Genomic DNA, 144,179 nt, shown 5'->3' with positions numbered 1-144,179 from the left:
GGTTTGGATGGTTCATGGGGATTGGCGATGTAGTGAGAGCTGTCGGAAGCCATGGAAGGCGAGGGTGACGACACAAGGGAGAAAACGACGTTTCTGTTTTAGCAGGGTAGGGCTGGAACTTTTCCAACTGATACCATATAGAGAAACGATGAAATTATATTTTTCATTATGTTTGAGATAGTTTACAAGTAGTGTATATATACAGATATAATAACCTAATTTGGAGTGGATCAAGGTAACAATCTTCTCCAATAATTAAGCTATTTGACTTTTGACAGATATACAAATCTAAAATAATAATTGATAATTGAAATGCTAATTATTATTGATACTTTGTACGTTCATTAGCGGGAAGAAAAGATGATTTTCCACTAAATTTTAACTACTAGTGTCTAGTAGACATTTTTAAAGACAATTTTGAAATTTTTGAAAGGACTATGAGCAATTAAGGTGGTGAAAAGCAATTCCCAAAAAAAAAAAAACCATCAAGTCCTATAATTTTTTTGTTTTTTTTATGCGATGTGACACTGATGATAGTGTTGTTGGTTGGAGAATTATTTAGGAAATTCGTCGTTTAGTTGCTATGAATTGGGAAGTTAATCTGGGGTGTGATCATGAGCCGGGGATGCGAGTATATGAGCAATGTTTTGTGAGTGTATGAGCAATGTCATGCGAGTCTGAACTCTTTGTTATTAGCTGATGTTATGCGGATAACTATCCCTAAAGTTATCTCTATGTAGTCTCTTTCCTTTGAGCTGCAGCCATTTTGTATAAAAAAAAATTTGTTTGTTTTTTTACAATTTTATGCGAACAAAATTCAAAACTAAAGTCCTATGAGTATGATCACGTAAAATTTCGGCCATGCATTATATATATTCCCAAAAACACCCTCCATTCTTATAGACATTGACAATATTATCCAATAACTTAACTTGGTCACTCTCTTTCTCTCTCCCATAATTTCGAAGCACTTTGCATCGGTAAACAACGTCACAATTAATAAAAACAACGTAATTAATTCTTAATAATCATAATTTCATGTGCTTCAATCCAATACAAATCCTATTTTCACTAGGTCAAGCCCACTCATCACACTATACTTCTATAATCGTTTCACCTTCTCAAATCATATTTCACATTATTATTATAAATAAAAATCATATTTTTGTTTCTTTTTTTTTCTTTCTATTCTTGTTCCCAAATTTCCCATTCTCATCATACCCTATTCCATAGTTCAAATTAAGGTACAATTTTCTTCTTTTTTGCATGTCGTAATACAAAGGGTTTTTCAATTTATCATTATTAAATCCATGGCTTTTTTATAATCTTGCATATTCAAATTAGGGTTTAATCATTTTCTATTCTTTTTGCAGATACGTGAATAATCGTGATCATGGGTTTCAATTCTGTCTATAAGTCCTTGCAGGATATATTTCCACAGGTAAAGTTTTTCAATTTCGCTTTTTTAATATGATTGCAGAATAATCGTTTTTGATTGATTTTAATTATTATTAACACTTTTTGATGCTATGGGATCATGTTTTACTTGTATGCTAGTTCTGAATTTGTGAATTTTAATCGTTTTTAGGATATATAAAACTAAAAAGTTTATGCTTTTTATCTTTCTATTTTCAACCCAATTTCCCTTTTTTTTTGTTGTATACTGCTAAATTATATTCTAACTTAACTATTTACTTATTTTACGTGGTGTGGTTAGATCAATAACTGATTATTCTGATTTTTAAGGAACCTCTAATTGTAGTTGATTTTTCTGCAGTGGTTAAAAAAATATGTAGTCACTTTAGTTAATATATTGGAGTTGTTAGATAAAGATCAGATGACTCACATTCATAGTTTGTGCTTTAAATTTTATTTGCTTAGATTAGAATGTGGACAATTCAACGGTTCTGTTCTACTGCTGACTCTAGTGTTTGCATTATTTTTCGATGATTGCAGTAAATCCAAGTTTGTATTTGATATATGAATACTTATTCAATGCTGATATTTAACCATTAATAAGGCTTCCGAAATCCAAAATTCAGAATATTAATTCAGTGCGAATAAATTAAGGACATGTTACTCTTGGAAAACTGATGGTTTGTCATCCATAGTTGCTTCTAGCTGATGCCTGTCTTTATTTTTTTATTTTCATGAACAGGTTGATTCCAGGCTGTTGAGGGCTGTTGCTATTGAACACCCAAAGGATGCTGATTTGGCTGCTGAAGTTGTTCTTACGGAAATCATCCCATCGATTGCCAAAAAGTTACTTCCTGTAACTCCTCCGCATGAAACGAGCCCTAGAGTTCTAGTGAACTTGGAAGGTGTGTCTACTTATTGTATACATGCATTCCATACCACTCTCTTCTTAGCGTGCATTAAAATGGTTTACTTATATTAATATCTGATATGTTGAACTTTTAGCTTGTTTACTTATATTAGTTCCTGATTTGCTGAGCTTTTAGATGAAAGTGAGGACGAAGGGGAGAGGTTGATGCACCATCCGCTTGTTAAAGGCACATATGTGGGATCTTCTTCTTCTTCTTCTTCACCTTATGTACCTGAAGAGATCAAGGCTGAAGATTTTTCTTCTGGACAAGTTCTGAATGTTTCAGTAAATTCGCCACTGGATAAGAGACCGATAGTGGTAATAGACCTTGAAGGTTTGTTCACTTACTCCATAGATGCAATTCCATATCAGTCTATATGTTGCTTCCATTGAAATGGTTTACCATATATTTCTAATGACATGTTGAACTTTCAGATGAAAGTGAAGAGGAAGCGAGGTTGGCGCAACATCAACTTGTTGAAAATACTGTCGCTGTCATTGGGTCTTCATCGTCATCATCACCATCTTGTTCTACACCTGTACAGATCATAAATTCTTCTGATTCTTCGTCTGGACTGGATCTGAATGTGTCTCTTAATGAGTTTGCACTGTCAAATTTCACTGATGTAAATGACGGAACCCATACATTTCCTGGGATAAACGGTGAAGGTTACCTAGATAGAGGGATCACAAAAGAAATTTCTTGGGATCAATTACGACTTAATAATGATGTCAACGGTGAAAATTTGGCATCTTTAGGTGTATTTGATGTGTCGAATACCTGGCAGAATTCTCTTACAGAGGAGTCTGCTTCCATGAGTAATGCTGGCAATAGAAATGCAAACGGTTTGAATGAAGATTGGGTAGATTTTGTTCCTACAGCTGAAGATTATGATGCCACTATATGCGATACAAGTAACAGATTGGAAAAATGTGAAACTGCCTTTGTTGACTTAGAAGGCTCTGAAATGCAAACAATATCTGAAGTTCAGGGGCATCCACCAAATGCTAAAGATTATCTTCAAACAGACTTCAATGCTAGTCCTTCCACTGTTGTTGGGGAAACCAGTCATGTTGAAGATGAGATTGATAGCAATAAGGCACCTGGCCAATATAATCCAGCATGCAGTATTGACATGCTTGAGGAGACCATTGATGAAGCAAAAACTAACAAGGTATTGTCAGTCCTAGTTTATTATATTTGGATGTTGTGAGTACAAGATTTACTAGCCTTATAAAGATCATGGTAGTTGTGTTGAAACTATTGTTACTAAATTGAATAACGACACATGGTAGTTGTGAAATTGCCATTGAGACCATGTTACTATATTGAATAAGGAAATTGCCGTCTTATTGATAATTTTAAACTTAAAAGAGTAATTAGCATAGCAATGTGCATGTATTTTTTGTCACTATAAAATATGTAATTACAGTCTTGTTATTGAAATATAATATGATCTTAAAACTTCTGACATCATATGCTTATTATTCTACCCTGATGCAGGCAACCTTGTTTTCTTCAATGGAATCTCTCATCAGTTTGATGAGAGAAGTGGAACTTCAGGAGAAAGCTGCAGAGCAGGCCAATATCGAAGTTGCTAGAGGAGGGTCTGATATTCTGGATAGGGTAGAAGAGTATAAAGCCATGCTGGTGCACGCCAAAGAAGCAAATGACATGGTTTGGAATGAAATAAATCACAAATATTATAGATGTCAAAGCTACTATGTATTTGATGATGCTGTTTTAGATGTGATGAACAAAAATAATTTAACCTCAACTTTTTCTTTGTAGCATGCTGGGGAAATTTATGGAGAAAAAGCAATTCTAGCAACTGAACTAAAGGAACTTCAATCTCGCTTGGCCAGCTTGTCTAATGAAAGGGATAACTCTCTTGCAATTCTTGATGAGGTGCTCAACTTGTGTTCATCGGAATTGTTTTCACGATTATCTTCTGTATAAGTTTTGTAATTTCAGAAGCTTTGAGCATCTTTTTGACTCTCACTTAGATTATACAGATCATAATCATTTCATGCTATAACTTAATGAAGGACACATGATTTAAGTTTCAAAACACAGTTCATGAATAAAAATCGTCTTTATGAATTTTATTATTCTCGTGCTTGCAGATGCGTCAAAGTCTTGAATCTCGATTAGCTGCAGCTGAAATGTTGAGGAAATCAGCAGAGCTTGAAAAGCTGGAAAAAGAGAGTTCAGCAAGAACGGCACTGCTTGAGCAAGAAGCAATGATGGAGAAGGTAGTACAGGAAGCACGTAGACTAAAGCAGGATGCTGAAGAAAATTCCAAGGTTTCTAGTGTTTCCTCTGCTTTAATACCATTTCATTAGTATTTCATTTAATATGCGTATAATGCACTGCAAAAGAGTTTATTTTAAAATTGTGCAAGTAAGATCACCATATTTGATTCTCTAATCTTTAGTGGGTTAATATCATGATACCCCGAGGCTTTGATTGGGAGTTATGAGATAAATAAATATAAGGGAGGACTTTGAGGAAAAAGGAGGAAAGGGAAGCTAGGGATGATTGATCTTACTTTGAATAGAAGCTTTATTCTTCTCCATAAAGCTAAAATCCTCTTATTTATTGGTGAACTAAGATAATTCTTTGGATAAGGATTTTGATTGAATTTGACAAATTCATCACCTTATATCAATAGAAAAAAATCACTTCTAAGCATTCTCCTCACCTTCTCTTTAAAAATTTTCTTCAAAATAAGGTGATAAATTCTCTTCCCTCCCTTTTCCTAACTCCCAAACAAGGACTGTAGATTAGTTCATGATTTATGCACTGTATTTACTAAACCTAGAGGCAAATGCACTTGAGAAGCTTTTTCCTAATGTTTTATGATTTTTATTGATTCCTTCTCATCTCTACAGTTAAGGGAGTTCCTGATGGACCGTGGGCAGGTCGTTGATACATTGCAGTAAGTTGTTTTATCTCTTTATATATATATGCAATTTCTCCCTCTTTCTGACATTGAACTATCAATACTTTGACTTTGTCTGCAACATTCTATTGGCTTCATATTATTATGTTAATATACTTGGACTCTTTTTAGTGTAATTTTGATTATGGTCATGAAGTTACTTCTCTCATTGCTAGTGTTCGGTATTTTTTTCATTTTTTTAAAATTAGGGTTTTGGGTTACTTCTCTCATTGCTAGTGTTCGCTAGTAGTTCATTTTCTTGAAATCCTGTTTCAGTATATAACTTGGACATGATTATTTTCTCTTCTCTGAGGCCTACACGAATTATATCATGTTATGAATGAGTAGTTTCTTTTGTAATTAATGTCTTCATAATTCCTAATTTGATATACTTCCTTTTTATTTAATTTTGCAGAGGAGAAATTTCTGTTATTTGCCAGGATATTAGGCTTCTAAAAGAGAAATTTGATGCAAATCTTCCTTTGAGTAAATCATTTACATCAAGTCAGACCACTTGCATCTTAGCTTCTTCAGGTTCCTCTAACAAAACGTCGGCATCTAATGCGGGTTCTGATCATAGTGATTCATCTGAAATACTCAAGATCACCCAGGCAGCCCCAATTGTTTACGAAAGTGAGGAAGAGAAGTCTAAAGCTGAACAGAATGCTCTTCTTGATGATGACTGGGATATTTTCGACAAAGATGCAGAACTGGATTCTGGAGCTTGCTAACTTTTTGAGAAAGATAGAAAATAAGTTTGTGCTACTGCTTTTCTTTTAATAGATTCATGCTACTGTTAAACTTCAAAATAAACCTTAGAATGCCTTTGATGTTATTAATTGACAGTGAGCTAGATACATGCTTTAATGTTGCATTATAAAGCGGTAGTACAAGGGTATAATAGCATATATGATCAAACAACCTTATTTTACTCCATTTTTGGTTGGTTGCTTATTTCCAAATTTTGTACAAAAAATATTAGGGAATAACTTTTAGTTTTTGTTTCTGGTTTGTTTAGTCTTAATTATCTATATTTTTTGTTGTTTTTTATGTTTTGTGTATATATTTTCATTTGGTTTAGGACATGCCAAAATTCCCTTGATTTCCTTATCCTCTTCACCAATCCAACCTTTATTTAACACTCTCCTTAGAATTCCCCTGTGTTGCTGCTTCCCAATCTATGCTCAAATTCAACAGTATGAGCTATTTATAGAGTATTCATTATTATTTTATTATCTTTTTTAAGGAGTAAATAGGTGAGAGAGATAATTGAGTGACAAAATGAAGGGTTTACCCTAAACAATCCCATCAAAGAGAATCATTGAGACTGAATTCAAATCATCAAAGAGAATCTCTTCGATTCTTTAATTTTCTTGTATACTCTTTTTTTTAATTTATTTTCTTGAGAAATTCCTTTTTGATTTGTTTCTAAACTTGGAAGTTCTTCTTCTCGTTTTTTAAATTTTTTGTAAAATACTACTACCTGCTCTATTATTTTTAAGTGTTGCATTTTGACCATGTACGCTATTTATATAATCTATTTTGATCATTTTTTTTATTCATATATAGAATCAAATATTAGCATATAAGATGGTCAATTTATCTTGATGAGCATTTTTAAAATATAATTTTTTTTATAATAGATAAATAAATATATTAGTAGTTAGAATTATTATATATTGAAATGTGTGTGGTCAAAAGCGACATTTAGAAAAGAATGAAGAGATTAGTTGATTAGAGAACCTATTCTTTCATTTATTTTGTTTGTTAATTTTGTCACAGCCCATATGACTTTTGTGATTGCATGCTATCGCTGACTCGGAGGGTAAGATATGATGAAAACACAAATAATATATCATAACATTTTGATTTTGGGAAGGATAAAATTACACCGGTGTAACATAACGCTTTAACGAATACAAATTTTATAAAATCCACCGTTGGATTGAAAGTTTATATCATATAGATCATTCATGTTCAATTCTATAAAAATCTAAAATTATTTGATATGTTATTGAGATTGATCAAGCTTAACGGTATTCAATAAAAACACATAAAGCGTTAATCTTGATCGGTCTCAATAACATATCAAACGATTTTATATTGTTGTAAAATTAAACATGGATGATCTAAATGATATAAACTTTCAATCCAACGGTGGATTTTGTAAAATTTGTATTCGTTGAAGCGTTATTGAGCAGTGTAACATTACTCAAATGTTACACGAATGTAATTTGATCCTTCCCCTTTTGATTTTTGTAATATTAGATAAATATTATACAATTTATTTTCCCTCATTTTCATGTGTTAAATATGATATACATATAAATGAGTAAGAACATGCACAACCAATTTTCTCATTCTCGTCTATTAAATATCACTCGTGAAATTATGCATATAAAAAATCAAAAACATGCACAACCAATTATTACACGCACAACACCAAAAATATAGTAGAAATCATTCTTCTTAATTTTTCGTGTAATACTACGTGCATAATTTTTTTTATCTCTTATTTCTTTTTTTTTTTTTTTTTTTTTTTGGTATAGTTATCTCTTATTTCTTATCATATTTTCTTTTATACATTTTTGGCAGACTCAAAATTAGATTGCTACTAAAACAAAAATATATTATATGTATTTACAATACTATTAAAATAAATACACTCACAAGTTATATATATTAAACAATATACCAACTTTCAGAATGGTAATTATTATCACCAATACTACAATATATTTTCAAGTATATATATATATAGGTAACATATGTTTTCAGTCTTTACTTTTATATTTAATTTTGGCTTCCGTTAGTCAATAGTTGGTTAACTTAACATTTGGGACTAAAACCAAAACTGACAATTAATTGAGAACGAAAACGAGTGAAAAAAAAAATTACAATCATAACAACTCCTCATCTTTTAAAAAAAAGCAGTAAAAAAACTATTAAATAATTTTTTTTTAAAAAAATTCATCAAAGACAAAATAAATTACCATCATAACAACTCCTTATCTTTTTTTTTTTAAAAAAAAAAACAGAGTAAACAAAAAGTATTAAATAAATAAAATTTAAAAATCTGACGTGGCATTCCACGTACGATGCCACATGTCAACATAATCCAACATGGCAGCGCCACATGGACTTTCGTTAGTCAATAGTTAGTTGACTTAACATTTGGGACTAAAACAAAAATTGACAATTAATTGAGAACGAAAACGAGTGATTAATTTAAAGTATAGGGACAAACCAAAACTCAATATAAAAGTAGGGACTGAAAACATATTTTACTATATATATATATATATATATATATATATATATATATATATATCGAAGATATTTATTTTTTGCAAATACCTTCCTAGTGACTAGTCATTAATTGGTTAAAAAAAATCAGAAACGCTAAGTTATACTATCTCTGTCCTAAAATATAAGCAAAAATGAATCAAAAAAATTTGATATATTTGGTTAAAGATTTGGACCAAATACATTTACTTTTATTGGCTAACTTTTACTTATATCTTAGAACGGAGTAGCGAATACATAGAAAGAAGAAAGAAAATGTGTGGGAAGTACATTGACTTTAACACTACTACCCAATTTGGTGGCTGCTCATAATAACAATAAATGGTTGGTTAAGGCATTAATTTATTATTTCAGGTACATAAGAATAAAAAAGGCATGATCAATTATATGATTATCGAGTCCATAAGCTTCAAAAGGGACATTGTAGCTGTAAGAATGTAATATTTCACTCTAAATTCCAAATTAACCCTCCCCCTCTCTCAATATGGTATAAACAAAAATGAAACATATTCAGATTATTCATCAACTGTTTAGAGAAATGCAAGTTTCCAGAAAAACTTATTCAGATTATTCACCATTGCATTATTTCTACTACCTACAAAATCATGTGGAATGGAGATAAAACTGAAACTTTTATTACCTGTTTGTCATATGTATGGAGAGACTTTCTCATATTATAGCAGATCAAGTTGAGGCAAATTATTGGAAACCTATGCGTGCTGGCAGGTATGGTCCACAAATCTCTCATCTTCTTTTTGCTGGCGATCTTCTTCTTTTTGCAGAGGCTTCAATTGACCAAGCGCATTGTGTTATGCACTGCCTTGATCTTTTCTGTCAAGCGTCTGGCCAGAAGATTAACACTCAAAAAACTCAGATATTCTTTTCCAAGAATGTGGACGAAAAACTTCGGGATGATATTTTGCAACACACTGGTTTCTCTCAAGTTAATAGCTTGGGAAAATATTTAGGGGCTAATTTATCTTCGGGAAGAACTAATAGATGTCATTTCAATCATATTATTCAAAAAATTCAAACAAGACTAAGTGGTTGGAAGCAACAGTGCTTATGTTTGGCTGGTAGAGTGTCTCTCTCTAACTCTGTGCTCAACACCATTCCATATTATCATATGCAATATGCGAGCATTCCAAAATCTATTTGTGATGAAATTGAGAAAATCCAACGAAATTTTGTGTGGGGAGATACCGAGCAAGGTCGCAAGGCCCACCTTATTGGTTGGGATATGTGCTGCCAACAAAAGATACATGGTGGATTAGGAATAAAGAAACCCCATATTATGAATGAGGCCTTTCTCATGAAAATTCTTTGGAATCTTATTCACAAACCGAATGATCTATGGTGCAAAGTGCTTCTTAGAAAATATGGGAGGAATAATGACATCGTTTCATCTTGCATCTCGCAACCCTATGACTCTCAGTTATGGAAAGCTCTTTCGAAGGTGTGGCATAGCTTTCAGCGACATGTGGTGAGACAAATTGGAAATGGTCGAAATACAAATTTTTGGTTGGATAAATAGGTTTCGAATAATGTAGAGCTTCTCCACTCAGCTTCAAGGGATCACATTGACACTACTCTTTCTGTTAGAGATGTTTTGAACCAGGATGGAGATTGGGATGTGAGATTTATTAGTGAGAACCTTTCGAATGACATTGTGAGTCAAGTGATGGCCCTTCCGGCCCCTACCAACGTTGACGGTCCTGATACTTTAGGGTGGGTTGGAATCAACACACACTAGTTTACTGTTCGAAGTGCTTACACATTGTAACATGTTATTGCTATGCCGCTTGTGGCTGAGGGTGATTGGAAAACTTTATGGGGTTGGAAAGGACCCCACTGTATCCAAACTTTTATGTGGTTAGCTGCCCATGAGCGTATTCTCACCAATGCTCGCAGAAGCAAGTGGGGAGTGGGAATTTCTCGTACATGCGCCAGTTGTATGAGGGAAGATGAAACTACCCTCCATGTGTTGCGCGATTGTGTGCATGCAACCCGAGTTTGGATTCGGCTTGTTCCATCTAATTATATTACTAATTTTTTCTCTTTTAATTGCAGGGAATGGATTTTTGACAACATCAACAAGAAGGGATTTGGAGCTTCCAAGGATGGATGGCAAACTACCTTCATGACTACATGTTGGCTACTTTGGACGTGGAGAAATAAATCAATTTTTGAGGACAATTTTCAGCGGCCTCACGACCCGATTCGCGTCATTCAGAAATACTCTATGGACATCGATCAGTGTACATTTCGACGTGTCCTTCAGATCCCTCAACGAAATGAGACAATTTATATTGGTTGGAAGAAACCTCCTGAAGGATGGATCAAGCTTAATAGTGATGGTGCTTGCAAGGGAAATAACAACATTTCAGGGTGTGGAGGCCTCTTTCGCAATTCAGATGGGAGGTGGATCAAAGGTTATGCAAAGAAGATCGGATCGTGCGATTCTTTTCACGCAGAAATGTGGGGTCTATATCTGGGCTTGGATATGGCTTGGAGAGATCATATTTCGCATCTCATTATTGAGAGTGACTCAAAACTCTTGATTGACATGATTACGAGAAACTGCAATATTGGAGGGGTGACTCCCATTTTGATTAGGCGTATTCCCAATCTTTTGGCTTTGGATTGGCAGGTCCAAATTCGTCATACATGGCGGGAGGGAAACATAAGTGCTGTCTGGCTTGCTAACTATAGCATTTCAATGAGTTCCTTTAATTGTTCGATAATTGAGTCTCCTCCGAGTGAACTCCGTAGTTTGTTTTTTGATGATTTATCTGGGGCTTGCATGCCTAGAAATGTTAGAATAAATCTTTAGCTTTGTTTTTTGTTGGGCTTAGGCCCTCTTTTGTACCCAAAAAAAAAAAAGAATAAAAAAGGCATGATCAATTATATGATTATCGAGTCCATAAGCTTCAAAAGGGACATTGCAGCTGTAGGAATGTAATATTTCACTCTAATAAAGTCCAAATTAACCCTCCCCCCCTCTCCATATGGTATAAACAAAAATGAAACATAAGCCAAAGTTGTTGATAAAATTCAACTTGAAATATATTATTATCATCACTATCTTTATACATGGTAGAGTGCTAGATTAATGTAATTTACATTTCAAGCAGAAACTCCTGTTTAATCTAGCTCCTAAAAATTATTTTATTTACCTACCTAGTAACAAGTCAAAAACTACATCACTTTTGAGTGTTAATAATTTCACACCCCAAAGTTCCCATGTGTACAACTAAAATTACAAACAATAAAATTCTCAAATTAATATTCATCTCCCTCTCTTGATTATGTGTTAGTTGAAAACCCAAATTCTTCTTGAAATACAGAACTCTTCAATACTTACTAATTTTAATCATTCCAACACAATAGTAAAACAGTACATCTCCATATTATGTAAAGCCTTCCCCTTTGCTGCCGAATTTGCTTCGAACTATACCGTCCTAATGATCGAACCTTCGAGCCCTTCATCGAAAATGCACTAGCAGTAGCAGTAGCAGCCATATTAATTCTTTTTTATACTTCAAACTTTGTTGTGTGAACAAGTTATGAATCAAGAATATAGAAAATGAAGTTGTATTTATTTTGTTATTAGAATACTCAAGAAGAGAGTAATTAAGCACATATATATAGTTGAAGAGTTGAGATATGAATGGAGAAAATTTGTGGTGGATATATGACATGGAATGGGCCATATGGTTGAAGAAATTAAACAAAGACATATATGTCCCACTATCCATCCACCTATGAACTTATTTGCTTTGCCTAACCCAATTGAGAGAGTGACTACTCATCCACTACTAACCATTAACCAAGGACCATCTCATCTTTGTCCCCTCATTGTAGCCGCTACTGTCCGTCTCTAAATATTAAATTTTGTTCATTAAAACACCAAAAAAAAATTTTAAAAATAGTATATTGATAATTGATACTATTTTATAAATAGTATTTTGTTGATTTAAGTTTTTATAGTACTATTTCACTATTTCTATTATGTTGCAAAAGTATATATTAACAAAATTAGAAATATGATCAAACCAAGAAAAAAAAATGTTAACAAAGATATTAGGCTTGAGAGTTTAATAAATTTTTCTTATGACAAAATTATTTGAGAGAATCAGAGTTTGATTCTTAGCAGGAACAATTCTTCATGGAAACGAGATTTTTTTTGTGCGGCATAAACTAGATATCATCTACATGCAACTGCAGAAACTAATTCTGAAGCCTACGCCATCTCATATAACAGCTCTTGAGTGGAAATCAGAGTTTTAAGTTTTAACCCAAGAAAATAATTAGAAATAGTTTATATACAATAATTAATGTAATTCTTGTAAAAAAACAAATTAATGTAGTTGAAAATTTGAAAGATGTTATACAATACAATAAATACAATGAAAACTCAAGATATATTTAAAGATGATCATAGTATTTGTCTTTTTAGCATGATATTAGTACGAAATTTTTAGTGCAATTATTAATGATTAATTTATGTCGAAAAATTTTTGGGAAACGCAAGATGAGTTTTTTCCTTTCACCGAATTTTCTCTATAAACAAAAGTTAGAAATTAAACTCTTAACTACATATTTAGGAGACAGAAACTTTAATCAGTTAAACTAATTACTTGGTCATAGTATTTGTTGATGCCCATCCTTTTGATTTTGTGGGGTGGATGACTCTGCATCTACTTAGCTACAATGCGTGCGTTCTAATTTGTTTTTATTTTCTTTAACTTATTAAATCATAACATAATAAAATCAAAGGGCATGGGCCATTTCTTATAGTCCATACAAACTCCAAATAAAATAAAATGAACAACCAATAAATGTGCTCATTTTTTTGTTGATAGTTGTATATGTGTTTTTGGGCTTAGCTTGCATTGGGCCTAGTATGTGTCAAGCCCATTTGTGTTGCTTGTGTGCCAAGCTATATAAGCCAAGCTTTGTAATCACTTGTAATCACTTTTGCTAATCAACAAGAAACATAGAGTTGGTTACAACAAATTCTTTCAGTTACAACAAGTGGTATCTAGAGCCTTTCAATAGGGCCTAGCTCCAAGAACCGCAGTTTTGGAGTTGTAACCGTTTTTCACCACCGTAACGGCTGTTCTTTTTCTTCCTTCTCCGGCGAGGCATCGCCTTTTCTGCAATTTCTTTCTTTTCTTCAGCTTCTTGATTCAACAATGGCAGAACAATCGCACTATCTGCAACCCACCGTTCCCAAATTTGATGGATATTACGAGCATTGGTCAATGCTCATGGAGAATTTGCTTCGATCAAAGGAGTTTTGGCCGTTAATTGAGAATGGTGTTAGCATAGCACCAGCAAACGCAACTGCAGAACAAGTGCGTCTTGCGAATGAAAGCAAACTCAATGATCTCAAGGTAAAGAATTATCTCTTCCAATCCATTGATCGCACAATAATGGAGACTATACTCAATCGTGAAACTGCAAAGGATATTTGGGAAGCTATGAAAAGAAAGTATCAAGGTACAACGAAGGTGAAGAGGGCTCAGTTGCAAGCAATTAGGCGTGAATTTGAGCTACTAGAGATGAAAGAAAGTGAATCTGTGGATGAGTACTTTTCAAGAACACTAACAATAGCAAATCGCATGACAGCTAGTGGTGAAACTGTGCAGCAAGTCACCATAGTGGAGAAGATACTCAGATCTTTAGCTCCAAGATTCAATTATGTTGTGTGCTCCATTGAGCAATCTACCAATGTGGCTGAGCTATCAGTTGAGGAACTGCAGAGTAGCCTTTTGGTACAAGAACAAAGAATGCGTGGTCAACAAGAAAGTAGTGTTGAACAAGCACTTAAAATTTCCAATGGTGGAAGAGGTGCTGGTAATGGAAGAGGTAGAGGTCGAGGTAGAGGGAGAGGTGGCAGAGGTAGGCAAAATTTGGAGACTGTTGAATGCTTCAAATGTCATAAACTAGGTCATTATCAAAATTCTTGTCCAGATTGGGGAGACAATGTCAACTACACTGAATTCTATGAAGAAAAAGAAACCTTATTAATGGCAAGAACTGATAAAGATCATGAGATTAGAGAAGAAATTTGGTACTTAGACTCAGGCTGCAGCAACCATATGATTGGTCAAAAAGACTGGTTATATGATTTTGATTCTTCATTCAAAGATTCAGTAAAATTAGGTAATGATACCAAGATGTCTGTCATGGGAAAAGGTAATGTGAAACTTTTTATCAATGGAAAGATTCATGTAATTACCAATGTATACTATCTCCCAGGCCTCACTACAAATCTACTAAGTGTTGGGCAACTACAAGAAAAGAAAGTAACTGTTGTGTTCAAAGATAATATGTGCAAAGGTTATCATGATGAAAATGGTTTGATATTCTCTACTCAAATGACTGCAAATAGAATGTTTCTAATTTCAGCACCAGTCATAATGCCAATGTGTATGCAATTCTCCAAACAAGAAAGAACTCAGTTGTGGCACAATAGATATGGACATTTGAGTGTGAATGGCTTGAAATTACTAACCAAACTTGAAATGGTCAATGGTTTGCCTGAATTAGAAGATATGGAAGGAAGATGCACGGATTGCTTGTCAGGCAAGCAACAAAGAGAAGCAATTCCAAAGCAGGCAAAATGGAGAGCCACTGAAAAACTTCAACTAATACATTCTGATATCTGTGGACCTATAAATCCAAGCTCTAATGGAGGAAAAAGGGTATTTGGATGCATTGCTTTTGCTCATGTACCAGACAGTCAAAGGAAGAAATTGGACAACAAAAGCATCAAATGTGTTCATTTAGGCATAAGTGATGAATCAAAGGCCTACAAGCTGTACAATCCAGTTGATAAAAAGGTAATAATAAGCAGAGATGTTGTATTTGATGAATCAAAAGCATGGAATTGGGACAATAAGCTGAAAGAAAGTGATGGAAATGAAGTCCTAGTTGACTCTGATGAAATCACAGCTACTATTGATGAACCTGTTGAGCCTCAGGTTACTCATGATCCTCCCTTGTCCAGCTCAGATATGGACATTGGATATGAGAGTACAGATGCAGAAGATGAAAGTTCAGATGAAAATGGTAATCAACTGGAGCCTAGAGTAAGGAAGCTTCCAGGTCACTTCAAGGACTTTGTGATGAGTGCAGAGATTGACAATGAGCAAGAATTGCAGAATTTGGCTGTCTATAGCAGTAGTGAAGATCCATGCACTTATGATGAGGCTTGTAAGCATCAAGTGTGGAAAGATGCTATGGATGCTGAGATAAAAGCTATAGAAGACAATAACACTTGGGAATTGTCAGTCTTACCTGAAGGGATGAAAGCAATTGGAGTGAAATGGATTTATAAAACAAAGTATAATGAAATGGGCCAAATTGACAAACACAAGGCAAGATTAGTAGCTAAAGGCTACACTCAGAAGTATGGTATAGACTATAGTGAGGTCTTTGCACCTGTTGCCAGATGGGAAACCATTAGAACAGTGCTAGCTTTGGCTGCAAGCAAGGGATGGTGTGTCTATCAGCTAGATGTAAAGAGTGCATTCTTACATGGTGAGTTGACTGAAGACATCTATGTAGAACAACCAGCAGGTTATCTAAAGGGTGACAGTAAGCAGGTGTATAAGTTGAGAAAAGCTTTGTATGGACTTAAACAAGCCCCTAGAGCTTGGTATAGCAAGATTGAAGCTCATTTTTTAAGTGAAAAATTTGAAAAGTGTCCTGTTGAACACACTTTGTTTGTCAAGAAGGTAGATAACAATGATGGTATTCTCATTGTTAGTATATATGTAGATGATCTGATAGTCACTGGTAACAATCTAGTTCACATCAATACCTTCAAGCAATCCATGATGAATAGATTTGCAATGTCAGATTTGGGAAAAATGAAGTACTTTTTAGGAGTGGAGGTTTGTCAAACTGATGATGGAATTTTCATCCATCAGATGAAATATGCTTCTGAGATACTAAGCAAGTTTGGCATGGAGAACTGTAATGCAGTAAGTAGTCCAATTGTGCCTGGTTGCAAGTTAGTGAAAAATGAAACAGGAAAAGCAAGTGATGAGAAAAGATACAAGCAGATAGTTGGTAGCCTGATGTATTTGTTAGCAACAAGACCTGATTTGGCCTTCTCAGTATGTCTTGTAGCTAGATTTATGGATAGACCAACAGAGATCCATGAAGCTGCATTGAAAAGAATCCTGAGATATGTTAAAGGCACAGCTGGTTATGGAGTGTTGTACAAGAAAACTAGTGATGAACTGCAATTAAGTGCTTGGACTGACTCAGACTATGCTGGAGATCTAGATGATAGGAAGAGTACATCTGGATATTTGTTTATGCTTGGAAGTGGTGCTATTTCTTGGTCTTCAAGAAAGCAGCCTATAGTAACTCTATCCACTACTGAAGCAGAATTTGTTGCAGCAGCCTCCTGCTCATGCCAGTGTGTTTGGCTTGGTAATGTGTTGAAGCATCTAAGGATAAGTCAGAAGAATACAACCATCATCAACTGTGATAACAGTTCTTCAATCAAGCTTTCAAAAAATCCTATTTTACATGGCAGATGTAAACATATTGATGTCAGATTTCACTTCCTTAGAGATCTTGCAAAGGATGGCATCATTGAGCTGGTTCACTGCAGAACTCAAGACCAGCTAGCTGACATTATGACAAAACCATTGAAGCTTGATACATTCTGTGAGCTTAGAAGCAAAATGGGAATGGCAGACCTTGTGTGCTTAACCTGATGTTTAGTATTTTGTGTATAAACTGATTTTTAGTTTTTGTGTTTGTAGAAATCAGTTTAAGGGAGGGTATGTTGATAGTTGTATATGTGTTTTTGGGCTTAGCTTGCATTGGGCCTAGTATGTGTCAAGCCCATTTGTGTTGCTTGTGTGCCAAGCTATATAAGCCAAGCTTTGTAATCACTTGTAATCACTTTTGCTAATCAACAAGAAACATAGAGTTGGTTACAACAAATTCTTTCAGTTACAACATTTTTTTGTATTTTTATGTTGTTGCAATTGCAAATAAAGACATATTCTTAAAGACAGTTATACCAGACATTTTTTCTTCTGCCTATTTAATCATATATAGACCAAATTAAATATTAATCCAGACGGTGGATAAGGTATTTTAGATGTCATATATTGACTAAATAATTATATGACTTTTCTTACAAGAGGCATGTATCGCGTACGTCATTTGGTAAATTAAACAAATAGTGCAACAAGATGACACGGTATTGGAATTTCTTTTGTCGTGTATCTTGTATAAACCACCACCACTTCCACTAGTAAATGACGTATATAATATTGAGAAATTATACTTTTTATATTATATACAAGAAAATTATGAAATTTTGTTTGTTATTTTGATTTTTATAGTTGCCTTCCAAGTCGATTTTTTTAAGAATGAGTTAGACCCAATATAGAAATTTAACAAATATGAGGTATTGTCGAGCATGAACATCTCTTTCATTTTGAATTATACTTTGATTCATCATATAGCCAGATATTAACCTTTTTATTAAAGTAATAAATATATTTTAGTTGCTACTTTTTATTGTTAGTTGATCCGATTGTAAACATTATTTGAGCCTTGAGACGTGTTTTAGATAATTGGATTTTGGATTATGATTGATTGCTGTTGAGTTTTTACGCAGTTCGATGCAGTATTGAATCTCAACTGTTGATTTGAGATCGAACGATTTAGATCGTATAGTTAAATTACACAGTAAAATAATCTCAATCATCAATCGAACGACTGAGAGCTGTAACTGCGTGACGTAGCAGGAAATCTAGTTCCGTTGATTTTGGCGAGTCTTCTGACCTTAAAAAAAATGCACACCTTACATTTCTTCCTCTATTATTATACCTTAGCCAATTCCTTTTAGGAGTAAGAAACTCTATGAGGGTATACAATTTTTTCAGCAAGACATATTAATTACAGTGAAGATCGAGTTGGGGGTTTCAATCCTTCTATTTCCAAGCCATGGTTGATATATGATTCCAATGACAAACCTTATTGAGCAAGCTGACTCAGATACACGACATACATACATATAGAATATGGACGATATTGTCTTTTGTTCTTATATGCAAATTCAATAATAAGATCAACTGACCTCAATCCATTATCATATTTAAGTATTTAACATATATATATTTGGTGTACAATTTAACATAATTCTTTATTAGTAACTAATGAACATCGTCATCACTCAATTTTTTCACTTAACATTAGTCAAATGCCGACTTTAATCAAGGCCGGCTCAACATATTTGTAGGCTTAAAGTAACTTTTAAAATGAGGTCTTTTAAATATTTCATGTGTGTTAGGGAAGTGAAGGGACTTTTGAGTGGATCCAATCCAACATGTAGTTGAGCTAGATTGTCTGCAAATAGTGAAAGGCATAGCAAAAGCATAATGTTCCTGAATTTGGGATCACTATAGAGTATTATACATCATAGTCTTTGTTGAATTTAGTTCACAAGTGAAATGTTAGTTATATTAGGATGCGTTAAGTGGCTTCGTGAGTTAGTTCAAGTGACTCGATTTTTTGTTAGGCATCAATTTTTTTTATTTTTGTTTATTTTATGTTGAAACTGTTATTATGAATTAAATTTGATTCTGTAAAAAAAAAAATATATATAATATTAAACTTTAGAAAAATTGGAATGTGTTATTTTAAGTATTAATATATGGTGAAAAATTCAGTTAATATATCACTCTCAAACTTGAGATATAACCAGGTTAGAATAGTCTAAAAAGAATGTAAGACATAAAAAATAGATAGACTTGAGAACGATCTTGCACGAAACTAGTTTATGGTAGTCTATGTAGATTAGATTGTAAGTCCCAATTAGATGATCTGGCCTATTTCCAACCCTAACCGCATATCACCCCAAAGAAAGAAAAAAAAAATCCTTGATACTTGACATGAATTTGTGGTGTGAGAAACTTTCATGAATTGAACCACACAATGATGTTGAATACACTTAATATAGAACATGCTTTTCCACACGAGGTCATATATAGCATACTAATAATAATGTGTCCTAAGTGAAAACTACAACAATGTCTTCCATGATCACATGTACTCTGTTGTTTCAAAACATAACATAGTCGTTATCTTTGTCGACCTTAAATGAAGGACGGTTATCATTGCCGGAAAGCCATAACACACGCACAATTCCTTCATATTCACTTAATGGTGAAATTCAACTACCCTAAAGATTGATCATATCTTATAAGATAAGTCCCACATGGGTTTGCTTGTTATTGTGAAGGTAGACATTGTGACCATGTATAATTGGGCCACCCTATATTAGGCTTGAGTAATGTGTTGTTTCTATCTATCTATTTCACCTACAACTTTGTCTATGGGGCTGAAAAAACTTTACTTTACTTGGTTCCAAGAAGGTTCATCATCACCATTTAAATTATGTTTTGTGGATAGGTGATAACTGATTAGATATCTTATAATAGGTGAATTTATAGTGGATAAATAAGTTGATTGAATTGATAATGTTTGATAAAATTAACAGTTAAAATTAGTTTATAAATATGAAACAAATATAAATATTATATTTAATACTTTAATTAATATTTATTTTTTTTAAAATAAAAAGATTAGTAAAATTGAGAAAAAAAATAATCTATAAGTTTTGAGCTAATTTAATCAACTTATCAAAATAAGTTTTATTAGATTTCAATCTCCGTGTACAAAGTCAGATTTTCATCCATCGGTAAACCGATCAATACACCATGGACACTTATAAAATTAATTACTTAAATATGATAGAAAGAAAAATATACCTAGAGACCATCGAATCAAAATATTTCTAAAATTGAAGAATCACTATTCACATTTTTTTTTCTTCTTTTTCTTCTTACCAAGGAATAAAACGCTTTATTTGTATGACTAAAATGTCTCGTATTTATCAAAAACTTTATTTGATTGGCGGGATTTGGTCTATCTGAATTACAATCTTGTAAAAACGTTCTAAAATTGAAGAATCTGACACAAGATATGAACATCATCTTTATCAATTGGATTTACTTTTCGTTGTTAAAATAAAATTTAATTAGTAAATTTTTCATTCTGATTACAAATATTAATTTCAAGAAAAATAAACCTCTATCGAAAAGTTAAGAGTTTTTTTTTTTTTGACAAGAGTTAAGAGAAATGTTTTAAAATATTGATAACTAAAACAATCGGTTAATGATAATTTTGTTAATCAATCATCAATAATACTTGCATTGTTGAGTTTTTTTTTTTTTTTTTTTTTTGTGTATTGCCAATATATTTGACCTAGTGTAACATTCAATAAAAATGATAATAACTTTTGGGTAGAAGAAGTTTCATGTCCTTTTCCCATGCATACAATGAATGGATATGTGTAACAAATTGAAGAGATAAGATGTTTGTGGTGCAACTACGTTATTAGTATACCCCATATGCCGGATGAAGCTTTAATGTTGGTCTAAAGTTTGAAATTTGTTCAATATGTCCTCACACACACAAAAGAAAATCAAAAGTTGTTTGTCTTCACAAAAAACTAAAAGATATATGGTAGTGAGGTATTGTCAATAAAAAGAGAAAAAAAAAACTAGACTATTTGTCGCCATAGACTCGAGATTAAAATATTATTCGTTTTAGAAAATTTTTAATGTGAATTATTTTTACGAGTAATTTATCATAGATTGGTGTTTAAAATTTTATCGACGAGATATATTATTATTTTGAAGTACTAGACCCTTACCTGTGCGATGCACGGGTGTGATGCAATTATTTTTATTTTACAATTGCATAAAACTGAAACATTACATATTATCAAAATAATAATAATAATAAAATAGAGAATCCGAAATTCAAAAGATTTATTTTCTAAGGAGAAGTGGTGTGGCATTGTAAGTGAGTGGTTAACTGAAGAAATATTATTGGTTTAAGGATTATGGTTTACTTTACATGAGTAACAGAATGACTATCTAAAATTTATATATACAGGAGTAATATGATATATCTCCACACAACATATAAATCTATTTCAAAACACACAAAGGATTAGATGAAAAGATATGTGACAAAATCTAAGTCACACAATTGGCATATAAATAGTGACAGAATTAGAAAAACTCAAATAAGACAAATAAAATTAAAGGGTACATACCTTTTAAAAATATTCCAAAGGGACATATATGTGAAGAGCATCAACCTCACAGTTCAGTTCGTTTGAGTAAGAGATGATGACCCAAAGCCTAAAATCAAAAATTATAAAAATAAGTATATCAATAAAAAAAATGAATAAATAAAAAAGTAAAGGAAAGGAAAGTAAAACAACTATTACATAATTCAATTAAAAATAAAGTATATATTGTTTAATTTGTATCATAATAGAATATAAATACACATATACAGAACAATTAACTAAACCTATAAATGATGTGCAACACAAAAGTTGAATGTATGATCTGCAACAAATAAAAAATGTCAAATTCTCTTAATTTTATTTGTTATGCAAAAAGTTAATGTTTGCAAAAAATAAAATAACTACAACAAGTGGTGAATATAATAATTTTATCCATGAATTTCATTGTCACTCACATCTTTAGAGAAGGGAATCAAGTGGCTGATCTTCTGGCTAACCATGGTCTTACTTTAATTTCGATAGCATATTGGCAAGAAGCTCCTTTGTTTATTAGGGACTGTTTTGATAAAAACAAGTTAGGTATACCTTGTTTTAGATTATGCTCCTTTTAATGGAGTTTTGGTTTTGTCCCCTCCATGTATTTTGTTTTTCCAGTTTGCTTGCTTAATATATTTTCGGGTGGAGTGCATTTTGACTCCACCTCTTTTGGTTTAAAAAAAAAAAAAATAACTACAACAAATCATGGTTTTAGAAAATAACATAAGTATTTATACCTGATGCAGAAAAGATGAAGAGGCAAGATAATGGAAAGAGAAATTGCACATTATAAGATATGAAAAAATCTATTCTCACATTCAACCGGAAAAACAAATGGTAATCTTATTAAGCACATGATTGAGCACCAGTGGATGAAAATATTTGTTTCTAACATTCGTAATGGTTAGTTAGGAAAATATGAATAGGATACAAATTAAAATAGTTGTAAGCTATATATTAAAATATTGGTAGAAGAGTCCAAGGGATGAAAATTGAATTGTGACTTAAGAGATGAAAAATATATTACCGAGAGTTACAAAGTTAATTAGTATGTATTTTTGTATTCTCCTTATTATAATATAGTAAGCAAAAATTATTATATTCACCAAAAAAAGTAAAGGCTGAGTAAAAACTTGAGTGGGTGACTGGTGTATATTAAAAAGCCATAAGTATATAAATGTAGAATATGAAAAGTATAGAGATGACAATAATAATAATAATAACTAATAATAATAATAATAATAATAATAATAATAATAATAATAATATAGATGATGTGGCTAAATGAAACAATTTGATTGGTCTAAGTGGATTAGGGTTAGGAGAACTATTTAGGAATTATATATATAGATAGATAAATTAATAGTCATTCTCATTTTTACAATTGAAATAATGACTTAGTTGATATCTGTTTAATTAAAATAACAGAAAATAAAGATTAACTCGCATTAAACTGACATCAATCCTATTATTTTTTAGCCATAAAAACCAGAGTCATGATTTTTTTATTTTTAAACAGTATTATCTACCCTCATTAAAAACTTTTTATGATTTTAAACACCAATTCACAATGAAGCACTTATAAGGGGGGTCACCCAACATTCCCCTTGATTATACCTACCAACCCAATATATCAGGGGTAGTATATCCATCCCTTCACACCTTATGGGGCATTGATTTTAATTAGGACTAGGTTTTATTAGCGGCCATGATTTGATAACTATCTCTTAAAAAATAATTTAGTTGTCCCAGAGGGATGAAGTCAGGAATAAAATTTAGGGGGCCGAATTTAAAAGTGTAGTTTAGTAAAGAAAAAATTATGTTTTTAAAACATAATATATAGAAGCAATTGTAAGATAAGTCAAAAGTTAATATTATGATTCTGCATTTTATGAAGCTTGTTGAAGCCTCTAGATCAATCAACCTTTTAAATAAGGGTCGGCAGGACAGCATTGGTCGAGCCACAACTCGAAAGGTAGCTTAGCTTTTAACCAAATCACCTTCAGCCGTAAGATTGTAGACGACTTAGTGTGGTTAAATTTACCAAGAGCGACTTTTTTTAAGTCAAATTTTTAGGCCACTCTATTTTCGCATTTATTGTAATTTTGCTTTCAATTCATGCGTATTGTCATAAAAATTGTAACTTTTTGCATAAAATAATGTGAATTTTAGTCTTATAAAATATACTTGCCATTAAATTCAATATTGGAATAATATAAATCACTTTTTTTGGTATAAAAAATACCGTACCATTTTTAGGAGAGAAACATTTATTGAGATCAAATAAATTTACAAAGTATAAATAGAGCTTACAAAATTAAATTATAGAAAGGGACACAATTTTTGTGAGTTTAATAAAATTTGAAGATCAAAAATAAAATTAAACTAATAATATAATGACATACTAGTATAAAAAAAATATAAAAATTTAGGAGGGACCGTGGCCTCTGTTGTCCCCGTACTAGCTTTGTCTCTGCCCGTGAGCTCAACTCAATTGATAAGGACATCATATATATTATGCAGGAGCCGGGGTACGAACTTCAGATACTCTATTTACTTTTAAGGTGAAATTTCTAACCACTAGATTACTAGAAGAAAAAAATTAGTTAGAATAATCGAGAAGTCTTAAAAATTAAATTAGAATAAGGAGAAGGAATATAATATTATCTCAAATAATGATAAGACATGCTATTCATTACATGATAATTTTTGACAACGAAATCGAACCTGCCCCTTATTATAAGGTAGGGGTGGACGGTGGGCAGATATAGACGGGTTCGGGCCCAAAATTGTCATCCGGTTTAAATTGCAGAGTCGAAAAATAATGCCCAATTCACCCGAAAAATGAAGAACGGTTTTCAAGGGGTTCGGATTTGCGGTTTAAGCGGGTTGTCGGAAGGTTTGAAGCGGTTAGACATTAAAAAATAAAAACAATAACAAACCCAACAATTGGAGTTTATATCCAGAAAATATGCAACCAGAGATGCTATGTTGCACGGGTACTCCATTTTAGACCGAGTACCGGTACCGGGTACCGGTACGCGTATGGTACTCCCATGGTACGTACCCTCAAAGTACCGATTTTTTTTTTATGCAGGTACACGCATGGTACTCCCATGGTACGCGCGTGGTACTCTCAAGGTACACACGTGGTACATATTTCATAAAAAACCATTCTCATTCTTTTTTTTGCAACACTTCTGTTGGATATAAATTTGGTACTTATCAATTAAATATAATTGGTAGGTCCAATATCTAATCTCATTCTTTTTTTTATTTGTTTATTTTTTTAATAAAGATTCACTTTATATTAGAATTAGAATCGATTCAGTATCTTTTCCTTTTTATTTATTTTAAAAAACAGATCAGTTGCATTGTCTTACTACTACTCCTAATTTCCTAAACGTGTAAACCACAATATAACTACTTTTAAAGTTTAATTATATTACTATATTAAAAATTATTCTTTAGGTTAATTATTTGTTTTAGGAATATAATTTTATTATTTTAATTATATAACTATATTAAAAAAAAAATTACAAGCGTACCCGTACCTTAGTTTTTTTAAAAATGTCGTACCACATACCGTATCCGCACCTATGCAACATAGCAAAGATGAGAGAATCACGAAACAAATACAAAAGGAAAGTCTTAGAAACCCTAAATCGACATAAAAAGTAAGAAAAAAAATTAAAATCACAAATAAAATTAAAATATAACATTTGATTTCAACGAAGTTAAACAAACAAGATGAATTATGATCAAGTTTTGGGTTTCAAAATGTTTCAGTCTCCGTGGGTTTGAGGTGAAGTGAGAAAGTGTGAAGAGGAGACGTGAGAAGAGCCTAGATTCGGCGTTTTGATTTACTAATGTGGGCGGGTTTCGGGAACCATCGGTCCAGTTTCCTCTACCCAGACTCACCCGTACCAACCCAGTTTAAACCGACTTTTTCAACCCGCTAACCCGCGACCCATTATAAACGCCCAAATCTCTAATTTATGTGCGGGTTTTGTTAGGTTCGGACGAGCCTCAGTTTTTTACCCAGACCTATTATAAGGTGTTCAAATTCAATCGATCAAATTGTTGAGTGGATTTGTTGACTTTGTCATAATATGGTTTGAGGTGATGTGGTCTATATGAACATGTGTATTGTGAGTTTGAGTTTCCTCCATTTGTTATCCCTTCATTTATTCTTCATTTAGAGAGAGATAGATACAAGTGAAGATTAGTAGGGTCCACAAATTATTGGACCCACTTTTAACGGATCCCACTAATCTTTAATGTGTTTATCTCTCTCCAAATGGAGAATAAATAGAGAGATAACAAACGGAAGAAACTCAAATCCGTGTATTGTAGTTGAATTGTGATTAAAGAAGTTAAAGACATGATCCCTAATAAGATAGAGATAAAACAATGTAGTCTTAATATATATTCCTTCTCGTTTTAAAATAGTAAAGTAGCGAAATGTATTTTTTTTTTCTTTTCTATTATATATATCCTCATGTTAATCAACCAATAAGTTCATATTTTTTTGGCACACATTTTCTCTTTTAAATAAATTTAATATGTTATGTACCAATAAAAAATTAATATGATACTTCGTTTAAAAATCTAGATAATTTTGAGGTAGAATTAAGAAAATACTTAAACCTAATAAGCCCAACTTTCAAGTAGTCTAAACTAAGAATAAAATTTAGATGGAATTGCTACACCGACTAGGGACATTTTAGTAAAGATCCAACATCCAATTACTCTGTATAAAAGATTAAACATAGAATTTCCTCTGTGTTTTTAGGGTTAATTCCTTTTTACATCATTCAATTGATGAATTAAAAATAGTTCGAATTCGATGAGGTTTTACAAAGTACTAAATAACATGAACACAAATTTTGAAACTGAGAATTTAAATTTTGAATATAATATTTTTTTTTTGAAATTTGAAATATCACTTTCCAAAAAGTGATGAATTGTGATTTGGATCGAAAATTGATGATGTAAATGAATGAGATATAGGATGTCGATACTGTTGCTGTTAATATGTTTTAAGCATTTTCTTGTTCTTGTTGGTACCTGTAAGATTTTGGTTGAGTTTTGTTGCTGCCAACTTAAAATTCGGACATTGCTCATAACTCTTTATCTAGACCTCCTTCGGTTTGGGCATTCATTTTGTTGGATTTGACTCAATATCGAGTATTAAAACTGCATTACAAATTGGGGAAAAATAGTATGATTATTTTTGGTACTCAATGTATTCTTTTAGAAAAATGTACTGGTTGATTAGATAAATATATGGTAAAATAAACATTTTATTCAGAAATTAGATATCATGAGCTTTTCAAAAAGTGGTCGTTTGCTCAAAATATTATCATTGAGAATAATATATGTCTAAATATCTTTTGAAAATTTTATATTTAAATATAGTTTATATTTATATTAAAATAAGATAATATTAGGATTTATGATTTGTTTAGAAATTTTAGGATTAATTTGTTAATTAAAGATATGATATGATTTTTTTTTATTTTATTAGCTCTATATGTAGAGTCATATAACTATGGATAATACTGTAATGAGAAAAAAAAGTCCCCGTGAGCATAGCTCGGTTGGTAGGAACATTGCATTTTATATGCAGGACCGGAGTTCGAACCCTCCCATTTATTCATTTTAAAAGGTGAAAATCTAGTCACTAGATTACTTGGCAAAAAAAAAAATCATAGCTGACAGCCTGACAACCTATTATTACAAGAATCATACTCATTTGTGGAAGAACAACAACTCATTGTGAAGGATATGGATGAACAAAAAAAAACTCAACTAGAATCTCAGATTGGATGCAGAAAAGATATTAAGTCAAAGAGGAGTTTTTACAACAAAAAATAAAAATCCAACTTAAATATCTTTTGAAGATTTTATATTTATATTTAAAATAAAATAATATATATTACTTGTATTATTTATGATTTAGAATTTGTTTAGAAAATGTAGGAGATTTATTTTTTAGTAACTCTATATATATATATATATATATATATATATATATATAGAGTCATATAATTATGAATAATAATAATAATAAAAAAATATATGCGAGTATTTTCCATATAATAATATATATCCCACCAAATTTCAAAATATTAAAACGCAAAAAACCTCCATCAATATTATCGCAGTCTAATACCAGTTTTATAGTATGCTATATGAATGCATTAACATTCTTCTATAGAATTCATCATAATTTTATTATCAAAAGAAAAAATTCATGATAATTTTATGATTCCTAATTTATATGGGTACACTTTAATTGTGTGTGAGAAATTCATGATAATTTTATGATTCCTAATTTATGGTTAGAGTTGGATATACGGGTCAATGCAGACCGAACTCGTGTCAATTTATCATAGCCCATTTTAATTTGTAGACGAGTTAGTGCCTCGTTTAAAATGCAGGTTTATGCGGGACAAATTAAATGGAGCAAAGTAACCTGTATGTCCACCTCTACTTATGGGACTCAAATAAAATATTATGTCACTCATATATTATTTCCAATCTAATCACCCTAGCTAGGTTAGTAACGGAAATGTATAGGTAAGGAGTGTAAGTGGCCAATACTCATAGGACTCACATATTATGTCCTAGGACTCATATTATGTTTAATCCGCTCCACTTACATGACTCATATTATGTCTAACCTTACACATGACTCATATATTATGTCCAAACTGTACTACTCACGTGAATTAAAAATGGTAAAACACTTGGTAACATGAACTTGAGTTTTCAATTAAATTGACTTAAAAGTCAATTTGATTATATCTTTAATAGCAGAATACCATTAATTAAGATAATTTTAAGAGAATTTTTCCATGCTTAACACATTGTCGTAGCTGAAAGCATATTTAATCGTTTTATTTAGGGTAAATAGTGTTATACCCCTCTGCAAAATAGACGAGTTTTGCATTACCCCATGCAAAATATTTTTTTGAGATTACCCCCTGCAATGTCAAGATTCTTTGCGTTACCCCCCTGGCTCAACAAGTGGACATATGACATGGAAGAATCTTGACGTGGCATGACACATGGAAATTAATTTATTTTTTATTTATTTTTAATTGCCAACTCATTAATTAATGTGGGTTTTTAATTAAAAAAATAAAAAAAAACTTAAAAGTTGTTATATTTTTATGAACTTACTTAAAAGAAAGTTTTGTTATTTTTTTTTTTTTGACTAAAAGTTGTTATTATATATATAAAAAAAATTCTTATATATATAATAACTAATAATAGAGTAAAAAAAAAAAACGAAGATGAAAAAAAACTAATAATAATAATAGTAACCAAAAAACTAATAATAATAAGGCTTAACTACACATTTGGTCCCTTACGTTTATTTTAGGTTTCAATTTGGTCCCTTACGTTTAAAAAGTATCAATTTGGTCCCTTACGTTTATTTTAGGTTTCAAGTTGGTCCTTTCCGTCAATTTTGTCACATGTGGCAGTCAATTTGCATACGTGGACTGACACGTGGCACTTGGACACGCTGACACGTGTACTGTTCAAACGGTGTTAGTGACAAAACTAACGGAAAGGACTAACTTGAAACTTAAAATAAACGTAAGGGACCAAATTGATACTTTTTAAACGTAAGGGACCAAATTGAAACCTAAAATAAACGTAAGGGACCAAATGTGTAGTTAAGCCTAATAATAACTAATAATAATAGAGTAACAAAAAAAAAACTGCAATCACATAGTAACGCAAGAACAATCGCTTTGCCCTAACCCCCAACTTGAAATTGAAAACGAAGAACAATCGCTGCATATGAACAGAACGGAAACGAAGATGAAACTGACGAACAATCGCTTTACCTCCTCACAGACTCAGTTTTGTTCTTCTTCGTCTTCACAGTTTCGTTCTTCTTCTTCGTCGTTTCTTTCTTCGAGTTCACCATTTCCTTCTTCTTGGTGTTCGTCAGTTTCATCTTCGTTTTCGTTCCGTTCATATGCAGCGATTGTTCTTCATTTTCAATTTCAATTTGGGGTTAGGGCAAAGCGATTGTTCTTGCGTTACTATGTGATTGCAGTTTTTTTTTTGTTACTCTATTATTATTAGTGTTAGGATGCTCATTTGTGTTTGTTGTTTAGTCCAATTTTGTGTGTAAATTGTGTTTTAGTAGTTTGCTTGGGCCTTAAGAAAAGCTGGCCTGCAGCTTGGCCTGGCCTGCCTGCGCGCGCGTGCTTGGCCTGAGCCTGCTGGCCTGTCTTGCCTTGACTTAAGCCTAAGCTGTTTTGTGTGTTGGGACTTTGCCTATATATAGGCTTGTATTGTTGTTAGTAATCAATGAGAAGAACCATTTGCTTTAACAATTGGTATCAGTATACCTTTTGAAACGATCCAAACCTCCTCTTTGTGCAATAACCGTAGTTAGTTACACAAAGTACAAAAGTCAGTTACAACAAACTTTTCCATTTTCAGTTTTCAAGAAAGCTTTGATTCTCGCTTCCATGGCTGAATCAAACAACTATATGCAACCTTCTATACCAAGATTCGATGGCTTTTATGATCATTGGGCCATGCTTATGGAGAATTTGTTACGTTTTAAGGAATATTGGGATTTGATCGAGAATGGTGTGATTGTAGCACCTGCAAATGCAACGCAGGAGCAATTGAAGTCCTCTGAAGGGAGTAGATTGAAAGATCTGAAAGCAAAGAATTATCTGTTTCAAGCAATCGATCGCACGATTCTTGAAACCATCCTTTCTAGAGATACAGCTAAGGATATTTGGGATTCTATGCGATTGAAGTATCAAGGATCATCAAAAGTGAAGAGAGCTCAGCTGCAAGCTCTGAGAAAGGAATATGAAACTCTGAATATGAAGATTGGTGAGTCAATTGATGACTATTTCTCACGCACCCTCACCATTGTTAACAAAATGAAGATGCACGGTGAAGCTTTGACTCAAGGTACAGTGGTTGAGAAAATCTTGCGTTCTTTAACTTCAAGATTCAACTATGTAGCTTGTTCAATTGAGGAATCAAACGATGTCACTACTTGGACTGTGGATCAATTGCAAAGCAGCTTGCTTGTTCATAAACATAGAATGAAAGGCCAAAGAGATGAAGAGCAAGTTCTGAAGGTGAGCAACAATGGTGGTAGAGGGAGAGGGTGTGGTGGAAGAGATGGTGGTAGAGGGAGAGGACGTGGCAGAGGTAGATTCAACAAAGAAAATGTTGAATGCTACAAATGTCACAAGTTAGGTCATTTTCAATCAGAATGTCCAAGCTGGGATGAAGATAATGCAAACTATGCAGAGTTTGAGTTTGATGAGGCTGGAGAAATCTTGCTTATGGCTCAAGGTATTAAAGATTTTGAAAGCAGCAATGATAGTAAGTATGAAATATGGTTTCTAGATTCAGGATGTAGCAATCATATGGTAGGAAATAAGGATTGGCTGTTTGATTATGATGATAGTTTTAAAGATTCGGTGAAATTAGGAGATGATTCCAAAATGGCTGTAGTTGGAAAAGGGAATTTGAAGTTGTACATTGCAGGGTATGTTCAGATTCTCACAAATGTGTATTATCTCCCTGGTTTGAAAAACAATTTGCTAAGTATAGGTCAACTGCAGTAGAAAAATCTCACAATAGTGTTCAAGAATGACACTTGCAAGGTGTACCATGAAGAAAAGGGATTGATTATGTTCACTCACATGTCAATGAATAGAATGAACATAATCAAAGCACCAGTGTTGATTCCAAATTGTTACAAAGTAAGTCAATCCAATGATGCTCAGCTTTGGCATCAAAGATATGGACACTTGAGTTTTAAAGGAATCAACATCTTGGCCCAGAAGAAAATGGTACAAGGCCTACCATATGTGAAGGAACCAGATCAAAAGTGTGACAGCTGCATGAAGGGAAAGCAACAAAGAGAATCCATGCCAAAGAAAACTCTATGGAGAGCTAGTGAGAAACTGCAGCTGGTACACTCTGATATCTGTGGCCCTATTAATCCTGAATCTAATGGCAAGAAAAGATACTTCATCACCTTCATTGATGATCTAAGCAGAAAGACATGGACTTACTTCTTGAGTGAAAAGTCTGAAGCATTCATTGCCTTTCAGAAGTTCAAGGCCATGGTGGAGAATGAGACTAAACTCAAGATACAATGCTTAAGAACTGACAGAGGTGGTGAGTATACTTCCACTGCATTTAATGAATATTGTGATGTTCAAGGGATCAGAAGACAACTTACAGCTGCCTATACACCTCAACAGAATGGAGTCTCTGAGAGGAAGAATAGGACTATTATGAATATGGTAAGAAGCATGTTGTCATACAAGAATGTACCAAAGAATTTTTGGCCTGAAGCAGTCAACTGGTCAGTCCACATACTCAATAGATGCCCTACTTTTGCAGTAAAAGATGTCACACCAGAAGAGGCTTGGAGTAGAATTAAACCCTCAGTAAGCCATTTTAAAGTTTTTGGCTCCATTGCCTATGTTCATGTACCAGATAATCTGAGGAAAAGCTTGATGACAAAAGCATTGTCTGCATTCACTTAGGCATAAGTGATGAATCAAAAGCCTATAAGTTGTATGATCCTTTGAAAAGAAAGATAGTTGTGAGCAAAGATGTAAGATTTGATGAGACAAAACAATGGAATTGGGAAAGTAAAGAAGTTGAAACAGTTAAGGGAAGAAAAGTAATCCCTGATACAGATGCTTGTTCAACAAGTAAACACAGTGAAGAAGGGAATGAGGGTTATGATGATCACAATGAACTCTTGAATGGGGATAATAATGATCAAGGAGAGCACAATGATGTGAGTGATCAAATTGTTCCAGATTCAGAGAGTAGTGATGAAGAAGATAACCCTTCCTTGGACAAAAGAGTTTCAAAGAGACCAGGATACCTTGATGATTTTATTACAGATGAAGCTGAGATGCACAATCTTGCTATTTTCACTCCTAGCAATGATCCCATCACTTATGAAGAGGCCTGCAAGCATGATATTTGGAGAAAAGCAATGGATGCTGAAATTTCAGCTATTGAAAGTAATGATACTTGGGAATTGACTGCATTACCAGCTGGTGTTAAAAAGATTGGAGTGAAATGGATATACAAGACCAAGTACAATGAACAGGGCAAAATTGAAAAGTATAAAGCAAGATTGGTTGCAAAAGGCTATTCTCAGCAGCAAGGCATTGACTACAATGAAGTGTTTGCACCTGTTGCAAGGTGGGACACTATCAGAACTATTCTTGCTATAGCTGCTTTGAAAAACTGGTATGTGTTTCAGCTTGATGTGAAAAGTGCTTTTTTGCATGGAGAACTCAATGAGGAAGTGTATGTAGATCAGCCTTTAGGGTATCAAAAGGAAAACAAGCAGTTGGTGTACAGACTGAAGAAGTCCTTGTATGGATTGAAACAAGCACCTAGAGCTTGGTACAGCAAGATAGAAGCTTACTTTAATCATGAAGGATTTGAAAAATGTCCTCATGAGAATACCCTATTTGTCAAGAGTGAAACAGATGGAAGAATTATAGTAGTGAGTTTGTATGTTGATGACTTGATCTTCACAGGCAATGATGAGAAATTGTTTGCTGAGTTCAAGAGTTCCATAGAAAGAAATTTTGCAATGACTGATTTAGGAAAGATGAGATACTTCCTTGGTGTGGAAATAAGGCAAGATGGTAATGGAATATTTTTGTATCAACAAAAATATGCAGTTGAAATCTTGCAGAGATTTGGGATGAGTGATTGTAATAGTGTGAACAATCCAATTGTGCCTGGTAGCAAGCTTCAGAAAGATGAAACAGGACAAGCCAGCAATTCAACTTTATACAAGCAAATGGTAGGGTGCTTGATGTACTTGCTTGCAACCAGACCTGATCTAGCTTTTTCTGTATGCTTAGTGGCAAGATATATGGAAAGGCCAACTGAAATTCATATGGCTGCTGTGAAAAGAATACTCAGATACTTGAAGGGAACAACTAGTTATGGCCTATGGTATGAAAGAGGTAAAGGAGATGAGCTGGTTGGGTGGTCTGATTCTGATTATGCAGGTGACATTGATGACAGAAGAAGCACATCTGGCTATGTGTTTATGATTGGCACTAAGGCTGTGTCATGGTCTTCCAAGAAACAACCAATTGTGACTTTATCTACAACTGAAGCTGAATTTATAGCTGCAGCTGGTAGTGCATGTCAAGGAGTTTGGTTGTCTAGAATTTTGACTGCAATTGATGCAAGGGAAGGGAGCTGCATCACCATTTACTGTGACAATAGCTCATCAATCAAGCTATCTAAGAATCCTGTGATGCATGGAAGAAGTAAGCACATAGATGTGAGGTTCCACTTCTTAAGAGACTTGACTAAGGATGGAATAATTCAGCTGGTTCACTGCTCATCCTTTGAGCAAATAGCAGACATAATGACCAAGCCATTGAGCTTTGACAGTTTCAGCAGAAATAGAGACAAGCTGGGTTTGTGCACTTTGGAGTTGATAAATTGATCGTTAATGGTGTTCAATTTAGGGGAGCAATTGTTAGGATGCTCATTTGTGTTTGTTGTTTAGTCCAATTTTGTGTGTAAATTGTGTTTTAGTAGTTTGCTTGGGCCTTAAGAAAAGCTGGCCTGCAGCTTGGCCTGGCCTGCCTGCGCGCGCGTGCTTGGCCTGAGCCTGCTGGCCTGTCTTGCCTTGACTTAAGCCTAAGCTGTTTTGTGTGTTGGGACTTTGCCTATATATAGGCTTGTATTGTTGTTAGTAATCAATGAGAAGAACCATTTGCTTTAACAATTAGTTATTATTATTATTAGTTTTTTGGTTACTATTATTATTATTAGTTTTTTTTTCATCTTCGTTTTTTTTTGTTACTCTATTATTAGTTATTATATATATATATATAAGAAATTTTTTTATATATATAATAACAACTTTTAGTCAAAAAAAAAAAATAACAAAACTTTCTTTTAAGTAAGTTCATAAAAATATAATAACTTTTAAGTTTTTTTTTTTTTTTTAATTAAAAACCCACATTAATTAATGAGTTGACAATTAAAAATAAATAAAAAATAAATTAATTTCCACGTGTCATGCCACGTCAAGATTCTTCCATGTCATATGCCCACTTGTTGAACCAGGGGGTAACGCAAAGAATCTTGACATTGCAGGGGGTAATCTCAAAAAAATATTTTGCAGGGGGTAACGCAAAACTCGCCTATTTTGCAGGGGGTATAACACTATTTACCCTTTTATTTATTCAATATTACGAATTTTGTACTCACAATGTTTGTTTTTTGGGTGATACATTTCTAGGTATCAGTTTTGGATTACATTTGAGTCTAGACATAGGATTTTATGATTTTTGTTGAGCTTTTATGATTTCAATGATACTTTTAAAAATTTACAAAGTTTATTCAAGTTGTAATATTTTCTCCAAACTAATTTAAGAGAATCTAAATAAATAAATAAATAAAGCGAGTTACAAAATTTAAACCTTAATCTATCGCAACATATTTGCTTACACTTTCTTTGGCCAAAATAATTGACAACTCTCATGTAGGATGTGCATACTTAGGTGAATAGTTGGAATTAATGTCAATAATATAAGAACTAGTTTGACTACTGTACGTATGTCAACGCACAATTTTGATCATTAATATCTTTAATTGTTTATTAGTAAAAATTATAAAAACTTGATATTTTGAAAATACTCATCAAAACAAATCAAACAAGATCTTATATGCTAATATATTAAAATCGATTACCACCAAAGTTACTAATTTATCCTTATTACTTTTAACCACGTTGCAAATTTTATATCCTTCACTGTAAATTCACTAAAAAAAATATAAAAAAAATATAAGATAAATACAAAAAAGAAAAATAAATATATAGAAAGAATAGGAGATAAATATATATATAAAAAAAGATAACATGCTTAAAAATAGGAACAAAACAAATTATAGTTAGAAACAAAACAGAACAATCTATGCTCATAAAAATAGAAAGAAAAAAAACAATAAAAACATTATAGAAAGTTTAGTCAATAAAAAAATTATAGAAAGAATATAGAAAACATAAGAAGAAACCGGATAAAAATAAGAATATAGAAATAATTAAAAAACAATGCTCTATAAAAAAAATAAAGAATATTTTTCATAAAAAAATTAAACATAAACAATATTACTACCAAGTTTACTACTAACCACTAATAATAATAATAATAATAATAATAATAATAATAATAATAATAATAATAATAATAATAATATAAACAAATTTTATTAATATCAAACTTACTAAAATACCCTAAATATTTCTGATAACATTTATAATTTTTCATTAAAAATATACAGGGATCATTATTCATCAATGAAACATAAAAATTGAATAAATAAGTTTATAAGAAAAAACACAATAATTTCACTTATATTTTAACAATATTCTACAATAATTTTTTAAATATTTAATTCTAAATAAATTTTCTACCTTAATATAATGACAAATTTATATATCGAATAAAAGTCAATGGACCCGTGCGAATGCACGGGTCTTTAAACTAGTATTATTAAAAAAAAAAATATGGTCAAAGCAAAATAAGTGAATAGTGTCATTTAGTCAAATTATCTCTTATAAAATGGGATGGAGGGATTACTTAGTACACAATTATTTTTAAAAGTGAAATGAAACACATTTTATTGCAATAACTTGTAAATGATTCCACTACCTCAACCAAGCATGGTCATGGTGATGTTTAGTTTACAAAATAAACAAATTGAATAAATTTCCCTACTGGCATCCACCTCAACATATAAAGAATACATTCAAACAACCAAACAATATTAAACTTTAGACGTGAATATATGCAATAAATACACAAATTAAAATAAACATTTTTTTCTTTCTTGGAGGGTTATAAGATGTGTGTATCTTCAACACAAGCAATTGTAGAGAGTCTCTCAAGCCACTCTCAATGCCTTCTTGATATCATCCTGTCAAAGATGACAAAGTAACATGTGAATTAATTTAACTTCTCAACTATTTCTAAATATGCATAATGAATAACTAAAACAGATTTAAATACAATTTTAGTCTTGTAATTATACTTTTTTTTTTTAGTCTTTGTAAATTATTTTAGTTTCAGTTAATTCAAATTCAAAAAACTGTTGATTTTTTAGTCTTTGATGTCATACGCGATTCAATATAATCACGGCACACGATATAGTAAACTAACATTAAGGAGTAAGAAATAATTTTTAAATTAGTAAAGACTGAATTTGGACAAACAACTTACCGAAACTAAAATAAAAATATTCTAGTTACCTTAAATATATACTCCATCTACCTCTAGTCTCATATATAATCAAAGATTCATTTTTTAGGTTAACTGAATAACTGATCTATCCAATAGTCAAGAGAAAAAGTACCTCAATGGCCAATGGTTGGGTGGTTGGACTATAACGCTGGATGACATGACCATTCTCATCAACTAAAAACTTAGTGAAATTCCACTTTATTCTCCTTGATCCCAAACTTCCACTTTTTTGTGCTTTGAGGTATTTATAAACAGGTGCTGTATCTTTTCCATTCACACGTATCTACATATAAAACAAATTTAGTCACTAAAACTAATGAGTTAATATGTTAATTATGTAATTTATCATAATTTAAATTGCAGTCCGTAATTACAATTACAACTGCAATATAAAAAAGTCTGCAAAAGTATCGCAACGGCAATTGAGGTCATATTTGGTCCAATTTTATTGCAATATTAAAGTTGGTTGCGTAACTTCAACCACAATTTAGAACCATATTTTATCTAATGCAACTAATGTTATTGAGTTAATCATTGTTTAACATCGATCTATTTATGTTAAACAGGAACATGAAAATGCTTAGACAAAAACAAACAATAAGAATCTTATATAGATATAATACCTTCCCAAGAATGGGATACTCAGCCTTATATTTGTCACAGGCAAAATCTTGTGCCTCTTGACTAGTCCCTGGCTCTTTCCTCAAAAATTGGTTGCATGGAAATCCCAATATCTCAAGACCTGATCACATCAACATACTAACACAATTAATATTCTCAACTTAAATAAATTTCTTTCTTGCACGGAATTGGTCTCTGTCCGATTAAGATCAGACAATTTTAATTTAATTTCAATAATTTAAAGTCATTCAATCAAGATTAACTGTCAATAACACCGTAACTATGTGAAACTACTGATACTACTAATAGCATTATATCCATTTCCCATGAACACATCAATTAATATAATAGATAATAAAGAACATACCTATCTCCTTGTATTTGGTGTAAAGCTGAGTTAACTGAGTGTAATTGGCATCTGCAAAGTTACTGTTTTATTTTTTAACAAAAAAAATGCATGAATTAGTTAGCCACTGAAGAAGGAGAAAAAACAAAAAGAAAGTAGAGTTAGAAAATGAAAATAATTACCATTTTGAAGCAACATTAACTACAAGAAGAACTTTCCCCCTGTACTTGCCAAGGTCCACATCTTTGCCCCTTGCATCCTGGATTGACGGAGTAAAATATTATACTTATGCATATGAATAAAAGCATAATATATATGATGAACACTCGGTATACATTTTATTTGGATATATACTAGTACACTGCTGATATAGATAATTCTAATAGATCCAAAAATTAATAAATATTATTTGCGAATTTATTAGAATTATGCACTTCAGCGGTGTACCGATACATATTTAAATAAGATGTGTATTATCGAAAATTCAACTACATACCTTGACTTTGAATTCATGAATAGAATTTTCTGAGATTGATTGTGAAGCACCCATTACTCTCTTTGTCTTCAAGAGCTAAACAAACAAACACTCTTATTAATTAGTACTCTTTCTCTTCTCCAAATTTATATGCAAGAGTTGAACTTTGTTTTATGTTTATGTCTTGCATAGCACACATTTCCATTATATATAGTCCTATCATTTTTATGATAAAGTCAACAAATAATTTTAGTTCCAACATTTTTCAATTGATTGATTAACAAAACTTCATTTTTTTTCTAATAACATGATCACAACCAACATGTTTATTTCATCAATGAAACAAACAAGGTTGCGCACTTCATCTTTTTAAAACTATTGATTGGTCAGCTTTACACCCTGTAATCATAACATGGCTACCATGATCTTATATTTTGGATTAGGAAGAAACAAATCTACTTACAAAATTAGTTGATATTTATTAATTTATTTTGTTTTCTAAGTATACTTCAAAAGTAAGAGACTGGATATGCCACATCAACTTTGTAATATCCGGAGCTACGATTTTTTAAAATTGTATAATATTTAAAAATAATAAAAGAACTCAAGAGCAATAAGAAAAGATGGTGCCGTTTCTTCTAGCTTAAACAAAGTTCAGCAATGATAAAACTCATAGGGAGAGTTGCACGCCGAGGATACCTAATGTACGCAACAACAAAAAATAATTAAAAGAAAATATTAAAATTTATCAATCAGCTAAGAAGACACTATAAATATATTCCAAATTAATCTGAAATCTCTATCTCTATCTCTATTATGGTGAGATTTACATGGAGCTCTCTCGTACATTCTCATATAAATTGCTTAGGTATCATTTAATTAAAGAGTTTGCTTACGTGACATTCAATTGAATCTTTTCTAGCCTATTATGTAAAAAAAAAAATCTTCTCAACAAAAGATTTTAAAAAAAAAAGGAATAAAAAAAAATCTTCTCAAAAAAAGATTTAAAAAAAAAAGGAAAAAAAATCTTCATATCCCAAAAAAACAAGGATCTTTGTATCTCATTTATTTGTTTGATTGTTTGTTGGATATATACAAATTAATCTGTAACAAAAAAAAAACAACTAATTAAATTAATAGGTTATATATAAGCTTATGCAAAGTTGTGTTCTATTATATATATATATATACAAAACTCATTCATTGTGCAGCCTCAGTGCACACCACAATTTTGTTGGCTAAGGTGAATGTTTATAAAACATGTTTTTTATACGTGCTTTTTTTACTCATATGATCGTTTAAATTATTTGTGAAATACAAATTAATCGGATATAAATAAGCTTATACAACAAATATATGTTCTATTAACAACTAAATTAATCGGATATACATAAGTTTATACAAAGATATATGTTCTATTATATAGACAATTCTATTATATATAAGTTATGTTCTATAGTTCTATTATACATAAGCTTATACAAAGTTATATGATCTACGTAAAAATATTTTTATTTTATTTTGAAGAAACAATTATGTTCGTTAGGGACAAAAAATAGAAGATTTTGAGAGGACTAAAACATCTCATTTTTATTATGAGGGAGTAAATTCAAAATTCGCAATATTTTTAAGATGATAAACTTATTTAATCTGTAATTAAATATTATATATTTTCCATATAAAAATCAGGTGAACACTTCTGCTAAAATTTGTTTGACATATATCCATTATTCAATAATTCAATTACATGTCATATTGCTGATTTAATGTAAAATTAATTCAAATCATATTAAAATCGTATTTAATATTTCATCACGGGGATTCACTTATTCAAAATTTAATCTAGCACGACGAAAAGCGATCCCCATGATGAAAAGTGTCTATAATTGATAGTGAGAACTAAGCACGAGAATTTTATTGATATTCATTAAAAAATAATAAAGAATTAACAACTATTTTTTGTTCATGGAGCGTTATAGAGTTCTATAATGGAGACGGAAGATGGATAGAAATAGAGAGATTCGGTAGGGTAAAATGGAAAACGGGAAGCATTTCTCAACCCAATATTAAAAACATACATCGAATAATTAAAATTTGAATTCTAACCGCAAGAGTTATCCTTGTTTTCATATTTTATCATGGGGATTACTTATTCAAAATTTCATCTAGCATGATGAATAGTGATCCCATTATGATAAGTGTATTTATTTCAATGGGAGAACCAAGAATGAGAAATTTATTAATATTCATTAAAAAATAATTAATATCAATATATATAGGCAAAATTACACTACAAGTCTTTTATCTTGTTTTTTTGTAACAGTTTGGTCCTTTATCTTTTTTTTGTAACAATTTGGTCCTTTATCTTTTTTTTTGTAACACTTTGGTCCTTATCTTATTTATTTATAAAAAATAAAGGACCAACGTGTTACAAATAACAAAAGATAAAGGACCAAATTGTTACAAAAAAGGGGACTAAAGTGTTACAAATAAAAAACATAAAGGACTAAAGTGTTACAAATAAAAGATAAAGGACCAAAGTGTTACAAAAAAAAGATAAAGGACCAAAATGTTACAAAAAAATAAGATAAAGGACTTGTAGTGTAATTTTGCCTATATATATATATATATATATATATATATATATATATATATATATATATATATATATATATATAAAGAGAGAGAATGAGAAACGAGAAGCATTTCTCACCCCACTAGTAAATAATTAAAATTTGAATGTCGACTGCGGGAGCTATCCATATTTTCATATTTAATATGTTATCACGGGGATTACTTAATCAAAATCTTATCTAGCATGATAACACATGATCCCCATGATGAAAAGTATATGTAGATGTTAGTGAGAACAGAGTCCAAGAATTTTATTGATGTTCACTAAAACATAATAAAGAATTAACAATTATGTTTGGTTGATGGAGCCCCTATAGAGTTTTGTAACAGAGACGTGAGAGAGATTGAAATAGAGAGAAGGGGGGGATCTCTAAGTGGTGTAGAATGGAAAACGGAGAAACAGGGCCGTCTCCGAGTATTTAGAGGTCCAGGGCAAAAAATAAAAATGGACTCCTTATAAAAATATAATATATCTAAATTGTAAACAATTTCAATAACATCAAAAATAATCATTCATTGTTTTTTTTTAGACGCAATATACCACTTTTCTAATTATGTTTTTTTTTTTTTGAAATATATTTTTGTTTTTTTTTTATCTAATTATGAAATATATTTTTGTTTTTTTTTTTAATCTAATTATGATTTTTTTTTGTCTATGTTGGGCCATAAATGTTGCTGGGCCACTATTGCTGCTATTTAAACCCCCCCAATATTACTACCTATTACCATTTTATTTTTTTTGTGGCCCCTTTTTTTTTGTGGCCCTGGGCTGGAGGCCTGGAAGCCCAGGCCCAAAACCGGCCCTGCGGAGAAACACTTCTCACTTCACTATTATAAATACAAATTGACTAATTAAAATTTGGATTCCGACTATGCGAATTTTTCCAAATTTTGTGTCATTGCACTTTCACTAGATTACATCCGGCTGATGAGATTTATAGGAAACCTAAAATAAATTATTTTAATTTTTTTATAATCCATGAAAATTTTTTTATAATTCCAATTTTAAGTTTTCCATCAGGTGAGTGGAGATCCATACAAAGATTTTTCCATTAAGCGTTCACGCGTGAAAATTGCTTCTTTATGTTACAATGGTCAAAGTATGTTAATATTCATTTGAAAAATAGTATAAAATTTATAGTTATTTTTTATGGGTCTTGCTAACCAGTGCCCCCGGGGCACTAGTTAAGGAACCAAAAAAAGAAATAAAATAAAAGTTGTGCAAACATCAAAATATAGATTTTTGTTGTATTGACTACACTATTTTCAAGTAAAACTTTCTAAATTTGAATCCTTAACAAGTGCCCCTGAGGCACTATTTAGCATTTGCCATTTTTTATTGATGGAGTCCATACAGAGTCTTGGGAGATGGAGATGTGTGAGAGAGAGAGAGAGAGGGAGAGGGAGAGAGAGAGAGAGAGAAAAAATCTCAGTTTTGTTGAACGTGGAACGAGGAATGGGGGAGTACTTTCCACCCCACTATGCCCTGTAACATTCTTAAACATATATCGTATTTCCATACTCAAGTAAATTAAATTAAACCAATCTTATAAACAATTGAAAGAAAAATATATACAACATTCAAAATTAGATAAATGAAAAATGACATAGACCAACCTTCAAAAGAAAAAAAAAACATAAGAAAATAAATATTATTAAAAAATAAAGATTATCCTATGGGAGAGATATAGAAATAGAGAGGAAGAGATAATCTCTCACGGTTGTAGAATGACAAATGCAGTGCACTTTCTACCCCACTATTAAAAATACTTCTTGACTAATTAAATGTTCATTTGAGAATCGAGTTTATAATTATTTTATATTTATAAGGTCATTATATAATCTCGGGAATGAATGTGAGAGAAAGAATCTATCTCATAATAGTGTAGAACAGGAATAGAAATGATATTCTTCATCTTGCTCTATCTCAAATTTATTTCAAATTTATCGTAGAATTTTAAACAAAATTATTTAAATAATATATCAAAATAAACACATAAATAATATTAAAAAAATCGGGATAACATATGAAAAGAAATAAATAAAAAATGATATGCTTCACTCTCTAAGGTATATATTAAGAAACACACTAAAAATTCTCTCAAAAATAATTTAGCCCACTCAAAAAAATAAGAGACTGCAATAAACACTTTTTTCCTTTACTTTTTTTGTTTGATATATATATATTTGCTCACATAATTAAACTTCTTTTTTAGCTTGGTTGATAAAAAAATAATCATATTCTTTCGAATTTTGTTCGTCAACTACATGTTTTGTTTAAATTAAATGTTGAATATGTTTTCAATTTAATTTATTTAACCAATACTTTTTGTGAAATTTAATGTGTAAATCCATATATTAAACCAAATTCTATAATCCTCTTATGCCTCCTAGAATTCCAAAACATCCTGCTTGGTTTCTATAATAATAGAAATCTGAGTATTTCCACTTTTGAGGTTGGATAAAACTCTTGTTCACGCCCAAAAAGGTAGCAAACTATCAACCACAAGAAAAGTCTCATTTGTGTGCCGATTTTAAAGCAACTAGGAAGATTTTGTTTTATGATCAATCATAACATTCCCAATCATCATGGTCCAAGAGTCTTCAATTTATCAACATATTGTTCTCACACCTTATCATAAAAAATAATGATAACATTATGACTGATCAAATACGGGGAGAATGAAATATTTAGTTGAGATAAGAGAACGAAAGATGTAAATTATAGGGAGAATAATAGACAATATTTATAGACACGAGCAGGACAATCGATTATCTGGATAAGAGGCATCGCCTTTGCAAACACCAATCAAAGCAAGCCATCGACTAACATTATTTGAGCCACCGTCCAAACCATATATATGAAGTGCTCATCTATATCTATACTATATATAAAGAGAATACATAGTTTTAGTATGAACTTTTCATAATACCAACAATACTCTTAATTTTTTTAGTAGCAACAAAAATCTTTTATTAACAAACTCACAAAAACATAACACATCTTTTCTTTTCTTTTTTTGACACAAATTAAACACAGGCAGCCGCCGCGAAACGCGTCTGTCTGATCCGCTAGTATTCTATAATACAAATGCATTATACACGTTGCAAACTCTTTCTTCTTTTTTTTTTAACATCAAAACATATTAATAACCGAACAACCATTAAAATGCAAAACAATTTTTTTCTTCAGTTTATACCACTTTTTGTCTCTCTCAATCTCTTATTCTCTATTCTCTATGTTTGTACATCTCTAAGAGAGCACTGGAATATTAAAATTTGCAAGCTTGTAATTTGTTGATAAAGTGAAAGAATGTCAGACATTCTAAATCTATTTTAATTTTTACGTCTCATTTGCTAGATTTAATTCTACATATGTGAAACAATGTAACTACTTGAAACTTCTCACTCCCTTTGTTGTTCCTTTAGTTATTCTACCCTTTATTGTGTATCAGAGATAGAGATAGAGATATTGGACTGTTTGAAGAATGAAGAATTTCTAAATCAACAGAATCCTGGATATAACAATAAAATTTCAATCTAACCTATATCACCCGACCTATTCTACAGATCACCCATATGGGCCAACAACCAAAGCCGGTCTAAATTAAGTGGTTGTGGTTTTAAAAGGTTTGATATTTTTAGGTTTGAAACTGGCCGATGCTTGAGGGAATTTCACTAACAAACCACTGCCCCACACGGTTTTATGTAAGAGGGCCCATGGCACACAGCTTGTGTTGGCACTTGGCATACCAAATATCAAAGCAAACAATGAATGGGAGAATACATTTGAGTTGGCAGAGAAGTTTTTCCTTATATTGAGAACAATGTCAGGAAATATCCAATGAAATTTATATATACTGTACTGATCTAAATTCTATAAGGGCTTCCATGAAATAAATTATAACATTTAGCGGACGAAAATTTTGACACAACCTAAGTTAAAGTTACACCTTTCCAACAACTCTACACTGACTCCTGCCCTGCATTTTGCAGAACAGGCTTAAATACATATGTACAACAAATCTAGCAGATCATTCACATGTCCTGTGCAGATTATGTTGAATCATCCTCAAAGGAGTCCTGCATGTACAGAATGATGGGACCATAAACACCTAAACAAAAGTTCAGGCCGTTATACCTAGCAATCAAGGAGGGAAATATAAGCACCACAAACACTAATAGTTGAAGAACAGCTCAACAGTTAATCAGAAGCATACCAGACTTGGATCCTTGGTTGCTATCACCTAGGCCGCCAAAAGTTTGGACCTGACATGCAAACATAATTTTCCAGTAATTTCATAAGTCAAAGGGTCCAAAAAGATCATCTAATAGAGTTATCATGATACAGGAAAAATAGTGGTGTAAGGGGGATGAACCTCTGTTTGTAACTGGAATTGCGTCTTCAAAGGGTGGTCTAAATGGCATGTTGTTCCTGTGATTCATTGACCGGGGAGGAAATCTCCACCCATGATCTGGTATTCTAGGTGGTTCACATGGATGACACCCATATGGGGAAGGCATATCTTCGTCATGATACATAGGACCTACCCAACAAAAAAAAATAAAAAATTCAACATGGTCAATCAATATGAATATACAGTACTACCATCAAAATATGGATCTAATATCACCATCTTACCAGGATAAGGTGGGGGAACATCCCATCTCTCTCGGTAATCATATGGAGGTGGTTTAAATCTTTCATGATTATTATGGTAGAAGTGCTCTCTCTCCATGTTTTCCACAAAGTGTTGCCTATTGGAGTAAGGAGGAGGTGGCGGAACCTCCCTTCGATGTCTCACATGCTGTTCCCCGTGAACAAAGGAAAATTGATTTGACGGCACATGGCGAGGCGGCCTTATAGAATGCCCTCTATTATGCATAGAAACACCATCAGAATGCCGATAATTTATGGGAGGTGGTACGGGGAAACTGTTAGACTCGGGCACGTGCATTTCTCTATATTCTGGGACATGATAGTCACTAATAGGTTGGCTACTACTTGGTGCAGCCGAGGGCTGAGCCATAGGGCAAAGTGTGTTGTCTTTCATACACTGCAAAAGAACCAAGTAGAAAGGACATTAGTTGTTATTTCTTGGTGCACTGTTATTTAAATAGTAAAATCTTAAGCGAAAGTTGTGAAACCATACCTGTGATTCTGTATGACCTGTTGAATTAAATACAGAACGACATGGATCCGAGGAATTTGAAAGGCGTGTTATGGGAAGTGGTGGAGGAGGAGGTGGTGGTGGAGGAGGTGGTGGTGGGGCTGATGCTGGTGGTGCGGAACATTGAGGTGCAAGCTGAGGTAGAGGAGCAGAGGACAGGGAAAGATTCTTCTCAAGCGCTGTGGTATTTCCTCTATCAACATTGCAAAATGAATTCATTTCAACATCACGAGAGGGAGCCACATCTTCCATTTCAAGCTCACCATCAACATCTTCCAAGATATGCCTGTGTTTATCAATTGTAGAAGTCATTTCATGTGCTTCAGAAATATGCTCAGGTGTGACAGCCTCAAAATTCCCTTCATCGGAATCGCTCCCTTCATTGTCATCTTCATCTTTAAGCATCCGGGGCATGCAAAACCCAGGTAGCTGCAAACTTGAGTTGCTACAAGATCAAATGAACGATTTAAGTACATACACTCCCCTGATTACCAAAAAAAAAAAATACACTCCCAACAGTGTACAATAATAATTAAAAAAAGATGTACTAACTAAATCAAACCTTCCATATTCGTCAACATGCATACCCTCCATTTCTCTAATAGGGTCGTCCAAAGCCCTCTCCGTTCTTAATGATCGTCGTGAAAAAACACCTGCAGAAATTGAACTATATAAATCCAATTCCCGGATATGGTGGCGAATCATGGGTTCCGGTAGGATTCTTCTCTCCAACCACAGCCTTAAAACCTATACAATGTTAAAGATGATGTTAAAAAAGATAGTTATACACAGCAGTAAGAAATAAATGCATACAGATTTAACTCTACTAAAACTGAAACTTAATTAACTCACCTTAAGACATTGCCTACGGTTCTCTTGTGCAGCATTTCCAGGAGGAACTGCAGCAGATAATAGTCGAGGAAGGACTGCTTGGATAGAGGATGAATATACTAAACAAACATCACCTGGAAAATAAGACATCTTAAATATTCTTTCTTCTCTTTTGGTCAACAAGATTAAAGAGTAGCAAAGCAATAAACAGGTTACCTTTTAAACCTCGAGAAAACTGTGCAATAGAGTCGACAAGAAAAAACAAATCCACCCTTCGATGCAGACTTGATTCAGTTTCAAGATTATGGGCAAGAATTTCCATGACCTGCAACACAGGCCAAGGTTCCAAAAGATGCATATGGTATCAATATAAGATACGGAAATTTCTATAAAACAATTTTACATAGGAAATAACAGCAACAACCATTCAATGATTTATACTCCCATCGATGCCCGGATTCAAGAAGAATAATAACATTACATGCTACAAATTCTACGTTACACTTTGAAAAGCAAACTCAATGAAACCCCAATGTGGTTAGAACTCCAAAGCATTCCAACCTGATTCCCACATTATAACATGCCACTTTTGGTTCCAACTCAACAAGTAAATCAATGATAAACAAATGACTTTTGGTGTATTTCTCTACAGTAGAAGAAAACCAGCAATTGAATACAAAATGTAAAGGAAAAATGCAGTGCGAAATAATTATAATCTATTATGGAACATCTGAAACTAAATAGTAAAAAATAATGCTAATCATAATCTATTATGGAACATCTGAAACTAAATAGTAAAAAAAATGCTTTAAGAGAAAAGCCTCTTGTGAAAAAGGCTAAATGACTATGCATATTCAATATTTAATGACAAGTTTCTGCTATTTAGTAATGGTAAAAAAAAATTGCATTTGGCGGAATTGAAATATAAAACCAAGGGTCCCATTATTGTGATAGTATTGAGGGGGAAAAAACAACAAATCAGCATCAATTTGAAAATTTAGTTGTTTAAACATCAAATATTAAAAACCCTTTTGTGGTCTAAGGGAGTACCCAACAAGTAGATATAAGCACATGCATGACATTTCCAGCCATACCAGGTGTAAAATGCATGAAACGTTCGCCCTAACAAAGGTAACAAAGGATAGAAACAATTTGCCAAGAACCTATACTTGTAGTAATTTTGCAAGAAACTAAACATCTTTCAATGATACATGAAGCCAATGGCAGATAGTGGGCATACTATGAAGCATGGATACAACATGGACACGTCGACACTGATAATAATTTGAGAAAATGACATAATTCAATAGAATCATGTGTCGGACACCAATGCGTGTCCAACACCAGGACACGCCTAACCCAAGGAGTGTTTGTGCTTCATAGATGGCATACCCTCAAAGTTTAGGGAAACAACAGAAGAAACTTATACCATAGTACCACACTCATAAAAACTCAAAAAATAGAAGAATGCAAAAAATTAAGGAAATATTTGTAACTAATAACCAAAACCCATTGTTATACAAAACAACTAGGGGTCCCAAAATAACAGATAGGGCCCCCAACACTGTACAACACATCTATACTATAGTGACCTCACAACGGCTACTGACTACAGCTGAATTGCACCCATGTTTTTTTTATCAATATGCCCTCTTCCCTCAAAGTGGAAGCCACAACAGAACCAGCAGACTAAATACAGACTATATAAACTATAAAAGCTAGTCTCATATCAGCATAATCTTTCACTTGTTGACAATAATAATGCACATGGAAAATCCAGATTGCAAGGGCTCAATGGTCTGAAAAACTTCCCCTAAAATAAATCCTAAATAGACATAATTGCAAGGATAAAAGTAGATCTAATATAAATCAACAAGTATTTAGATTCAACAGTAGCACCTTTTCAAAGTAGGAGAGAGAATTTTTCAAAAAGGAAAAAAAAATTGCATTACCTTATCTGCAATGCCAAACTTTGCACAGTCAATAGCTATGCGTGTTGCTCGGCCAATACTTTCCTTTGTTCTTTTCAACGTCCCGAGCATTGCTTCAAAGTACAGCAAAGCAGCACGTGCCGCTTCAGTTGACTTGCCCATTGATCTTGATTGTTGAGTTGCTTCAGATCCATACTTACTTTCATCAACAGGACCAGATAAACTTTGTTTCTGGTGTAAATGTACATCAGGACTACAGCTACCATTGTGAAGGATATTACTACTGTCTGATGTAGAAACATTGCAAATTGATGTGTTTGGAGGTGAACCTTGTGGAATGCAATCTCCCCCATCTGTCAAGGATGTACTTGATCGAATGCCCGAAATAACCTTTTCACCTGGACAGTCAGACGTTGAAACAGAATTCAAATCCTCCTCTGGTACTTCACGTTCTACCTCTTTTACGACCTCACCCCTGAAATTCAAGAACAGTCACCAGCTTTCTTGAATAAAAGAAACGGAGTATAAATAACATTTACTCATTAAATGATGTCATTTACTATTATTGACTAATCACTGAAACATGAATAAAAAATAACAATTTACTCCAAAGGATTCCACCATAGTGAAATAGATATGAATTGGGATCCACTAAAAATGAGTGAAGTGTTAAGTGAGAAAATAAGGATTGTTATTTTAGCAAACATGTAATTTGTTATGATGTACCTACAATATCTAACCTTTAGTTTCGTAATTAATAGTAGATATTACTCACTTTACACTCTAAATTGAGTTGCAAACTTTAGAGGAGCCAGATCCACTAAATATGATCTAACAAAATATCATAACAGAAAGGGGAGAAAAGCAGAAAATTATAGTAGTTTAAGACTATAGAGATTGTTGTTCATTCTTTTTCTAATTTTTATGTGAAGAATTGTATGAAAAATATTGAATGCCAAGAACTATAAAAAGCCACAACTAAACTTACATTTCATTTGCTCTGTTAACATCATCAATTGCTGGTTTCAAACACTTCGTATCATCAGAAATAACAACCTCATTCCGAGGCAGATCAATATTATTTCGAGGGGAAATAATTTCTTTCTTTGCCACATCTGTTTCAGAATGAAGGCTTATTCCATTGTCCTCTGATGCATCAGATGATGTATTTGAATGATTCATTGTTATAATATTGTGTTCATTATTTGGTGGTAATGACAGGTGAGGTGAATCTTGATTGCTTTCAACTTCACAACATTTTGAATCAAGATTTGGAGAAATTTCCTTATGCGCCTGAATTTTCAAATCTGCATTAGTAGTATGACAAACCACAAAATCACCAAGTTCTTCAACATGATCTGCAGTACATGGGAGAACAACCTTGCCAGTTTCTTGTGCTTGGAATCTGGTTGACAGCTTATCCACTTGTTTAGATGAATCATTCTCCGTTGAAATCATTGGATTTGAATTGGCTGACAAACTATGCACAATGGTATGAGAAGAATTGCCATTGCAGGCATCAGACTTTTGCAACTCTAAACCACCACCTTCATGATTATTAATAGTTATATCTGGACTCGTCTTGATAGCCGATATACCAATTGATGTCATTCTGGAGGATGATGGTTCAATACGAGCTTGACCTTCTTCAGCAGCATTAGCTGACATGGCTTCTAAAGCACGATGAAGACGCTTAGATGGAGGTAAAGCAGCTTCATCATCCACGGAGCAAAATGGTTGATCTCTCTTAGTATTACCTGTCTGATTTTCAAAACATGGAGCAACAGTCTTTGAAGGAGAAACATTATCCACAGTTCCAATCAGGACAGATGAGCCTCCATCAGCAGAGCTTCCATTCTCACAATTTGAGGATGTTATCATCTGCGGTGGTGAGTTAATATCTTCCTTACAGCTTTTCCCTGGAGCATGTGGTATGCTATTGAGTTCTCCCTCTGTGGAAGATGATTTACCCATTCTGACTCTCGCTCGTTTCACAAGGGGCAAGTGTTCATCTCCATCTTGCTCAAAGCATTTCTCTTCAGAATTTCCACAAATATTCTGGGAACTTTGACTGGAATTCCGCACACCAAGATCCTCCTCAAGTTTAATGGTTGACTTGGAAGAATCATTGGTTGCCCTCTTCCTATTTGGGTTTCTTTTCTTCTTATTGACCACACCCTTTATTTTAAGATCAAGGCCTTTGTTCAGCTCAACTTCTTCAGGGCATTCAATAGTTTCAGTGTGCTTATAATTTGAATCCATTGCACTACCCTCATTCAAGCTAAATTCATCAGAATCATTTGTGAGAATTTCAGAGCTGTTGTCTTTGTCCTCCAAACTACCATTCAAGACTGAAGCAGATGAATCTAAATCATTACGGCCAGCAAGATCAGGTGACTTCCTAAGACGTTGATTCCGTCTTACAGATGCACCCTGTGTTGCATTGGTTAATTGGCTGCCAGCATTCTTTCCACTGTCATTACAGGGAAACAAAAAGTTTTGGGCCCGTGATGTGCTTCTATTCCTTCGTACTGGCATATGTCTATCTGTTATGAAGCCCTGTGGGCATAAGTCACCAGCAGATCTCTTTCGAGAAGAGTAAGTAAGTGGCTTAGGCGATTGTACAGAAGGAGCATTATCACTAAGTTCCATCTTTGACACCTCCTTATCATTAGATTCGTCTTTCAATACATCAGCTGAGTCATCCTCAGCTGGACATACCAAATCATGTCTGTCAACAACAGAATTTGAAGATTTTATAGGTAAAGTAGCTGTTACCTCACAAGAAACCGAGTTATCAGATGCTCCTGAGTTAATAACAGAATTTGAAATATTTGCATCAGCAACATTGCCACAGTTAGCTTCACCAAGTTGTCTCTCTTTTTTTAATTTCTCATAACTATCAACAATCTCCTTAACAGCACGAACAAAGTCAGCACCCTTTCCTTGACGTTTGACAAGAGACTGTTTTTTCTCCTCAGTAAATGCTTCAACATCAGCAGGATTACAGAAAGCACTGCACACAGAAAAGATGTAAGGTGTCATGTGCAAGTGGAAAACTAGATGATAAAGAGTACAAAAGTTTCAAAATAATTTCATTCTTTTATCATTAAAAAAAAAAGGAAAAAAAAATGCTTTATCAGTACTCAAATTACTTAGCAGTCTACATTGCAACACATAAAGAGTCTTTGATAAGGCCCACAAAGTTGGCTTAAGATTAATAGAAACTATGGCCACTTTTTCAACCAGATCACCAATGAAAAAAATAGACTTTCAATACTTATCTGTTTACCCTATCAGGTTGGTTTAAATTACTTCATTCCCCCAAAAGAGCATTTAATCAAATTTAACACTGAACAAATTCAATCAAATCCAACCTTATTTATCATTTGATGGCCAAAAGTAAGTTATAAGCAGCAATTCTCAAATACATACATAAATTGCTAGTTTCAAAATCAAAATTTGCTTGACCAATCTTCCCACAATCAGCTCAAGACTGTGCAATGCTATGTCATAATTATTCTTCACAGTTGTCCACTCAAATACAATTGTTGAAACCCTACTCCACCGCACTCATAATAAATAAATAAACAAAATACTGAACAAAACAATACAATACTAGTACTCACTCAGTATGCAGTTACAAATATAACAGTGCTAATTGTTATTTGTTACCAATTAGTTGATGGAATAATAAATTAAGACTACAATTTTTTCTCCCAAACACTTATCTACCACTATAAAAAATTTCCTTTAAATAATTTTCACAACTATTTCTCCCATTTGGAATTCAAATAAATTTTGTTGCAATAAGCTCAGTTCCCTTTAATTCAGTTTCTGCAAATAATTAACAAATCGAACATACGCCTGCCTCATCTTATCTTCACGTGGAATTATAGACAAGGCCAGCCCCATCATGAGAATTGAGGAAGGTTATCAAATCATGTAGCATTTCAATACCTAATAAATCTGCCCTTAATTGAGAAGGATGGCCTACTCTATTACGTACCCAACATGAGTACATTTTGAAGAGTACTAAAGCTAGGATGGCCAAATATATTATGCCACAGGGAAAACAAAGGGGAAGTGTGTGGAATTACAGTGTTGATAGCATTTAAGGAAGGCATATAAGATGCAGAAAGGTTAATTTTCCACTCTGACCAATGCGCATAAATATACTTGTAATATTACTATGAGTTAGCTTGTCAAACACTGTGTGTTTGTCACGAAGGGAAGTAAACCTTTCTGTTAGCAGAATGGTCCTTGGGTTTATTGATTCACTTACTATAAGCAGCTTCACTTAGTTTTGTAGGATGAGCTTCATGTAGATTAATTCTAACTGTTATTTTTGTCAGTTACAGTTCTAACTGTATCTTGATTGGTAAATATTGTACTCGCGTAATCAGTTGTTGTAAGAGAAGACTTTAGAATTCAAAACTTTCTCTCAAATTCGCTCTCCAGTTCACTTTCGCTTCCCATAATCTTATCACATCAAATTTCTCAAAAATATAAATAAGCATAACAAAATATTGGGTCCTTAAAAAAAATGCCATGCCACTCCAAATAGTAAGCAAAATAGGGAGGGTGGAGGGGGTGGTGGGAAATTGGAACAACAAAGAGAAAAACAGAACAACATGTCGACAGTGATAATATAATAAAAACAAAAATGAGAATAAAAAATAGGACAATAAAGAACAGAAAAACAACTAAAATGCAGTTTGCCAAGGAAAGAATACACAAGGAAAACTGAGCTTGCCTTAAGTTAGCCATGCACCGGAGATGTGTGATTAAGAGACGTGCGCTGTTAGTTGGGGGCATTTAAGTTTAAAACAGGTTGGTTCTGTGTGACTCATCCGTATTTTAATGTTCCTCCATGGCCACTATGGACATCATGGTCACTCAGTTGTTGTAAGCAAAGACTTTATAATTCAAAACTTTCTCTCAATTTCTCTCTCCATTTTACTTTCTCTTCCCATAATCTTCTCACGTCAAATTTCTCAGAAATATAAATTTGCATAAAAAAAATTTGGGTTCATACAAAAACATAATGCCACTCCCGATAGTGAGCAAAATAGGGGGAAAAAAACTTGGAACAAAGAGAAAAACAGAAGAACATGTGGACAATAATAATATAATAAAAAACAAAAATGAGAATAAATAAATATAAATAAATAGGACAATAAAGAACATAAAAACAAGATAAATGCAGTTTGCCAAAGAAATAATACATAAAGAAAACTGAGCTTGCCATAAGTTAGCCATGCACCGGAGATGTGCGCTGTTAGTTGGGTTTATTTAGGTTTAAAACAGATAAGTTTTGTGTGACTCATCCTAAGTTTGATTTTGCTCCATGGCCACAATGGACATCCTGGTCACTATGGAAATAGCAATGACCATGTAAAATCCATTCTGCCATGACCTCTCAGAATGGAGTTTTATAATTAAAGGCAAAAGTACAGTAACAGATACCATTGGACAACATTGGTTACAATTCCAAAAATGCCATATTGGGTCCACAAAAGAACTAAATCCTACCCAACGCCTATTGCATAAACAAAGATACAGGCAAATAGCAGCTACGAAAAGTCACAAGTTAGTCTATCGAAAAAATTGCTAGTCACCAACCCCTCATGGGCAGGCTTATAAAGGGCCATTTCAGGTAGAGTATTGAAGTTGCAGAACATGAACCACCTAACATTTTTATAAGTCCAGAGGTTGGCCTCATTTCTTGGTTTTTGTCTTGTTAATACCATATAGTTCACCAAAGGCAACAATATGATAATTGATAATTGATAAAGAACTAGATAATGGAGAAGAACATCTAATTTAGTTAATACCATATAGTCGAGAGGAGTGGCTCGTCAAAACTGATTTAGTAGTACAGCAGAGTGCATAGCAGCCAGCACATTAAAAACAGAATAAAATCAAAAAAACATTTATAACTGTGAGCTTTATGTATCTTCTTCTGGTTTCTCTTGTATGTGATTACAGTTGCTAGACATTTTGTTAGGATTATTACAACTCAGCACTGTTAGCTAGCAACTGAATCAACTTACCATATAATTTATAAAAATGAAGTTCAACAAACTCTTAGAATTAGAAAAACAATAATCAATTAACAGTTTTTCAGTTTCTCACTCTTTTCTCTCTGGTATCAAATTCTAATACGGTAATCTGTGGTATCAAATTCCATGGCTCTGGATCCTCCTTCACAATTTCCTCCATTTTGGAGGAAAATATGGAGATTCCTACATCACAACCTCCTATCCAGACAGATCCAATTTCCTCACATCCTGCACCTGGAAGTGAGACAGCCTGTTCTTAACTATTTGCTATGGGTCTTAGCTGGCGAACTCATCTCCAGTGAACACTAGACTGTGTGAACTTATGCATCTTGTTCTGGTTTCTGTTGTATGTGATTATAGCTGTTAGTTGTTCAGTTAGGATACAACTACGCATTCTTAGTTACTGAGGCTGACTCGCTGTACCTATAAGTATGAGTTCACTAAACTTGTAGCATTAGAATAACTAATAGATTCAGAAACAGTTTCCTCTGCTTCTCTCTCTTTCTTTGCTCTCTAGAAGTAGTATCATATTCTAATAAACAATACTCAAAAGGCATAGATTAAAGACAAATTCTTCATAAATGCTCAACTACACAGCGTAAAAGACACAATCGATAACCTAAGGCATAACTATTAACAATAAGTCGGTAACAGTACAACATGGGGTTTAATAGTAAGACACTTTTAAACTTCATATTTTCTACCACTACATAAAAGTAAGCCAAAAATTGATAAGCTAAAATGAATATTAAAATAGTCGCTCATATAATACTGACATTATATTTCGATCAGGTCTAACTGTCTGACAAGCTGACTCGTACAACCAGAATAGATCTTTGTTTATTGTTTCTACCATTAAAATATCCAAACTACATGTGTGCCGTGTAAACATGCAGTGCCTCTAATGTAACTTCTGATGAATAATCTTTTGCCATATTTAGATAAAGCAACAAAAAATGTGTTCTCAAATAATACAATTGTGCACACAAATCGGGAAATTAGCATTGCATATAAACACCATAAGCTATAATATGCAAATCAGCCTAGTCAAGCTCCAAGAAATAATGTCAGAAAAGAAGTGAAAGCTTAATTAACACCATCTAACAGCATATCCATAAGTTATAATAATACTATCGATATCAAATGTCCTTAAACTAAGCTTGAATTGCCTTGGTCACAAAATTTGCAAATGGCATATTTCATTACAAAAGTTTTTATGTTTGCATATCAATTGTTATAAGCATACTTACATTTGTTGAGTTCCAAAAAAGTAAACAAGCACTTTCTTCCAATCGGTGGAGTAACCCCACTTCTCCGGCTCACTGACCTGCCACAAGCAACAAACATGAAATGTCAAATGATGTATCAACAAAGAGAAAAAATAAAAAAGCAATTTCTTCCAATCAGAATTTTAACCAAAAGCCAAACTCCTCTTACACCTTTATTGTGTGTTTGGGGTGTGCGTTAGACAAATGTGAATTGCATTAGATAAATGTGAATTTGAATAAATTTAATTCTGTAAAATAGATTTGGTCAAAAATGGAATCTGGAGTGCCATAATTTGTGCTTTGACACTTTTACTCTAAAAGCAAGTTTGACATAAAACTTTGTACAAATTTGACAACCAAACCCAAACTACTTTTTATCACTTCTAGTCAAACAAAGATTTGGGAGCAAAATCAGTTCTTAACATCTCAACCATGAATACAAACAAACATTGATAGTGTGCCAGATCGGAAGTTGAAGGTATGTCATGCACTCTCTCTTCTGTCACACTCATGCTTACATCTTTCTCGCACTTCAATTTGTCTATGAGACAAGCATAGGACATATAGCAATATTTTAGCTTCTAGCACACAAAAGAATGGGAAACAGCTTCGATAAATCACAAATTCCCTTTACTACTGAACAGTCCGAAATTCAAGGACGGCCATAAATTTATACCCATCTTTGTCATTTTCTTATCACAAAACAAAAACTTAAATAAGATTTTTTTAGTTTTACCGTAAATTTTAAGTATTACCAAGTAAGCATATAGTTAACTATTTATCATTATTTTCGCAACAAGGGGCTAGATGTAATTGGGAATTCAAAGGGTGGTCTCAGCCTATTGTCACTAGTTTCTATCTTATCCATCACAATTACCAAACGGATAAGAAATTACCTTCTCCAAATAAAACCCTTTATAAGCTTGCAGTAATCACTTGGTATAATTAACACGAAATCGAAAAGATTGTAAAATCGATGAATAAGAAACTAATTCTAATACTAGGATCCACAAAAATGATGAAAAATCACACAAAAAACAGACACGCTGAACCAATAATTCTAAACTCCGCCAACATGCAGTTCAAATACAAGTGAAAAAAAAAAAAGACAATCCAAAGTCAAAACTACAAAATCAACATAAAAATATAATCTTTGAACAAAAAATTGGAAAAAAATGAAAGAGCAGTTACCGTGGCAGGCCATGCAGGAAACCCTTTAACTTTAGCAAGAACGAGATCGCCAACTTTCCATTGACGAGCGGCGGCAGCAATAGCCGCTGCTTTGCTGCCTCCCTTTCTACGGCTAGGGGCCATCGGAGGCCGCTAAAGTGATTTGAAGTGAATCGATTGCCGAAATCGGTTTAGAAATGAAGGGATTGGAACTTTGGCGGTGAAATTTGCAGGCATTGAAACGAGATGATGGATCAGGGAGAAGGAAATTGGTTGAAAAGGAGAGACGGTAGTGTTGGAAAGAAAACCCTAATTTAGAGAGAGAGAGAGAGAGAGAGAGAGAGAGAGAGAGAGAGAGAGAGCAGAGACAAGACGAGTAAGTGGTTTTGAGAGAGAGATGAGTTTGGTTAGGTGGAAGCTGCTGCTAGGGTGCGCAAGGAACATGGGCTTTGTGGTGTTTCTTCAAGTGGGCTAACGTGCGCACAGTGTTCACAAATGTCTTCGGTGTGCACGTGATATGATTATGGGCCTCGTGCATTTTTTGATACTTTAATTAATGGGCTTTGTAGTGAGCATTGCTTACCTCTCCCCCTCGCATTTTAGTACCCACAACCTCTCTAGATGAAAATGAAAATATTCATCTAATTTTACATGCTCTTCCGGCTTGAGTTTTCTTGAGTCCGAAGGACTCTTGAGGAAGAGTTAGATGCTAGAGGATTTTTCATCGACATAATTCGGTAGGATTTTCCATATTTCTAGTAGTTAATAATCATAAATTGGAGCTCGTGGTACCACTTGTTATATGTATGGCCTTTAACTTAGAGGGGTGAATAAGTCCATGATATTAAATATGAAAGTTTTTAAAAAAAATGTGCGCTTGCGTAAACGGTTCCGGGTCGGGTTGACAACGTCTATCCCAAACTATTGGATAGGAGAGTAATGCGTTATTAAACCGTTAGCGAATTTAAATTATGAAAAGCGTGCTAATAATTAGTACAATTATTTGTAATTCAAGGTGAATTCAAATAATTGTCAATCAATCTTATAATCGATTGAGATACACGAGATTAACATATTTTCAAATATGTGTAATTGATAAAAAAAAAAAAAAAAAATGATCCTATTGTATGTTTAAACTCTAACGTTACTTGTTCACTAGTCTACATGTTTATGTACAGTATTTCCCTTTGGCAGTTATAATGCATATGTAAATGCGCCATTACTATATTACTAATTTTTTCTAATCAAGCCTCTAATAATTTTTTGAATCAAATACAAGGAAGAACAAATGAAATTAAGGAAGAACAAAATGAAATTAAAAATTCTAATAATGATAACCTAATAAGTAGTATATTTGATGAGTTAATAGGTGACATCATAACTCAACGAAAGTAATCTCACGACAGAGTTCAAAGAACCTGAAGATTCAATTCATGTACAATATAGAATTTACTTAATGACTTAGGGTTTTTGTTTCTTTATATTAAGAGTATTAATTGATAATTGACTATCTATTTAATCGTTGTAGCAAAAATTTTAAGGCGTATTCAATTTCGTCGCCACCTAAAAAGAATCCAAAAAAGAGCATTCTAGTGAAGAACATTCCAGTTAAACCTACCGAGGAACGACCTTCGACTTCATAAGTTAAACATCTTGATCTACGATTGCATTCAAAAGAAATAGAACATAATAAATCTGTGAAGCAACTTGATGAATTATTTGATTAGTCTATAAGACGTACTGAAGCTGCTACAGAGTATTTTAAAAACGGTGCTCGTGAAATAATTAGCCAAAAAATCGATGGGTGATGCCCAAAAAATCGGGAGAGAAGGTGAAGAATTTGCATAATAGTATTTCACCCACAAATATGAAAATAGATATGATATTACTTGGGTGAATGAAGTGAAAGAATGTGGTCGCTTTATGATTTGACGGTCGAAGATAAAACGACGAGAAACATGACATATATTGAAGTGAAGACGACGACCGTAAGCGATAAAAACCGGTAACTCGTAAGTGCACACTACGTACCACACATAATTTTTTTTCTTACTAAACTTTCTATATATAATTAATAAATTTGTTAGTAATATTGTTTATGCTTCTATGTTCCTATTTTTATGCATGTTCATCTTAATTTTTTTTTATTGACTAGAATTTTGATAATCTTTTTATTGTTTTTGTTTTGTTCATATTTTTATGGATAGATTCATATTTTTATTTTGTTCCTATTTTTATACATATATTTTAATAGAGTAAAATTACAATAAGGATATAAAACTTGAAATATTATTAAAACTAATAAGAACAAATTAGTAAATTTAGTAGTAACTAATTTTATTATATTAATAATTGTTCATATTTTTATGGATAGATCCATATGTTTATTTTGTTCATATTTTTATGCATATATTTTAATAGAGTAAAATTACAATAAAGGATATAAAATTTGAAATATTATTAAAACTAATAAGAACAAATTAATAAATTTAGTAGTAATAAATTTGGGTAGAAATCAATTTTATTATATTAATAATTAATTAAGTAGATAAGTAGATTTGATTAAGTGTCTTCCGTAGTTTTGAAAGTGTAGTAACCAATACGGATGTAGACTACCTACGGTGAAGTATCAACACAGTTTCACACAATTTCCAATTTGAACCGTTGATATCAGATCGAACGGATAAAATTAAACGTTGTGTTTTTTGTCCTAAAATAAATTCAGTAGTTGATTTTAGATCGGACAGCTGAGATTGATAACAGCGTTCTCCTGTTTGGAAGAGATCTTTGATGAATACCGCAAGAGTGGCTATCGTTGCAACTTGCAAGAGACGATCTTTAGCGGAACACAACATATAAGTACAAGAAGGCGAAGCACAAGGTATTTTAATCCCATATTGCAATTTGCTCATAATTTGGGTCTCTCGCGGGTTTATTTTGAAACACAATCATCATAGATCAATGTGCCTCGTGGACATAGCGAAACATGAGAATGGCTCTATGTACTTTTATTTTGTTTTTATAGGTATAACTAGTAATAGACCCGTGCTATCACACGGGTCGTAACGTTACGCGTATATTTTTTTAAGTTACACTTTGCTAAGTCAACATTCAAAAAGTAATCAGTATATATTCATTAATAAATGAAGTAATATGATTAATTTAGTATATATGGTTATTTGTCTCATGTATGATTTATTTAGTATATATGATTATTTATTTGAGATTGTTATGAGTTCCATGAATCAGTAGCATAATTTGTCTCATGTATGATTTATTTAGTATATATGATTATTATTTTGAGATTATTATGAGTTCCATGAATCAGTAGTATAATTTGTTCCGTGTATGATTTATTTAGTATATATGATTATTATTTTGAGATTGTCATGAGTTCCATGAATCAGTAGCATAATTTGTCTCATGTATGATTTATTTAGTATATATGATAGTTATTTTGAGATTCTTATGAGTTATATGAATTAGTAGCATAATTTGTCACATGTATGATTTATTTAGTATATATGATTATTATTTTGAAATTGTTATGCGTTTCATGAATTAGTAACATAATTTGTCTCATGTGTGATTTATTTAGTATATACGATTATTATTTTGAGATTGTCATGAGTTCTAATTTGTCTCATGTATGATTTATTTAGTATATATATGTTTGTTATTTTGAGATTGTCATGAGTTCTATGAATCAGTAGCATAATTTGTCTCATGTATGATTGTTATTTTGAGATTGTTATGATTTCCATGAATTAGTAGCATAATTTGTCCCATGTGTGATTTATTTAGTATATATGATTATTATTTTGAGATTGTTATGAGTTTCATGAATCAGTAGCATAATTTGTCTCATGTATGATTTGTTTAGTATATATGATTATTATTTTGAGATTGTTATGTGTTCCTTGAATGAGTAGCATAATTTGTCTCATGTATGATTTATTTAGTGTATATGATAGTTATTTTGAGATTGTTATGAGTTCCATGAATTAGTCACATAATTTGTCCCATGTATGATTTATTTAGTATATATGATTATTATCTTGAAATTGTTATGTGTTCCATGAATTAGTAACATAATTTGTCTCATGTATGATTTATTTAGTATATATGATTATTATTTTTAAATTGTTATGCGTTCCATGAATTAGTCACATAATTTGTCCCATGTATGATTTATTTAGTATATATGATTATTATTTTGAAATTGTTATACGTTCCATGAATCAGTAGCATAATTTGTCTCATGTATGATTTATTTAGTATATATGATTATTATTTTGAGATTTTTATGAGTTCCATGAATCAGTAGCATATGTTGTCTCATGTATTCTTTATTTAGTATATATGATATTTATTTTGAGATTGTTATGAGTTTCATGAATTAGTAGAATAATTTGTCTCATGTATAATTTGTTTAGTATATATGATTATTATTTTGAGATTGTTATGATTTCCATGAATTAGTAGCATAATTTGTCTCATGTATGATTTATTTAGTATATATGATTATTATCTTGAAATTGTTATGCGTTCCATGAATTAGTAACATAATTTGTCGCATGTATGATTTATTTAGTATATACGATTATTATTTTGAAATTTTCATGAGTTCTATGAATCAGTAGCATAATTTGTCCCATGTATGATTTATTTAGTATATATATGATTGTTATTTTGAGATTGTTATATGAGTTCTATGAATCAGTATCTTAATTTGTCTCATGTATGATTTATTTAGTATAAATGATAGTTATTTAAAATTGTACGTTATGAGTTATATTTAGTATATACAATTATTATTTTGAGATTTTCATGAGTTCTATGAATCAGTAGCATAATTTGTCTCATGCATGATTTATTTAGTATATATATGATTGTTATTTTGAGATTGTTGTGAGTTCTATGAATCAGTATCATAATTTGTCTCATGTATGATTTATTTAGTATATATGATAGTTATTCAAAATTGTACATTATGAGTTATATGAATCATTTTTTTTATGAACAACGACATTTCCCCCGAATCTTTTAAAATTTTCATGAGCAATAATTTGTTCTCCGTATATAATAGTTAATTAAAAAAAATCATCAACAATAACTTGTTCCTTGTATATAATAGTTAATACTTTTTTCATCACTAACAATATGTTCCCCATATAAATTAGTGTAATATACTTTATAGAAAGACCTCATATATATAATAGTCACACGTGGCCTCATGTATAATTTATTTACTATATATAATAGTTATTTTAAAATTGTAATGAGTTATATGAATCAGTAACCTAACAATCTTTGAAGTTACACTTTGTTGATTAAAATTGAAAAAAATTAATCTTTGACGAAGATCTATTTATAAGTACATTATAGTTAAATGTTTCCCGTATATAAATCAGTAGCACTATTTTGTCCCTTATTTAATTATTTTATAGTATATTTAGTCTATGATTTATTTTCTTAAAAATAGTAAAATAATTTTTTTACCTATTTTTACCTATTAAGTATTAATTAACAAAATTGATTTTGTAAAAAATAATTAATGTGAAGTCTATTTTTTTCTTGATCATAATTAATATGAAATCTCATTATTTGATTAGAAGAGACCATTATTACATGCCAAAGCCCAAAACTCATTATCCAACTCAAACCTTTTAGTAAAAAAAAAAAAACTCAAACTTTTATTATTATTATTATTATTATTATTATTATTATTATTATTATTATTATTATTCCAAACCCTAACTCTTTTTGTTTGTGACTTTTTATTTTATTTTTAGTATATATATATATATATATATATATATATATATATATATATATATATATATATATATATATATATATATATATATATATATATATGTTCTTTTGAAGAGAGTATATATTTTTTTTATATATTGTTTGTTTGTAACTTTTCAGGGACTAAAGGGGTCAATTTTTTTACTTTAAGCCCCCTCACAAATCACTTACTACTATTTTCTTTCTCTCTCTTCATTGTCAATTTTTTGGAGAACTCTCTCCCCGTGAAAAACCTAGCCGCCACACACCACCTATCACCACCTTACCTTGTTCAATCTATATTTTTCCATCTCTTTTGGTTGTTCCACCATCATCTTCATCCTCTCCTCTAGCTTTCTGTCTAATTTATTTTTAGATCGAAGAGTATTTTGGATGTCTCAACGCCACTTTCCCCATTAGATCTTCACCACCATAGACCAGATTTTGAAAAATTATCACCATATATAGGCTCTCCTCCACCTCCTCTACATAACCACAAAAAAAATCAATATCAGAAAACTTTTAATCCCTTGACCTCTGTGCCGGAAAATAATGTCACTGTGCCGGAAAGCGAATTTAGTCTGTTTGTTGTGATCTTCTTCTCCAATTTTGGTTCATGCAACAACAACAACAACAAATCAGTGTTTGAAGTTTAGATCTCAACTTTTTTTTTTTATTTTACTCATGGTATATTTATGATATGTTTGTATTTCTTTTTTTTAAAAAAATTGATGAATAAATTTTTTTTAATTTTTTTTCATCTGTTTCTCTATATATTTTTTTTTGCTAAGTTTGATTATTTCACATGTGTTTTGCTATATTTTGTTTGTTCACAAAAGACTTTTATTTTATGAGTTTTATTGTGTAGATTTATTGTTATGAATTTTTGTTTGATTATATTTCACATGCTCCGGCTCTATTTTGTTTTTTTACGCAAGTTGTTTTTTATAAGGAAGTTGTTCGTTGTTTTTATTTTGTAATTCATCCATTTTTCTTCAAACTGTTCCTTGTTTCATAATAAAGTATTTTTTTTGTATTCGAAGTAAGGATATTTTTATGAGTTGAGAGAAAATAGAATAAATATTAACATAGAAAACAAAAATGAACAAATATTGACAGTGTTTCATTGTTTGTTTCTATGTATGCTTTCTTCTTTTTTGTATAAAGTTGTGTAAGTAAAGAAAATGATGGAAAAAAAATCTTGTCTTTTATGGTCAAAAGTAAGAAATTATGTAACTTTGATCTTTAAAATTAAACTGTTCTTTGTTTTATTTTATTTTGTAAAACATCATTTTTTTCCTTAAAAAAAAATCATATTTTTTATTTCATATTGCTGCAAACTGATCTTTGTTTCATAATAAAGTATTTTTTGGAGTCAAAGTAGAAAATATTTGTATGAATTGAGAGGAAATAGAACAATGATTAACATAGAAGAAAAAAATGGATGAAGAAAGAATAGAAAATAGGATACATGTGTATTTGTGTTGTTGTCTTCTTCATTTTTTTTAGATCTGATAGATGAAAAGAAATAAAAAACAGAATAAGAAACAGCAAGATATTCAACACAATGTGTTTATGATCTTAAGATAAGAATACTATATATCAAAAATATATTGCAAAAATGAGTATGATCTTCATACCTGAGTTTGATCTTCTTTTACTTAGTTGCCTGTGATAAGTTCAAGAAAAAAAATCATTTAGTAAACATGGTATGAAAGAAAAAAAGAATGAAGAAAAATGAGTATAGAAAAAAGAGTTTGATCTTTATATTTGCCTTCTTCTTGTTGTTAGATAGAGATGAATATCTCATACTTTTCTGCAAAACACAAAAAAAAAAAAAAATTAGAGAATTGTAGTTAAAGATGAGGAGAGAAAGAAGAGAGAAGTAAGAAGTGAGAAGTGAGAAGTGAGAAGTTTCAAATAATGAGCATGAGTATATTAATGAAATGTAAATTATAAAGTGTGGGAAAATTTGTGAATTTGAATTTGAATGAAAAGTGGAAAATGTGTTGTGTCATTATACTATGCAGGAAAAAAGACAATAATTGAGGTTGATTTTGATTTTTCTGAAAAAGTATTTGTTGACTTTAGCTAAACTTTGTTCTTCAAAAGTAACTAAAATAGTTTGTTTTAAGGAAAATTCTAGGAAGAAGTCAAAAAACTCACTTCTTGAAAGAAGTTGCCACTGTGGCCAATTAATCAAACAGTTGAATTGGTCAACTGCCACATAGGATTATATGGTATAGAAGGCTTACCATACATCTCCTTACAATTAAGTCCCTAACAAATTAAAACTTACAAAATTATCCCAAACTTATATTGTCTTTTAACTTATAATTTTATAGTTATAATTGTTATAATAAACAAAGAAACAAATTTCTTCTTCTTTCATTCCTATTAAAAAAAATAACATCTCTTCTTCTTCCATTATAATCCAGCGAATCTGGGTTTACAAATAAAAGTAAAAATAAAACATTTCTTCATCCTCCTCTTTATCTTCAACATCATCAACAACAAAACAAATTATGGATTTACCAAAAACAAAAAAAAAAGAACATAATTTTTTTTTACAAAAATAATAGATCTGAGTTCATCATCACAAAAGGATGAAACTTTAAATGGGTAATTAATTGTCCGATAATAGATCCGTGATGTTTTGGTATGAAATCATTTAAATGGTAATAGATCTGTGATTTTCGATAATATATTTTCGTATGAAATCATTTAAATAATATGAAAAATAATAGATTTTGGTATGAAATCATCGTCTGATAATAGATCTGTGATGTTTCTGATAATTAATTGTTATTTTATAAATATCAAGTAATGCAGGAACCAACATGACTTGTTTGTGTGCCACAATGGTTCTTGTTTGTGGGATCGATTCCCATTACACACGTTTTGTGAATTAATTTTTTTAAAAACAGCCACATATGAAAATTAAAACAAAAACTCAGGATTTTGGCATATACAAGATTCGAACACACAACATGCAGAAATTAGGATAATGAGTTAACCACTTGGCTATGAGTAGTATTTGATAAGCACATCCACTCTGTGTATATATATATATATATATATATATATATATTTATATTTCTATTTCTATGTGCAGTTAGAATTAATATATAATATTTTTCAATTTTAATCATGTAATGTATGCATTAAAATTAATTGCTTATTGTTTATGCAATTTAATTATTCTGAATTAAATGTCAATATTATTTATATAGGGATTTGCTATAACACACCCACTCATTTTTATGAAGGTGTACATTAGCAACGTACACCTTAGGGTGTATTTAATCACTTTTTAGTTATTACTTGCTAAAACACACCTTCTAACTGGAACTTAGTGGGTGTATTCTAGCAAATGCTTATAGGAGTTGCTAACGTACACCCACTTATTTTTTAGAAGGAGTGTTTTAGCAACATGCACCTCAAGGTGTACGTTACCACTTTTAGTTATGACTTGCTAATACACACCTTCTAAAAAACAAGTGGGTGTACGTTAGCAAAACCCATTTATATAAATTTAATTAATTAGAAAGTCATCGAAAACCTATTTTCTATGAAAAGACCGTGAAGTTTGAATAAAATCTACTGACATATACTGCAAATTTTGAATTTTATCAATCCGACCGTTTAATGTTACCTAATTAGACTGACAAATTATTTTATCAATCTGAATGCATAAATAGATTGTAATAAGAGTGTCGACAGAAACCTAGTTTCAATGAAAGGACCGTGAAGTTTGACCAAAACTATCGACATTAACAGCGCATTTCAAATTTTATCAATCCGACCGTTCAATATCACATAATTGTATTGACTAATTATTGAGATTCGGAATTTTTACGATCGGACTCCCAATGCATAGACAGATTGTAATACGAGTGTCAACAGAAACCTAGTTTCTATGAAAGAGTCGTCAAGTTTGACTAAAACTACCCAAATTTACTGCATATTTTGAATTTTATCAATCTGACCGTTCAAAATCACCTAATTGGACTGACAAACTATTGAGAAATGAAATTTTTACGATCGGACTCCGAATGCATAGACATATTGTAATAAGATTTTCGATAGAAATTTAGTTTATGTGAAAGGACCGTGAATTTGACTAAAACTACCGATATTAACTGCGAATTTCAAATTTTATCAATTTGATCGTTCAATATCACATAATTGGACTGAAAAACGATTGAGAATTGGAATTTTTACGACCGGACTCCGAATGCATAGATAGATTGTAATATGAGTGTCGACGGAAACCTAGTTTCTATGCAAGAGCCGTGAAGTTTGACTAAAACTATCGAGATTGATTGCAGATTTCAAATTTTATCAATCCGATCGTTCAATATCACCTAATTGTACTGACAAATGATTGAGAATCAGAATTTTACGATCGGACTCTTAATGCATAGACAAATTGTAATACGAGTGTCAACGGAAACCTAGTTTCTATGAAAGGGTCGTGAAGTTTGACTAAAACTACCGATATTTACAACAGATTTTGAATTTTATCAATCTAACTGTTCAAAATCACCCAATTTGAATTAATCACCCAATTTGAATTTTAAGTAAAAAATCACTTTTTAAATTCATTCAGAAAGTAATGTATCTAGTCAATAATATAGATCAGATACATTACTTTATCAATGAAATAAAAAGTGGTTTTTATTTATAATAATGACCGGATGAAGTATATATTAAGACAAGGCTTTGTCTAACATTAACAAGTCCATCAAGTTGTGCATGGTGTACAAGTAGCTATTTATATTATAACGAATACGAATTTTACAAAATCTATCGTTGGATTGAAAGTTTATATCATATAAATCATCTATAAAAATTTTGTATTTTTTTAAAAATCATTTGATATATTATTGAGACCCATCAAAATTAACGGTTTATGGTTTTTTATTGAATACCGTTAATTTTGATGAGTGTCAATAATATAGCAAATGATTTTCAAAAAAATTCAAAATTTTTTTAGATGATCTATATGATATAAACTTTAAATCAAACGATAAATTTTGTAAAATTCGTACCGATTATAATATAAATCGCTACTTGTACACGATGGACAACTTAAAACAAAATATAATCCTTCCAACTACACACATCCAACACATCTAAATGGCAAAATTTGACAAGTGTCAAGCTCACAAGCAACCTTGGAAAAATCCTAGCTGGCATAAATGACAAATTTTTTACTTCTTTGGGTATGAATTTGAATTTTGTTTCCCTCCTTCAATTGTCTCAGCAAACGGGCCACAAAACATTGGATCCATTGCAATAGGCCCAACATAGTCCGGCCCAACTGAAACATTTCCTTTAGGGCGAAAAAAAAATTGAAGGAGGAACGGAGGGATCAGAGGCGTGTAGCAGCCGTCCCTTTCATTCTGTCCGATGCATCAGTCTTTGACTACCATTTTTGGCTAACCTAATGCTGTTCAATTTTCTTCAAATTTATAAACAAATAACCCAATTACTGATTCATGAAACTTCATCTTCATCATTGTTTGGTACCAAGAAGCCCAAGCAGAAGAAAAAACAAAATTGCTGGCAGAAGAACAGTGTAACGTCACTTTCATCACCAACAAAAAATCTGATTGTTATCGTTTTAGGTACCAGCCTAGAGAAAAAGCAGTCAAAGCTCTACCACTTTCAAATTCAAATTTCAAACTCTCTTCCTCCTCTATCTCTCTCTCTAAACCCCAAAGCTTTTGAGACTCTGATCGGAGATCGAACACGATGGATGAAGAGTATGATGTCATCGTTTTAGGTACTGGTCTTAAGGAATGCATTCTCAGTGGTCTTCTCTCCGTCGATGGCCTCAAAGTAAGTTGTCTTCCATTTTTCGATTATCATTCTGTTATTACTGTTATCGATCGTGTTTGATTCGTTTTTGCTGCTTAGGTTCTTCACATGGATATTGAAAACTGAGCTCCTCCCTCCCTCAAGGTATGTTCATTTATTTCAGCGTTTTTGAAATCCCTAATTTTCTTATATCTAATTTATAATCCCTACTTTTCTAATCCCTCTTTTTATTTTGTTTCTCTCATTCTTTTATCAGGAGGTAAACTTTTCATTCCTGAAACCTGAATCATGTTCTCCCATAAGTGTAGGTATCATTTTTTATTTTCTGGATCTATTTTCTTTGTTTTCTGTTTGTATTTAAACGATTCATGAACTTTAATTGATTGTATTTGAGTAGTATTCAGTTGATGTTTGGGATTTGAGTAGTTATGTATTTTCGTTTCAGAATTCAATTTTTTAAATTAGGGTTTGTTTTGATTATCAGAAAATGGACTAAAGTGTTTCAGAATTCAATTATCAGAATTTGAGGAAAAAGGTATGTCTTTCTTCTTTGAAATCCCTAATTCTTCAATAGTGTTGATTATATCTGATTTTATAATCCTCTTCCTTTTTTTTTTTTTCTTTTTTTTTTTCTTTTTTTGAAAATATTGTTGCTCAGTTGTCATATTTATTAGGATTTGTTTCTATCTTTTAGTTAATAATCCCTACTTTTTAGTAATTGTTAGTGGGATTTAGATGGTGAAATATAAGGGACTACATGAATGTCACAACACTGCTTAGTTATCACTTCAATATGATTGATTTGTTTTTGTTAAATTTTAGATTTTTTTTTTAAGATTTGTATCAATTTTAATTTGTTTTATTTGTTCAGGCTCACAAACCCAACGACAACAAAGATCGATGAAGCAGAGCACACGGCCCAGCGACAACAAATGTTATTGTCTGATTTTGGGTATATTCTTTCTTTTTCAAAATAACTAATGTTTAATAAGCATCTATTTTGTTTCATTTGTATTTCTAACCCCTAATTTTGTATTTCTTTGTTTTCATTTTGTTTTAGAATTAGAGTTTGATAACTACTATATGTTTTTCTTATTTTGTTTTGTTATTTACATGAAGCTTATTTTAGAGGTGGTCTGCTGGGTTCTTATATTGGTGTGTTTCATTCTTACTGGTCCTAAATTTGTTAGTTGAATTCTTTTCTCAGGAACCTTGGCAGCTACATTGGTGGAAATTTGCTCGAGATCCTAATTTTGAGGGATTGCATGCATCTCAAAGAAGTAAGGTTATAGACTAAGGCTTATAATACATTTCTGGTTCCTTATTTATTTTGAAACTTCTGCCTCTGAAATGCTTCTAATTCATGTGCAGATGGAAGTTTCTAATGCTTTCACTTTGTTCATTATTTTAATACATAAGCTTAATAAATAGATGTGAGGGGCGTGTGTACTCTCCACTAACCTGTTTAAGGTATAGTTGCTAATCAAGGTAATTACCTACTTAAAATATACATTTAATTTATATGACCACATTGAAAGAAACAAGTTGAATCCAACTCCCGTTAGTTTCTTACTATACATCAATTATATAGATATTTCATTCATATGAATTTAACTAGGTAACTATAAATCAAACTGTTTCATGATGCTACAATAAATATTTTGGAAACATATATTTTGAAAAGATTATTCAAATTAGTAACTGTTTTGTCTATTTTTTCTTTGAAATAAAAAATTATATACTCTCTTGTGCCAAATGTATTTACTATTAATAGTTTATTATTTAGAACTTTGGAATAGGGAGTATTTCTTCCAATTTTGAAACTAGAGGAAAATTCACTATATCATGAATTAAAATAGGACATTTAAGTATATTAAAAAAAAGTTTTTGTAAGTATATAACATATTCAAAGCCTCTTAAAGCTAATGGTTTCTTAAAGCTATTTAATTAGTGAATCAATGAGACTTGCATCCGTGAAACGATTCTAACTGTTTTTTATAGCTACTTTCTGTAGACTTTTTGTTTGTCAATCTCATATGAAAATTATAGCTACTTTCTATTTGTCAATCAGACTTGGTTGTGTTCAGATGATATTTGGGTTAGTGTTGGAATATGTGATGTGTGTTCAATCAGGCATGGTAAACAATTGTAGGAAGAAAACTACCAAATTACGTAATATTGGACTTTTTGTTCAATTGCTCTATTAATCTTATGTCACAAATAATGTTCTTACTTTTCATTTTATTTCCCACTTTAAGCCATTAATATCTTTTGGATAGATGATAGTTTTTGTGATTGTGAATATTTTGTTCATATTTGTAAATGGTTTCATGGTTCATACCGACAAACTACTCATGATTTCATGGTAGAAGGTACAGCAGAGCCAGACTTAGCACACACATGTGCATTTATATATCTATTTTTTCTTGAATTTGTAAGTTTTAGATGAGTTTATGAGATTACCAAACCTGGAATTAATTTCGTCAAATATTTGATATGCGAAAATTTTGAGACATGATGTTTTTTCCCGTCTTTTTGCCTTTTCTTTATCAGTCATTTTTTTGTTTTGAATTTGGGATGCTATTAGCTTAGGAAACATTTTATTAGGATAATAATTGTTGCTCTGTCATTGTGTGTGATATGACAGACCAAAAAATTGTTTGAAATCTTTCCTTTCTTTCTCAGTTTTCACTCTCTTCCTTACTCGTCTTCACAAAAAGACTCATTTTAGTGAACATGTCTACTCTGCCAAATTGCAGGCATGAACAAATTCAAATTTCTAAATTCCTCCAAAAATTTCAAAAACAATAGTAGCAATAGCAGCTCTAAAGTACAAAGATTCTCTCACACCTCTCTCTCCTCTTCCCCATATACTCATTCCTTTCAATTAATATCCAAGATTCACTAACACTTCTTTTTCACCGTATTGTTCAAATTTTCTTTGTATGGATTTGACATGTATAAGCATCAAGATACTTTTGATAGGGTAAATTAATGTGTGCATTTTTTTTTTTGAGTTTTCTAAAATTTCTCAAATATTAATTGAAAATTTGGTTTGGATTATGGTGTTGTTTGATTCTGGTGTTATGAAGCACACTACATTTAGTAGTTCTCTCCTTCTCCTACTCACCATTACATGTCTATGTGTATGATTTGACTTTGCACTTGGATAATTGAATTGAAAACTTTACCTGACTACTACTTCTTTATTCTTAGTTATATTTTGATTCAACAATATGATTAAGGTCATTTATATTTGTTTTCTAATCATGTGGTGTTGCTTTTGCTTATGAAAACAGGATGTTTATAAGAAGCCAAACTATGTCCAAATATTTGTAAAGTCACAATTATTGGAATGCGCATTTGCTTAAAGGAGAAAAGAGAACAAGTTTGTTTGAATGGTAAGAAACTTTTTTTTCCTTGCTCATGTATTTTCTGTGTGCATGTGCTTTCACGTTTTCTTTTTTACTTTATATGTCTTCAAGCTATTTCTCATTGTAATAGTTTCAAATATAACAAATCAAGTTGTTGATGTGTTGGACTTCTTTTTCTCTTATTCCAAATTTTAGAAATAGAATTTGATTTCGTTTGATTATGTGTTGTATTATACTTGTGGTTTGTTGAGGCAAAATGCAAAATCCCAATTTGATGTTTTAAAGATAACAAACATCTTAATTATATTTTAAATGTAATTCTGATCTCATTGTTATCTAACAAGTGCTCTTGAGTGTTTTAATTAGTCAGGAACAATTAAGCTTCTAATCTCAATGATATTCATTATGTTTTGGCAAAAAGAGAAGCTTCAGGATCAGTCTGAGAATGATCTCTGGTTTAAGTGCAACATTCTCCTCATGAACAAGAATAAATGCAAAAGCACTTATATCATTAAGTCAACCATATACAAGACAAATAAGCACTTTATCTTGGTTTTAACTCACAAGATCACAACTGTTCATGAACAATTAAGGCAAGGAATAAGTTGGAAAGAAAGTGACTTTCCTCTTTGGACAAAGTTAATGATCAAGCATGTGCAACATGATAATTTCTCAAGGCATCATCTAATCAGGTGTATCAAGAATATTTGGACAAGAATTACATAGACCAATAAGGATGAGACAACACACATTCAACTCATAGTTGTCATGTACCTTCAAAGTCATTATTTAATGAACATTCTCCAAGAGATTAATTTTTAATCAAAGAAAGGAAGTACATGGAAAGGACAAGTGAATAGTTATGCAAGGACATCACAGCTGCATTCCCTTCACACTACAGCTGGCCACAGGTCTGCATCATTCTCCATTTGAAGATCAAGTGCAAAATTCGCCCAGATTGGAGAACGATCTCAGAATGATGCTGAGAATGACTGTCCTTTGCTTCTTGAAGTTGCAAGCTCATCTACAGCTGGCCAAAACGTGCCTAATTAGTCTATAACGGATATACTTGGTGAGGAAGCAATGAACAACTATCTACAGCCCATTGCAAGCTGTCATTTTGGCCCTTTTAAGTGAAAATATGAAGAACAGCAGGGAGAACGTTCTGAGAAAGATCAGTTTGAACTTATCCACTTAACAATTCAGCATGAGCTGTCTATTTTGAATCAACTAGCCGTTGGAGAACTTCCTTTGGGACCAAGGAACTGAAGACTCAAGGTTCAACTATAAAAGGAAGGCTTTGGCAACATTGAAGAGCAAGAGTTTAAGCTACAACAATCAATCTACTTGTCTTTGTGATACAAGTTTTCAAGCTCTTCTTTGAAGATCTCTTTCACTCCATATATTGTAATATCATACTAGGATCAGTATCCATTTTGAGTGAACAAAGAGAGATTTTATTGTAACTAGCTTTTCAACTTAGTTTGAGTGAGAAAGCTTTAAGATCCAAACCATTATCAATATTGTAAAGATTGGCTCAAGTCAATACGTAACTATTGATTGAGTGACACCTCATAAAGTCTAGGAAAGACTTAGGTAGATCAAGCAAGTGAAGCTTGGAAGATTGTGATCTTGGATTAGATCAAAGAAGAAGTGTATCTTGAGATCGGTAGAATCTCTTAGTGGACAATCTCACAGGAGCGTGGGGACTGGAGTAGCCCATACTATTAAGGGGTGAACCAGGATAAAATTATTGTGTCTCTTCTCTCCCTTAAACTCATATTAATTTTGTGCAAACACTAACACACACAAATCACTTATTATTTTTGTTTGCAGCTCAGAGATCGTTCTAAGATCATTCTCCTAACTTATATTATTTATTCTGAGATCATTCTAACGTATGTTTTGATATCTAATTTTTAAAAGGACAATTTTTAAAGGTTCACAATTCAAACCCCCCTTTCTTGTGAAAAACTTTGCTACTTCAATTGGCATCAGAGCTCTGCCTCTAAGGTTGAGCATCTAACAAGTGCTAGAGGAAAAGATTCAGGAAGGAAGTAATGAATAAAAGCGCAAAGTTTATATCAGAAGGAGGATCTTCACATAGGCCACCACTATTTGAAGGAGATGACTACTACTATTGGAAAGACAAGATGGAACTATTTCTTAGATCACAAGATACGCACATGTGGACAGTGATTGAAGTTGGTGACTATACTCCATTAGTAAAAGACTCTACTACTCCAAAGACAAAAGATGAAATGACAACTCAAGAAGCAGATAGGGTACTTCTAAATACTAAAGCTCAATTATTTATTAAAAGTGCTTTGTGTAGGGAAGAATATGACAGGATCATGGAATGCAAAACGGCCAAAGAAATGTGGACAACACTCCAAACTCACCATGAAGGAACAAGTCGTGTCAAGGAAACAAGAATTGACATTGGTGTTAGAAAATTTGAGCTATTTGAAATGAAGGAAGATGAATCAATTGATCAGATGTATGGAAGATTCACAATTATCATAAATGAACTTAACTCATTAGGGAAGAAATTCTCTATACATGAAAGAGTAAGAAAAGTGCTTAGATGTTTACCAAAGAGTTGGAGACACATAGTAACAGCAATCACAGAGTCAAAAGATCTCACTGAGGTTAAATTAGAAGATCTCATTGGATCTTTAAAAGCTCATGAGTCCATTCTCCAGGAAGATAAACCTATGAAAAACAAGATGATTGCATTAGATTCACAGACTAAAGAACGTTCTAAGAACAAAGAAGCAGTGGAGGAAGACAACAAGTTTCTTCAAGAAGATGATGAAGAAGAGTTAGCATTTTTATCCAGAAGGATACAAAAGCTAATGATGAGAAGAAATCAGATTAAGAAGAACTTTCCACTAAGAAGAAATGGATCTAAACCAGAAGTAGATATCAGCAAAATACAATGCTATGGATGCAACCAATTTGGACACTACAAGAATGAATGTCCTAAACAAAAGAACTCTCCTTACAAATCCATGATGGCAACCTGGGATGAGTTAGATGAAGTACAAGAAGCAGAAGAAGAACAAGAAGCTAATGTATGTCTCATGACAAATGCAAACATTGAAGAGGTAACTCTAGATCCTTGTTCATCTTGTCAAAAAACTGAACATCTCTTTGATAATCTTTTATATGACTCTCAAATTCTAAATTCTAAAAATGGTCAACTTAGAGATGAAGTCACTAAGTTAACTAAAGAAAGAGATGAATATAAATCTGATAATGATATAATGAAACAGATAATCAAAAATATGCAACTTGCACATGATGGACTTTCTAAGCAAATTAAAGAACTTAGAGACAATAATAAAATGAAAGAATGTTCTATGATTCAAAAAGAGAATATCACTTTAAAACAAAAAGTGTCTAAACTTGAAAAAGATTTAACAAAGTTTGTCAGCACCACAGAAACTTTTGAAAATATATTGGGATCACAAGGAAATTCATATAATAGAACTGGATTGGGATACAAACCTTTTCAAAATAAGAAACTAATTGAAAATGTTTTTGTTCCTCATAAAGAAAAAAGATTTCAAAAATATAAATGCTCATTCTGTCACAAGGATGGACATCTTGAACCATTTTGTTTTAAAAAGAAATCTCTTTATAGATCAGAACATTCTCAGAACAATCTAAAAAGAAATTTTTATTCAAAACCTCCTTATAAGAGATCATCTTATCAATATAAGAAGATGCCTTATAAGAGTACTAACCTTCAAGGACCCAAAAAATTATGGGTACCTAAGAATTTATTAAATTCAAATACAGGAATGTCATCTAGCAATGAAGAAAAAGCCTTGGTACTTGGACAGTGGTTGCTCAAGACATATGACAGGAGATAGACAAAGCTTTCTTTCATTTGACAAGAAGGAAGGAGGAACAGTTACCTTTGGAAACAATGAAAAAGCAAGTATAAAAGGTAAAGGTACTATTGGTAAGAATAATTCTGCAAAAATTGAAAATGTTCACTATGTAGAAGGACTTAAACATAACTTAATTAGCATTAGTCAATTATGTGACAATGGTCTTGAAGTTATTTTTAGATCTCATACTTGTGAAATTAAACAATCTGACAAAACTCTTTTCTATGGATCAAGAATAAAGAATGTATATGTCACATACTTAGATGAACTGCCTACTGAATCCTGCTTTGTTTCTCTTGAAAAAGACAAATGGATTTGGCATAAAAGGGCTGGACATATAAGTATGAAGACTATGTCAAAACTCTCTAAACTTGATCTAGTTAGAGGCTTACCTGATATTAGTTTTGACCTAGATAAAGTGTGTGAATCTTGTGCAAAGGGTAAACAAGTTAAAAGTAGTTTTAAACCAAAAGATTTTGTTTCAACAAAAAGACCTCTTGAACTACTTCACATAGATTTATTTGGACCTGTCAAAACTACTAGTCTTGGTGGCAAAAATTATGGTTTTGTCATAGTTGATGATTTTTCAAGGTTCACTTGGGTGTTATTTTTAAAACATAAAGATGAATCTTTTGAAGCTTTTAAAACATTCTGTTTACAAGTTCAAAATGAGAAAGGTACCAATATTGTCTCTATAAGAAGTGATCATGGAGGAGAATTTGAAAACTCTCACTTTGAATCATTCCTAAACAATAATGGTATATCTCATAATTTTTCTTGTCCAAGAACTCCTCAACAAAATGGAGTTGTTGAAAGGAAAAATAGAACTTTACAAGAGATGGCAAGAACTATGATAAATGAATCAAATGTTGAAAAATATTTTTGGGCTGAAGCCATCAATACTTCTTGCTACATCTTGAACAGGGTTACCATAAGAAAAATTTTGAATAAGACACCCTATGAACTTTGGAAAGGAATTAAACCAAATATTTCCTACTTTCATATTTTTGGATGTTATTGTTACATTTTGAATATCAGAGACAACTTAGGTAAGTTTGATTCCAAATCAGATAAGGGAATATTCTTAGGTTACTCTCTAACCTCAAAAGCTTATAGAATATACAATTTGAAAACACAAGCTCTAGAAGAAAGCATGCATGTCAAGTTTGATGAATATGAAGATATATCATATACCAACACCTTTAATGATGAAGAAGAAGTAAGGAATGAACAAAGTAATGATGAGAATCAAGAACCTACAGCTCAAGGACCTCCAAAGACTTGGAGAACTGTTGGTTATCATCCACCAGAACAAATTATAGGGAATACTGAAGATGGTGTAAGAACTAGAAGGGCTTTACTGAACAAGGAGAATAATCTGGCAATGATCTCTCAGATAGAACCAAGATCAATAAATGAAGCTATCACTGATGAATCTTGGACTGAAGCCATGAAAGAAGAACTCCTGCAATTTGAAAAGAATGAGGTTTGGAATCTAGTACCACTTCCACAAAATCACTCAATCATTGGAACAAGGTGGGTCTTCAGAAACAAACTTGATGAAAATGGTAAGGTAATAAGAAATAAAGCAAGACTTGTAGCTCAAGGATATAATCAACAAGAAGGTATTGATTATGATGAGACTTTTGCTCCAGTGGCTAGATTAGAAGCCATTAGAATTTTACTTGCATATGCTTCACACAAATGTTTTAAACTTTTTCAAATGGATGTGAAAAGTGCTTTTCTAAATGGTTTTTTAAATGAAGAAGTTTATGTACATCAACCTCCTGGGTTTATTGATCAACAAAAACCTAATCATGTTTTTAAATTAACCAAAGCTCTTTATGGACTAAAACAAGCTCCAAGAGCTTGGTATGAAAGATTAAGCTCATTTTTACTTGAAAATGGTTTTTCTAGAGGAAAAATTGACACTACACTTTTTAGAAAAATTGATAAACATGATTTACTTATTGTACAAGTATATGTTGATGATATTATATTTGGTGCTACTAATGAAAAGTTATGTGAAGAATTTTCTGAACTTATGCAAAGTGAATTTGAAATGAGCATGATGGGAGAACTTAGTTTCTTTCTTGGCTTGCAAGTCAAGCAACATGAAAATGGAATTTTCATCAGTCAAGAAAAATATATAAAGGATCTTCTCAAGAAATACAAGATGAATGAGGCCAAGATAATGTCAACACCAATGCATCCATCAACAAGCTTGGACAAAGATGAAAAAGGAAAAGATGTATCTGAAAAGGAATATAGGGGAATGATTGGATCACTCCTATATTTAACTGCAAGTAGACCAGACATTGTCTTCTCAGTAGGTCTATGTGCTAGATTTCAAACATCACCAAAGGAATCTCACCTAACTGCAGTAAAAAGGATCTTCAGATATCTAGTTGGTACACCAGATGTTGGTCTTTGGTACCAAAATAAATCACATTTTGAGTTAAAAGCATTTTGTGATGCTGATTATGCTGGTGACAAAGTTGAGAGAAAAAGCACCAGTGGAGCATGTCAATTTCTTGGAGAAGCTCTTGTAAGTTGGTGTTGCAGAAAACAAAACACCATAGCACTTTCAACAACTGAAGCAGAGTATGTATCTGCAGCAACTTGTTGTTCTCAGGTAATATGGATCAAGAATCAACTTGAAGACTTCTCATTAAGGTACACAAAAATCAAAATCTTATGTGATAACACTAGTGCTATTAATTTATCAAAAAACCCCATTCAGCATTCTAGATCAAAACATATTGAAATCAAACATCACTTTATTCGTGATCATGTCAATAAAAATGATGTTGAATTAGTTTTTATTGATACTGAAAATCAGTTAGCTGATATTTTTACTAAGCCATTAGTTGAGGAACGTTTCAATTTTATCAAAGAAAAATTGAAAATCATCAGAAATCCAAGCCAGATTTGAAATATTAAATTACTTAGTCTTTTTGCAACCTTCTGAGAACGTTCTCAGATCTGCGTTTAAAGTAAATTTTTGAATTTACTCTCAAACGGCTTTTTCCTTGGTTTTTGCTTTTTAAATTTATGATAAGCATTAAAGAAGATATGTTCTCCTTCCTCTCATTGGCTTACCACGATTGGTTTCTCTTTCTCCTCTTTTCTTTTCTAAAACCAAGTACAATAACTCACTATTCATCTCTACCATCAAGTACACCTAGCCTACTACACTCTTCCTCCTTCCCAAGCTTCCACCTCTTTTTATACTCACCTAAACTCATCATTTCATCACATCACCTTCAATCAATTATATTTTCTTCTTTCTTCAAAAATGGCACGAACTAAGAATCCAGGAAGAAGAAGTACACGAGCTCCATTTCCACCTCTACCTTCATCCTCATCAAACTCCTCATCTTCATCAGAAACTTCTGACTCCTCAAACCCTCAAACCTTTGATCAATCCAATTTCTATGACCCAAATGAACCCTTAGATCTGCAACCTCTTTCTCAAATTTTTCCACCCAAATTAATTGAACCTCCTTCACAATCAAATGTTAAACCTCCTGCAGAACAAGCTGATGAACCTTCTGAGAACGATCCCTCAGAAGAAGAAACCATCCAACTTACCCAGAAACCTAACCCTAAAACGGATGGTACCACCACTCCTAAACCTACCATTGTTGTACCAAGTCAAGCTGAAACTCCACCAATTATTTTCAAATCTAAGAAAGCCAAATCTTATGATTCTTCAAAAATCAGAAGATCATCTCGTATTATGTCTGGAATTGGTACAGGAAAGAAACCTGTTGTTGACAACACTGTACACACCATTCATGATTCAGATTCTGACAAAACCATCTCAGATTCTGAACTTGAAAAAATTGTGCTTGAACCTCTCACCTCATCAAAATCTGTACCTGCAAAACATTCACCTGTTTCAATTAAAAAGGTTTCTGCTACTGCTGTCAAAGTTCCAAAGAAGAAGAGCTTACCTAAAAGGAAAAGACCTCAAGGAGAGCTGCTTGAAGTTCCACTCATTCATCCTGATGAAGAAGCTAAGTTTGATCAATATTGGAAAACCAAACCTGTTGCTTCTGGAAGAGTTTATGATTTTGAAGAAATTGCTAAGGGAGGAGTAGACTTGCTCAAGTTTGTGGAACCACAAGGATGGACAAAATTTTTCCAGATGAAAGATACCACAATGCCTCTGTTAGTACAAGCATTCTATTTCAATGCCAAGGTACATCCTGACAAAGACTTGATCATTTCCAACATCAAAGGAGTTGAAATCCATGTTACAGCAGACTCAATTAGTAAGCTACTTGAAGTGAAGAGAAATGGAGAAACTCTGTATGGAAAAGACTGGTATGCAGCTCAAAACATAAGCAAAGATGCTTTGATCGTTGAGATGTTTACTGATGAAGGAGCTCACAGGGAACAACCACCATCATCTCTGCTTAAGAAGGAGTTTAAAATCTTCCACAACATGTGCCAACATTCTTTCTTTCCTAGGACAGGAAGCAAAGATAAGGTAACTGATAATGATCTACTTGTCATGTATCATCTATCTAAAGGTATTCCACTTGATTTACCTTTTTTGATTCTTCAACACATGATCACAATTGCAAATTCTGGAATCAAAAAGATAGCCTTACCTTATGGAATGTTACTCACTAGGATTTTTAGAGATAACCATGTAGATGAGTCTAAACAACTCTTTGATAATCAATGGTTTACTTTTGGAACAAAAAATCTGAGTCACATGAAAAAGGAAATCACTCCTGGCAACACCTCTACTGATATTGGAAACAAAAGGAAGAGAATTGATCCTGATAACAACCTGGATATGCTTGCTAGAGCATCTGGAGAACAATCTGAGAATGTTCTCCCAACTGGTGAAAATGTGGATATTCATACCACCATCTCTGATACACAGCCAATCAATTTGAATACATCTTTGAATCTTGGACCAACTTTCTCTAATGAAGTAGAAACATCATCTCAACAAGCTGGAAAGATTCTCCAAGGATTTCATTCTACAACTGCTCCATTCAACACCTCTGTGTTTTCACCACTTATGTCATCATCTCATGGAAGCCTGCAATCCATGTTTAGCACTGATTTTGTAAGGAATTTAATGACTTCCAACAGCCCTGATCCATCACAAATACCTGTTCCCATCTTCTCTGCTGGTACACTACCATCTTTACCAAATTCTTTTGCAACTTTGGACTCTTTTTGCTCCTCTGCAAATGCTGCTGCTGCTGCTACTTGGTCTATGCCTGCTGGTTTTGAAGGAAATTTTCAACATGAGGCTGGTACTTCCACTGATCCCAGGCCTCCCAAACGTACAAAGCTTGAAAAGAGAATGTCTCAGATGAGAAAGGATTTAACTCAGCTGATGAGAGGCATGTCAATGCAAAATGACATGTTAATGTATATTATGCTTGAGTTTCAGATCATGAGAAACTGGTTGAATGAGTGTGTTTGTACTCCTCTTCAGATTGTTCCACCACCTCCCAATCCACCACCACCTGTTGAGCCATTCCCACAACCTGAAAACTCCACATCCTCTGATGATTCCAGCCCCACCATTCCTGAATAAACTTCTGCTGCAACCCTCTTTTTTCTACCCTTTTCAATGATGACAAAGGGGGAGAATGATTTGAGAAAATGAGGGGGAGATTGAACTTGTCTTTTTGAAATGCTTAATCATGTTTTAATTTACCTGTTTAGAGGATTAGATATTTTGGGAAGTTCCTTTTGCTGCTATAAGAACTTCTCCTACTATGTTTTTATTTTCTAAACTAGGATTTATGTTTTATCTTTTGCTTGAATCATTATGTGTTAATCATGAACTAGAAATCATGTTGGATTCTCACTTTGTGAGCTTGATGATTAATGAAATCTATTTTGATTCATATTATGTGTTTTTGCTCAATTCTTTATGCTTAAGCAATTATGAAAATTGGATGCTTGAATTGAGGGGGAGCTTGAAAATTAAAAACACTAAACAATTTATTTGTGTTTACTGAATTGATTATATCAGAATCCCATTTTTAAAACATAATTCAAGAAGTTTGTCATCATCAAAAAGGGGGAGATTGTTGAGGCAAAATGCAAAATCCCAATTTGATGTTTTAAAGATAACAAACATCTTAATTATATTTTAAATGTAATTCTGATCTCATTGTTATCTAACAAGTGCTCTTGAGTGTTTTAATTAGTCAGGAACAATTAAGCTTCTAATCTCAATGATATTCATTATGTTTTGGCAAAAAGAGAAGCTTCAGGATCAGTCTGAGAATGATCTCTGGTTTAAGTGCAACATTCTCCTCATGAACAAGAATAAATGCAAAAGCACTTATATCATTAAGTCAACCATATACAAGACAAATAAGCACTTTATCTTGGTTTTAACTCACAAGATCACAACTGTTCATGAACAATTAAGGCAAGGAATAAGTTGGAAAGAAAGTGACTTTCCTCTTTGGACAAAGTTAATGATCAAGCATGTGCAACATGATAATTTCTCAAGGCATCATCTAATCAGGTGTATCAAGAATATTTGGACAAGAATTACATAGACCAATAAGGATGAGACAACACACATTCAACTCATAGTTGTCATGTACCTTCAAAGTCATTATTTAATGAACATTCTCCAAGAGATTAATTTTTAATCAAAGAAAGGAAGTACATGGAAAGGACAAGTGAATAGTTATGCAAGGACATCACAGCTGCATTCCCTTCACACTACAGCTGGCCACAGGTCTGCATCATTCTCCATTTGAAGATCAAGTGCAAAATTCGCCCAGATTGGAGAACGATCTCAGAATGATGCTGAGAATGACTGTCCTTTGCTTCTTGAAGTTGCAAGCTCATCTACAGCTGGCCAAAACGTGCCTAATTAGTCTATAACGGATATACTTGGTGAGGAAGCAATGAACAACTATCTACAGCCCATTGCAAGCTGTCATTTTGGCCCTTTTAAGTGAAAATATGAAGAACAGCAGGGAGAACGTTCTGAGAAAGATCAGTTTGAACTTATCCACTTAACAATTCAGCATGAGCTGTCTATTTTGAATCAACTAGCCGTTGGAGAACTTCCTTTGGGACCAAGGAACTGAAGACTCAAGGTTCAACTATAAAAGGAAGGCTTTGGCAACATTGAAGAGCAAGAGTTTAAGCTACAACAATCAATCTACTTGTCTTTGTGATACAAGTTTTCAAGCTCTTCTTTGAAGATCTCTTTCACTCCATATATTGTAATATCATACTAGGATCAGTATCCATTTTGAGTGAACAAAGAGAGATTTTATTGTAACTAGCTTTTCAACTTAGTTTGAGTGAGAAAGCTTTAAGATCCAAACCATTATCAATATTGTAAAGATTGGCTCAAGTCAATACGTAACTATTGATTGAGTGACACCTCATAAAGTCTAGGAAAGACTTAGGTAGATCAAGCAAGTGAAGCTTGGAAGATTGTGATCTTGGATTAGATCAAAGAAGAAGTGTATCTTGAGATCGGTAGAATCTCTTAGTGGACAATCTCACAGGAGCGTGGGGACTGGAGTAGCCCATACTATTAAGGGGTGAACCAGGATAAAATTATTGTGTCTCTTCTCTCCCTTAAACTCATATTAATTTTGTGCAAACACTAACACACACAAATCACTTATTATTTTTGTTTGCAGCTCAGAGATCGTTCTAAGATCATTCTCCTAACTTATATTATTTATTCTGAGATCATTCTAACGTATGTTTTGATATCTAATTTTTAAAAGGACAATTTTTAAAGGTTCACAATTCAAACCCCCCTTTCTTGTGAAAAACTTTGCTACTTCATGGTTTTTATCTAGAAAGGCAGTTTGAGTTCGTTTATATGAGATGCCTTTTTATTTACTTTTTGTCATTTTATTGAATATGTTCTTTGGTGCGGGGTCTAATATGACATTGTGTGACAGGCTTGAGTTGAAATGAGACTTTGCTATTTTTCAATTTGGATCTTCTTTTCTGCTAGACAGGGGTTTTTATGTTGTTATTCTTCTCTACATACATGTTTAGGGCTGAAAATATGCTTTTGAGTGTTCATTTGGTAAGCTTCTTTCCAATTTAATAGGATTCTTATTTTTTTAGTAATATTTTGTGGATCTGCTTTAGTCTTTATTTAATATAGTTAGCTAAATTATGATCGATTCATGCTAATCAATCAGTATGTAAAAAATCACTTTTGCATTTTTGTACAACAGTGCCTAACAACAGTTGTTATAGAAGAGGCAACTTTAACTTTGTTTATGCCTGAATAATATAGTGTCCTTTACTTTTGTTGAATAATACAGTAGAGATTCTTGGCTAAGAGTACATGTTTTGTGAGTTTCTTATTGACTAATTTCATTACAATGCTTTAAGCTATGGATTGTTAATCCGTTTTTATCATTATTTGATTTATACACTTTAGTACCCAAGACATATTTCTTCTAATGATTTATCTTAATCTCACCATCCATCCAACTACCCTCTTATTCTATAAATTCCTTCTGTTTTAATGTTAATGCTTCAGTGTTGTTTATATATTGTTAATGTTTTGATCACTTTGTACTTTAATGGTTGATGCTTAAACTCTTTGATAATTTAGGTGGCATCACTATAGAGTTTGTCTACATTTTTATTTTTATTTTTGTTATGAAAATTAATGGATTAATTATATATAATGCATTTGATACATGAAATTATTGTTTGTTCAGATTTACAAATCCAGCAACGACAAAGATCGATGAAGATTTGGAATTAAGGTATTGTTTTTCTTGGCTTTGGATTTCTTGGGTTTCACACCATTGTTTTGTTTAATGAGTTCTGTGTTTTCTTTGGTCAATTGACATGCAGGTATCCTCATAAAGGAATGTTCAAAGAGCTTCTCAAAAAGCAAGGTATGTGAAACCCATGAAGATATAATTGAAATCCCTTCCTTATTTCATGATTTCATTTCATATTCTGATTTCTTTTTTGCGAATTTTATTGTTTGTTTAGGTTCACAAAATTACGGTTTGATTGTGTAAGTTTTCTAAACTTTATTTGATTGTATTTGAGTAGTATTTAGTTGATGTTTGGGATTTGAGTAAGTTTTCGTTTTGATTTTCGTTTCAGAATTCAATTTTATCGGAAAACTTGGGTTTGTTTTGATTATCAAAAAATGGAATATAGTGTTTCAGAAATCAATTATCAGAGATTGTTGTTCATGAATTTGAAGAAAAAGGTATGTCTTTTTTTATTTGAATTCTCTATTTTTCTTCAATTGTGTTTCTTATATCTGATTTTATAATCCTCTCTCTCTATTTTTTTTTTTTGAAATTATTGTTGCTTAGTTGTCATATTTATTAGGATTTGTTTCTATGTGTTTTAGTTAATAATAATCGCTACCTTTTAGGAGTTGTTAGTGGGATTTAGATGATTTTCTCAAATACAATATGACTGATTTGTTTTTGTTAAATTTTAGATTTTCTTTTTTTTTTTTAGATTTGTATCAATTTTTTTTATTTTTTTTTGTTTTTGATTTGTTTCAATTTTAATTTGTTTTATTTGTTATTCCAAAGCAGCGTGGTTTCCTTCTTTTATTTTCCTTCCCACACGTTGTTGCTTTCTTTCTCTATCTTCGCACCATTCCATTTTGGTGAAAAACCAAAAGCTGCTTTGCAATCCTATTCTACGAGCTTTGACCAAAACTTTCAAATTTCACAAGCTTTGGCAGAAAAGATGTAGCGTCACTTTCATCTGTCTCTCTCAAAGCAAAATATTGCAGCACTACTCTGTTGTTTTTTGTTTTGTTGACTGATTTCAAAATTCAAGGAGTTTCCAATCAGGAACTTTAGCTTTCAATTTGACTTATGCGTCTTTTAATCCCTTTTATCAACTTTTGTTCAGGGTTTGCTTCAATAGGAATAGAAGGTGAGACAGAAGGAGTGGTTTATTACATTTACATTCATGCTTTCGTAGCCTTTTTGTATAAATTAATTCTTTAAACATTTTCTAATATGATGATGATTAGAGTGATATAAACAAATATGTTAGTTTTGCATCACTATACCAAACAACTTTATTTATACTTCTTCCAAAACATGTCTTATTAGTTTATGTGTATTTAGTGGTATAGTTATCATATGATTTTCAGTTATTCGAATAACAACCATTAGTTCTCTTCTCTTCTTATTTGATTAAAGTGATTTTTGTACCATTAAGAGCATAACATGTTTGGTCACTCATTATAAAGGTTTATTGACCCCTTTAATCTTTTTTTGAGGCATTAATCAATTTAATCTTATAACCTACAAATTCATTTATCTCTTGAAGTATTCATGTTGAGTTTATACCAAGCCCTAAAGAATGAAGTATCATGGAATTTTAGTCACACATTTTTTACAAGCACCGTAATAAGTATCATAAGTATTACTCCGGCTGTAATGATACAGAGTATATTGGAATCAGGCCTTGAAACTTTTTTAAACATGTGATCTACTTCTAATTTTTTTATATATGCTTTGTAGCATAACTAAAGTAGTTAATGATTATGTAAATCTAAACATGTTTCAATGATATAAAAGTTTTCTTTAAAACAAAGTACTTGCACATTGAAACATTGAAATACGTATGTAAATTACACTAAGAAATATGTCATCTTAATTGAGGAGAAGAAAGTAAAAAAATATTATTTTGTCATTAGAAATATGCCTCTAAAGTAATTTTTAACTAAGAAATATTTTTAAGAAATATTTTTTTGTCATTTGATTGAATGAGATATTTTTGGGTGGTCATGAGACGAAAACTTTTTATTTGGTCGCACACACAAAATACAACATATAATATAATTTTTTCTACATTCACTTTTTCTTGTGTGTGATCAAATAGAATTTTTTAGTATCATGACCACACAAGAATATCTACGATTGAATATAGTTATTTGTACTACATACTTCTTTTAAATCTTAAGAGCAACTACATATGAAGTTGTGGAACAATTAGATATTCAAAAGTAAGTGAAATATTAAATAGGGTAGGTTAGTGTAATGTTAAAAAATAGAGGGGGTGAGTGACATTTTAACCTAACTCAAGGAGGTCAATGAAATTTCCTTTTTTATAATTATGCCTATTCAATAGGCTTGAAATCTTTACGCATAGATTTTTTTTTACTAATACATTAATTTGATGAATTGGTCTTCAATGAAATTTATTTTAAGTTTTTATCTAATGTATTGTTTTGATGAATTAGTCTTCAATGAAATTTATTTTAGTTTTATATTTTCCAAGAATGTTAGAGCATGAATTTCATGTTACAAGTAAATGGAGTAATATTTTTCACTTCTATTTAGTAATTCTAACTTCTATGTATTATCCATTCATTCTTATCTAATTAGATTAATTGCGACTTAAGAATTCCAATTTTAATGATAAAATGGTTCAATATCATCTAATTACATTAATTTTCACTTAGAAATTCTAACTTCATAGTACAACAGAGTAATATAATTTTAGTTTTAGCATCAATAAATTCAAAATTTTATATCTCTAAAAAAACGCGCGGAGGGCTCGGCAGGGCTATACGATTTTATGTAGACTTTATTAGACACACGAGAGGCTATACAATTTTGACTTTTGAATCTTATTTTGGGTTTTTTTTATCATGTGGTTTTTTATTTTCTAACTTCATGTGATATCTCATCTAATTACATTAATTCTCACTTAGAAATTCTAACTTCTTAATACAACGGAGTAATATAATTTAAGTTTTAGCATCGATAAATTCCAAATTTTATATCTATAAAAAACATGCAGGGGGCTCGGCAGGGCTATACGATTTTATGTAGCTTTTATTATACACACAAGAGACTGTATGATTTTGACTTTTGAATCTTATTTTGGGTTTTTTTTTATCAGGTGGTTTTTTATTTTCTAACTCCAGGTGATATCTCATCTAATTACATTAATTTTTCACTTAGAAATTCTAACCTCATAATACAACAGAGTAATATAATTTAAGTTTTAGCATCAATAAATTCCAAATTTTATATCTCTAAAAAATACGCGGGGGGCTCGATAGGGCTATACGATTTTATGTAGCTTTTATTATACACACGAGAGGTTGTGCGATTTTGACTTTTGAATCTTATTTTGGGGTTTTTTTTATCAGGTGATTTTTTATTTTCTAACTCCAGGTGACATCTCATCTAATTACATTAATTTTCACTTAGAAATTCTAACTTCATAATACAACAGAGTATTATAATTTAAGCTTTAGCATCAATAAATTCCAAATTTTATATCTCTAAAAAACATGCGGGGGCTCGGCAGGGCTATACGATTTTATGTAGCTTTCATTATACACATGAGAGGCTGTACGATTTTGACTTTTGAATCTTATTTTGGATTTTTTTTTATTAGGTGATTTTTTATTTTCTAACTCCAGGTGATATCTCTTCTAATTGCATTAATTTTCACTTAGAAATTCTAACTTCATAATACAACAGAGTAATATAATTTAAGTTTTAGCATTAATAAATTCCAAATTTTATATCTCTAAAAAACACGCGGGGGGCTCGGCAGGGCTATACGATTTTATGTAAACTTTATTATACACACGAGAGACTGTACGATTTTGACTTTTGAATCTTATTTTGGGTTTTTTTTTATCTGGTGTTTTTTTTTCTACTTTACCTTTTTGTTAATAGGTTCATTGTACTTTCTACATTACTCTACAAATTTATTTTGTTTTGCACAATATGTTTAGGATAATTTCTCAATCCGTCTCCCAAAAACGCGGGAGCTTACCATAACCGTGTTTTCAGTACTTCAGTTATTCGATGACTAAACACCCAAAATTAATGTAGCTTAACATCAAGTACTATATATAAACATCAATATACTATAACATTGTAGCTTGACACCCAATATTCTATCATATAATCGGTATATTTATCCCATATTTTGTACCGGATGAATTTTATTCTTGAAGAAGATGTTTAGACCGAAAGGTTTTTGGAGATACACATCATTGATGGTCATGTAAAATGGGATAAATATCTTGGTAACAATATAATTTTTTTATAACATTTGTCTAATTGTTATATTTAAAAAAACTTATGTCATTATTTAAGCATAATGGCTGCTGAATTAAGTGTATAACTCTTTAGATTATATTACCATGCTTAGAAAATACTTAATTGGAGTGTTTTATGAGTATTTGTAGGTTATAACACTGAGCATATTGTTTACGGAAATTTCACAATACTTTTGAACACCATACATTTTCATATTATGAATATCATAGAATAAGTATATGTCTCCCATATTGTATACCAGATGATTATGATTCAACAAGAAGGCGTTGAACCCGATAGGTCTTGGGAGATGAACATCAGTCAACATCATGCAAATCAGAGAACCATCTTGGTAAGAATATAGTTTGTTTTTTAATATTCTTGCTATAAGTTTAAATTGCTTATGTTACCTAAAATTGTATTTTAATCTTGCTAACATACAAGCTGGCTCAAGATGTCGTTTCACTTTAGCAGATCCACCTCAAGTCTTGAATGTTGTTGTCATGGATCAACAACAGTAATTGTATTATGTCAAATGAACTTATCATGGCTAATGTGTTGTAGTTGATTATGTTATTAAGTTAGACATTTGATTTAAACAATGTTTTGTATTGTTGTCTAATGTTGTTTTTTGGTTTTCAGTTAAAGTTTTAAATATATAAACAATTATATTTATTGGTTCTGTTAGGGTAATTAACATAGGTCTAAATATTATATTAAAAAAGTTATGTCATTATTCAATCATATCAGCTATAGTCGCCCCGTGCATTGCACGGGTACGTATACTAGTCTGCACACATTTAGGCACCTAAATTTCAATATAACCCGCCTAAATCACATAGCACTTAAATTTCATTTATGCCGCTTACCCAATTAAATTTCATTTATCCCGCCTATATCACTTTCTAATCCCTCCAATCATTCAATTTCCACTTTTGCATAACATTAAAAAAAAAAAAAAACAAATAACCTCATTTAAAGATATATACTACTCTTCACATTCCTTTGTATAATTCAAATGCAATTAAAAAAAAATCAATATATATTAAAAAAATTTCGGTTTCAACAACTACTCCTAAATATTTGAAATTTACATGAGGGTATAATAGACAAAATATAACCTTAAATTATCAAAACGACAAGTAATTTTAAACAATTTTTTTTCTCTAAAACGACAAGTAATTTGAAACGAGGGAGTAATATATTAAAATCGATTACAATCAAAGTTACTAATTTATCCTTATTACTTTTAACCACGTTACAAGTCTTTAACTGAGAGTTATAATTCGATTCAACTGAAGCACTATTAATAGATAACAAAACCTGTTTTGAATTGTTTAAAAAAAAAAAAAACTATTTCGAAGAAAATAAAATGAAGAATGAAAATGAGATCTTTGAGTTTTTCGGTAAAGCTGAAAAGAAGGAAGGAGGGGTTTGGTTTCTTCAAAGTTGCTACTAACCAAACATTGACCTTTGGTTGATATTAGTACTTCGAATATGTGATTCATTGATTAATTAATTTGAATTTATTTATTTATTTATTTATTTATTTTTTTTGACAATAATTTATTTATTTATTTAAAAAATAAAATCTGGACAATTAATTTCGAAAATGACACTAAAGACCTTTAAATTAGAGATTTTAAAATGTTTATCGAGGTGAACTAAGGAAAATAACGGTAATTAATTTTATCTTCTACTACTACTATAATAAATTTGATTACTCCCTAATTTTCGAAATTACCTTTAACTTATCTAACATAATCACTAAATCGGTGGATTATTTTGTCTTTCTCACAATTTATTTATTTTTATTTTTTAATCATTTCAATGGTTAATTAGTGAGTTTTTTCTTCTCCCAAAACTGACAAAGTTGTCTTATTAAATACTGCTTTGTGAGTTAAGCTAATTTTTCCGGTTCCCAAGTTTTTTTTTAAGATTAAAGAGAATATAAAGAGGTTGATTGTGTATGGAGTATTTGTTTTGCTTTGAGTTGGAGAACAAAAGACTATTCTTCTTCCATATTGCACAAGATTCTGAATTACTCTCCTTTCCTCACCGAACTCCATTTTCTCCTTTCTTTAATTTCAAGGGTTATGTTAACTTGTGCTCTAAGGGCACATGTTAAGCTACCTAAAAATAGAAATAGAGCATTTAATGATAGAAAACATTTAATGTTTAGAGAATTGAATACACCACAAGTTCATTAAATTTTTTCCACATTTATCTTCTTAACATGTGCCCTTAAGGGCACAAGTTAACATTCTCCTAATTTCAATTATTCATCAAACATCACAAATTATTTTTTAAAGGGTCATGCTAACTAGTGCCCCCGGGGCACTAGTTAAGGAACTAAAAAGGGAAAGAAAAGAAAAAGATTACATTGAAAAAACAAAAATTTAAACTTTTAAGATGTTGACTTCACAAGTTTCAAGATAATATTACTATCTTTAGTTACCTTAACCAGTGCCCCGGGGGCACCGGTTAGCATTTTCCTTTTTTAAAAGATACTAAATTATTTTTCAATTGCATAAGATTATGAAATATATTTTACTTCTATCTACTACTCTATTTACTATTATTCTAATAAAACTAATTACTACTTCCCCCCGTAACACTTTATAAGTAAAAATATATTTTTTAGGGTCATTGTATATTTAATGTAACTGTAATATAGACTAAATACATTAAATATACAATAAATTTAGAAAAATCATTTTGACTTATAAAGTGTTACGGAGTGAATACTAAATTCTCTAATTTACCCTCATTATACTTAATCAATTGTCTAAAATGATAGGCAAATAGGTCATTTAGCTATTTAGTTTTTTTTATTTTGTTCAGATGCCGAAGCATTAGTTATGGTACTCTACATAATTGTTCTTTTATTTCTTCGTAATTTTCTTTCCGAAAAGAAAAAAGAAAATAAAGATTTCATTTAATGGTTTCATAATTGTTCATTTATTTCTTCGTAATTTTCTTTTATGAATAATTACTACTACTATATTGCGATAGCTATATTTCTTCGTATATTTGGTTAAAACTCTATCACATTGAAACATCAAAAATTAAAGAATAATTACCTTTAAGGAGTCAGGGTTTGAACCCCAGACACTCCACTTATTCACCTTTAAAGTAGAACTAGTCTGTGTACCCGTGCGATGCACGAGACCATGCAATGTATTTAGAATTTTTACAAATTCTCGTTACAAAATTATTGTTCAATAATTTTAAATATATAATAATTTATTAATGCTTGTATCAAAATTATAATGAATATCAAAATTATTTTAACTACAATTTAAAGTCTCATGAACGGTTCGTATTTTGTGAATTAATTTTGTTTTAAAACAACCATGAAAAAAAAAAGAAAAACAAATCAAGATTTTGGCACCGAAAAGTATCAAACACGATAAGATGAACCACTTAACCACTTGGCTATGAGAACTTTTTGGTAAGATATGCACTCGGTAGCTAGATACGCCCTCCGTCCCAAAATATAGTAACTCATTTGTTACTGCACGCATGTCAATGCATAATTTTGATTACAAATATCTTTAATTCTCTAGTAATAAAAATTATACAAATTTAATATTTTAAAAATATTCATCGAAACAAATCAAACAAGATCTTATATGATTATATTTACATTTATATACTTTTAGAAAAAATATGGTGAAAACAAGACATGTGAATAGTGCATTTAGTCAAAGTGGTTCTTATAAAATGGGACGGAGGGAGTATATGTCTATTTCACTGTGCTGTTAGAATTAATATATAATATTTGTCAATTTTAAATTTAATCATGTAATGTATGCATTAAAATTAATTGCTTATTGTTTATCAAAATTGATTATTCTGAATTAAATGTTAATATTATTTTTATAAATTTAATTAATAAGGAAGTCATCAAAACCATAGTTTCTCTGAAAGGGCAGTGAAGTTTGACTAAAATCTACTGACATTTTTTGCAGATTCTGAATTTTATCAATCCGACCGTTCAATATCACCTAATTGGACTGACAAACGATTGAGAATTGAAATTATTACGATCGGACTCCAAATGCATAGACAGATTGCAATAAGAGTGTCGAAGGAAATCTAGTTTCAATGAAAGGGCTGTCAAGTTTGACTAAAACTACTGACATTGACTGCAGATTTCAAATTTTATCAATCCGACCGTTCAATATCACCTAATTGGATTGAGAATATGAATTTTTATGATCAGACTCTGAATGCATAGACAAATTGTAATAAGAGTGTCAACGCAAACCTAGTTTATATGAAAGGGCCGTGAAATTTGACTAAAACTACCAACATTTACTGCATATTTTGAATTTTATCAATCCGACCGTTCAATATCACCTAATTGGATTGATAAACGATCTAAAATTGGAAATTTTACGATCGGACTCCGAATCCAAAAACAGATTGCAATAAGAGTGTCGAAGGAAACCTAGTTTATATGAAAGGGATGTGAAGTTTGACTAAAATTACTGATACTGACTGCAGATTTCAAATTTTATCAATCCGACCATTCAATACCACCTAATTGGACTGAAAAATAATTGAGAATCAGAATTTTTACGATCAGACTCCGAATGCATATACAAACTGTAATAAGAGTGTCGATCGGACTCCGAATGCATAGTAAAGTCTACAGTTAATAGTGCCTCAGTTGAATCGAAATACAATCTTAAATAAAAATATACTTTATTTTTAAATTATACTCTATTTATTTAGTTTTTAAGTCATTAACTTCAATCGGAGTATAACCCTCAACCAAAGTTTATAGTTAATAGTGCATTCAGTTGAATTGGAGTGTAATGCTCAATCTATAACTAGGGTTAATAGTGCTTAAGATAAGCGAGAGTATAATCTTAAGTTATTTTATATTTTATTTAGTAAAATTGTACTCTGTTTATATAATTTTTAAGTTATTAACTTCAGCCAAATTATAACTACGAGTCAAATACTAGGGTTAATAGTGCTTCAATTTGAACCAGAGTATAATATTACGTCAAAATCTAGGGTTAATAGTGCTTCAACTGAACCAGAGTATGATCTTACTTTATTTTTAAATTTTACTTTATTTATATACTTTTTAATTCATCATCTTCAATCGGAGTTTAACCGTCCGTCAGGGTTAATCGTGCTTCAAATGATAACTCATTAACTACAAAATGTAATAAAAACTCTAAAAATATATTAACTCATTATCTCATTTGAATGATAAAATTGTAAAAATAATATTAACCCGTCAACAAATTTAATACTACAATCCACTTTCTTAATCTTTACAAATCTTTTAGAAAAGTCTTATTTTTAAAGAGAGAAGTACTATAATTTTTATTGTAAAAAAAATACTATAATTTTATTTAATTAAATATGCTGCAACTACGTTATAATCAATTAATTCTAATCCGTATAGGCATGATTAAAATGTAAAAATGGTACAACACAACTTAAAAGAAATATGTACATATGGATTGTATAAGCTTAACAAGAATCTTTTCCTGCCAAGCTGGTAAGTGTTGCTGATTTTGTAGTCAAATGTTCCCTGTTCGAATCTTGCTTATACCAGTGTTTTGCAATTTTTTTTCGCTGTATTTTTATCAATATTGTTTAAAAAAATATAATTTACAAAAACGGTTCCAACAGGATTCGAACACACGACATGTTGAGAGCCGAATAACGCCTTAACCGCTGGGCCAAGTGATCATGATGTTATTGCATATGCGTTATGTAATATTTATAAAAGTAGCGTAAACATATTAAATTAATCTTCTTCAACCTTCAGCCGGGTCACTCCGACCCGGTTTCAAACCCGCATTGTACCAGCCTCGATTCCAGTAAACGCAGTAGCTTCAAATCATAACTTTAATTAGATTTTGAATCTCATAATCGATTTTGGATGAAAAATCTTTTTTTGGTTACACTTTGATGACAAATCTAAACATGGAAGGAAAAAGTGTTTGGAATTGTCAAACTTGATACAAAATAAATTTGAGTTCACTCTCCTTTGGGCTACAGATCTAGATCTGGGGTTTGCTTTTGCAATTATCCACACATCAAAAGAATAAGTTTCCTTTTGTTGTTGTTCAATGAAAATGGAGGATTTTAGGTGATGAATGATGAACATATGATGAATGGAGATGAGAGATAATGAGGAAATTTGGACTTAAAAAAAATAAATTAAGAGTTTGATATTAGTTTTATGATTTAAATCTAAATAAAATAAGTTTTAATTATTACAATAATTTTAATTAAAACAAGGACTAATATGCAATAAGTAAAACTTTCATTAAAAGACTCACCATAAACCTTCATTACACACTAATGCTGATGTGGAATCAGCTATCTTTCTATTGGACAGTTGACCTGACTTCTTTTAAGAAGTTAGTTTTGTGACTTCACCCTAGAAGCTCCCTTGTTTTAAACTATGGCTTTCATTGGGCTTCGTGAAAAGTGTCTTTTGTCTCACAACAAATCAAAATCAGCTCAGTTACATGTTAGATTGACTTGGTTTGGTTTTTATTTAGTTCAGTTAGAAATTTTTTGAACAACAAATACCCTTCAATTGGACATGTGGCGGATTCTTAGGTAAGGGCAAATATGATTTTACCATAGTCATTAGTTTTCTTATATTGTAATTGATGCTAGAATGAAACACAAACACAAATACATACATCGGACACGACAAAGACACCGACACATCGACACCGATAATAATTTTAGAGAATGATATTATTAAATGTAATCATAAGTATCGGTGTCGTGTCGGAAGTGTTGTCCGACACGGTACACCGCTAAGAGTGTTTGTACTTCATACTAAAGTAGTCTGACACGGTGTTGTCCGACACGGTACACCGATAATCTCAGAGTGTCTATACTTCATACTAAAGTAAAAAATCAACAAATTGTCTGCATTTTATTATAGCAATAGAAAGGTGACTAGTTGCATAAAAGTTTAGATAAGATCAGGGTCACAAGGCCATACTTTTTATTAATATTTCAAGAACCGAAGTTCTTAACTACAGTGCATCCAAAATTTATTTTGTTATTATGACATAACATGACCACCTTATTATTACATAGCATGATTTTACTGAGATTGTGATTGAGATTGAGGTTGAACCAACGGGCCACGGTTTCCGTTGAACTTAATTTTAGTTACTTCACTTTGGCGAAGGCCGAAAGCATTTGCAAGAACCGGTGCAGGAGTGGCCCTGAACACCTGCTTTACATGGTTAACAGAAGCTCTGTCATTTGTCTTGAACACCACATACTCAAGTCCTTCTTCGTTCCCTGCTTGTTCCGCCACCACGAAGTTCTGTGGCACCACTAACAACTGTCCCTTTCTGACTTTGTCGTCGAACACAGCGTTCCCTTGGTTGTTGACGATCCTAACTCTTCCTTGTCCTCTAATCACGTACAATAGGCTGTTGGCATTGATGTTCCAGTGTGGAGCATATATACCATTCTGCAAATATATACACACATGTTATTAATTCGTTCATTAAATTAATCATATCATGAAAATATACACATTGGTTAAATAAATATAGTAATAGTACTATACGTACCCTGTAGAGAAGGACATATTCTGCACTGAGGCGTAATCGGCGGAGGATTGGGAGGGTTAAACTGTTGACAGTGCTGATGCGACCGGCACGTGGGTTGTAGAGATCTGCACGTCCAGGGCGAGCAATGTTCTCACGAATCCTTGCACTGCAGATAGTTTCTTCCAAACCATTCTTTCTTTCCTTGCTGCTTCTCTTTTGCTCACTTCTATGTTCCTCCTCCTCTTCTTCTTCCTCTTCCCCACATCCGTGTGATCCTCGTTTCTTTTCTTTACTGTATTTTTTCCACCATTTATGACTTTCATGACTGTGGGGTTCATCTTCGTCCTCATCTTGTTCTTCATCATGTCTGGGGCGTCTTGGTTCTCTTTCTTCTTCACTATGTTTGTGATGCCTTAGTCTACGGTCTTCTTCTTTCTCGTCCTCGTCTTCTTCTTCCCACTGTTGTTTACGACTGTGTCTTGGGCTCCGTTCATCTTCATCCTCCTCCCAGCGACTTTTTTCTTCATCTTCATCCCACCTTTGCTTACGACCGTGTCTTGGTCTCCGTTCATCTTCTTCCTCCTCCCAGCGACTTGTTTCTTCTTCCTCATCCCACCTTTGTTTACGACCGTGTCTTGGTCTCCGTTCATCTTCTTCCTCCTCCCAGCGACTTGTTTCTTCTTCCTCATCCCACCTTTGTTTACGACCGTGTCTTGGTCTCCGTTCATCTTCATCCTCCTCCCAGCGACTTCTTTCTTCTTCTTCTTCTTCATCTTCTTGCTGCCACTCGGGGCTGATGATGCGGAGACCTTCCTCCACTCTCACGATTTGACTCCTTTTGTCACGTGGAGATTGAAGTCTCTTAGCTATATCTTGGTTGGTGTTGAGTGCCTGTGCTAAAAACTCTGAGCTGAAGCCACTCAGCACGCTGTGTCCATCGTTTTGTTCCTGAGATTCCTGCTCTTGTTGGTGCTGTCCGCCTCTACGTCCAGCAGGGAACAATTCCTTGTGCCTTTGTTGATGTCGTCCTTGTTGTTCCTCCTGTGTTTCAGGGAACTCTGCCTCTGGATTGCCACCAAGGTAAAATACCTGCAAAACCATATTTAAATACAATTGATTGAATCACATTTCTTCAATATATAATATATATTATGGTTAATTAGTATATAGTAGTCTATATATAGTGACTTCTGAATGAAGGTAACTATATTCAATCACTTTTATTTTATTAAATTATTAGCAGTATCTATATATTAGCATTGTCAATTGTGTCCAATGTCCATGTCTATATAAATGAGTAATGTATACTTACTCTTGGGGTTGAATCGAGCTGGTTAACATCATTCGAGGTATCGAGCAGACTGATGGCAACAAGAGGTTCATTGCCATGGTTAAATGTCCAGTAAGGAATTCCAGGTGGAATGGCAATGACATCGCCTTTACGGAATCGACGAATCTTTTGGTGACTGTCACGTTGCTGCTGCTGTTGCTGCCTGGATCCTTGTCTAGATTGTGATGATCGCGGCTCTTCAAAAGTCTCAGGACAACCAGGAACTGAAAGTCCAAGGACACCCTTACCTGTAAAAATATAGAAGAAAAACCATTGATCAGTCAATTGCATATAACAAATAATTCAATGAAAGCGCATAGAATATTTTAACAGAATCTTCTTTACCTTGGATGATGAAAATCAACTGTGGAGAGGGTGAATACGAAGGCAAGTGAAGACCATTAGGATCAATGGTGCGTCTGATAAGAGAGACACCGGCGCATTGTAGTTCAGGGTGATTTGGGTTCCATGTCTCAGTAAGACCGGCTTCAGACTCAACACGGTGGTCCGGTTCCAATGCATTAATATTATCTAGTTGGCATCGGTTGAACCTATCAAACTCAGAGCGATTAGCTAAACTCGTGAAGAGCAGCAAGGAAAAAGAAAGCAAAGATAGAAAGTGTTTGCTCATTGTGATTGTAATCATAAACTGAGTACTGATGAGCTTATTTTGAATTGGTGAAGCGGAGAACCTGTGGTTTGGTTATTTATAGGAAGGAGAGAAAGGGTTAGAGAAGGACACGTCCTACAAATGTAGGTTGCTGAGTTCTTGACATTCTTCAACATGCATGTCTTTCAATTTCTAATTTCTCACACCTCACATATGAAAACTTGTTGGTATCTTTACATATGGAATCCTGACTGTAGTACAATGAATGAGACCAAAAAAATGGCATGGGATGGTCCCCATGCACTCGGTGTCTATTCTTTACATATCATTAACTTCTTCACATTTTAATTAATTCATTTACAGTCTTGATTAAGCAGCAACCCTGTTGCTCAAAGGCATAGATATATGTAGTAATGAAACTAGTAATTTAGTAAGTCATCAAACCATAGGCTTCACTGGAAGAGCAGAAAAGACAGTAATATGTAAATTTTAGAATTATGCTAACACACTTTCTAACATGAGTGTAAGAAAAAACAAAGGCTATTGTAAAGTGGTGGAGAAGAAGGTTAGAGAAACTAGAAAACTAGAAAGACAATAAAGTTTTGGAGGAAGATGTTATGTTGCTAATTGTTGGATGATTCAAGGTACATTGTGAACTCCTATTTATAGTAGAAGGAGCAACTACTTAGCTTACATGCATGAAGACAAGTGTCAAGAGAAATACATGCAACATAACAAGTGGTAAAGGAAATACATGCATCTATACAAGTGGTAAGGAAACTACATGCAATAATACAAGTGTGATACTTGCAACAAGCCAAGTGTATCACATACAAAATGTTTTGGAGGGATCCTACAATGGATGGGCTTGGATCACAATGGATATGGGCTTAAGAAGAACATCAATTTCTAACACTCCTCCTTGATGTTTTTCTTGAATACTCCAAGCATTGACCTCAACTCTTCAAACTTTCCCTTGGAAAGAGCTTTAGTCATTATATCTGCAATTTGATTTTCTGAATTGCAATGCTCCAAACTGATTTCCTTTGACTTTTCAGCTTCTCTAATAGCATGATATTTAACCTTGATGTGTTTGGTTCTTCCATGTTGGACTGGATTCTTTGCTATAGCAATAGCAGATTTGTTATCCACCCATATGACAGTAGCTTTGTTTTGAAATTGTCCCACATCTGATAAAATCTTCCTTAGCCAAATAGTTTGATTTGTTGCTGCAGCAGCAGAAATATACTCAGCTTCAGCTGATGATTGGGCGACCACTTCTTGCTTCTTTGAATTCCATGAGAACACAGCACTGCCAAATGAGAAAACATAACCAGAGGTACTTTTCGCATCATCTACACTTCCAGCCCAGTCACTATCTGTATATCCTTGGAGGTCTCCACTTTTATTTTTCAAGAAACGCAAACCATAATCAGTTGTACCCTTTATATACCTCAAAACTCTCTTAGCTGCACCAAGATGAACTTGACTTGGAGAATGCATGAACCTGGAAAGTAAGCTAGCAGCAAACATTATATCAGGTCTTGTTGCTGAAAGATACAACAAACTTCCAATTATACTTCTATAAATAGAAGCATCTGCACTATTATCACCATCATCCTTTGATAATTTTTCATTCACAACCAGAGGTGTGGAAACAAGCTTGCACTTATCCATATGAAACTTCTTTAATACCTCCAAAGCATATTTCTTTTGTGAAATGAAGATTCCAACACTTGACTGAAAAATCTCCATTCCAAGAAAATATTTCATTTCACCCAAATCTGTCATCTCAAATTCATTCTCCATAGCTTGCTTGAATTGACTTAGAGAATTGGATTCATTCCCTATAACCAACAAATCATCAACATACAGGGACACTATTAGCTTCACTTCATTTTTCGACCACTTAACATACAAAGTAGCTTCATTTTCACTTCTTTTAAAACCACTTTGTAGGAGATAGCCATCAATTCTGATATACCATGCTCTTGGTGCTTGTTTTAAGCCATAGAGGGCTTTGTGAAGCTTGTAAACTTTATTTTCACTTCCTGCAACCTTAAAGCCTTCAGGTTGGTCGACATAAATGTCTTCATCAAGCAACCCATTTAAAAAAGCTGATTTAACATCAAAATGATAAATTTTCCAGCCCAATTTTGCTGCTAAGGCAACCAACAGCCTAATTGTATCATGTCTTGCAACAGGTGCAAAAGTGTCTGAAAAATCAACACCATGTTGTTGAAAATAACCTTTTACCACCAATCTGGCCTTAAGTTTATTTATAGAACCATCAGGATTGAGTTTGGTTCTATAAACCCACTTAACACCAATAATCTTTTGATTTTTTGGTTTGTCTACAAGCTGCCAAGTTTGATTTTTCTCTATCATCTTCATCTCCTCCTGCATGGCAACTTTCCATCCTTCAACATTAGCAGCTTCAGCATATCGTGTAGGCTCTAATGTAGCTATATTGCACCTTGCATAAATATCATCCAAGGTTCTAGTACCTCGGATTGGAAAATCATCATCACTATCATAGTTTGAATTTTCATCTTCCAAACTATCTTCAGCAGGCAATACCTTACTTGAACCTTCTGCTTGACTTTTCTCCCAATTCCATTTAGAGTACTCATCAAACTTCACATCTCTGCTAACCAGAATTTTTTTGGTCTCCAAATTATAAATTCGATACCCTTTGGAGTTACTGCTGTACCCCAAAAAGATACCAACCACAGATTTGGTTTCCAATTTATCTCTTTTCCCACTTGGAACGTGAACATAACACACGCATCCAAATATTCTTAAATGTTCAACAGATGGCTTTCTTTCATACCATGCTTCAAACGGTGTTTTTCCCTTCAAGGCTTTGGTAGGCAACAAATTCAACAAGTAAACTGAGGTGTTTACAGCCTCAGCCCAAAAGGTTTTAGGAATATCTTTCTCAAAGAGCAAACACCGGGCCATCTCCATGACTGTCCTGTTCTTTCTTTCGCTCACTCCATTTTGTTGAGGAGTGTATGGAACAGTAAATTGATGGTGAATTCCAGCTTGCTCACAAAAGGTTTTAAATTCCCCTGCTGTATACTCAGTACCATTATCAGATCTGAACTTTTTAATCTGACAATCAGTCTCTTTTTCAACCATAAGTTTGAAACTCTGAAATGCAGGAAACACATCTGACTTCTGCTTAAGAAAAAATACCCAGCTCATCCTTGTAAAATCATCTATAAATAGCAGAAAATACTTGCTGCCATTTAAAGATGTCGTTGGCATCGGACCACACACATCAGTGTGTATCAGCTGTAACTTTTCAGAAGCTCTCCAGGTTGACGCAGCGGGAAATGGCAATCTACTTTGTTTTCCATATTGACATACATCACACATGTCGACAACATCTTCGATGATTGGTAAATTTTCAACCAAATCATGAGAACTCATTTGTTTCAAGGTTGAGTAACTAAAGTGACCCAACCTTTTATGCCACAAGGAGGAATCATTAACACTACTTGGAAAAGCATGCATGGTTGTTTGTTTCCACTCTATTGGAAAACTTTTACCCCTCATTTCAACAGTCATTAACATAGATCCAGCATGATCTAGAATAGTGCATCTCTTGTCTTTGAAATGCAATGAATAGTTCTTTTCCATCATTTGCCCCACACTTAAAAGACTTTGATTTATTTCAGGTACAAATAAAACATCTGAGATATATTTGATACCTGAGGGAGTTTCAACAGCTACAACACCTTTTCCTTTGACATCAACATGTTCTCCATTGCCAATAGTAACTTTAGAGAAGAAGGACTTATCAAGTTCCTTAAAAATGCCAACATTATGAGTCATGTGATTGGTGCACCCGCTATCTATTAGCCATGTTTCTTTGCTACTTCCGGTTGAATAGCAAGAAGCCATGAATAATTGCTCCTCTTGTTGGTGGTGTTCGACAACTTGGGCTTGTTGTCTCTGCTGGTTTGCTTTGTTTTTGCAAACCTTCTCCACATGACCAAGTTGATTGCAGGCTCTGCATTTAACATCTGGTCTATACCAACAATGCTTCTCTAAATGAGTATCTTTTTTGCAATGTTGACAAGTTGGAAACTTCTTTTTCCAGCTCTCTCCTTTGTTGTTGACTTCCTCCTTTTTTCCTTTCCCTTTCTTCTCACCAAAAGGTTTTTTCCCAAAACTATTGTAGCTTTGGTTTTTGCCTTTGGTGTTTGAAGCGGGTGGAAAAAATGCGCGGACGTTAAGCGCTCGCTTAGACAGTAAAGTCGCCACCGAACTTTATTTATTCCCAAAGGAAAAGGAAAATATCGATAAAACCTTGAAAGAGTGGAAAATGATCGTCGCAACCATTTCCGAGTTCGGGAGGCGATTATGTGAGGGGAAGGTATTAACACCCCTCACATCCGTTGTACCCAACGAGAACCGTTAATTAGTTTAGCGTTTGGTTTAGGTGTTAGTTTTATGTTTGTTTTTTTATTATTAAATGTGAATTAAAAAGAATTGTTTGATTTTTAATAAAAGGAAAGAAAAAGAAGAAAAAAAAGATTTTTTTTATTAGCGTACTTGACAAGAGTGGTCCCTTGCTCCTACGTATCCCCAGGTGCGATGGAGAAATCAAAGCTACACGTAGTTCTTTGGTAGAAAATTCTTGTGTGTTGGTTGATTTTATTTATGAAAATAATTTAGTCGCGGCTTAGCGAAAAAGGTTTGTTTGATTAAAAAGGTAGGACTCATATGTAAGCGGTGGAACTCGTTCAAAGAAAAGAAAAGAAAAATTAAGCACACTTGGGCGCGAAAAAGAATAAAATTTGATGGGTTAAAATTGATTTTAAATGGAGTATGAATATTCGACCGAAAGCGAGATGTCTACCTCGTTCCCGAACATTCGAGGAAGCGTCGGATGTCTACCCAATTTTTCCATTTTTTACTCGCAAAAGAGTTTTATTATTTTTGTTTTACTATTGAAAATGTTTGATGTGAAATAAAAAGAATTGAAATTAAAGTTTGTGCACTGTTATGAATTCAATACTGTTCTGGAAAATAAACCAGCTGGATCGGTTTCTTTAGTTTCATAATTTTCTGCCACAAAAGGAGACTATATCGCAACAGAGAGCAAAAAGGCAACTGGTATGGTAGTCTCAATCATCTAAATACTCATGGTTTTAGCTACTTCACTTGAAAGGATTATTATGCATTGCTCTTTATGCACATGATTCACACGATGAACATATATTATATATGTACATATTTTCTTCTAAGTCAATTATATTTATACTATAACATATATATGCATGCATCAATAACAAGAGTTCATCAACCGAAAATATCAATGACGAGAATATAAACAAACAAGCCAATAAAGCAAAACTAGCAAAAATTAAGAGATTAGCATGAATGAATTAAGGACGAATACGATACCTGGTGTGCCGTGTTTTCTATCTTATTTCAGTGGCGGTTGTAATGGCTTAAAGACGGTAGTGGTGAAAAAGTGCAGCACTGCTACGAGAGAGGGAAGCTTGTGAGGAGAGGAGCATGAGAGAGGACCAAAGACGGTTGGTAATTCGGCAGAGATAGCGGCGGAGGCTGCGATTCTCTTTCCCTTTCTTCTTTCTTTTAGATTATGCTCTTGTTCTATTTCTTTCGTGTTTTGTCCGTTCGTTAATGGTGGTTGGAATGGAGTGATAATGGTGGTTATGGTGTTGTTGTGGCTGGAGAAGATGGCGGATTGCGGTGATATTACAGTGGTTGAACTGGTGATGGTTATTTGTTAATGGTTGTGATATTATTTGACACTTAAAAACAGGGGATGGGAAATACGCAAAAATGCTACTGCTGTGTTGTTTTTTTTGTGTGATTTTTGGTTATCTCCCCTCTCCCCTTGCTTTGTGAAACTCTCTAGTTTATATACTAGAAAATTAGGTTTTGCCTTAACTTGTGATTGTATCAATTTTGGAATGAAATCCTATAATTGATGTTGATTGAAACTTGGGGACAAAGCTTGTATAAAAGTGGCTGATTGTTTATTTTAGGAATAAATTTACGTGATTGAGATTTGCCAGCAAAATTTTCCCTTTCTTTGTTTTTTCCCTTTTTATTCGTTATATTTTTTCCTTATATAATATTCATGTGAAAAATAAATTTAAAAATATATATATTTTTTTAGTAAAACAATAAAAATAAAAACAAAAACAAAGGCCGCTACAAATAAAAGAAAAATATCAAAAATACACCAAGTGTGTTTCATACCCATGACCTTGCACTCACAACCACTTAAATACTCTCTTCATTACCACACGAACTAATAGCACCACTTGTGAGAGAATTGTATCGAAAATAATATAAAACGGAAACAAACGTCAAAATTTGGGGTATGACAGCTGCCCCTATTTAAATATCTTTGATCGCATTGTAGTGATAAAAGATAGTTAAATACAAGAAGACCCCAAATTTTAACGATGGGACTCTAATTGTTAACCGAACGAGGATATGACCCAAGAATGCCAAATAAAGATGAGGCTCCAAAAAATTGTCAGATAAGGATGAGACTCCAAGAATGTTAAATCACAATGGGATTCCTTAAAATCGTGAGATAAGGATGGGACTCCGAAAATGTTAAATTAGGATAGGACTCCAAAATTGCCAGATGAGGATGGGCCTCCGAAAATACCAAGCAGGATGAGACTCAGGGGAATGCTTAAATAAGTATGGGACTCCGAAAATAAACCAAATAGTGTGGGCCTCCGAAAAAAACCAAATAGGATGGGACTCCGAAAAACATCAAATAGTATGGGCCTCCGAAAAAAACCAAATAGTGTGGGCCTCCGGAAAAAAACTTAATAGTGTGGGCCTTCGAAAAAACCAAATAGTGTGGGCCTCTGAAAAAACCAAATAGTGTGGGCCTCTGAAAAAAAACTTAATAGTGTGGGCCTCCGAAAAAAATCAAATATGGATGGGACTCCGAACAAAGACTGATCCTGGTTGGTCATATCTAGCCGCTTACGCTAAAGATAGACCCTTAAGGGTAAGGTGACCTTATTCAACCGCTTATGTTGAAAGTCGATTCACTATGAAATATATGATCTTATCCAGCCGTTTATGCCGAAGGTATGTGCTATGGATAATTTGATTTTATTCAGTCGCTTGCACTGAAAGTCGATTCACTGAGGGAAGCCATCTTATTCAGCCGCTTATGCTGAAGGTAGATCCTTGGGAACACAATAATCTTATTCAGCCGTTTATGCTGAAAGTCAGTCCACTATGGATGGTTGAACATATCCAGCCGCTTATGTCGGAAGTCAATTCACTAAGAAGGGTAATCCTATTCAACCATTTATGCTGAAGATATATCCCTAAGGATGAAGCGATCTCATCCAGCCGATTATGCTGAAGGTAGATACTAAGGGTAAAGTGATTTTATCCAGCCGTTTACGCCGGAAGTCAATTCACTAGGAAAGGTAATCTTATTCAGCCGCTTATGCTGAAAGTAGATACTGTGGGTAAAGTGATCTTATCCAGCCGTTTACGCCGGAAGTCAATTCACTGGGAAAGGTAATCTTATTCAGCCGCTTATGCTGAAAGTAGATCCCTAAGGATGAAGTGATTTTTATCCAGCCGTTTATACCGGAAGTCAATTCACTAGGGGATTGTGATCAATTTAGCTAGGGATGAACTATTACAAAATCTCAACTGATGTCATGTATGCATGTAGATGTTGATGCATGATATTTATTCTTTTGATGAACATTATGCACATGGGTGCGGTAATGTATGCTATGCGAAATGCATGGTCAATGCATGAAGTGCAAGTAGAGATTGGGCTTTGAGGTGCCGCTGGTACTGGATGTTTCACGGTTGAGTTCTGGAGGGTGCCAATGAACATTGGGCTTAGGTGAAAACAAATTCATTTTTATCGGATAATCGGGAGTTCTCGAAATACAGGCATGATGCAAGATGCATGAGTGATATGTTGTGATGGATGCAGTGTGATGCAAGCATGATTGATGTGAAATGCATGGTTATGAATTGAATGTTTTGAAAAGTTTCCCCACGGTGGGGAATGAATGGGTTGAGAAGGTTTTTTTTTTTTTTGCTAGCATGATTCCCCGACACTCATGTTGAACTCAATGATTGTTGATGCACGACCAAGTTTAGTTGAGCAGCTTGAAAATATGGAGAGGAATTGCCCCTGTTATAACTCATTTTGCCCTTTTTGTTTTTCTCTTTATATATATTTTTTGAAAACATCCCTAACTTTTGCCTGGACCGCTCTTTCGAGTTTTCAGTCCACCGGGAGAATTTTTCCTTTTTTGGTGCCCCTAATTTTTGCCTGGACCGCCTTTTCAGGTTTTCGATCCACCGGGACGCTCTCTATTGCCTAAGTCGCCCTTTTGGGTTTTCGACTTAGCGAGCATTGTTTTTTTTTTTTTACATCTCTTTTTCTTTGGGCCTTGTATTTTGGCTACATCAGACTGAGAGTGAAGGCTCCCTTCCACTCATGCGGGGATAAACACAGGTTGCCTCAGTATTTGAATCCTTAAAAGGCATGCCCCAGATTAAATCTTTGACCCGGACTGCCCCAATACTGGATATTGAAAAGCGTGCCCCTCATTGATTGGCGCTTTGAAGGTTCAACCCATTTTTAGAAATATTTTGACCTCAATCAACAAGATCTCCGGATGATCTGCCCCTTGATTATAAGGTAGTATTCTTGATTAGCAGGACCGGTAGGTTATTTGCCCCTTGTTTGAAGTGCCTTGAAATAATTCACCTTTTAATCAGACCCTTGTTGAAATCTCCTCGATGTCAAATAAAAATTGTTTCTTTTGAAAAGTAGTTCTAATGCAACGCACATGCAAGTTTTTGAAATCGGAGAAAATTACAAGGAACATGTATGATGTTCAGAAGTGATAGAAAGAAAATGATAAGCGATATTTCACAAACATGAGGAGTCAGTTTAACAACGATTTTGCTGAATATACTTTCATAGTTAACCTAGCTTCAATTAGGTCTTTTGAGGGTTATAACGTGGTCTGATTCACGGTTTTTGAAAAAAGGATTATAAGGCTCAAAAATTTGATTTTAACCCACCCATTCTCCTTTGATGTCCTCCATTCCTAAATTCAATTAACTCAATGGATGCATTCAGCTGGCAAGAGAATTTTGGTAGCTATGATGACCGAGGTAGATACAATGGTCGAAGCACGGATGAAGTTTTTGAGGTGACAATCACTTTTTTTCCACAAGCTTGTTCCAATTTTTTTTTAAAATCCCTTACTTTTGCATGGACCATTTCTTTTGAATATATGGTCCATCGGGATGCCCTGATTTTTTGCCTAAGTCTCTTTTCAATTTTCTTTTTTACTTAGCGGGCTCCTTTTTTTATTTTTTGGAACAGCTCTGGTGAGATTTGCTTTAGATTCAGGAAGCTTATGACTGTCATATCAACCATTATGAGTTTTATCTTCTCATTATTTTTTCTATGTCAAATGATGTGCACGAGAAAGATAACATGCTTCAACCTCTTGGTGGAGTGATTAGATGGATCGATTCTCTTACATTAGGATGTACCATTGAATTAATTGAAGAACTACCCTGCCCCCGGATAAGATTTGAGGGTTTTTATAAATAGAAAGAACACCAACTTCGGGCTCAAAGGGGTTGTCTACGGATTATCTCCTTATATCTCCAGTGTTTGGGAAGGTGAAACAATGCCTTACATCATCAATTCGGTCTTACTAATAAAAGCATATGTCAGCAAATTCAGTTATTTTATTTCGTCATCCTCCTCCCAAGTTTGTTAACATGCGAGAAGTGAAGTAGAAAAGCGAGTGATGGCATAAGACGGAAGTGAATATGAGCAGATAGATTCCAAAAACATGCATGCGAATTTTATTAAAACCACTAATCAAAAGTTACAATTTCAAAACAAGCAATGCTTAGCAAACAAAAAACTATAACCGGGAATTACAAATTTTAAAACCCTAGAGCCTCCTTGTTGATCCAACAGATTTTAAGATGCCCCTTGACATTATTGCGCTTGACATGGTAAAGGGTGACCACCTACGAATGAGGTTCTTCCTTGAAAGACAACAACTTGCGGTCGATGAGTTCTTGCACCTTGTACTTGAAGGCCCTGCAGTTCTCAATATTATGCCCGGGTGACCCAGCGTGGTAGTCACAACTAGCATTTACATCGAAAAAGGGTGGGTATGGAGGTACCAAAGGTCTGAGGGGTTTTAGCTCAACCAATCCTTTCTGGACCAAGTAAGGCAAGATTTGATCATACGGCATGGGTACGGGATCAAAGTGTACATTTTTTCTTCCAGAATTATTTCTAGACCCAGGTTGGTTCTTTTGTTGGTACCCATTTTGTTGTTGCTGATGGTTTTGCTGAGCATGAGTCATAGGATTCACCGGTGGTGGGTATTGCTCTTGGGCTACCGCTGCCACATATGGGTATTGGAAATACGGTAGTTGAGTCGTGGGCCCTTGTGATGTCCCAACCGAAATGACACTAGTTTCGCCCTCGATCTTTCTCTTTGCCCCATCTTGACCATTGAAGGCGCTTTTTATCTTACCGCTCTTCAACCCCTCTTCTACTCGTTCTCCTATTATCACCATGTCAGCAAAACCGGACGATACACACCCTATCATCTTCTCGTAGTACGGACCTCGCAAAGTGCTCATAAACGTGTCAACCAATTCTTTGTCCAACAGTGGTGGTTGCACACGAGCAGCCAATTCCCTCCACCTCTGAGCATACTCTTTGAATGACTCACTATTTTTTTGGGAAAGATTTTGTAGTTGCATGCGGTTAGGAGCCATATCCAAGTTATACTTGTATTGCTTTAAGAAAGCGTCAGCAAGATCTTTCCATGTTTGTATTTGAGTTCGCTCCAGCTGCATATACCAATCTAATGATGCCCCACTTAGACTGTCTTGGAAGACGTGGATCATAAGCTTCTCATCAGTGGCGTGTGCAGCCATCTTCCTACAGAACATTTTCAAGTGATTCCTTGGGCAGTGGATACCCTTGTACTTCTCAAAGTCAGGCACTTTGAATTTTGGAGGGATAACCACATCGGGAACTAAACACATGTCCATAGCATCGACCCCATAAGCACTGAAACCTTCCACTGCCTTTAGTCTTTCCTCAAAAGCCTGATACATTTGAGCAGGTTCAACATCTGGGTGAACATTGACAGTCGTTGATTGGATTCCCGCAGAACCTTCCATACCTTTGGTCGCGTGATGTGGCTGGCTACTAGCCTCTTTGACCGTTGAAACCCCTCGAGGAGGACAGTCCCCATTTGTGACTGGTATTATGACAGGAGTATGATTTGGGTCACCTTCTTCGGGAGGGGTATAGCCCTTGGGAAGGCCTAATTCAGGCCATTCTGTACTCCATTGCGGAGCAGGGGTACTTTCCTTGGTGGCTAAATTCTGGACAAGTTCGAGGAGCTTATCAATCGTTGCTTTCATAGAGTCAACATCCTCTCCTAATGCCACATTGATCTGCTCATGTTGTTCCATAACTCTTAGCAAGTTCGTTTCTGAGTATCGAGAAACCGGCTAGTGGGATTACGATCGAAGGATGATGAAGGTAGAAGAAATATGAGTCTCATGTTTTAAGAATGTAGATGCATGGATGCAGATGCATGAATATGCAAAAAGTTTTTTTTTTTTTTTTTTTGTGTAGGTATTGATAGTTGAAGAACCAACTTAAAGGGAAGGCTTCCTATGATGGCTTAGTTCTAAGTGTCTTCTATATAGGGTCCTCACCAAAGATAGCTCTAAGGGTTTTTTGATTTAGGAGCACCTAGAGTCATAGAGGCCTCTCGGAATTTCGCCATAATAACAGGTTAACCATTATATGAACGACCTTTCGCAAGTGCGTCTCTTCTAGGCTGGGTTCCTACCAACTAAGCGAGATGTCTACCTCGAAAGTTAGTGCGAACACCAAACAAAAAAGGGTTCTAAGAACAAGGTCCTTAGAGTTATGGGTCCAAATCGGAATTTCGCCATAACAACGGGTTAACCATTATATGGACGACCTTTCACGATGAGGGCCAACTCTAAGCGGGGTCTTCATGTTGACTAAGCGAGATGTCTACCTCGAAAGCCAACACTACGCAACCACCATCCTAAACCTAGGTTTTTTCAAGCTCGGGTGTAAAGCTCCACTCAAAGGTGTTTTTGAACAGCACAATCCCCACACAATATAATAATATAAGTGCAAAATAAAATAAAATAAAATAAACAAAGCCGAAAATAGAATAAAATAAAGCAAATAAGACACAAGATAAACAAACATGGAAAGCAAATAAACTAACACTTAAAAGCTAAACTAAGAAACTAGGTTTGACTCTCTTAGAATGTCCCCAGTGGAGTCGCCAGCTGAAGCGGGTGGAAAAAATGCGCGGACGTTAAGCGCTCGCTTAGACAGTAAAGTCGCCACCGAACTTTATTTATTCCCAAAGGAAAAGGAAAATATCGATAAAACCTTGAAAGAGTGGAAAATGATCGTCGCAACCATTTCCGAGTTCGGGAGGCGATTATGTGAGGGGAAGGTATTAACACCCCTCACATCCGTTGTACCCAACGAGAACCGTTAATTAGTTTAGCGTTTGGTTTAGGTGTTAGTTTTATGTTTGTTTTTTTATTATTAAATGTGAATTAAAAAGAATTGTTTGATTTTTAATAAAAGGAAAGAAAAAGAAGAAAAAAAAGATTTTTTTTATTAGCGTACTTGACAAGAGTGGTCCCTTGCTCCTACGTATCCCCAGGTGCGATGGAGAAATCAAAGCTACACGTAGTTCTTTGGTAGAAAATTCTTGTGTGTTGGTTGATTTTATTTATGAAAATAATTTAGTCGCGGCTTAGCGAAAAAGGTTTGTTTGATTAAAAAGGTAGGACTCATATGTAAGCGGTGGAACTCGTTCAAAGAAAAGAAAAGAAAAATTAAGCACACTTGGGCGCGAAAAAGAATAAAATTTGATGGGTTAAAATTGATTTTAAATGGAGTATGAATATTCGACCGAAAGCGAGATGTCTACCTCGTTCCCGAACATTCGAGGAAGCGTCGGATGTCTACCCAATTTTTCCATTTTTTACTCGCAAAAGAGTTTTATTATTTTTGTTTTACTATTGAAAATGTTTGATGTGAAATAAAAAGAATTGAAATTAAAGTTTGTGCACTGTTATGAATTCAATACTGTTCTGGAAAATAAACCAGCTGGATCGGTTTCTTTAGTTTCATAATTTTCTGCCACAAAAGGAGACTATATCGCAACAGAGAGCAAAAAGGCAACTGGTATGGTAGTCTCAATCATCTAAATACTCATGGTTTTAGCTACTTCACTTGAAAGGATTATTATGCATTGCTCTTTATGCACATGATTCACACGATGAACATATATTATATATGTACATATTTTCTTCTAAGTCAATTATATTTATACTATAACATATATATGCATGCATCAATAACAAGAGTTCATCAACCGAAAATATCAATGACGAGAATATAAACAAACAAGCCAATAAAGCAAAACTAGCAAAAATTAAGAGATTAGCATGAATGAATTAAGGACGAATACGATACCTGGTGTGCCGTGTTTTCTATCTTATTTCAGTGGCGGTTGTAATGGCTTAAAGACGGTAGTGGTGAAAAAGTGCAGCACTGCTACGAGAGAGGGAAGCTTGTGAGGAGAGGAGCATGAGAGAGGACCAAAGACGGTTGGTAATTCGGCAGAGATAGCGGCGGAGGCTGCGATTCTCTTTCCCTTTCTTCTTTCTTTTAGATTATGCTCTTGTTCTATTTCTTTCGTGTTTTGTCCGTTCGTTAATGGTGGTTGGAATGGAGTGATAATGGTGGTTATGGTGTTGTTGTGGCTGGAGAAGATGGCGGATTGCGGTGATATTACAGTGGTTGAACTGGTGATGGTTATTTGTTAATGGTTGTGATATTATTTGACACTTAAAAACAGGGGATGGGAAATACGCAAAAATGCTACTGCTGTGTTGTTTTTTTTGTGTGATTTTTGGTTATCTCCCCTCTCCCCTTGCTTTGTGAAACTCTCTAGTTTATATACTAGAAAATTAGGTTTTGCCTTAACTTGTGATTGTATCAATTTTGGAATGAAATCCTATAATTGATGTTGATTGAAACTTGGGGACAAAGCTTGTATAAAAGTGGCTGATTGTTTATTTTAGGAATAAATTTACGTGATTGAGATTTGCCAGCAAAATTTTCCCTTTCTTTGTTTTTTCCCTTTTTATTCGTTATATTTTTTCCTTATATAATATTCATGTGAAAAATAAATTTAAAAATATATATATTTTTTTAGTAAAACAATAAAAATAAAAACAAAAACAAAGGCCGCTACAAATAAAAGAAAAATATCAAAAATACACCAAGTGTGTTTCATACCCATGACCTTGCACTCACAACCACTTAAATACTCTCTTCATTACCACACGAACTAATAGCACCACTTGTGAGAGAATTGTATCGAAAATAATATAAAACGGAAACAAACGTCAAAATTTGGGGTATGACAGTGTTTGCCACAAAAGCACCTTCAACACTTTCTTCCAACCTTAAAGATCTTCTCTGCTCAGTAGCTTGCAAAGCATTAACAAGTTCTGCAAGTGTGATTTGAGAAAAGTCCTTAGTTTCTTCGAGAGAAGATATTTTTGCTTCAAACCTCTCTGGAAGACACACTAAAATTTTTTCCACAACTCTTTGATCACTGAGATCCTCTCCTAGCAATCTGATTTGTGAAACCACCTTCGAAATTTTGTCAGAAAATTCTCTAACAGTTTCGGTTTCTTTCATTTTTAGTGCTTCAAACTCTCTTCTCAAGTTCAACACTTGCATCTTCTTTGTTCTTTCACTCCCTTGGAACTCTTCCTTCAACTTGTCCCAAGCTTCTTTTGCAGTCTCAAGATTCAAGATCTTGATAAATATATCATCATGTAAAGCTGCATGTATTATGGCAAGTGATCTTCCTTCTTTTGCCACTTCCTCATTGTGATTTCTTATCTGAGCTACTGTTGGGTTGTTTGGAAGAACCGGTGGGGTGCTTCCATTTTCCACAACATCCCATAAACTTTGAGCTCTCAAATAAGTTTTCATTTTTGCAGCCCACAAATGATAGTTTTCTCCTACAAACATAGGAGGTGGAGGTAAAGAACTATTGTTGGAAGCCATTTATGGTGTATAAAGGTTTTTTTTTGTGAATGTTTTCTTGCTGGTTTTGTTTCCTCACAGACCCGTTAAGATCAATGAAGCTCTTGATACCATGTAAGAAAAAACAAAGGCTATTGTAAAGTGGTGGAGAAGAAGGTTAGAGAAACTAGAAAACTAGAAAGACAATAAAGTTTTGGAGGAAGATGTTATGTTGCTAATTGTTGGATGATTCAAGGTACATTGTGAACTCCTATTTATAGTAGAAGGAGCAACTACTTAGCTTACATGCATGAAGACAAGTGTCAAGAGAAATACATGCAACATAACAAGTGGGAAAGGAAATACATGCATCTATACAAGTGGTAAGGAAACTACATGCAATAATACAAGTGTGATACTTGCAACAAGCCAAGTGTATCACATACAAAATGTTTTGGAGGGATCCTACAATGGATGGGCTTGGATCACAATGGATATGGGCTTAAGAAGAACATCAATTTCTAACAATGAGGTTCCAAAATAGAATTAGTTTTGGCTCTGAAAATTAATTCTAAATTAACATGATTTTTAACTTCAAAATTATTGTTCAACACATTTATGTCAATGTATATAAACATAAATAACTTTACAAAGAATTTGTCAAAAAAAAAAAAACTTTACAATGAACTGAATTTGCACTAAAATCAATTCTATAAAATTACTTTTATCACGAACACATGCTTAATAATACAGGACCACCCAAATATACATTTGGATAGATGCATAAAATGAAAATTTTAAAACTCAATTTCTAACATCCCTGTACTTTAAAAACACATGATAACCCAAAATTGCCATGCCTAAATATGTGGGGCCTTTTTTATGGTAGTGATTTTTCTATACAGGGGAAAAAATACAACACCATGAAGCTATGATTGGAAATATAAATAGTGGGTGGTCCGATAGCAAAAATCTGATAGTACCCCGATGAATCTTGAACCAAACTCTGGCACCATCTTAAAATTTTGTGTTGGGTCTAACCCAACCCTACAAAATCGGCTTATAAGGTGAGAATCGCAGCCACTTGTAAACATATCTTCGGGCCATCTCTCATCCATTGTGAGACTCTTAACACATACTGATTTCAATTCAAAACTATACTGTTGTTAAAATCTATTTGCAGCTGATTCAGGAACAAACCCTTGTTCATTCTCTTCTTAAACCTGTTCCGAACGAACCTTCTGATGCAATTCACCCACCTCCCTTATTATCATCAACTTCAAGTTGTGGTCGCCATGCATGGCCCGTGATGCTGATACCATACAATTGAAAACAAAAATTATTAGAGGATTCAAACAGATATATAAGTGTAACGCGTCGAGTTTTAGCTTAAATGGTATCTGCACCATCATACCTTTAACCAAATTTATGTACAAAATATGAACAATCAAGTTTAATCACTTAATAGTTAACATCACGTATAAACACATAAACTTGAATCAAGTTTACCAACTTCTTAAATTATTATTACTGTGAACTTATTTTTGTTAACCATTGATCAATTGGTTATTTAAATATAGCTTTGGTCAAAACTATCAGCCGCACCGATACATCCAATTGCATTTTATAATCCACCTTAAGTCCTTAACAATATACTTATGTGGTATCAGTCATTACAGATTTGGTGCAACTTACCTTATTTATGTCAAATGACTCAAAACGACGTGGAACGAGAATACTATCAAAACAAAGAAAAAACTCAGAACAGAAACAAAAGAAGTATTAAGGTTAAGCTATTCTATAATATGGCAGAACTGTTCAAAATAGAAGCCAATATGAAAGTTGATGCAAGCATAGATATGTATGGGAAGGAAAAAGTCTAAAATATCCAATGTGCATAAGAAAAAGGAAAACAAACCAAAAGCTTATGTTTTTGAATTAAAATCAACAAAGATTATTTAAAGAAACAAAAGTTAGTATTAGAATAGCTTATAATGCAAGGAATCATTTGTTAATGGTGGTGCAAGACAAAAAAATTGTCACCGAGTTGAGTCAATCATGTAATGCAAAACTTCTCTTGAAGAGGTTTTGTTTAGAAACCCATTTGGCTTTGTTATGAATCATTGTTTTTGTAGTTATTGTTAGTATTATTTAATTGATCTCTTGAAAAAACAAATGTCTGGAAAGTGATATTGAAACAATGTAATGTGAAATTTTAGTTTATATGCTTATGCAGTTATGCTATTGCCTCCAAGGAAATTTTTTGCTTCTCTTTAGCAGCAGATTTTCTGCTTCTGCAGTAAACACTGATATTTGGATAAGCACTTGGAAAATTAAGATACTTTTCCCTTAAATAGGCTCTTTAAAACATCAAATTCTAACAAATATTGACGATCAGTATCAATAGCCATAAACAAAATATGATATAAGATAATGTGTAAAACAAGATATTATACAGAATTCTTGCTAAAATAAACACAACTTCTGAGACTCAATTCTGAATCCCTTTCAATTTTAATAATCGTATCCAAGATAGAAGCATACAAAGGAGAAAACAAAATCACACTTCACTAAATATGTCTATCATTATAATATATTATTTGGATTAGTCATGCCTTAATCCCAGTTTCTGTCAAACGATGTGTTAAGAATATAGATAGTTAGTTAATCAACTAGAGTTAGTTGATATGTTACCAAGTTGGTTAAGAGGTTAGAAAGTTAGTTAGGGAGTTAGTTACTCCAAATAGTCCTATAAATAAGCTACTTCATTGTACATTTTACTCATTCTTTTATCAATCTATATTCATTCAATATGAATTTTTATGAGTATCTTCCTCATGAATACTCTTATGCACTCTATCTTGCCGACATCTATGATCTTTATCCCTTCGATTCCATGATTCATAACATGGTATCAGAGCGATACCCGAGGGATGAAGATGAAGATTGCGCTTCCGCTCACGGTTCTGAAAATTGTGAAGAAGATCAAGTTCAAGAAGCTGGTTCAAGCTCTGCTGTTTCAATCCATATTCAAGATTCTTCAAGTGATTCAATTTCAGAGGCAGCAGGGGAGATTTCACAATCATCTACCTCTGTTCTTGAATCAATTACAGCAAATGATTCCTGCAATTTCAGTTTTGGTAATTTTCATTCTGAAAATGTTCAGATCAGATCGATTGAGGTTGTGAAACCATATATCAAAGGCTGCACTGTCAAGATTGGGCAAATTGAATGTTTCTTGAACAAATTCACACTAGCAGAACATCATGATTCTGTGATTTCACAATCCACCGTTCCCGCGTTTTCTTCTCCGATCAAGGTCGAGCGTCAACACGACGGCAACGTCCGATTCTCGCGAGATCAAGATCAAAACAGCAAGAAAGGTGAGACGCTTTCCGATTTGCTACTGCCTTCGTCGGCGAGCATCGTTTTCATTTCTCATCATCGTGGTTTATGCATCACTGTTTTTGATCCCGGTGGAACTATGAGAATGATTTACAGTTTTGCTATTATGCTCCATATTCTGTCATTTTTCAATTCGGTTTCAATCTTTCCCTTCGATCCCGGTGGAATTTTCCTATGTCAGTGATTTACAGTGTTTTCCTATTGCAATATCGAAGTCAGATCTGCATAATTGTTTGAAGTTACAATCACTACTGTCCTTGTCATTTTCTTTTTGGTATTTTGTTTTCCAAACTCATACTAAGAATTCTCTTACTATGAGTTTGAGGGAGGCTATTACACATCTAGTTCGTTATGTTCTCTGAATTTTGATCTCAAAGAAGTGTAATTCCAATGAATTCAGTATTGATTTCTGCAATTGATATAATGGAGTTGATTTACTTACTGCAAGTTCTTTCGCAATGGATATGAGTTGATTTCCCTCTTGAGGTTTGATTGATACCACACGATGCTAGATATATTTTTTGTGCTACATATGAAAAAGCATGTGTATGGTATAGAAGTGAAGCATCACTCCTTATTCCTGGATTTGCTGGCCAAAACCAGTTTCTTATTACACAGTAAAAAAAAAAAAATTGTTTGGAGCTTATGGTTATATACATTGATCTGACATCATTGGCAAAGGATATGGCCATATGGGACCATGAAGATTCCTTAAAACCAAAATAAGAGTTGGGCTGGTAGCATAGCAATGGTTTGAGAACTTGTAAATTTTGGTTGATGCAGTGGCAAAAGTTGATTCAAATTTCTTTCAAATTTGGTGTGCTTGAGCACTGTTGGATTACTTCTAGCCTCTATAAATGATAGTTAAGCATGTTGGTTCAAGCAATTTGTTTTTACTATAATCTTGTTGTGCTAGTGAATGTCTTGGATTTGCTTGTTTCCAATTCTCCCTTTGGACCTTCTCATCATGGTTGCCGTTGAACTTTTGGAGGTTCAGAATGGGATACATGTTTCAAGCAAATTGGAAGGTCATATGCTACAGAATATGGAAGGTGATATGAAGCTAGTTTAGATTTTATGTTGCTTAATTGCTTGGAGTCTATGGTTTGAAGGAATGTATTACAAGGCAAAAATTCATTGTTTTGTTCCGTTGTTTGGTTTTAGCTTTGTAATTCAAACTCAAATTGGTAAATTTCCCAATGTTGAGTTTGAGGGAAGCTGTTAAGAATATAGATAGTTAGTTAATCAACTAGAGTTAGTTGATATGTTACCAAGTTGGTTAAGAGGTTAGAAAGTTAGTTAGGGAGTTAGTTACTCCAAATAGTCCTATAAATAAGCTACTTCATTGTACATTTTACTCATTCTTTTATCAATCTATATTCATTCAATATGAATTTCTATGAGTATCTTCCTCATGAATACTCTTATGCACTCTATCTTGCCGACATCTATGATCTTTATCCCTTCGATTCCATGATTCATAACACGATGAGCGGCTGTGATCAACTGACAGCTTGATCGAAGTCTGAAAATTCAACGAAAATAAATAGCTGGCCTGAAATTTATGGTCCAAAAACATCAAATGTATTATGTTCATCCACAAAGAATACCATAGTCCGCATCCACAAAGATTAAGTTTAAAGTTTTCGATGAAATTCGACCTTTTTTAAGGGTACATTATTTTTATTTTAATTATTGAATTATGATTAGTTTTATATTTGTTAATTAGCTAAAGAATGATCAAATTAAAAATAAGAGTTTAAATGAATGATAAAATTGGAAGAAAACATTATACCAAAACTTTTGATATTCCATTATATATAGGTACAAATTATTGCCGGAACTGGAGTACATGACTACAGTACATCCAAATTTATTTTCTTTTATTATTATTTCAAGACATAAGATGGCCACCTCATCATTTCATTGCATGGTTTTACTGAGAATGAGATTGAGCTTGAACCAACGGGCCATGGTTCCGGTTGGACTTAATTTGAGTGACTTCATTCAGGCGAAGGCCAAAAGCATTTGCAAGAACCTCAGCAGGAGTGGCACTGAACACCTGCTTCACATGGCTAACAGAAGCTCTGTCATTTGTCTTGAACACCACATACTCAAGTCCTTCTTCGTTCCCTGCTTGTTCCGCCACCACGAAGTTCTGTGGCACCACTAACAACTGTCCCTTTCTCACTCTGTTGTCGAACACCGCGTTCCCTTGGTTGTTCACGATCCTAACTCTTCCTTGTCCTCTAATCACGTACAAGAGGCTGTTAGCGTTGATGTTCCAGTGTGGAGCATATATACCATTCTGCAAATATATACATGCATGTTATTAATTATTTAATTACATTACATTACATTTTATTTTATTTTATTTAATTAATCATATCATGAAAATATACACATTGGTTAAATAATTAGTACTATACATACCCTGTAGAGATGAACATATTCAGCACTGAGGCGTAATCTGCGGAGGATTGGGAGGGTTAAACTGTTGACAGTGCTGATGCGACCGGCACGTGGGTTGTAGAGATCTGCACGTCCAGGGCGAGCAATGTTCTCACGAATCCTTGCACTGCAGATAGTTTCTTCCAAACCATTCTTTCTTTCCTTGCTGCTTCTCTTTTGCTCACTTCTATGTTCTTCCTCCTCTTCTTTACTGTGTTTTTTCCACCATTTACGACTGTGGGGTTTATCTTCTTCGTCTTCCTCCTCGTCTTGTTCGTCATCATGTCTGGGGTGTCTTGGTTCTCTTTCATCTTCCTTTTCTTCTTCACTATGTTTGTGATGCCTTAGTCTACGGTCTTCTTCTTTCTCGTCCTCGTCTTCTTCTTCCCACCGTTGTTTACGACTGTGTCTTGGGCTCCGTTCATCTTCATCCTCCTCCCAGCGACTTCTTTCTTCATCTTCATCCCAACTTTGTTTACGACCGTGTCTTGGTCTCCGTTCATCTTCTTCCTCCTCCCAGCGACTTGTTTCTTCTTCCTCATCCCACCTTTGTTTACGACCGTGTCTTGGTCTCCGTTCATCTTCATCCTCCTCCCAGCGACTTCTTTCTTCTTCTTCATCTTCTTGCTGCCACTCGGGGCTGATGATGCGGAGACCTTCCTCCACTCTCACGATTTGACTCCTTTTGTCACGTGGAGATTGAAGTCTCTTAGCTATATCTTGGTTGGTGTTGAGTGCCTGTGCTAAAAACTCTGAGCTGAAGCCACTCAGCACGCTGTTGCCATCGTTTTGGTCCTCTGATTCCTGCTCTTGTTGGTGCTGTCCGCCCCTACGTCCAGCAGGGAAACTTTCCCTGTGCCTTTGCTGATGTCGTCCTTGTTGTTGCTCCTGGGTTTCAGGGAACTCTGCCTCTGGGTTCCCGCCAAGGTAAAATACCTGCAAAACCATATTTAAATATAACTGATTGAGTCACATTTATTCAATATGTACATATATTATGGTTAATTAATAGATAATAGTCTATATGTGACTTCATAATGAAGGTATATAGGGTGCCCGAAACATATCAGTATCCATTTCAACACAACAGTAATATAGTTACATTTAATCATTTTTATTTTATTTAACTTTTGGCTGTGTCTATATACTAAATATTTCCTTCGAAAAAAAAATATACTAAATATTGTGTCCAATGTCCGTATCCGTGTATATATGTAATGTATACTTACTCTGGGGGTTGAATCGAGCTGGTTTACATCATTTGAGGTGTCAAGAAGACTAATGGCGATAACAGGTTCATTGCCGTGGTTATATGTCCAGTAAGGAATTCCAGGTGGAATGGCAATGACATCACCTTTATAGAATCGACGAATCTTCTGGTGACTGTCAGGTTGCTGCTGCCTGGATCCTTGTCTAGATTGTGATGATCGCAGCTCTTCAAAAGTCTCAGGGCAACCAGGAACTGAAAGCCCAAGGACTCCCTTCCCTGAAGAAAAAACATTAATCAGTTACAAAACAATTCAATGCATGCATAGAATATTTAGCAATTAATATATAATCATTTAGTAGAATGTTTACCTTGGATGATGAAAATCAACTGTGGAGAGGGTGAATATGAAGGCAAGTGAAGACCATTGGGGTCAATGGTGCGTCTGATAAGAGAGACACCAGCGCATTGTAGCTCAGGGTGATTGGGGTTCCATGTCTCAGTAAGACCGGCTTCAGACTCAACACGGTGGTCTGGTTCCAATGCATTAATACTATCGAGCTGGCACTGGTTGAACCTGTTAAACTCAGAGCGAGTAGCGAAGCATGCACTCGTGAAGAGTAGCAAGGAAAGGGAAAGCAAAGATAGAGAGGACTTGCCCATTGTGACTGTGATCATATAACTAATTGCTGAATGAACTGGTTAAGCGGAGAACCTTTGTTGCGGTTATTTATAGGAACGAGAGAAGGGCGAGAGAGGGACACGTCACATAGTGTGAGTTGCTGAGTTCATGACATTCTTCACCATGCATGTTTTCCAGTTCCTAAGCTCTTACACCTCACAAGATGTATATTTGTTGGTATCTTTACATAAGGAATCCTGACTGCAGTTAAATGAATGAGACCAAATATATGGCATGGGATGGTCCCCATGCACTCGGTGTCTATTCTTTACATATCATTACTTCTTCACACTTTAATTAATTCAATTACTGTCTTGATTAAGCAGAAAATGTTGCTCAAACACAAATGCTTAATTAAACTAGTAGGTAATCCTAGCTCAATAGTACTGCTCTTGGTTATTATCAAACTGTAGCCTTTACAACTGAAAGAGCAGATCAGTGGTAGTGATATTATTAAAATTTATGCTTAGAGCATTCAAGTTGCTATTGATGTTTAAATCAATTTAGTGCATGTTTTAATTCAATTTTGTGAGGTTCAAAAATATTCTAAACACAAAATTGATTAACATATTTAACTGTTTTCAAATAGAATTAACTTTGTCTCTAAAATGAATTCTAAATTAAACATGAAATTTGAAGTTTTGCATCCGAATGTGATTTTTGGCTTGTAGTTATTGTTCAACACATTTATACGAACGTATATAAACATAAATAACTGTACATTTAATTCAATTTTATAAAATTACTTTTTCATAATTAAAAATACAGGACCACACAGATGTACATTTGGATAGATGCATAAAATGAAAATTCAAAAACTCAAATTCTAATATTCTTGTACCTTTAAAACAAATGATAACCCAAAAGTGTCATGCCTACATTTGTATGTCCTTTCTGATGGTACTAATTTTTTACATCCTTACAAGAGAAATAGATACAAAACCATGAAGCTACTTTGGACTGCAAATGCATTGCATACTAATTTCAATTCAAAACTATAAATTGTAGGACAAATGAACCGATATATGTAAATAAAAATAGTAGTTTGGACCAAATAACTACCATTTTAAACCTATTGCTAATTCTAGCAGAGCTTCTACTTGGCTTATTGTTTGCTTCTTCTCCTGTTGTTTTAATCTATTTGCAACTGATTCAGGATCAAACCCTTGTTCATTCTCTTCTTCATCCATTTCCAAACGAACCTCTTGCAGCAATTCATCCACCTCCCTTATAAAGTCCACCCTCAAAAGAGTATTATCATCAATTTCAAGTTGTGGTCGCAATGGCCCGTGATGCTGATACCACACAAGATTGAATTTTAGAGAATTCAAACAAATATGAACTATAACCTACAATTTTCAGCTATGGTATATGCACTATCTTGCTTTTAATCAAACTTTTGTACAAAAAGGAAAGAACCAGTTTAATCACACTTAATATCAACATATAAACACAAACTTGAATTTATATCAATTGGTGATTTAAATTATTATTATTTGTAGGGTTGAGTTAGGCCAAAATCTCAATTCTAAAATGGTATCAGAGCCTCCTCCAAGATTCATTGGGCCACCTGCTATCAGGTTGCTAATCAGGCCACCCACCATTTATATCCGCGCACCAAGCCCAATAGTGTTGGGCACGAGGGGGGGGGGGTGTTAAGAGTCTCACATCGGTGGTGAGATGGTCTGAATATATGTTTATAAGTAGCGAGGGCAATCCTCACCTTACAAGCCGGATTTGTAGGGTTGAGTTAGGCCCAACTCCCACTTTTTAAGAGTTAACCATTGATCAATTGGTTATTTAAATATAGATTTGGTCAAAACTATGTGGCATTGATACATCCAATTGCGTTTAAGAATCCACCTCAACCATAATGTCAAACTGTGGTATCAGTTATTATAGATTTGGTGCAACTTACCTTATCTATGTCAAAAGACTCAAATCCAGGTGGAACAAGAATGCTATATGGATCCTCCCGTGGAAATGTATCAGTCATGATTTTTTTACATTTCTTTAGCCACTCGTGAAAAGCAAAGCCATCATACATAATCAAAAGATCATTCAGCAATCTCATTGCAGGGGTAGCCTCCCGTTTCAATATTTCAGCCTACATTCAAAACAAGGGAAAGAAAACAAAGAAGTTATTAGAATAACTGATAATGCAAGAAATCCTTTCTTAATGGTGGTGCACATGACAGAAAAATGGTCACTGCATGAAACTAAATAATGAGTTGAGTCAATCACGTAATGCAAAACTTCTCTATCATGACCACGACGAAATTCGACCACCAAAGTAAACAGAGGTTTTGTTTAGAACCCATTTGGCCTTGTTGTGAATCATCATCATATTTACTGTTATTGTTATTATTATTTAATTGGTCTCTAGAAAAACTCTTGTCTGAAAAGTGATATTGAAACAATTTAGAGTGAAATTTAAGTTTATTTGCTTATAGTGTTGCATCCCAGCTTATTGTGAAAAGTGACAAGCACCAATTTCGGCTTCTTTAACAGCAGATTTTCTGGTTCTGCAGTGAACACTTATATTTTGGAAAACTAAGATTTTTTTCTCCCTTTAATAGGCTCCTAAGACATCAAATTCCAGCAATATCAAGGAACTGAGTTTGTTGCCGTCGTAGTGTCTGTGTGGACATGGGGGGAGCCAAGGTAAGCTGTTCGGTGAAATGAAAGCGGGAACTCCAAATCCATATAGATAGCCATAAACTAAAACGGACAGCTAGTTATTACCTCAACCCTTCTGTATAACAAATCCAGACTTCTTATAGCATCCTTTTCATCCTGTAAATAGGTGATAAGATAATATATAGAACAAGATAGTCAGAGAAAGAGGAAGCAAAAATTATAGACTTAAATTTGAAATAAACACAGAACAAATTCTGAGATTCAGTTTTGACAATCTTTTTCAAATTATAATAATCATATCCAAGTTAGAAGGATACAAAGGAGAAAACAAAATTACACTTATGTCTATCATAATAGTAAATTATTTGGATTAGTAATGTATCAATACCAATTTCGATACAAAGCATGTCAAATCATGAAGAACTGTGATTTGTGATTGACGACAGCTTAATCGAAGACTGCAAATTCGATAAATAAAAGCAGTTATGATCATCCACTCTTTCGCATACGATATTATTTTATGTAAAATGGAGTCCCCTCTGAATGTAGGCTGTAAATGAATATAAATATAACTCTACAGTAATACTTCAGAAAGACACCATCAAGATTGTCAATCTCAAGAGTCTATAAACTCGCGAAATCTCATCACACTTGACTTGTAAACTCGTAAGAGTTAATGCAAACACAATGCTTAAAAACATCTATCATAGTATCTAAAGCAAACCACAATAATAAAATTTAACTATTTTATCAGAAGCCAACATATTAAACCCTTGATCAGACCAAAACTGGCATCATTTTGCACATGTATGGGCAAATAACAAGTATGTTGTAGACTTGTCCAATCGTCCTCAACCTCATGAATCTATCAGAGTTAGACAAAAACAGTGTTTTTCATTAGCGAGTTAACTTAATTTTGATACCTAAAGTTGGAAGCTCACGTGATTCTATAAGTAAAGGAATTTGACAACTACAGACACCACTATGTTGTTCATGCTACCAAAAATCGGAGACACAAAGTCCTCTACAATGCAAATGGTTACCTTAAAAACTGTGATCAAAGATTTACAGACAAAGGACCAGCTCAATGAAAAATGTAAGAAATCTATGCTACTTTCTTTACATCAAATAATTAAATCCAATTACCTAAAATATTTCAAACACCAAAATAACAACTTACATCACGTCGGGCAAGATCAAGGCGATTCCATATCACCATCAAAACAAGTTCAGTAAGTTCTCCCTTCTCAGCAGCTTCCTCAATTTTCTACATGAGAAAAAAGATCAATCGGTAACATTTAATAATCATGCAAGGACAGTTACGCTTCAAAAAAACCGATCATCGTGGAATATTTTATCTACAAGACTAATAGGAAACTGCATTTCAGCACCAAGAAACTACCTCTTCTACTTCTTCACCGGCTCTTATAAAGCTTGAAATCAATTTCCGTGCTTTTCTAACATCTTCTTCAGGGTATCCCTTTAGACGCATGCCAACTTCACGATACTCTTCAATCTTTCTCTCTTCTTCCTCTTCTTCCTCTCTGCGTCTTCGATGTAACTCCTTGGTCTTTTCACGTTGTCGGGCTTGCCATTCCTACCCTAGAGAAGGTTAATGAAATCTATCCAAATAAAACCATCCACAAATTTGGTTTCACAAGCTAGCAGTGCCAAGAGAGTAGAGACACACTGATACCACAATGCTTTTACAATTCTTACTCATCAGACAATAAGAAAATCGTTCACTCATATAATAGTTTATGCTTATAAAAAAGAAAACAGATTTGAAAATCAGAAGTTATGCAGGGCATTAAAGATTATGATTATACACTTATTCCTAAACATATTCTGCCAATGTTGTTAATAGAAGCACAGCCAAAATTGGCTGCAAAAACATGAATTCAAGTTTGAATGAATCTACAGCATTTTTAAATCAAAGAACTAAATAAGGCAATTCAAAGAAAACTGAAGAAGAAATAGTAACAAGCTAACAACAAAAAACAAAATAAACAGATAGTAATAAAAAACACAATTAACCAGGGATGAATTGACAATAGCGACAAACCTTTTAAGGCTCTCTTTGGATAAATAGTTTAGTTAAAGAGAGATGAATTGATAATAGTGACAATACCATAAGTGTTTATGGTATAAGTGTTTATATATAAGCTATTGCTTAACAAAAGATAAACTAAAGTCAAACGGTTTCCATATGAGCTATAAGCCGTTTTTCAAAGATAGAAAAATGCTAACAAGTGTCTATGGACTCTAGTTAAGGAAACAAATATAGTAAAAATACCTTGGAGTTTGTGTAATCAAGTGTAAAAGTTATTGCTTTCAATATAAAATTTACTTCTTTTTTTATTTTCTTAACTAGTGCCTCAGGTGCACTAATTAGCATGACACTTAAATTATATATCCTAGAGAGCTAATGAAAATAAGCTAAAAACATGTTATGGACATGTCATAAGTTGTTTCCATAAATTATCGCAAACATTCTCACTAGTGCTTATGTTAGTAATGGTAGATTAAACATGAACTAAGCCAATTCAAACAAGTCCTAAGAAGAGTAAAAAAAAACCCTAAATTCACCTTGAGTTATGTTAAAGATGTTTGATACTTATAGATAATTCAGTATAAAGAAGCATGAGTAATCAATAAGTGAAAAGTAGAAAGCATACATACATCATCATAATAGTGAGCAGGCATTCCTTCAAGAAGCACCTCTTCTTTTCCCTCACTGACACATCTTAAAACTGTGACAAAAATCAAAATAATCAATTTTGTATATGAAACCATAATTGAAATATGTGGGGGTGGAGACTAACCTGCGCCGGAAGTGCTTTTGTATGAAGAAGAAGAAGAAGAAGAAGAAGAAGAAGAAGAAGAAGAAGAAGAAGAAGAAGGGTATGCAGAAGGTCTTGTGACAAGAAGGGATGATGAAAAATAAGCAGGAACAGGAAGGAAGAAGAGAGAAGTGGAAGTTAGAGAGAGAAGATTCATCCCTACAGAGAATCTAAACTCGGTTGAGACTGAGAGTATTATGAACAATTGAAGATGAAAGCATTATCAAGTATCAAAAGCACAACACTGAATGAAAGCATGAAGTTGAAAGCTATTGATATATCTGAGAAAGAGGGTTTAAGACACAACACATATGTTTGTTTCTGTCATCCTCCAAGATTTATCTATCGGACTAAGAATTAAGGGTCTTGCTAAGGAACTAAAAGAGAAGTTATGGAACTAGTTAAGGAACTAAAAGAGGAAATAAAAGAGAAGTTATGCATTGAAAAAATAAAAATTTAAACTTTTCATGTGTTGACTACACAATACTCAAGATAAACTTTCTACATTTGAATTATTAACTAGTGCCCCTGGGGTACTATTTAGCATTTGCCAAGAATTAATTATCTCAAATTTCACCTGACTTTTGTGTTAGAAATTTTGTTTTCTTTTTCTTGTCAAAAGAAAATTTGTGTATTTAAATTTATTTCATGTATTTAATTTCTCTTTATTCAACTACTTACTTATTTTTAAATTCTCTCTCATAATAAATAAGGGAATATGTGAAATTGAATATTTAAAATATTTAAAAATTGGTCAAAATTTTTTATAAAAAAAACCATTTTTTTAAAGGTGTTCCTTATAAAAAGAATAAGAGAGAGTATTACATAAGTAGCATTATATTTATAAAAAAATAAAAAATAAATAAGTGGCATTATATTAAAATTATGAATATAAAATATGCAAAATTTTCATTTGATTAAGTCATGAGCATTTTTACAAACAATGAAATAATTCAAGTGATAAAAGATTTGAGCACTATGAATTTGATTTTTGGTTCTTATGTATGAAGAGAAAATTAGATTGGAAGAAAAAAAATTCATTTCATGTATCTCACATATTTCAAGACAGAAATTAATCACCGCTAAATATCGATGAAATTTTTATACCAATTTCATAATAATATGCAGGTTTAGAGTTCAAATCCTCGTAAACCTATTTACTCACATTAAAAGGTAGCCACTATTTTTAATTTATAATTACAAAAATAAAAGCTAATAAAATAAATAATTAACAATACATATTAACATGAGGCCTAGGCGCAAAAGAATTTCCACACAATAACTTTCCCATTTCTTTTTAACATGAGGGACTAAGCCCAAAAAAACAAAACTATAAGACAACTAAACGAGGGGTAGTAATCCCCATAACATCAGTAAGGAACACATGGTTTAACCGAGTAGGACAAAGTTTCAAAAAATATACTAATCCTTGAAGAAACTCCAATATTGGCTAAAACATCAGCGCATTGATTGGCTTCACGATACGAATGATGCAAACAACTTCCCAATCACGCTCCAAAAGCCTTCTAATTTTATGCACAAGTGCACTCCCTTGAAGATTATCGCCTCCTTCACCATGTATGGCATTCACCACCGCTCTAGAATCCACATTCAATTCCACCGCGCTAAAATTCAAATTCCTCGCAATCTTGAGTCCTTCAAAAACACGCCAAAGCTCCACTAGATAGGCATTACCTTGCCCAACAAAATTTGCAAAACCTCCCAACCACTGTGTTTAGCTTGACCCAACCTGCCGGCGGAGGATTCCAACCTATATGCATCACATCACGAGACTATCCCGTAACAGTTTTGTTTGTTATATCTGCTGCAAGGTAGTCTTTGGCATGCTGCAAAACATAACTATGTTAACAGTTTGGCCTCTTAAAATTATCATTGTGATTTTCTTGATTTCTCCACTTCCAAATTGTGTGAGAAGCCATAGACCAATAAATCTTCCACTCAACTACCATACTCCAACCCATGTGATCATTATTCAATCAAGTTACAAGAAATCCAATGATGAAAGTCACTTTGGAAAAAATCAGCTCTTGCATTATTATGAACCACATTCAACCAAAACGGCATAACAAGTGGACAATCTCGCATAACATGTAAGATTGTTTCTTCGACATTTCCACAAAACTCGCACATAGCAGAACCAAGCCCCATTTTACTCTTAGCAAAATTTGTTAAGAGTCTCCCATGTAACAAAATCCACATAAAATAACGAACTTTTTCCAGTACTTTCAATTTCCAAATAGTTTTCCAATTCGGACTTTCACTGTCAGTATCAAACTTGCACAACACCTGGTACATGGCAGCAATCGAAAACTTGTGATTATTTACCCGATACATATACACTGATCCGGCCCAGCACTGTCATCTGGCGGAGGCACTGCAGCAATTTGATGCAAAATCGACTCAGGCAGCCACCCATTTAACAACTCCCAGTTCCATCTACCTCTATCATCAACTAAGTCACTAACCTTGGCATTCCAAATTAACTCAGGGATATGAATATTCAACTCACTAATTCTAATATCAGTATTAATCCACTTTTGATGACAGAAGGCAATACTTCTTCCATCTCTTATAGACCAAAAGCTATTATCAATATCATCAAGCTTTGGCCAAAGATTCACAATTGCCTTCCATAGATTTGAATCTGATTGCTTAGCTAGTACTCCATTTTGAACTTCATTTCTCTTATATTTCCCCCATAAAACATCACACCATAAATCATGCGCACCACAATGTAATTTCCATCCAAGCAAGTTTTAGAATACAAGCCTTGTTCATATCTTGCAGCCTTCTTAAACTTAATCCTCAATTAGCTTTTGGTTTAGTAACTTTAACCCAACCAATTGCATGATATTTCCTAGTATTATCTGAATCACCCCAAATAAATTGCCGCTGTAAACGCTGAATATCGTCAAGACATAATTTAGGAATCGTCATCATTGGAAATGTAGGAATAGCTTCCAACATACTTTTCGCCAAGCCAGCAAACGAGTCGTCATCATTGGAAATGTAGGAATAGCTTCCAACACACTTTTCGCCAAGCCAGCAAACGAGAGATGATTTGCCTTCCACACTGTTAGCTTTGCACTAACATGCTCCAAAAGATAATTACAGTCCACTCGTTTCGGAGCTCAGCCACTCAAAGGAACACCAAGGTACTTTCCAAGGGAACTTGTTTCTCTAAATCCAGACACTTGAATCAGCTTATCCTTAACACTTCTGACAGCATTCTTAGAAAATAATATGGTCGTCTTCTCTATACTCACTTCCTGACCAGACATTTTGCAAAACCGGTCCAAAATCTTCAGCACACACACCATCTGAGCTTCTGTTGCCCCACCAAACAACAAATAGTCCGCAAACATCAAATGACACAATAGGCCCTCCTCGACCGGCACGAAGCACATTCCACTCTCCCACATTAACAACATGTGAAATAAGGTGGGAAAGCTTGTCAATACACAAAACGAAAAGGTAAGGAGAGATAGGATATCCTTGATGAATCCCTCTCTGAGGAGGGAAATAATAAGCTCGCTCCATTCCATTTAACATTAGTATCCACGCTAGTCACCATGTGCATAATAATATTTACCATATTCTTTGTTTCCCTAAAACCTTTGCTTTATTTTACTGGTAATTAATGGTATCACAACAAATATGTAGAAATATCAAAAGCACCAGATCAAAATGTAAGAGCAAACAAAAAGGGACATGGGAGTCATCAATACTTTTCTTTGCAGACAAGGTTACTACAAGAGAACAAAATATTAGAGAACGTGAGAAACCTATCCAAGACAAACCTGAAACAGCCACCAAACACATTACATTTACATCTAGACATGGACTAAGCTACGACAAATAAAAATTGCCACTAATCCTATAAATGATTGTCATCTCCCTCTATCCATGGCTCACTGTAATCTTTGAATGTGAGTGGAACAGGGTTCTATGAAGACCTGGTCATTTTTCACAGTATATTCTTTGTTTCACCCGCCTTCCATTTACATCGCTGCCATCAAGTATTGCTTCGTTCCTATGCTTGCACAGGAAGTCTGAATGCTCAGTAAATCTGGCCACATACTCCAAAAGCTCAGTCAAAACAGATGGACAACTTTCCTTCAAATACTCGAAACCATCAGTTTGCATCACAGCTGAAGAAAAGAAAGGAAACAAAATACATCAGTTTGATAATCATAGTTCCGGATGAAGAATAAATAGGTACAAACAATTCTTTTGCTGTCATTGTACCCATATAAATTTACCAAAGATGTGGGTAAAACTGTAAAGACCAACATCCTATACAGCATCATAATTAAAAGAGTTTAAAATTACAACCACATAAAATAAAAAAACCAAATCTTGATCTAACCTTTTCAAAAAACTAAACTTGATTTGCATAAACAAATTCATTGTAGTATCATTTGTAAAACAAATACTAATGAAAAAAGTTCCTTAATAATGCAAAAGCTTATGAATCACTAGTAGAGCATATTTTCATTCAAATTCAATCTGGAGGGAACATAATAGTGAGCATCTAACATAAATGTCATTAGTGAATTTAATTTCATTGATGCAACACACTGACTTTTCAGACCTTTGACTGTCCAATTTTTTTTCTTATTTGTTGCATCTGTGTGACAAAATTGAAGTTCAATTAACTAAAACACACCTCTGAGATTTTCAGGCCTTGCAATGAATTTCAGACAGACTGCTTTCAGCTGGAAACAATGATGCTGCTCTGCCAAAGCTAAAGTTGTAGCCACAGTGTTTATTGCAACATCTTCACATAAACTTGCTTCACACATCAGCCTAAGTCTATCTAAGCCATACCGATCAGCTGCTGCTAGCAGATGCTGAGCCATCAAGGTAGTTGCCCATTTTGAGTTAATCCCAGTAAGCTCTTGCATGTCAGGCAGTGAGTCCCAATATATAACATGAAGCAATGCCTGCAAATTAGAAAAATATGGCATAGCAATGCAGACAAGTTGCACATTCCATATGCATAACGTTAAGCTTCATTTGTACGCAAAATAATAAAACCACAAACACTTTAAACACAAGTACGGCATGTTGTAAGTGTCAACTGCATAAAGTCAAGGCTGTTTGAAAAACCAAAGGTTTAATAAAGTGTATAAACAATATTTTAAGAAACCAGCTAGAACTTGGCAAACAGGAACCAAGATCATAAAGGAACTCATAACTACAGTCAATTTATAGAAGAACGTTGGGGTGTCTTTCAAAAATGTGCACACCAATATTTTGAGGCATAAAATGAGGGGAGTGATCGGAAAATGTTGGCAAAAAAGTGACATTCGTCCAAGTACTGTGTTATTTATTGTTGTTTTCTGCTTGAACATTCAAAATTTGATCAGAAACATCCAACAGTCAAATAATACTCGCAAGCTGCAACCGGAAAGGGTGGAATTTTCAAAACATAGAAGTGACCGTTTCTATGTAGAAAGGAAAAAAAACCAACACAGTGAAATATATTCACTTATAAGTTCTCATTAGAGGGGTACAACCAAAACATATGTAGTATATCAAAACAACCACAAACAATACAACACATTTTGAGAAACTACACCCAACTACGCGAGAAGTAGACCGGATGGGTATTAAGTCGGTTGCAATGATCTGCTTAACAATGATAATACAGGGGCAACCTACGGAAAGACTCTAAAGAGCGTGATGTCCACATCAGGACAGAGACAAAAGGAATAACCGGGAAGAATTTTGCAAAAGCACCGCAAACAAAAATCACAAAAAGGGGAAGCACAGAGAAAAATGATTTAAACCTTGAAAACTGGAGCCTCCATGTCTTCAACTTTTATACATTGTGTATTCTTATCTTTCATAGGACCAAAAAGTTGAGCTCTAAAAACAGCTGATCGAGCAGCTAGTACCAATTTATGAGCTGCAAAAATTTCACCATTCACTTCAAAACTCACATCACTGTCCTTTCCACTTTCCAGTAGCTTCCCGAACTGGTGACCAATAGTAGAAGGTGGTATTGCAATTGAAAATGTTTTAGGGCCCTCTGTGTGTGACCTCACGACACCAACGCTACAATTAACACTAAGGCAGTCATCTTTAAGGTAATCTGATGTCTCTAGTGACACTCTCTTGAAAAATCTTTTGTATCCCCTGAAACACACAATTTAGAACAATTAGCCTCTACCAAACTGTATACCTTCTTCCATTATCACAAATAGTTCCAAGAAATATTTGGTCAACCCAAAATCAACAAATAAATTCAATGGGAGACAACAAAATGACAAATTTCAATATAAATCAGAAAATACAATGTTATTACTTTGAGTAGTTTAAGGGGAGGAAAACATTTGCATCACATGCAAAAAGTTTCCCAAAAGATACATATTGTAATTACATATCAAACAACAAAACCTTAATAAATATATACACATAAAACTTCCAAATTTTCATCTTTCAAAATCACCCGCATAAGCATAAGTACATAACTAAACCTCAAGTAAACACTCCTACCATTCCAAGTATCCAACAATAAAATGCAAGTGTCCAATTCATTAAAAGTTCAAATTTTGACTGAAATTATACTATTTTATAGTGCAGATGTTAACATAACAAGACCGTTAAACAAAATCTGAAAAAACCCAGCAGGTGCAAAGCTTTAAAAACACTACCCAGTACCCACGAAGACAAATTAAATTCTAAATCAATAAAAAAAAAACTTAAAAAAGACATTTTTTTAACCAAAGCAAACTCAGTGATAACTGATAACTAACCACATGCTACCACGATATTTCAACGTGTAAGGTCCACTCTCCAACGTTCTCTCAAAATGGCTATGAACCTTATGCCTCTCTTTCCCACTCTGATCCAAAAGTGTCAATTCAAAAAGTGCCCTAACATCAGTTCCTTCGCTTGCAAGCGCTATGAAAAGCGACACATACGTAGCATTATCCTCCAAACTTTTCCCATCAGGATAGAAATAAATCGCCCAATCGTAACCACCAACAGAAAATATCTCCGATGCTATGTACTTCCCAATTCCAATCCCTTTCGATAACGAATACCCCGAAATCTTGAACCTGTGAGAACCTTTAACCGTTTCGGTTATCGATGTCGATGAAGTTGTTGCCGGACCTGAAGAAGGTGATGCCGGTGATGAATTTGAGGAAGGCCTCGATGTTTCTCTCAGAATCTTACCCATACGAGAACTGAATCAGAATCAGCAACAATGTGTTGAAGCTTGAAAATGGGAATCTAAATCTAATTATCTAAACCCGATCTATGGAAAATTGGATCGGGTGAGAATGATTATCGAGAAAAAGCGAGATTTTGGTGAAAAAATATAGGGTGATTTTGAGAGATTGAATTTCTAGGGTTTGGATTTGGGAAATAGTAGAAGAGATAAAGGAAGAGAAAAAAAAATGGATGGTGGTGGTGGTGATAAAGGAAAGTTGAAAAGTGATGTGTGACGCGCTTAAATATTGCGCGTGGGTTTTATAAGTGATTTTGTACACGTGTCGATAGATGATAAGCAGATCTTGGAAGCAAAATAACATGTACGACGGCAGTGACGCAGTGAATTTTTTAGTCACGTTTGTCGGCGCCTCCTCAGTTTCCACCAATCTTAAGAAACCCGAACAAACACAAAGTAACCAAGTTTTATTAATTGGCTAGTTAAGTTTCAAAAAATTGCAATTTTGATTTTCTATATTTCAAAATAACATTTTTCCCCTTATTTTTATCTCTTTTGCAAAAGTTTAATTTTGACCAAGTCAATGTTGATGTGACATCAGTTTTTTTTGTCACTTATATTTTTTTTTTAAAAAAAACAATTACACTGAAATTGTATAATCATTGACAAGTTCCAACTCCAAAGGAGTGAATTGTACTATAAATTTCATTTTTTTTTAGATCAAATAAAATAAAACATATCATAAGATTCATATCCAAGCTCCTAAATGATAAATCAAAACATTTATTCATAAAAAACTTCTATTTCACATAGATATTACAATCTACGGATGCACCCAGAATTCATGTTTGAAAATTATTCAAGAAAACATAGATAGATCAAGACACTATCACAGTTGATCTTTGATGCAAATCAAAAATGCAGAAAATGAAATCGCAAATACCATTCATTATTCTAAACATAAAACAGTAAAATGCAGATCCAACAGAATTTGAACAAAACAGAATAATAAAAAATGATTTTTTTTTTCAAACATGATTATTAGCAAAATCTGATCTGATCTCACAAAAGAAATCCAAACAAAGATAAATAATATATCATGATCTAATCTATACTAATGAGTCACCACTTTTCATATTAAAAAAAAAAACACAAAAAAACTCAGTTAGTGAATTTACGTAATATCAATGAAAAAGTGAAAAAGAAAATAACTTTGATAATGTTGGTAATTCCTTTCTTTTGGAAAAAAAAACTGATGTGGCAGCTGAGTCACTTAAGTGACTTGCCACATCAGCGTTGACTTGGTCAAAATTAACCTTTTGCAAAAGAGGTAAAGATAGGGCCTAAAGTGTTATTTTGAAACATAAGGAGTCAAAATTGCAACTTTCTAAAACTTATGGGCCAAAAATGCAATTTAGCCTTTTTTAAAAAAAAAATAAAAGTAGAAGTAAACTTAATAAAAAGTATAAAAATGGATAAACCAAACATGACATTTCAAAATTTAAGAACATTGTGAGTTGTGACTTTATTATTTTAGAAGTTCTTCATATTAGTTCTGACCAAACTGGTTGAACTGCTGGATCCCATTTTTAAAAAATTAATATTACTATTGTCTTTATAGAGGGCCAGGCTGTCAGTGTTTAATTTATGTCAAAAAAATGTCTTATGTTATGGTCGGTTTGTTAATAAAAGATTTTTGCTGCTAAAAAAAAGTGTCTTATGTTATAATGAGTTTGTTAATTAAAGATTGTTGTTGCTACTAAAAAAATCAAGGGTACTGTTGGTATTACGAAAAGTTCACACCAAAACTCATGTATTATCTTTATATATACTAGCGAGTCAGGCAGACGCGTTTCGCGACTGCCTATGTCAAACTTATGTCAAAAAAAAAAAAGATATGTATATATGGTAAGTTTGTTAATAAAATATTTTTGCTGCTAAAAAAAATGTGTCTTATGTTATGGTAAGTTTGTTAATTAAAATTTTTTGTTGCCATTAAAAAAAATCAAGGGTATTGTTGGTATTATGAAAAGTCCACACCAAAACTCATGTGTATATATATATATATTATGATGCTTGTGAAAATATAGGGGAGGTTAGTTGCATTTAGAGGGAGGTTGATGTAATTTACCGTAAATTCAATATCTATACTATGTGTATAGTATAGATATTGAATTTACGGTAAATTACATCAACCTCCCTCTAAATGCAACTAACCTCCCCTATATTTTCACAAGCATCATAAACCTCCCCTCTAGTTATACTCCCGTCAAATTGCCGTTAAAAAAGAGAAACCTTTTTGTTTTCTCTTTCATAATACACTCTCAAAACCTTTACATTCTCTCAAAAAATTATCTTCCTATTTGAAATTCTGGTATCACTAGAATGATGTTGCCTAAGATGTCCCAACAACTACTTTGTGAATAATGTTGTTTTCTATTGTTGGCACATCTTATATAACATATAAAAACTGACAGAGAATAAATAAATGACACAAGTAATTGTTAACCCAGTTCAGCCAACTGCCTACTCTGGGGGATACCAATCCAGGAAGGAAATCCACTAATAGCTCTAGTTACTAAGACCTCCAGCAAACCCTAGGATTTACGCCTTAAACTAAGACCTCCAGCAAACCCCTGGTTTACGCCTTATAACCTCGACACTACTCATGCAACTTCTGCCTAGGAACTCCTAGACATGAGATCCCATCTCACTTCCACTCACACAACACAACCTGTGTTGATTATACAATGTTTGGAAAGATGTGGCGACAACTTGTTAAGACAACACTTCACTTTTGCTTAAAAGCTTCAAGTGAATCACACACGGTAAACTCCGTACTTCAAAGCTTAGGAGCAACCTTAAACTAATAAACTTACTTCTTAACTCGTGTTATAGAATCCACAAGCAAGAATTACAATCAAATAATAAAATACTCAACAAAGACTCAATATGTGAACTTATATTTTTCAATGAGATATCTATTCTTGAGCTTGGTCTTCGTATATATAATGATTAGGCACGCTCCTCTTTCTTCACAAATGCTCAGACGCTCCTTGAGAATCATAAAGGATGATCTGATCCTTTTTCAATCTTCATTAAGGATATATCAAGACTTTCCAAAAGTGTTTAAAGGACTTTATATGATAGGATAAGTCATCCAGCTATTTCATTAAGTTTGCCTTATCCTTAAAACTCCTGATCAGATCAAATCTCCATTGAGCGTGCTCTTTAAGTGGATTTCCATAAATAGCAGATGCTCTCATTAATGCGCGAGATTTCCTTGAATAAATATGATGTTGTAACATGTTTTCCAACATCTTGTTAGTATATTTGTTTTAGCAAAATTAAGCCAATTCAAATATCCAACAATCTCCCCCTTTGGCAATTTTTGGCTAAAACAATTTCAGGCCATTACCTTTGAGAGATATAAAAAGCGCAATCCTTCAAATCACCATGATCACACAAAAGAAGGAATGTTAGAGCATCATTTAAACAAAATTTCACATAGGTGAAAATATATGCATCAGAGGCAGCAGCAGCGGAGTTATCATCAATTAGCCTCGAGCAAAATAAAACGTGGTATCAGAGCAAAACATATATCATATGTCATATGTCATCAAAGGTGTTGTGACATATGGGAGCACATCTTCTAGCACATGTTCGTCCAATCAGGGCAGCATCCATTCAGTAGCAAACTCCCCCTGACTTCATCAGCTTGTGCACCATCTCAGGGTAAAAAAAATTTTACTCCCCCTGAATACTTGCTTACTGCTACTTAAAACATGTCATAACAAAAGACAACAACATGTAGCAGAAACAAAACAAACCAAAGTGCTACTCCCCCTTTTTAGCCACAAAATGTGCCAAAACAGGAAAGTTAAGTATCCAAAGTGCAGAATTAAACAAAATACAGACCATGCACTCAGAAGGTGCTAAAATCCAGGGCACAAACAACCCACAAACCAAATAACAAAATGCAGTAAAACATTAAAACAGATTACAAAATCATTCATCATCACTACTGTCAGAGGCTTCATCCTCATCTGTAGCAGTAGCATAACCTTCATCCTCATCTGCATCGTTTTGTTCACCTGTAGCAGCCACATTTGTACTAGCTTTCACAGGTACCTCATCAGCTTCCAATCCTTCAATCATTTTCAAGAACACATTCTTCCTTTCCTCAAGCTCAGCCTGCTGTTTATCAATGTCCTGACATTGAATTTTCAAACCAGCAATAATCTCCTTTTTGGTCATAACACCAGCTTCAGCAGCAGATGTCCCAACATGATCAGTAACATTGTGATTACCAAAAAGCTTATGATGAAAAGTAAAACCAGATTCCCTTTTCTTGGGAGTGTCAGTCACAGTCTTAATGTCTGGATATTGGGCCAAAATGATTCCACATAGCAAAGATGGAAATGCTATTGGCATCTTCACAGCAGTTGATCTAATATGCTTAATGGTTTGATCAAAAATAAAGGTTCCATAGTCATAATCAAACTTGGTTCCTACAGCATATATAAATCTACCCAGGTTTGTAGCAACATTGGTTGCATGCTTGGTTGGCACCCAATTTGTTGACCCTATCCTATTGAGGATGGCATATTTGACATTCAATTTACTTGTGGGTATCAGCTTCTTTGTAGGCCAGACCTTAACCTTACCACCAGTTATCTCAGCACTCACAACATCATTAGCAACCTCTAATTCAGCCTTAGGTTCTATAGATCTTCCTAGGTAATTATTAATCACAACAGGAGAAAAATTGATACATTTACCTCTGACAAACACTTTGTGGTAGTCCTTGCTCAGTGGATTATCACATTCTTCAGGGATGTTCACCAGAAATTCTTTCACAAGCAGCTCATAACAGGGACTGAAGTCACAGACTGTCTTCATCAGACCAGCTTCCTTGATGTAGTCAAAAATGTCTTGACATTTGAGAGCATCTTTGGTCAGTTCCCTTTCAACAGCCAATCTCCTTTGGTAAATGTAGTCCCATCTCAGTGCAAAGGCAGCACGATGGAAGGAAATGTTATCACAGGGGGCTTCTTCAATACCTTGAGGAACCTTCTTTATAGTAGCCTTCTTAGGATTGGGAGATGAGATGTTAGCAACATCTTCAGCAGCATCATAATCTGAGTCACTGGATGACTCCTTCTTTCTCTTCAGAGTCTCCTTCTTCTTGGCAGGAGGAGAGAGAACCTTGCTCCAACCTTTGACTGGTCCAACACCTTTTGTTTTCACTCTTGGTGCAGAAGTCTTGCTTGCAGTGGCCACAGCCTTCCCTGTACAGCTTCTCAATCTCTTTGTTATACCACCAGTTGATTTTTCAGCAGTCTTGGTGGTGACATAATCATCAACATCAACAACATCTTTCTCTTTTTCTTTCTCAGGTTCTACAGATTTGTCAGCTTCAACTTCTGGTTCTTCTGTTGGGATGGACTGGTTGCTCTCTTCAGATTGAGTGTCTCCTTCATCATCAGAAGTACCCTCATCAGCAGTTCCAGTTTCTTCATCTGTGGACTCAGATGTTGTGACAGTTGTCTCAACATCCTTTTCAGCAGCAGTTTCCTTCACAGGTTCTTCCTCAGCAGTTGCAGTATCAACTTCTTTATTCTTATTCAAGGATGTTTCAACATCCTTCATGACATCTTCTTCTGTAACAACAGGGGTTGATTTTTCAGCCACCATCTCAGCAATTGTTGGTGGTTTATCAGCAGTATTGGGCTCAACTTCTGTAGTAGTGTCTTCCATCTCAGTATCAATAGGTAAACCATTCAGATCTCTCTTCTCAGCATCAGTTCCCAAATTATCTTGATTAGGGTTACCAGCAATTGAAATAAGTGTCTCAACAACTTCAGACACAGGTTTAGGGTTCTGAGACGCTACTTCAGTTGTTTTCTCGGATGTGTTAACATTCGATTCAAAAACCAAATCAGACATAGACAGAGCAAACTTAGATTTATAATCCCTTCTATTCCTTTTAGAAGTTCCTTTCTCAGATTTATTATCAGATGGAGAGATAGCATCACTTACTTTTGAAGTTTTCTTCTTTTCAACAGATTTTCCCTTTCCTTTCCTCTCAGCGACATTTGTTTGAGCTTTGGATTTGGAAGCACGAACAGTTGTAACAGGTACAGAATCCTTGATGATTAGTGCCTTTGATCGAGTAGAACGACCGGACTTTGTAGTTTGAGAAGATTCAGACATGTTTGGATGATGATTTTTGAGGGTTGAGAAGATGGATAGATGGAGTTTGATGAGCAAAGTGAGAGAATAGGGTTTGCAGACAAAGGTTAGAATTTGGAAGAAAAGCAATTGAATGCGTGTGGTGATGTATTTAAGGGAAGTTTGTAATGATTTCCCTAAATTAGCGTGCATTGATTGATGGGAGAGAAAACGGTTTCCTTTTGCACGCCACAACTGCAGTAACTGCTATGCTTCTTCATGCAGGCAAATTCCTAATTTGCCCCTTAAAAATTCAAATTGATTAGCATCAAGCGCCTTTGTAAAAATGTCAGCTAGCTGTTCACTTGTACCAATGTGCTTGAGTTCCACACAATTTTCTTCAACAAGGTCTCTGATGAAATGATGCCTGATGTCTATGTGTTTGGTTCTTGAGTGTTGAACTGGATTTTTTGATATATTGATTGCACTCAAGTTGTCACAATATAATGTCATGACATCTTGATCGACATTATATTCTTTCAGCATCTGCTTCATCCACATCAGCTGGGAACAACTGCTTCCTGCAGCTATGTATTCAGCCTCTGCAGTAGATAGAGACACACAATTCTGCTTCTTGCTGAACCATGAGATTAAATTATCACCCAAAAAGAAGCATCCTCCTGAAGTGCTCTTTCTATCATCAGCACTTCCAGCCCAATCTGCATCACAATACCCTATTAAAGTTGAGTTCTTGGTCTGGGAATACAGAATCCCATAATTACTGGTGCCCTTTATATATTTCAGAATCCTTTTGACTTGTACAAGATGGCTCATCTTTGGCTTGGCTTGATATCTTGCACAAACACCCACAGCAAAGGTGATGTCTGGTCTACTAGCTGTAAGATACAATAGACTGCCAATCATGCTCCTGTATAGGCTTTGATCAACATCAATGCCATTTTCATCTTTGGTTAGCTTTAGATGAGTAGCAGCTGGTGTTCTCTTGTGTGCTGCAGTGTCCATTCCAAACTTTTTGATCATGTTCTTCGCATACTTGCTTTGAGAGACAAATATGGTGTCTTCCATTTGTTTTACTTGCAGACCAAGGAAATATGTCAGCTCACCTACCAAACTCATTTCAAACTCTGATTGCATTTGTTGTACAAAATGTTGCACCATCTCTTCAGACATTCCACCAAATACTATGTCATCAACATAAATCTGGGCAATCATCAGCTTCTCTTCTTGTTCTTTAACAAACAAGGTTTTGTCATGACCTCCTTTTCTGTATCCTTGACTAACAAGAAAATTTGTCAGCCTTTCATACCAGGCCCTTGGAGCCTGTTTCAGTCCATAAAGAGCCTTCTTCAGCTTGTACACATGATCAGGATTAGCAGGATCTACAAAACCTTTTGGCTGCTCCACATAAACTTCTTCATGTAAGTACCCATTAAGGAAGGCACTCTTGACATCCATTTGGTACAGCTTAAATTTGAAGATGCATGCTATACCAAGGAGTAGCCTAATAGATTCCAGTCTTGCAACTGGCGCAAATGTTTCATCAAAGTCAAGTCCTTCAACCTGAGTGTACCCTTGAGCCACTAACCTTGCCTTGTTTCTTGTTACAACACCATTTTCATCTGACTTGTTCTTGAACACCCATTTTGTGCCTATGACATTCACACCATTGGGTCTAGGAACAAGATCCCACACATCACTTCTCCTAAACTGAGTTAATTCATCTTGCATGGCTTCTATCCAGAACTCATCAGTGAGAGCCTCTTTTACATTTTTAGGCTCAACTTTTGAGACAAAACACGAATTAGTAACCACTTCATTTGTCCTTCTTGTAGCAATTCCCTGGTTAAGATTTCCTATGATGAGATCCTTGGGATGGTTCTTCTGTATTCTTATTGAAGGAACTTTGCTCACAGGGCGAGGTGTAGGAATGGTTGATTCATCCTCTGATTCCTTTTCTGCTACAGCTTCTTCAGATGTTGGCAAAGTTGTTGCAACATCATCTTCAGTATCAGATGTTTTAGTAGATGTCAGATCATCTATCACCACATTGATAGATTCTACTATTACCTTAGTTCTCTGGTTGTAAACTCTGTAGGCCCTGCTGTTTGTTGAGTATCCAAGGAACAATCCTTCTTCACTTTTAGGATCCATTTTTCTTCTGTGCTCTCTATCAGATAGGATATAGCACTTACTTCCAAACACATGAAAGTGTTTGACAGTTGGTTTTCTGCCTTTCCACAGTTCATATAGTGTAGTAGAAGTTCCAGTTCTGAGTGTGACACGATTGTGAATATAACAAGCAGTATGCATAGCCTCAGCCCAGAATTGATATGGAAGATGTTTTGCATGCAACATCACTCTGGCTGACTCTTGTATTGTCCTGTTCTTCCTCTCAACAACACCATTTTGTTGAGGTGTGATTGGAGCTGAGAATTCATGCTTGATTCCTTCAGAGATGCAGAATTCAAGAAAGCTTGCATTCTCAAACTCTTTACCATGATCACTTCGTATCCTAACAATAGTAGAGTTCTTTTCTCTTTGGAGTTGAAGACAAAGTTCTTTGAATGCATCAAAACTTTCAGATTTGTCTTTTAGAAATTCAATCCATGTGAACCTTGAAAAGTCATCTACCATGACAAACGCGTACCTTTTTCCTCCAAGGCTCTCCACTTGCATTGGCCCCATCAGGTCTATGTGCAGTAATTCTAGAACCCTTGTTGTGGTAAGATGTTGCAATTTTGGATGCGACATCTTTGTCTGCTTCCCTATTTGACATTCTCCACATATACTTCCTTCCTCAATTTTGAGTTTTGGAAGACCTCTGATTGCCTCTTTAGCTATTGCCTTCTTCATGCCTTTGAGGTGCAGGTGGCCAAGTTTTTGGTGCCACAATTTTACCTCATCTTCTTTACTAATAAGACATGTTGACACATCTTCTTCTTTAGGGATCCAGAGATAGCAGTTGTCTCTTGACCTTACTCCTTTCATCAACAGCTCTCCTTGCTCGTTTGTAACTAGGCACTCAGCTTTTGTGAAGTTAACTTTCATGCCTTGATCACAAAGTTGGCTTATGCTGATTAGATTAGCTTTAAGCCCTTTTACAAGCAGCACATTATCAAGCTTTGGTAAGCCATGGTTTGCAAGTTTACCAACTCCCTTGATCTCTCCTTTGGCTCCATCTCCAAAGGTTACAAAACTGGTAGCATATGACTTCAAGTCTTCAAGATAGTGTTCAACACCTGTCATGTGTCTAGAACAGCCACTATCAAAGTACCAGGTTTCTCTTGAAGAAGCTCTCAAGGATGTATGAGCTATTAGACCTGT

At 33.4% G+C, this 144,179-nt stretch overlaps 9 protein-coding genes and 2 long non-coding RNA genes across 15 annotated transcripts; 3 read left to right on the top strand and 8 right to left on the bottom strand.

Annotated features, from left to right (window-relative positions):
• The first annotated feature begins 899 nt into the window (after positions 1-899).
• Positions 900-6,207, top strand: LOC123921041. The gene is made up of 10 exons (XM_045973442.1): positions 900-1,244; positions 1,374-1,441; positions 2,159-2,321; positions 2,463-2,660; positions 2,762-3,501; positions 3,831-4,004; positions 4,119-4,235; positions 4,454-4,633; positions 5,222-5,268; positions 5,687-6,207. The coding sequence occupies exons 2-10, from the start codon at positions 1,394-1,396 to the stop codon at positions 6,000-6,002; spliced, it is 1,983 nt and encodes a 660-aa protein (XP_045829398.1). The 5' UTR covers positions 900-1,244; positions 1,374-1,393; the 3' UTR covers positions 6,003-6,207.
• Positions 6,208-36,463: 30,256 nt separating this feature from the next.
• LOC123885664 (probable glutathione peroxidase 4) lies at positions 36,464-38,687 on the bottom strand. Its single transcript, XM_045934966.1, has 6 exons — positions 38,547-38,687; positions 38,233-38,309; positions 38,072-38,133; positions 37,707-37,825; positions 37,196-37,366; positions 36,464-36,760 (listed from the first exon to the last, which is right to left on the bottom strand). The coding sequence occupies exons 1-6, from the start codon at positions 38,598-38,600 to the stop codon at positions 36,728-36,730; spliced, it is 516 nt and encodes a 171-aa protein (XP_045790922.1). The 5' UTR covers positions 38,601-38,687; the 3' UTR covers positions 36,464-36,727.
• Positions 38,688-44,953: 6,266 nt separating this feature from the next.
• LOC123894696 (protein HUA2-LIKE 3-like) lies at positions 44,954-58,054 on the bottom strand. Of its 2 annotated transcripts, XM_045944815.1 has the most exons (12): positions 57,617-58,054; positions 56,408-56,484; positions 50,081-52,108; positions 49,114-49,567; positions 47,378-47,486; positions 47,183-47,295; positions 46,893-47,077; positions 46,313-46,775; positions 45,802-46,216; positions 45,539-45,706; positions 45,380-45,428; positions 44,954-45,300 (listed from the first exon to the last, which is right to left on the bottom strand). In XM_045944815.1, the coding sequence occupies exons 1-11, from the start codon at positions 57,737-57,739 to the stop codon at positions 45,403-45,405; spliced, it is 4,161 nt and encodes a 1,386-aa protein (XP_045800771.1). In that variant the 5' UTR covers positions 57,740-58,054; the 3' UTR covers positions 44,954-45,300; positions 45,380-45,402. The 2 variants fall into 2 exon arrangements, 1 of the variants encoding a protein (XP_045800771.1); XR_006803895.1 differs by having other exon boundaries at positions 45,380-45,706; positions 57,617-58,025.
• Positions 58,055-68,763: 10,709 nt separating this feature from the next.
• On the top strand, positions 68,764-72,506 carry LOC123902112. The gene is made up of 7 exons (XR_006807486.1): positions 68,764-69,238; positions 69,317-69,361; positions 69,474-69,521; positions 69,702-69,752; positions 70,089-70,169; positions 70,425-70,497; positions 70,589-72,506. It is a non-coding gene; the product is annotated as an uncharacterized LOC123902112 (long non-coding RNA).
• An 11,916-nt stretch (positions 72,507-84,422) lies between these two features.
• LOC123902113 lies at positions 84,423-86,592 on the top strand. The gene is made up of 6 exons (XR_006807487.1): positions 84,423-84,558; positions 85,208-85,255; positions 85,347-85,390; positions 85,491-85,515; positions 85,608-85,716; positions 86,382-86,592. It is a non-coding gene; the product is annotated as an uncharacterized LOC123902113 (long non-coding RNA).
• Positions 86,593-96,653: 10,061 nt separating this feature from the next.
• On the bottom strand, positions 96,654-99,159 carry LOC123884771 (glycinin G4-like). Its single transcript, XM_045933986.1, has 4 exons — positions 98,789-99,159; positions 98,426-98,691; positions 97,135-98,202; positions 96,654-97,031 (listed from the first exon to the last, which is right to left on the bottom strand). The coding sequence occupies exons 1-4, from the start codon at positions 99,087-99,089 to the stop codon at positions 96,654-96,656; spliced, it is 2,013 nt and encodes a 670-aa protein (XP_045789942.1). The 5' UTR covers positions 99,090-99,159.
• Positions 99,160-109,115: 9,956 nt separating this feature from the next.
• On the bottom strand, positions 109,116-110,588 carry LOC123889905. Its single transcript, XM_045939422.1, has one exon. The coding sequence runs from the start codon at positions 110,586-110,588 to the stop codon at positions 109,116-109,118; it is 1,473 nt and encodes a 490-aa protein (XP_045795378.1).
• Positions 110,589-113,511: 2,923 nt separating this feature from the next.
• LOC123889897 lies at positions 113,512-114,270 on the bottom strand. Its single transcript, XM_045939409.1, has one exon. It carries the CDS (start codon positions 114,268-114,270, stop codon positions 113,512-113,514), a length of 759 nt encoding a protein of 252 aa, XP_045795365.1.
• A 5,237-nt stretch (positions 114,271-119,507) lies between these two features.
• LOC123884948 (legumin type B-like) lies at positions 119,508-122,005 on the bottom strand. Its single transcript, XM_045934181.1, has 4 exons — positions 121,663-122,005; positions 121,314-121,570; positions 120,067-121,020; positions 119,508-119,941 (listed from the first exon to the last, which is right to left on the bottom strand). Exons 1-4 carry the CDS (start codon positions 121,967-121,969, stop codon positions 119,570-119,572), a joined length of 1,890 nt encoding a protein of 629 aa, XP_045790137.1. The 5' UTR covers positions 121,970-122,005; the 3' UTR covers positions 119,508-119,569.
• A 761-nt stretch (positions 122,006-122,766) lies between these two features.
• On the bottom strand, positions 122,767-127,807 carry LOC123902356 (protein PALE CRESS, chloroplastic-like). Of its 4 annotated transcripts, none has more exons than XM_045952054.1 (8): positions 127,517-127,807; positions 127,439-127,486; positions 127,296-127,366; positions 126,016-126,210; positions 125,794-125,880; positions 124,719-124,769; positions 123,892-124,080; positions 122,767-123,268 (listed from the first exon to the last, which is right to left on the bottom strand). In XM_045952054.1, the coding sequence occupies exons 1-8, from the start codon at positions 127,611-127,613 to the stop codon at positions 123,032-123,034; spliced, it is 975 nt and encodes a 324-aa protein (XP_045808010.1). In that variant the 5' UTR covers positions 127,614-127,807; the 3' UTR covers positions 122,767-123,031. The 4 variants fall into 4 exon arrangements, with proteins under 4 accessions (XP_045808010.1, XP_045808011.1, XP_045808012.1 ...); XM_045952055.1 differs by having other exon boundaries at positions 127,439-127,483; XM_045952056.1 differs by having other exon boundaries at positions 127,439-127,474.
• A 3,382-nt stretch (positions 127,808-131,189) lies between these two features.
• LOC123917758 (BTB/POZ and MATH domain-containing protein 2-like) lies at positions 131,190-134,931 on the bottom strand. Its single transcript, XM_045969582.1, has 4 exons — positions 134,242-134,931; positions 133,273-133,621; positions 132,147-132,423; positions 131,190-131,628 (listed from the first exon to the last, which is right to left on the bottom strand). Exons 1-4 carry the CDS (start codon positions 134,667-134,669, stop codon positions 131,438-131,440), a joined length of 1,245 nt encoding a protein of 414 aa, XP_045825538.1. The 5' UTR covers positions 134,670-134,931; the 3' UTR covers positions 131,190-131,437.
• Between the last annotated feature and the right edge of the window lie 9,248 nt (positions 134,932-144,179).

The sequence above is a fragment of the Trifolium pratense genome, linkage group LG1, assembly GCF_020283565.1.
Source record: "Trifolium pratense cultivar HEN17-A07 linkage group LG1, ARS_RC_1.1, whole genome shotgun sequence".
NCBI classification, from domain to species: Eukaryota; Viridiplantae; Streptophyta; class Magnoliopsida; order Fabales; family Fabaceae; genus Trifolium; species Trifolium pratense.
Note: the sequence above shows the minus strand (reverse complement) of the source record. Positions and strands in the feature narration are given on the sequence as shown.

Coding starts and splice junctions, on each gene's coding strand:
- LOC123921041 (XM_045973442.1), top strand. CDS start 1,394: ATGGGTTTCAATTCTGTCTATAAGTCCTTGCAGGATATATTTCCACAG. Junction 1,442..2,158: donor TGCAGGATATATTTCCACAG/GTAAAGTTTTTC, acceptor TTTCATGAACAG/GTTGATTCCAGGCTGTTGAG. Junction 4,236..4,453: donor CTCTTGCAATTCTTGATGAG/GTGCTCAACTTG, acceptor TCGTGCTTGCAG/ATGCGTCAAAGTCTTGAATC.
- LOC123885664 (XM_045934966.1), bottom strand. CDS start 38,600: ATGGGTGCTTCACAATCAATCTCAGAAAATTCTATTCATGAATTCAAA. Junction 38,310..38,546: donor TTCATGAATTCAAAGTCAAG/GTATGTAGTTGA, acceptor CCGTCAATCCAG/GATGCAAGGGGCAAAGATGT. Junction 36,761..37,195: donor CCCAACCATTGGCCATTGAG/GTACTTTTTCTC, acceptor CATCTTTGACAG/GATGATATCAAGAAGGCATT.
- LOC123894696 (XM_045944815.1), bottom strand. CDS start 57,739: ATGGCCCCTAGCCGTAGAAAGGGAGGCAGCAAAGCAGCGGCTATTGCT. Junction 56,485..57,616: donor TTCCTGCATGGCCTGCCACG/GTAACTGCTCTT, acceptor TGCTTGTGGCAG/GTCAGTGAGCCGGAGAAGTG. Junction 45,429..45,538: donor AATTCCAGTTACAAACAGAG/GTTCATCCCCCT, acceptor TTTGCATGTCAG/GTCCAAACTTTTGGCGGCCT.
- LOC123884771 (XM_045933986.1), bottom strand. CDS start 99,089: ATGATTACAATCACAATGAGCAAACACTTTCTATCTTTGCTTTCTTTT. Junction 98,692..98,788: donor GTTGATTTTCATCATCCAAG/GTAAAGAAGATT, acceptor ATATTTTTACAG/GTAAGGGTGTCCTTGGACTT. Junction 97,032..97,134: donor AATATGTCCTTCTCTACAGG/GTACGTATAGTA, acceptor ATATATTTGCAG/AATGGTATATATGCTCCACA.
- LOC123889905 (XM_045939422.1), bottom strand. CDS start 110,588: ATGGAACAACATGAGCAGATCAATGTGGCATTAGGAGAGGATGTTGAC.
- LOC123889897 (XM_045939409.1), bottom strand. CDS start 114,270: ATGGCTTCCAACAATAGTTCTTTACCTCCACCTCCTATGTTTGTAGGA.
- LOC123884948 (XM_045934181.1), bottom strand. CDS start 121,969: ATGATCACAGTCACAATGGGCAAGTCCTCTCTATCTTTGCTTTCCCTT. Junction 121,021..121,313: donor AGCTCGATTCAACCCCCAGA/GTAAGTATACAT, acceptor ATGGTTTTGCAG/GTATTTTACCTTGGCGGGAA. Junction 119,942..120,066: donor AATATGTTCATCTCTACAGG/GTATGTATAGTA, acceptor ATATATTTGCAG/AATGGTATATATGCTCCACA.
- LOC123902356 (XM_045952053.1), bottom strand. CDS start 127,613: ATGAATCTTCTCTCTCTAACTTCCACTTCTCTCTTCTTCCTTCCTGTT. Junction 125,881..126,015: donor CCGGTGAAGAAGTAGAAGAG/GTAGTTTCTTGG, acceptor TTTCTCATGTAG/AAAATTGAGGAAGCTGCTGA. Junction 123,269..123,891: donor AGTCTTTTGACATAGATAAG/GTAAGTTGCACC, acceptor GTGTGGTATCAG/CATCACGGGCCATTGCGACC.
- LOC123917758 (XM_045969582.1), bottom strand. CDS start 134,669: ATGGGTAAGATTCTGAGAGAAACATCGAGGCCTTCCTCAAATTCATCA. Junction 133,622..134,241: donor AAATATCGTGGTAGCATGTG/GTTAGTTATCAG, acceptor TGTGTGTTTCAG/GGGATACAAAAGATTTTTCA. Junction 132,424..133,272: donor TGGAGGCTCCAGTTTTCAAG/GTTTAAATCATT, acceptor TCTAATTTGCAG/GCATTGCTTCATGTTATATA.